Genomic DNA, 144,179 nt, shown 5'->3' with positions numbered 1-144,179 from the left:
AGACAAACCTGGATCCCCCCCCCTATTTCCGTTTGAGCACTTTAGCCTGTAAAGCTACCGAGGCATCATTCGTCCCTATTAGCGATGTGCAAGGAGTGCTTGTTGATCTCGACTCGAGTTGAAAACTACTCAGGAGTATCGAGTCGAGTCGAGTTTGGTCATCTCTGGATCTGGCAATATGATAATATATATGCGACAACATATTCTAATTTTCAAATCCCTTTGTGAATTTTCTGTCCTGAATGCTTAGCTTGATGTAAAAAGTGAAAGATTATGAGGAATGTTGATGGTAATTGCGTCTGTATTAGGAAATGAATGAAAATTAAAGAGTCTTGAAAAGTTCCATAAGCACTATGGGAATGAATTAACCTATGGTAATATGTGGTGAATTTAATTAATATTTATATGTATATGTAGCCGAACTGCCAGAAACAGCCCTGAGTAAAAGCATTTGCACCATTGTGATAATGCTTCATGATAGCGCTTCCTGTCGGCAGATTTTTGAACTTACTGGCATCGACAACACTGTAACCGAAACTACTCGACTCGACTCAACATTCGTAATGCCACTCCAATCGAGTCAGGTCAAATGCCAGTCGAATTTTCGAGTACTCACACATCCCTAATCCCTATGGATATTTGTGGACATAACTGGACAAGGTGGTAGTGTCCACACCTTGTGCGGTAGTGTCCGCAAATATCCAGTGGGAGGGATGATGCCTCGGTGGCTTAGTTGGCTAAAGCATTTGACCAGAGATTGGGGCATCCAGGTTCAAATCCCGGTCAAGGCAAATGATTTTTTTCTCTGTGAATTTTTCGTACAATTTGTGCTTTGCAAGTGACTCCTGTAAAGTTATCTCCGTGGCTACTCCCAGGATACTTCTACATCTACATAATACCCTGCAAGCCGCCTGAAAGACGTGTGGCAGGGGGTGTTAGGACACCAGCCATATACACATAAAAAATGAAGTGCTCTAACGAAGATGGAACTAGCATTTATTGAAGTCCTTTATGGTTCGGGGAAAAAACGAATTCCCATATCTATCCATTCGGCAAAACATCTCTCTTAATTTATCGCTTCTATCGGACCTAGAAATATAGTGTGGCTCTAATATTATGTTCTCTGTGTCACTCTTAAAGATATCCATTCTCAATTGTTCAAGCAAACTAAGCCTAGTGCGTGCAGCCTCCCAAGTCTCAAGCGGTTCCCAGCCTAATTCGCTTAAACCATATATGCGTAGTTTTTGAGGTAGGTTTTGCAAGAAGGTTTTGTCTGATTGTTCTGCAAGGGTTGTGGAAAGCAATTTGTTGTCAAGCAAGAAAGAAGAGTCATCATATCGTATCATTGAACTGTCGTGATTGAAAAGTTCCACAAGCTGGAGTGAATTACTGTTTTGATATGTTCTTTGTGGTGATGGGTGTGCATGTGTTGCAGGGCACTTGATAAGGATGACGCTGCGTCTGTGGCTGTCTCCCCGTATGCTGAGCAGGTGACGGAGAATTCTGTTGGTGCGCTGGCAGAGCTGTGTGCGCAACAGAACCTCAAAGAACCAGAGTACCAACTGGTGGCTGAGTCTGGTCCTGCGCATTCGAAAACATTTGTCATTCTCTGCCAGGTGCTTACGCTAAGGGAGCAGGGTGAGTAGCCATTGTTTATTGTCATCATCATGATGACAATCTATGATGCATTTTCAAGGGATTTGAAATGAACTTGACTTGAATCGAACATAAGGGATGTCAGGGAGTCTTAAGGCCGGATAACAGAAAAAATTAGCAAAAACAAGATTCATCAGTGAATGAAAAATTTGCTAAATGGTGTACGTATAAAAAAACTAGTGCGTACTGGATGCTATCTGTCATACCTCAGAAGAACTAGCAGCGAATTGCCGCACACTATGTTGAAATGGAGTCAAGTAGTTGTTAATGGCTTGTCTTTCTTTTTATTTTGGGTCCTTTGATTTTATTCATTATGTTATTTTTCTTTCCAAGATGTCTTCTTTCATGATTCAGTGATTGAGTTCATGTAGCATGGATGTAAAATGATTGAAATAAATGTCTACGACACTGACGAGAGGGAGACAATGGCACAGCATTCAGTCAACGTGGGTCTGTTAATGAAGTGAGAATAAAGCGTTAGTTTTCCCGAAATTTCCCGACTTATTTTCTGTGCAACTCTTCCTATCCTTCTGTGATGGATGATGACAATGATGAGAGAGTCACGGCAACTTACAAATGCTTGGGACAGAATGCATTCTGGATGAATGACATTAATGGTGAATAAATCTGTTACCTATTTGTAAACACTGCAACTCATGATATTACCTTATAAGCGTGTGTAAGAGGCGCACACGTGTAAGAGGCGCACCCCTATTTTGAGGATCAAAGCTATAAAGAAAAAAATTACGGCATTTTTTTATCCTATCGTGCGGTGTTGCAGACGTATGCCTGGAATTTCGACAGTTATCGAAATTTCCTCTTTCAGTACTGTTTGAAAGAGGAAATTTTGATAACTGCGGCGGTAATAGCGGCATAAGAGGGAGTAGAAAAAGTTCCGATCCTCTCTTCGCATACGCCATCGCTCTACGTTGCTTGTCCTACTCATAACCAATTTTGTTTAAAAGCTCTCACAGGAGTATTGCAATAGAATTGCAGCCGTGGAAAATTTTAAGGCAAAACGCGACAGGCAGATAGCATGAACATTCCCAAGAGATTGGACAACAATCGGGGCAATCTCAGCGCCTTAGGATAATAACCACCTCATATATTTAAGGCCCCTTGCACACAGACCGATTTTGGACGGCCGGTAAAATATCGGCCGTCCACATTCCAATAGTGAACAATGGGAGAGCATTGGAGCTTGCACACGTACCGAACACGCGCCGGCACCGGCTAAATGCCGGTTAGCTGCCGGCCATTGTCACTGTGGATCGCTGTCGCCGGCTCAAAAACATAGCAACTTATCGTTTGACCGGTTAAAATCCGGCGTGTGTGCAAGCATGGCTTCGCCGGTAAAATATCTGCCGATATTTTTTACCGGCCATCCAAAATCGGTGTGTGTGCAAGGGGACTTTTTTCCTTTCCTGAACTCCACAGGAAAATAGGAAATTATCAAGTTACAGTCAATGGAAACGCATTTCATCCCTACCCCATCTCACCAACTGACCTTTTTCGGTCTACCAGGTTCAATTCTCCGAGTTTCTGGAGGTCAAATGCTAGGTGAGTCACCAACTGAGCTCGAAAATATATCTCGATATCTTTCAGCAATTGTATGACACGCACGAGGTTCTAAAAAGAATTAGACCTAACGCGACGTATATCTGACAGCATTTAAGTTTTTTGAGCTCTAATTGATTGACACAAAGATTTATAGCTAAAACAAGGCTACTAATATTCAACTTAGTCCTAACAGCACAATTTCGGAAGAAACAAGCGTAGCATAAGCGCATTCAAATGAGACGAGACGGACTGGAAACTTCAGGCAACGCAAACTGCGTATATCACATTGCTGCGCCTTCGCCCCTTTGCTTTGAAGACAATGACGTCACATGCAAGATCGGACGTGTTCTTCCCTTGCTCCTTCGCTCGTAGCCTCGTAGCTTGAAATATGGAGGGGAGGGTGCGCGCTCCTTCCCCTCGACCTCTCCGTCAGCGCTAATCCAACAATGAACACACTCGTTCGAATTTTTTAAACCGCAGGTTTTGACACCAATATAATTTTCAGTTGCAAAAATCCTCATATTAGCGTCTGAAGATAATTTTTGAAAAATCAGGTGCTCAGCGCAATGGAAATTTCTCGGCAAGACAGATGTTGACTATTAACCAGGTATGTCCTTCAAAACTACGCGTTTCTCTACGTTTGATAAGCGATTACTATATGCAGTATAAATGCCGCGGTATGCCCACTCGTGGCAGTAAATTTAGCGTGCGCTCCGGAGCGAAGCACCCCGCGCGATCTTTTCAATGTTCACCTCTGGGATACCGACATGACGGCGCGATGCTTACTAGAAATTCAAACAGGAGCATTTTAAAAATACGTCACTATGGGAGAAACTCCCCTACCTGCTGCTTGTTTTTGACCCAGGGTTTCGGATGACTGACTCATGCTAAAAACCAAGGCCACTCAGTTCCCCTTGGACTTGGGACCGGGGAAGGGGAGGGGGGGAAGATAAGAAGTTTGTGTAAGAGGCGCACCCCCATTTTTGGCTGCAATGTCTGGGAAAAAAGGTGCGCCTCTTACACGCGTTTATACGGTATTTTGTTCGGAACGTACGTTGGCATCAGTGGAAATGATGAATCGTTGTGTGAAGGGACAAGTGATTAGAATAACCCGTTCAAATTCATAACATGTATGATTAAAAGTTATTAAAAAAGATTCAGAACATTTGAAAAAGTTCTTCCTCTGTAAATTGTGAAGGTAGAAGTTGTGAAAGTAATCTGGATGGGACTACCTGTAAATGGAAGAAAAATGGCACAATATTTTTACAATAAAACTAGAACATCAGTATTTTGCACCTCGATATTTTTCAATGAGCACCTGTCGCAAATTCCATATCATTTTCATGACCACGGACATGAACTTATTGGTAATAATCAAATCCTCCGAAAGGAGTTATCCCACAACGGCAAGTTACTGTAAATAGTAACCGATTGTGAATTTGAACTGTTTAATTTAGTGTTAGTAGTCGCAGCTAATCTTATAAGTGTGGAGAATGGGAGTAATTTGGGAAAAACTAGCACTGTCTGCACTTGAAACAACTGGCTATTTCGCTCGTGGATTTTCTAAAAAATATATGAACCCTTGATTGGAAAAGAGTGCTTTCACTTGCAGAAACGGCATCTGAAGAACAGTATTTGAAAGAAAATGCTGATTCTTACTGCTGCAAAATGAGTGTATGTCAACGTCAGGAGAATTCATCTTCATGATTGTTGGAGCTCAATGAATGAAAAGTAGGTTAATCATTTTTCAAGAAGGAAAATAAACAACTGTCATTCATGTGCCACGCATGATTCTGAGGCTGGCGAAATCCAGGATTTTTTTAGGACCCGGATCTCGGGATATTTTCGGATCCAAATGCATTTTCAATTGTCTGCTATGAAACGAAGTAGTTATTCAAGTTTCTTCTGGGTACATACAATCAAAGGAATGCTATTTAGATTTACATACACATTTAAATATTTTTACCGATAAAAAATCATTTTTATAAGCTTTCAGATCATTTTTAAAAATGATAAAATTTTTACACGCTCAGGACGTAAACCGTTATGCTTGCGTTTGGAAATGAAAATAGGTTCAATCTTCAGAAACTTTTGAAAGAAACCTTTGACTTAATTTTGATATTCCTCACATAAGTTTCCCCTGAATTTTGTCACTTTCTCATCACATACTGACTTGTGTTCCACCCTCAAATGCTTCAGTTGCGTTGAGGTGGATTTTGCACTCCCTAACGACAGTTTCACGTCACCGTGCACGCTTATGGGTCTCTTATTGTCAATAAAAATGTTTCTACACAATGAAAGACATTTTTATCGGTATATCATGAAATAGGGTAGTTTCCTTTGTCAAAGAAAACAAAAGGCATTGATTGCGATTCGTTACCCACCATTAGTGTATTCGTAATATACAAAGTATTTGGTTTTAGAAATCCCAGTTTTGACGAATGGCAATTGTCAATTTTAACCTCATTTCAAAAAGGCCAGATTGGCGCCCATATGATGCCACTCCACGTGACGTCACAGGGACCTAGGGCCATATTCCAGAACGTCACTCGAGTGTTGATTTCCCTCACTCGTCACTCCAACTGCACTCGGTCGCTACTTTGGTATTCCAAGATGTCACTCGAGTGACGTTGCTCCCTCGGACTGCCCTCGGAAACGAGTGACCTGTGTTGGACACTCCGAGTGATCACTCAAATGGAGTGAGCAAAATTCAAGATGTCTGCCGTTAGCACCTCGCATATTTAAAGCGGAATATTGGGAGTAAAACGATATCCACCAACAAAATTTCATTCCAGTGATTTAAATAAAGCATGATTAAACAAATATAATTTAGTTTAGCGGCGTCAGCCGTTTTAATTAAGTTCAACTAACGTTCCTTCCGATACCCCATGGTGTCCACGGGTCCGTGATTTGGCATAATTTATAATCAGATAATAATTACTGATTTTATGAATGGAAATCTATGTGATATAGTAAATATATAATCCGGAAATACTAATCCAAATTTTGATACCATTTTACTTATGTTATCGTCTCATATTCGAAATAAATCGGAAACATTACGGAGACCTTACTGACTGGTTTTGATTCGGCTTGGGTTAAGATTTTTAAATCAACTTACAATGACCATATAAACCTCTGTTAATAAAGTATGATGATATGAAAGTAATATAAAAGTATTTTGACCCCCTGCATGACATGTAATGCATCATTAATATTCCCCGAAGAAACATATTTTCAATTAACTTCTCGCGTCGAGGTTCAAATTTACCGCTCTTCACTGCCGCGAGTCTTCTATTAAAGTTTTGCTATTGTTTTCGTCAAGTAAACAGATCGTCGAACAGCCCAAGAGGAATCACATTTATCTTAAAATACGTTTACATAAAGTATCCTCAAAGACTTTCAGCTTTAAGGAATGTATTAAAATGTTACAGGTAATCATGAACTAAACTTTGTCAGTGTAAAATGAGCAGGTAATATGAATTCGTTCCAAATTGGCGTTTCTGTCATAGGAAGTTAGCTTGTCGACAAATTTTGAGTTCTCAATTCACTATTTCAAGTAATATAAGTGCATACAGAAGGACTGATTGCAGCTTAATCAACAGTGTTTGTGGTAATGTGATCGTGTGTTACTGAATATATTTTTGTGCAATGAAGCAATAGTTACTAAGTTTTTGTGTACTTGTGGCTAATATTTTCAAGTTTTGGACTAGTTTTAGGTTTCACGTTACTTTCTTTCGTGTCATCAAGGTTTCAAAATGTAGTGATTATGATTACTGCTATTGTAACATACTGTGTGTAGCATTTGTCAGTGGACCTTCGAATATGCATTCCTTTTCTGATAGGAATTATCGTTTTATAATACTCATGAATTGGTTTATAAATTGAGATAAATCATCGATGTGAAGAGAAGAATTTTGATGTTACAGGATAGTGTTTCTTTTCCTTGTTCTTTGCTCCTATTGGATCATAAATGTATACAATTTGTGTATCGTAGCATACAACGAGGAAACCTTATTAATTTTCAATGTCCATTGGGTATATGTGAACGAAAGTTGGATGGGTAAAAAGTTGGTTGGATCTCCACGATTTCGACGATTATTTGCAAGTTAATGGTAACGAAGCTCTTCCTCTTGAAAGTAGGCGAATAAGGGATCTTAATAACCATATGTAAATGTTCAACGACAGAAGTCCGCGCAAGATGTAGATTTCCTAAAAAAATGGTCAGAGTTTTCATCATCCCCATAGCTTCGACCCCACACCTTAGCATTCTTTAACTGCCAGTGCCAGTAGCAATTCAGACATTAGTGTTTCTACGATTTGTAGCCATTTGTTGTTTTTAACGTTGGTAAAATTATTAATTGCTGGATACCACATTATGTTTGGTGGTGCATATGGCGTTAAAAATCTAGAAGAATTTTAATTCACTTCACATGTCTTGTCCTAGGTTGTTTGTGGTGATTTATTCAGAATTATTCTACCAAAAAGATCAAAGTTTGTTAAGGTTAGTTTTTTTAAAGGGTACCTATTTAAATACACAGGATATTTTCACTTATTCAGTAGACTTGAATCTATTGTGATATAATATAACCAGGTTATAGCATGCAGCTCACCCACCCTCTCATCCACTGGGTAGGTATGCCAGTTGGTTATTGAGAGTACAATTGACATTTACACAAATTTCACATTTTCCTAAGTATGTACTAAATGTTCAGGAAAGCATTTAGAGTACCATTTTCTCTTTCACACCTTTTTTGATTATTTGAAACCTACATTGCTGTCTATGACGCTCCCTATAGTTCATATGAATTTGAAAATATATGCTCCAATTTATGTGTGTGTTACACTCACCAGTCTAAAATGATTTGTAAAACTTCCTGCTAGTAAGCATTGAGCGTAGTAATACACCTATGATTTTGCCTACCTTTACTTTCAGATGTTCTGCTGAATAGAAATGTTTAATTTTTAAGTGTTCAGGGATTTTAACAGAGAAAAACATAGGAAAGCCAGAAATGAGTCAGAATTGGAATATAAAACCACTCACTTTATCAAGTTATATTACTGAAAGAAAATATATGACCTATTTTTGCAATTTTTGAACTAACTTCTTAATATGGATATTCCACTTCAATTATTAAGCCTGCAAACTTCATGTCATGTATTTATTCCATTTGAATATCTTTAAAATAAAGTTATGTACGAGGAATTTCTCTTTTTTTAAATATGGATAGTAGGGTATTATCTCATTAATTGATCTTATTATGGTTAGATTATTGTGCCAGAAGCTGTGAAGATTTGCTTAGATTATTTTATAAGAAATGGTACCTTATGGCCCATTGATAACAATGTATATAATACAATGTTTTCACTTTTCAAAGCTGTTGAGGTAATCACTCATCTACAAAAGAAATGTGAATGGACCTGGGTTGCTAATTGAGGATTGCCATATCCATGAAATTCTTTTTGAAAATTGCGGACTGAAGTACATGTGATTGTCAGTGACCTTTGGAAAAATATTTCTTCAATCCTCGATTAAACTTAAGCTGATCGCATAATTTTAATAGATGATATAGGCCCCGAGTCATTAATCTATGCAGTTGATCAACATTTTATAGCACAATTATGTATATTTTGTTTATTGGTTTCTTTGAAGAAATATTTTATAGTGAATAATAGCCATTTTAACATCCACCCTGATGGTTCACTATCTCCAATTTAGAAAAAGAAATTATGTAAAGAATTCAGTTAACCATGTTTCTTCCATTGTACTAATGATTGCTCCATTAAATATGACTGCATCAATATATTTTGTCCTCATTATTGAGCATAGATAGCTGATACTAAGCAGAGTCGTCTGCTGCCCTGGTTAAACGTCAAAGAGATTATAAAGGATTAACGTTGAGGAAGATGGTATAGGTGTGGCTAGGATGAACAAAAATAGTACATGGTTAGCAATTTATTGGTCCATTTTGTTGGATTACATGTGTGACTGTACTAGCATGAGCAAAAGTGCACTTCAAGCATTATGGTAGCTAAAGAATGTATGATATGTACTTAGATTTGTAAGACATGGGTTTGTATATTCCTCAAATCTTAGCCATAGCTCATGGTTGTTGAATTAATATTTACTCAGCTAACTCAAATTACCCATGAGTCTTTTGACAATCAATAATGATCATGCCTATCGTCAATAATGCTAATTTTCTGCATGGCTTATTTCTTTTCTGTGCTTTTAACATTTAAACTGCTTGGTTAACTATTATTATCACTTTAAATAGAACATGAGTATTATGCTCACAAGAGTGCAGTTAGTTTGGTCTCCATAATTGGAGGGGCTGGCTGTGCATTTTTGTAAATCATAGACAAGATTTCTGATTCAATAAGTAGTTTGGAAAATCTAGTTATTTCTCTTTATTTAAACTAGATTTTGCAATCAACATACTGAGTATAATCATCGGTATTGAATTGAAATAACATACATAAACAAATCTAAAAGAGTATAAAATTATAACTGGAGGCAAAATGAACATTTCTTAAGAGAGACAATTTATTTTAAAATATCAGATATTGTTTTTATATAATACATTTTTTTGGCTGAGGTATTACCGGTCGTGGAAGGTGGTAAATCATGTTCTGACTAGTTCTGAAAGGTTCTTTGGCTAGTGGCTGAGTGCAGGGTGGCAGTGATGCTGGTAAGAGGTTGGTTGAAGGTGTATCAGTAGGTATTTTGTTAGCTGTAGATGATGTTGATGAATTGAGAATGGTAGTTGTGGTATTTTAAAGGGATGGAGCTCCTTTTTCATTAGCTTCATCATTAACTATGGCTCTCTTTGTGGGTGGGTGGATGGAGGTAATGGTTGGTGGGTAGTGTTCAGAGTTTTTAGCTTTGGTTGGTGGCTGAAGTAGAGTGCAGGGTGGCAGTGATGCTGGTAAGAGTACTGATGAAGGTGTATCAGTATTTTGTTAGCTGTAGACGATGTTGATGAATTGAGAATGGTAGTTGTGGTATTTTAAAGGGATGGAGCTCCTTTTTTGATGCCAGCCATTGTATGAAAGTCAGCTCACAAGTGAATGCAATGCAAAATATTAATCAAATAAAATAATTAACAACTTTTGAGAAAAGAACTTTAAGACTAAAAATATGATAATGCAATTTGAGTATTGCATCTCACTACTAATATCATTATGTACATCAACAGGGGCGGATCTAGGATTTCTTTCTGGGGGAGGGGGTCACAACCAAGGCTGTGTCCAGGATTTTGTTCTGGGGAGGGGGGCACAAGGATATCTCACAAAACAAAATGAACACAATGATAATGGGACCGTATTAAAATCTTCCTTATTTTTTAAGGGCCTGGGGGAGGGGGGCGTGAGCCCCCACTCGAATGAGTACATCCACCTATGTACCTATATCAACTATATTATCACTATCCCCTGTATTTGGGATGTGGTATGAAATGCATGGCACTGCTATCTCCAGCAAGGGATCAGTAGTCGGGGGATTGGAGTAAGGCCCTCCACAAGTGCCCATTCTCTCCTGCGTCTACTTTGCTAAAGTGGCCTTCCTTCGAGCTGTTATATTCTCCCATGCTTTTATTTTGGCTGGCAGACATCACGCTAAGGCAAAAACGAAAATCAATCCAATGGACATTCTTGTTATAATGTATTTAGGACCATACAATAAGAAAGGAAAACGAATGTTTCATATATCATTATTTACACCCCATCACTTGCATATTAACTTAAGTGAGTGTTCAGTATGCATTATTCATCAATATAATAATGTTAAACTGATCGTAACGTAGTTCATCCATCCGCTTTTCATAAATACATCTCCCAAGACTTAATTTATATTTTTTCTTTTCGTCTCGGCTATTGGAATCGATTATATAACATTTACAAACATACCCCATGAACGCAACTGTGCGCATTAAATTCCTCTGCTAGCTTCATCCAGCTTTTGTTTTTGCTGCTGATGTTTGCGTATCAATTTTGTTATTTTCTAACATTGATTTATATTTGAAAAGAAATGACGAAAACCTAGCCCTGTTGGACATTTTTATTTACAATCAGATTTGCCGCTGATTATTATCGTTCGTCATTTTTGTTGTGTAAACACGTCATAGTAACTAGCAATCCCCAGTTACTTGTATCGATACTGACCCTCAAATGAGTGGAGTGTGAGTGTGTTCTTGGAATACCGATCAACAATCACACTCATTCTGAGAATGAGTGGTCACTCGAATGAGTACGAGTGATCACTCGGAGCGAGTGACGTTCTGGAATATGGCCCCTAGTTTCTATATGAGTAGTCATGATTCATCATCAGCCTTCAATTTCTGATACAATTTCCAATTCAGAATTTCCAATGTTGACCAAAGGGTTCCTGGGCTTCCATAACCTGATAAAATATGTATTATTACCAGGGTTCCCACTCAACCGTGAAAACCTTAAAACCGTGAATTAGCCGTGAATTTCCTCTACCGTGAAAAAACCGGGAAATAGCCGTGAATTTCGTCTTAAAACCTTAAAAATCTCTCAATCTTGACAATAATACCTTCCCAGAAATTTTCATCTTCGTTCGTGGCTAGCACACTTCTATTCATTGTGGCGAGCTTCGTCGCATGCGGTCGCGTGGGTCAGAAAAGCGTGGGAACGAATGTTGCCTGAAGAAAAAAACATCTTTCCCCAGCGCAGGCCTTTTCTCTCCCCCTCCTGAAATATGACACCACTTCTCATCAGCTTGTTTACTTTCCTCAAATGGCTTGGTTTCCCCTCCCTCGGTCACTGCTTAGTCCCCCTTCCACCCAATTCCCCCCTTCGCCTTCCCACTGGCTGCAGCGACCACTTTCGAAACTAAATCTAGATGGCCATTGTGTCGAAAAATTTGAACGTTTATTCAACACCCTCAATCCTATGACTGGAAGACCGCTAGCCTTGACAACCTGCCATGCGCTGTGGACACTACGCTCCCTGCGTTTGAACCGGGTGACAGCGAGCTTTCGGCGTGACGTTACTAATTCTCGCGCATTGCGGCCCTGAAAACGAGAGAAGATTTCCGCTTATGGCAACACAGCATTACACGATTGCCGCATGCGTCGACCAGGAACTTGCCAGTTTTACGTCGCAACCGGAAAGTTTGTGTGGAGTTATTTACTGTCGGTGGTGATCCAGTTCCTCCGCTTTGTGCTATCTAAGGTAATGCTGTTTGTTTGTGTCGTTAAAGCCTCAATGCCGTCGCGATATAAACTGCTACATAGTCTCACGAATACAAGGATCAAGAACTTTGCTATTTCCTTGATCCTTGTATTCGTGATATTATGGATTTCCACCAAGTTACGCCCTCTACGATTAATTATGCTACATAGTCGTTCCATTTTTCCCAGAGCAACGGTAAGAAGGGAACATGATTTGCCTCTGATTAGAGAGATCGATTCAGTTTTGGTTTCAGAGTATTACAACAGCAGAGAAAAGAAGTCATTACACTGCCGCTTTCAAAAGAAAGTTATACGGTGGAACCTCGATCTATCGTTCCCGCATTGATCGTTCGCCGTTTCTGGTCCCAAATAAAGTTCCTTATAGACAATTTAATTTTTTACCGCATCTATCGTTCCCCGAAGTATCGTTTCTCGCATTGATCGTTTGAAGATCGCGGTTCCGACGCAGAATTTTCCCGCATCCATCATTTGACGAAAATGAGACGAAATAAATACAATGTGTCATTTATGGCTAATAACGACAAGCACGTAGTTGGAATCCTCTCCAAGAGATGGAACTACCATTGGGAGAAGCTCAGTGCCGTGGGAAAGTAACATTAGCGCATTTCCCAAGAACCTTTATCCCCCTCCATTCACCATTCGCCTCCCCCCTTCTGACGCTTTTCTCTTCTTCAAAATAAAAACAGGTCCCAGCTCGCGCAGGGATCTTATTACGAAGACTTTAGCTTCGAAAAAAATATCGAGTTACACGAGAACAATAGAAACGTGTTTCGCGCTCCCCCCTCTTCTCACCAACTGACCTTTTTCAGCCTAAAGTTCCCAGTTTATGGAGGTCAACTGCTGCATGAATCACCTATTAGCCCAAAAGGTATCTAACAATGATATTCAGTAATTGCTATTATGCTTTTATTAGATTGAAATGTTAGTAATTTGCACGTTAAAAAAAAACGAGACCACACATGACGTATTTTAAGCAAGGAAATAGATGGAAAAATACGATGGTGATTTTTGGCGAAACGCGATATCCTCGTAGCTGAGCTTACGGCAGTTAATTCGGCATTTTGTTCCGAAAACATGATACCAGGTTGTTATCAGTTATCAATTTACGAGCTATACTACTACAAGTAGTCTCACTTGTCAGAGTTACTGACGAAGGGATATCTTCTCAGGATTTTTGTTTCTCCCTACTAACAATCCGAATTCATCTGATCATCTTGCTCTACGCTAATTAGAAAAGAATGGGCATCTTTAGGGTAAAAAATTTCATGGCGCAGTCATATGGTCACGCTTCGCCCTCTGCAGTGTGCTCTGGCGATACGTGAGTTCCGAACTTCACCTCGTACGAGTGGTTCCCTACTTTCCGGGGTGGCTGGACTTTGAACCACCGAGTGTTTTCCATGTGAGTTTAATAGAGTCATTTTCACTAGTTTAATTTTAGTCGTCTTCCGACCATGGCCCCTCCGAAGAAACTATTGAGAACTTTAAGAGATGGACTGAAAATAATTGAACATGAAGAAAAGAATCCGGGCTAGATGCACGTGAATATTGCAGGGCGCCTTGGGTTGTCCGCTAGCACATGACGGTAGGGGTGGGGGTAGAGTGAGCTACCTGGAGAAAACAAGTAGAGATATGAAGGCGAAGATCCAGGTGGGCGTGCCGCTGACGATTAACGCAACATTGTTCACGCTTTACACACTACCTCAATTGTATTAAAAATATATTCATTAGACAGGAACAATTCAAGTAATTGACTATTTTTGGCCTTCGTGATCCATCTCACAACCAGTCACTGCACCGGCGAATGCGGTTGTTTTAGGCACAACATGCACATTGCTCTCGTGAATAGGTGTACTGGAAATGGTGTTTGATGGATAAGAATTTTTATATCTGACTGAAATCCATAATAGCAGTGTAAATGCCGTGTGTCTTGATAAAGTACTACTATTCCTGTTATTATCTAAAATATTGTTTTGAAACCTTAAATGAATTTCTTAATTACTCGCCAAAATCCTGCGTTTCCTGGGACATAGGCAATCCAGCAAAAAAAATGAAGCATTGATCGTTTTTCCGCATTCATTTTATAATCGTATCGTTATTAATAAAGAAAAATTGTCCCCTAGTGGAGTTCCAAAAAAGGAGGGTAGTCTTAGAATCGTGTTCGTCTTAGATTCGTGCTAATACGGTGTATGAAATTGTTTTTCGATTTATTATGTTCTATTAACAATTTTCATAAAATATTTTCCGCTGAATAAGAAAGAATCAATTTATTATATTCTATAAACAATTTAAATAAAATATTTTCCGTTAAATAAGAAATATTGGGGTGGGGGAAATTCGGTTACTTTGCAGTAATAACAACGTGCGCAAAAAACAATTTCTCAGCGAGGAATTAAAAAAGTACCTCGAGTGTCCGGACGGAAGAAGGTCCGAAGGGTATTCGGCGTCCGGGCAAGAGCGCGGTTGGGCTGGTCCTTTAGTCGGCCCTGAATTTTGCAAACGATAGATCACGTCATAACAGATATCACTTTTCATTGTGGCGTTAACATTCACGGCGTTTTTCGCGTACGTTAATTTTCTGTTGATATACGGCCAGTGATTTTCTTATTGTTGGCTTATTAACGGACCGTGAATTTAGCAAAATTGAGACCGTGTAAACCTTAAAAAAAAACGTGAAAATGTGAAAAATAACCGTGAAAACCTGGAAAAAGCCGTGAATTTCATTGTTCAGGTAGAGTGGGAACCCTGTATTACAGTCCTTTAGTCCAAATCGTGAACAGTTTTAATTAGGAGAAACACACAACACACCATACACTTTATATCAAATTCCAACAAAAATTAGCAAAACAAACTGTTTGAAAAAACATAAATAAGAAATATCATGGCAACCTACCACATTGCAAAATGCCATACTATTAACGGAGTATCCTGCACTGGATAAACTTAAGTTAGCTAATGGAGCAGTAGCATGGGAAAACAAAGAGCAGTGATGTGTAGCCATGTATGCAATAGAAGGCGAGTAGGTATGTAAGTTTGGCAGCTGGAGCAAAAAATAGTGTTACAGTCTCCAGAGTTATACAAGGAATCGTTGGAAAGAACTGCATTAAAATACTTGGTAGTGATGTGGTGCATTAATGAAATTAAAATTAAAATTGGTGGAAATTATGACAAGTCTGGAGTAAAAAATGCAAATTTTGGACACATCAAGGAAAGGTCACAGCACAGAGGTTAGACACAATTTTGTTAGAAGCACTGTTGCCGAAGGAAAAATAATTGCTGAATACAAGTCAACATAATATATATGGTAGCATATGTTTTACCAAAGGGGCTTTACAATTTCAAGCGTGTGAACTGCATTAATCAACAGAATCTTGTAGCTGATGGAAGCAACTAGTTGGAGGGAGGGTGTTGTACTTGTAACCTAGTTGCTAAGTTAAGAAATAAATAGCAACAACATGTTTTGTGGCAACCGCTAATGTACTGTTGTTCTCTGATGAAAAGGATGTTTTGAGTCTCATTTTTAAAAAGAGGTACGTGTTGAACTGTTTCGAGTCCATAGAAAACCTAAATCACAACAAAACTGAGTATTTTGTGAAATGCATCATTGGACATTGTGGCTGTCTTGAGACAGAATTTTGCACTTCCTTCTGATATCAGAAAGTTTTACATGGAGCAATTATATTTGAAAATTTAATATAAACATTGAAAATCAGTAATCACTACTAAGATAGTGATCACCGGTACTCTTCAATGTTTGATGATGCAGCTTCTTAAAACAAATAAAATACCCGAGTGCAGCTGAGAACCATTTTAGAAACCCATTAATTTTGATATCATTGATAGGAGTGTGCCTATAGATAGATAGCATTTGGGAGGATACTGAAAATGAGTTTGCCGTGTCATCAATACAGTATTTGGAGTATCAAAGAGTATTTGGAGCCAATTTATAATTCTGACCGCAAGTTTTTATCAAGGCTTAGCAAATCACGTGCTTTGAAAAAAAATAATTGCACTTAATACTCAATCACCTCAATGGGATTCTTTAAGCACATATCTCTGTAAATCAAGCTCACATCCATGATCACTGTATAAAATGCATACATATATAAATTACTTGATGCTGTTGTCTATTACGGCTTCACTACCCTGTATGTCCCTTTACTTTAGGTGAACTAATCTGTTTAGCAGGGTAAATAATTTTGGTACTTACTGAGCAAATTCACTTGCAATGAAGTTAATTTCGCATATTAAAGAGCTAATAAATGTGTGGCAAAATAGGAACAATTTGCGATGTGCCTTCAAATGATAGACCAGTGAGATTCTGCAAAGCATAAGCAATTTTATATTCATAAGCATTCTTTTATTTCAATAAACAAAATCTTATATAGTTATTTTGAAGTGGCTACAGTAAACTCTTGATTTTACGAAGTCAGTGGGACCTGAAAATTGGCACTTGGTGAAGTCGAGTTTCGTAATTTCAAACCTTTTTCATAAGCCACGAAAAAATGTTCGGTTTTGTTTCTTCCGCCCTTTTTTGTCTTTAGTGGTCTCCTTTAAATGTTTTCGGTGGTTATTCTCGGTATTATTCATAGAAAAGGCTTTTTGTTATCGATTTATGCTGTGAAAGATCGTTAAATGATTAAACCACCATAAAATTCCGATTTCTCGTTCATACTTCAACGTCAACGATCGCTTAAGAAATTCCCGACCAGTTTAGAAAACGTAATCAAATAATGAATTGCAAAGTTTATTATAAGAATTTCATGTTATAAATTTGTGGTTAGGAGCGAATAACAATTATTAAGTTCGCGTAAGATAGATATTTGTTTCCAGCACCCACGGAATTTTAGCGGCAGCCGGCCTAACCGCCATTTATGTCGCCCTCTATCGCTCAGTGACGAGAAAAAAAAAGAAAAACGAGGGCCTCCACCCGTTTCCAAAATAACCTTCATAAGTAAATATTTCGAGTTACTCCGTATTTTCAGTTGAATGTGCTATCTTTTCCATTAGTTATTTTCATTGAGATTCAGTTACGATTATAAATTACGTAGGATATGATTATCTTCTGGCGAATATTTGAAGTAAATTCTGTTTGAGTTCTCCGTCCGGATACTGTGCTCCGTCATCTTAGCAGACATTGCTACGAAAGACTTTATTCTTCATCAGGACCATATTCTTCATACTGGGTGTGAAGTGCTATGTTCATATAGTATTTCTCTCTTCTTTTATGCCGACAGGAGCAAGGTTCCAACCGGAAAACAACAGGAGAAGCATCTTCCATTATCGGAGAAATAAAGAGAGAAAAGTTATTATCCGCATTGATTGTTTTCCTACAAGAGATGTTTCATCATTTCTCAATGTGTGTTAAGTATTGGTTCACTTGCGTGAATTCCCAAAAATGACACGCAAAAACCTGTACATTCACCTCATTTAGTTTTCGTGTTCCTTTCTCTGCCGTATTGAAAGTTATGCAAAGAATCATTGACGTAGAGAAAAGATTTTCTTAGCTTTAGCACTAAAAAATAGTCGTGCCATAATCGTGAATAAATATAGTGAGGAAAGAGCAAAGAAAATAATTTCAATTGAAACGTCAGCAGAGAAGAAGAGAGACAATGAGGAACTTGCATGGGTCGTAGATTCCTCTGAAAACTATTTTGAATAAGTCAAATGGATACATTAGCTCGCAAAAATACCTTCAGTTTCTCCATTCAACATCAAAAGAAATAAAAAAATTGCATTTAAAATCGAGAAAAATTTCTCTGAGCCGACCACTGCGCGAAGACACCCGAGAGTTGCCGAGGCCAGGCGTGACGTCATAGGTGCCTAAACAACCGTAGGGAGTAGGGAAATACGCTGAGCGCATGGTGTAAAATTTGTTTTGAGGGAGTATTTAGCCGCTTATCGTCACTTTATTTTGTTCTGTTATTCTTGGGCAAGTTTTCCTATTGATATTGTGCCTAGATTATTACTTGGGATATTAATAATGCGGCATCGGGATGATGAAGTACAAGCGTTTCACTTCGTGTGTTTTGGTTATCAGAAAAATGGATGATAACGTTGCCACTCGTTCGAATAGTACACCTGAAATTCATCTACGTCTACATAATACCCCGCAAGCCGCCTAAAAGGCGTGTGGCATGGGGTGTTAGGACACCAGCCTTTTTTTAGGACACCAAAAATTGATGCCACGACCCTCATGGAATTTGTTAAGACAAATTATTGCTATACGTCGGCGGCAAATCGAGTTGTGAAAGAAACTTGTAATACTGGAGGATAAAGATCGTAAGCTGTGCTGTTGACATTAGAGTAAGCTGTGCTGTTGAATTTGGCAACGCCGGATTAACGGAGAAGGTAGTCCTATCCGTCCTACGGTACGAATTCACAGCAAAACAGTCTGCACACAATCCACATGTGAGATCACGAATCGGTTCCGCTGCCAACACACACACAAGCTACAACCTATTTCAATAATATAGGTAAATCCATAAACAATATACTAGCATATACCATAAAAATATAGTGGGAAATAGGCAAATACTCTTATCAAAAACTGGATGTCACTATCACATTCTTATATTCATCACGTACAACTTACAATAACAGAACTCGTTGATGATGAATGATGAATACAACTATTTATTCACTGATTTAAACCCTTAAATTAGCCGACACAGGTGACATTTCTCACTACTATTCGTTGAAATAATGGAATAACAAACTTCACACACAGTTTTTATTTCAATAGCGTGATCGTGAAATGTCATATCTACGGTGAACAACGGAGATTAGCACGCCACTGACAATTTTTACACCACTGTTACACATTTATCGATAGCGTAATAGCACTTTTTACAATTCAATCACGATGGAACACTGATAACTCTTGGCCGATATTTTTCAACCTTGTCAAACTTTGTGCATTACAACCACTGGCACTGTGATTATTAGCAGTAGCTTAACGGGAGATGTCACGTTGAAAATAACACTATTTTGGCACAAAAATATTCCTAGATGTCTCCAATCAGCGAGCAAAAGTTGCATTGACTGGAATTCACCCCATAATACATGCACAGACAGTCCTAAACGACGAATTCTCCGGTACCTACGAATAAACGGATGAAGTTATTGTATATACAAGCTAAGCGGACATTAGTAAACATCAAAATCGTTCTAATTACATACTTAAATGAATGATATGCCGTCGATAACATCAACTTACAATTAACGTATCCCCCTTTCAATGGCCGTGGCTCAGACTCCTACAACGATGTTATTTAGGTATTATAAAATTTTTGGTTTAACTGCTCCAGTTTTATATTTTATGCCTTTACTCAGATATTAATATTATAAATAATGCAAAATACGAGGGCTTCCAAGCCTCTATCGTCGGATATTTATCTTTAAATATAAAATAATCAACACGTCTAATAAACGAAGCTCTCACAACTGCTGGCAACTATTACAAACAATCACAACAATAGCTTCGCGTGATGTTTAGGCACCTTTGACGTCATCGAGGCTTCGTCGGCAGTGGCTTGGGGGGTGAGGGAGTTTTTCCCGCGCTTTAAAATTCGTTATATTTATCATTAAATATCTCGCGAAGGAAAACTCAGATTTACATGCGGTTTTCTTTGTTGTATTCAGAAAATAATTTTCTGTCCGCCTATGAAATAAAAAAAATTCATGCAAGTTCCCCATTATAAGCGCGGCACCATTTCCCCGATAGTGGAAGATACTTCTTCAGCCTCTCTCCGGTTAATAACTTACCCCCGTTGCAGGTAAAGATGAACCATGCCCTTCTCCACAATCGGGGAACGTTCCCAGTGGGTGGGGTGGATAAGAGTGGGATGGGGATTGCCTGAGGAAAGAAGTGGTCGGCATATGGTGGGGTGAAGGGGGCAGGAGAAAGAAGGGTGAGGAAAGGGCCTTCAGCTCTGCCTCAGTTTAAGTTTGGGGGGCGTTTTTTCCTACGACGCACTCAAGCTCCGTAACTTTAGGGGGGGGAGTGAATGGGAAATGCTGGGGAAGGAGGGGTTTGGAATGCCTAAGGTGGGTGTCAGCAAGATCAGCAGAAGGCCGCGGGAGGAAGTGAACAAAGACTTGGAAAGAAAGATCTCTCGGCATGGGAAAACGGGGAGACACGCGAGAAGAAAGTTCATGGTTAGAGTTAGAAGTGCGTCTTCATTACGAGTAGCCTGAAAAATAAGTTTGTGGTTAATAGAGCCCAATACTTAAGATATTTAAGTTGTTTACTCAGGAAGGCTATTATATACATGAAAAGATAGTACTAAAAAATCTGTTATATTTTCTTTTTGCCCTTCTCCATCGCCGCTTCCACCATGGTTTCTCACTTGCATAAATGGGAATCAAATTGGGGACCTAACTCGTTAGCCAGATCAAAATATCTTAATGTTTGGAGGGCAACGTGTACTTCTTCTTTATTTGGTGAAATTACTACCTCATTTTCATCTTCGTCGTCACTGCTATTCTGACTAGACCTGGCCGCTGCTTCTTCCGACATATGTACCGGCGTCCCATTGTCGCAAGCCCGGAGATCATCGTCAAGGGCAATATAATCGTTAGATGTTGCGCGCTGTGCTCTTCCTGCTTTTTCCAAGAATTTTTCAAAATCATCTTTTAGGCCTCTAATACCCTCCGCGATTTTATCCGCTGCATCTTCCTGAAGGTATAACGTAACGAATCAACCATAGCCGTGATATTATAGTGGTAGAATTACTAGTAGGCTAGTTGTATCAATTACCAACCTCGAGAACATCCTCATGATGCGTTATCAAAGAGAATCCGGCCGATTTCCAGCAATTTGCGATTGTAGTGGAGGAAATAAAGCATGTCTTTGAACCGTGTTTCTGCGATGAAAAATGACAGTTTTATTAACTTGGCCATTTTAGCAAAGTTAACAAAATCTGATTGGCAGGAGTGCGATGCAAACAATTATTTTTTGATGATGGTATTGATTTATAGATATTCAAATTGTAGTCAGAGCGGTCACTTTTGGGGAGAAAGGCTCGGAGGGTCGAAGAGAGGGGCCAGCGAGGGTGAGCTCGTCGAGGAAAGGGTCCCGGATTAGGGACCCTTTGAAGTGCTTCGGTGAAAAGTAGTCGAGTAGTCTTCGAAGTACTTTCACAGTAGCAACGTACCAGGTACGTTCACAGCAGTACAAAGGGTTAATTAGGAGTGTACGAAATACCCCGTGCGACCTTCCTGACATGTTAAACTACAAAGTATTGTCGAAGCGATGTTTACGAATAGGCACGTAAATAGGGGCATTATGTCAGTCACGATATTTTACTTAACTCCTTCTTCCCCTAAATTTCCACCGTGAGGTTTTAGGCGAACCCTTTCTCTCCAAAGTTGCACTATCATTTACGATTTCACACTTTTGATGAACCACAGTTGGAAGCGCTGATATTTTTAGCTACTTACGCCGGCGTAACTAGTTTTGTTGACAAATATTTCGCCATAGTTCGTATAAACGAATGCCTTTCGCTCCTGGGGACCGATCCGAGGTTCGTAAATTCAAAACATTTCGTATAATCGAAACTTCGTATAATCGAATAGCGCCATGTATTTCGCATAGGCTTTTCGCTGGACCGCAATATCACTTCGTATAATCGAAAACTTCGTAAAATCCTGCTTCGTATAATCGAGAGTTTACTGTATGTATTATGTTATAACCACTCCCTAATACATACAACTTGGAGCCAATTTATAATTCTGACCACACCGCTAAACACTCCCTAGTAAACTAATATTTTTGCAATACAACATTTAAGTGTTGGAAATTTCCACAATTTAGTGTATATAAGCAAAATTTTGGTTAAAACTACCACGCTTGCATTTCAATGAGTTAAATTATAGATTGTATATTGCATTCTTTGCTACCTGTGAAATTAAGAATGGGCGTAAACAAGTTACTTACATGCTCACTTCAACGCATCGATATAGAATTCCCAATTTTCAATTATAGATGGACTAATTATATCAAAAACTAATAACTATAACTCTTTCAACTCTTTCCTAAAACTTTAGGAGCACAATATAAACATCCTATGCTAACTCCAAAGACACCATCACAATTTTAGGGGCAGTGCCCGTTCTTGCCTTTGCATCAACTGCATCAAGAATTTCTGATGCTAGCCAATGTGAGTTGATGCTTCCGGAACCTCAAAATATGCTCTATGCATGCCCACATCGATGCACGTGATGTGTGATTTGGAACGCATCCCTAGAGTACAAGAAACAATGAAAAATTGTGATCAAATGCACAAAATGCCATGACAAGCTGTCAAGTCATCAACTGCAGTCTGCAGGTGTATTTTTTGCACATCTGATAGCTCTCCAGCATGCTTAAAATGCAGCAGTGTGTTGAGTTATTCAGTATGATTCTGTTACTGTATAAGTGCATGTAAGAGACGCACCCATATTTTGAGCGTCGGAGCTGAAGAAAAAAAAATTTGCGGCATTTTTTTATCCTATCGTTGTTGTGTTATCGTTTGTGTTGCAGACGTATGCCTGGACTTTCGACAGTTATCAAAATTTCCTCTTTCAGTACTAAAAATTTTCGCGGTATTTTTTCAGCCTAATTTTCATGATACCTATGGCTCTCGGTGATAAGTAGGTATTCACTTATAGTCTTAACCTTATGATGCTTACTAGGTATGGTCGGAAATTCAATATGAATCCGAAATTTTAAATCATTGCTTTCATGATTGCAATGTCCCATTAGAGGGATTAGAAAGAGTTCCTATCGTCTCTTTGCATACGTCGTTGCTCTACCATGCTTGTCCTACTCACGAACAATTTTGTTTAACAGGTTAACTGCCGAGGGTTTTTTTTAAATATGTCCCCTTAGGCCAAGTTAATATTTAAATGTGTTTATTGTGACTAATAGAGTTGAGCAATATTAAATTGCACATAACATTAATTTTTTCATTATAATGATAAATTTAATTAGCAGACACCGGTGTCCGCCACGGCGTCGGAGTCACGACCACCAACTTATGCACTCGCGGATATCTACAAATTTACGAAAATATGGCAATAACTTCATTTGTAGTGCAGTAAAACTTTGCTAATGAAAAAATAAATTGCACGTAACATTATTTTTTCTATCTAATGATAAATTTAATTAGCGGACACCGGTGTCCGCCACGGTGTCAGCGTCACGACCACCAACTTATGCGCTGGCGGATACCTATAAATTTACGAAAACACGGCAATTACTTCATTTGTAGTGCAGTAAAATATTCGTAGTGATAAATAACACCTACATTCATTTTATATTCAGTATTACACTTCTTAGTAGCAGTTTTCTCTCCAGTCCGCCCCCCCTCCGCGGACACAGCTGTCCTCCGCGGAGCTAACTTTGTCTCCTTCCCTAGCGTATACTCAAGTCCGTTCCTGCCAGTAGGCGCTGCACAGACACTAAACAACAAGTTATACCAGGAGACCCTCCTTCCTTCTACATGTAGTGCTATTATGTTTATGACGGAGAACTCTTTTATTCGACTAATGTAAATCATTGTGTGGAACTTCATATCACATCATCAACACAATGTATCCCTTTCTACTTGTTGAAGGTATACGTAGCATTATATATAGGGCGCTTTTATGTCTTGAGACGACAGAACGTTTCGAAAGATCAGTGCTGTCACAGTGACATGAAAAGAGGCTACATTTTCTTCTATAATACGATTAGTAGAAGAAATGTGAAGAGTGCTCGGTGCCACTTTGTGCGTCCTGCGCTGAATTCTACTTTGGTGCGTCATCGTCCTTTTGGTAAGATTGGTTTACATATTTAGTTGCATTTTTCTACTTTTTGGTATATTTTTGGAATATTTTCATAATCTTTTTCATTATATAAGAAATGTTGAACCAAAATCTACTTTCATCATTAGTGATTCCACATGGATAAATTCACCCCGCGGACCAGATTCATTGTTGAAGCGGCTAAGAGGAAATACTTAGAAGAGTCATCTGATTCTGAAAGTGTAACGGGAAATGATGAATATATCCCTTCCAGTGATGAGGACATCAGAGTGAACTCTTCAAGCGACGATTCCTTGCAGGATGGACAATTGCTACGAGGGGCAACCTCCGATACAACCGACGGAGAGCTAAGTGAGAGTGAAAATGTGCAGCTAAATAGACCGGTGCCCTCATCACCAAATGCGTCATCTGACTTTTGGACTGAACCAGTGAAAAATCATCCGAATTTTCAGTTTACGGCGCAGAGTGGATTGAGTGCTGTAGTTGCAGATATGAGTAATCCTTCCCCTTTTGGAATATTTTCTAACATTATAGACAATGAAATTCTCGAAATGATAGTGGAACAAACTAATATTTATGCCAATCAAGTGAAAGGTCTGACTACTTCTAGAAAATCTCGTGTGGTAGATTGGAAACCGACAACTCTTCATGAGATCAAAAAGCTCTTTGGGATTCTGATTTATATGGGTGTGGTAAAAATGCCAAAACTTTCTGACTACTGGAGTAAAAACTTCATATATCGTAATGATGTAGCTCCTTCTCACATGAGCAGAAATCGTTTTGAACTCTTGTTACGGATGTTGCACTTCTCCAATAATGAAGAAAATTCAAACAAAGACCGTTTGCATAAAATTCAACCACTCTTGGATAAAATCATTTGTAATTATCAGGAATTATATACACCTGGGGAAATTTTATGCGTTGACGAATCAATTATTCCATTTCAAGGCAGGTTAGCATTAAAACAGTACATTCCTCAAAAAAGGCATAAGTACGGTGTCAAAATTTTTAAATTGTGCTCTGGTAAGGGCTATGTATGGAATATGAAAATTTATGCAGGACGTGAGCGCGATGCCAGGCGATCTGTTCCAACAGCTGTAGTTATGCAGCTCTCCGAGAAGTTACTAGATGCTGGCAGAACGATTGTTACAGACAATTATTACACGAGCTTAGAGTTGGCCAATTCACTTCTTGATCGTAGGACACATTTACTAGGTACCCTGCGTAAAAATCGGAGGGGAATACCCAAAGATGTAACGGCCAAAAAACTTAAGAAAGGGGAAATAGTAGTCAAAGAAAATCAAAGAGGTGTGTCAATAATGAAGTGGAAAGATAAACGCGATGTTTTGCTATTGTCAACATGCCACTCAAACGAGATGGAGGAAGTGGAAAAATATAGGTCAAGGGTTTTGAAACCAGTAGCTATCCTGAAGTATAATGAGGGGAAATCATCCATAGACCTTTCTGATCAACTTTCCTCTTATTCAACGCCATTGCGTCGGTCTTTGAAATGGTACAGAAAAGTAGCGTTAGAACTATTATTAGGGACTTCTGTGGTGAATGCTTATTTCATTTTCAACCAAATTTGTGGCAGTAAGATGCAGATAGTAAAATTCAGGGAAAACCTTATCGGATCGCTTTTGGGAAATGAGTCACAGGGCGATAGATCTCCGACCAGTCTTACATTGCCACAAACATCACGGAAAAGAATGGCTACTCATTCATTCAAAAAGGAGGAAGGAGGTGCGCGAATCAATCGGAAATATTGCCGAGGATGCTACGAAAAGAAACAACTTGGGGAAATTGAAAAAAACAAAGTGAAAAAAGTCACTACCTACTGTGATGACTGCCCTAAAAAGCCACGGTTCTGTTTGGATTGCTTTCATAAACATCATCTGTAAAAATATGAATAATTGTCCATTATTGCAATAAAAAGTGATTATTTGAAAAGGATATATATTATTTATTTCATCTTTCTGATATTTCAGGAGCAAGGGAAAGTAAGAATAAATGTCGGTGAGAGGAGGGCTCTAAAGACCTACAAAATTACTGCGGTAAAGTTAATTTGAATTATAAGGTAAAGCTGGGAAAGATTTTGTTATCCTTCTCTTCAATTTCTTTTTATAGATGTGTTTACCAGTTGAAACTATCTGAAGGATGCAAAACACTGAGTAGAAAATATAATTCGTCTCCCAAAGAAGATATATATTCTTTCTCAATTAAATCTGAAAGCATACTATAGTATGCTTTCAGATTTAATGTATATATAGCAGCCCTGGATTACGAACAAAGAGTAAGTACTCCCTGCTCATACAACATCGTAGTTTATGAAACATTTAACACGGAAAAAGCGTCTCCGGAGGTCTACTTCGAGGGATAACGGCTTCCAATGTGCCAACCGGTATAAAAAAATACGTAAGTAACATTCAAGACAGCAAAAAAAATTTTATAAACAATTAGCAAAAACCAAAGGAGTGACAGTTTAGCTGAGGCCGTTGCGGAAAAGATATCTATGCAAAAGTACGTAAATGGCGGTCACCCGGCGCACGAAGACGAACTTTTTTCCGCGGACACCGGTGACCGCCACGGCGGGAGAAGAAGATACCACAGCGGACACCGGTGTCCGCCACGGCAGTCAACCTGTTAAACACCTTCTTAGGAGTATTGCAGCGGTGGAAATTTTTAAGGCAAAACACGGCAGGCACATAGCTTGAATCTTCCCAAGAGATTGAGCGACAATTGGGGGAATCTCAGTGCCGTATTTCATGGAACCACACTCGGCCCTCCATCAGCCAATGCCTCTGATTTTTTTTCCTTTCCGAGATGCCACAGACCATAAATCACTTGCCTCAAAGGTGTGCCTCTTACACGGGCTTATACAGTAGTATATCTTTAAAACAGACTTTTCGGGACTAAAAATTTCTTTTTGCATGGAAGTGTTTGCTGTATAACTTACTAATTCTAAGGCAATAAAAACTCATTGTTTGCTGTACAGAAAATATTTTGGCTCATATGTCCTGGCCAATTATTGGGAGTGAGTTAAATCAAGCTACATTGCAACAAGCAGCAGCTAAAGTGAGGAATTTTTCCAAAATTCCCATGAAAAAAATTCAAATGTTTTTTCCTGGATATGTGCATTTTTAATGGCCTTCAACACCATTCAAATCACAGGAATGAAAAAGGAATTATAGGAGACTTTCTTTGTTACAAAGTTCGTGGGACCGATAACCATAGGTGCGTAATAATGGAGTTTGTAATTATGATTCTTTCAGGAATCATCTCAAAGAAACATACTGTGCCAAAATTCCTTGTCTCTTTAATATCCCGTACTTATAGTTGCACTGCGGAATAGCTTAAGAGCCAAGTGTTTAAAATTAGACGACTGAATTTCGCACAAAGTCTGTTCCGAGACCTTGTTCATAAATGGATTAACCTATGCAAGGCATTGAAAAGTTTGGTTAACCTGCATAATGCAACACTGCAATACAATTTTGCATAGACTCATGATGGTGACAAACTGATCTAGCTGCTCGTGCGACGTGGCTGGAGCCGAAAAAAATTTGCCATCAGTGGGGAAGGAAAAATGGGTGAAATGCTGAACAGTTCTTAAATTCATGATGGATTAATTGATACTTTGTTCAGACTGTACTAATAATGAAAACTTGGTAATAAGGTTGTTCGCATTAATGTATCATATCGTTCGTTTCATATTTCTTTAGCTACTCTTCGGCATTGTGCTCTGTGATGGCATAATTGGGAATGTCAGTGACCAAATCTTGCTATGTATTTTGTTCTAAACAGGTGAAAAATCTTGTGTGTGCCACCAATTAATTTTTATGCACAGAAATGCTTTTTGGGAAGAGGTGTGGTTCATGAGAGGGTGATTGGGGCCATGATGTATATTTGCTGTGCAGAGGTGTTTTGTGGAACGGATGTTTGTTATGATGATGATGTTTGAGTGTAAAAGTCATGGAATTATGATTTTGCTTCCAGGGAAGGCTCGCACAAAAAAGCAAGCCAAACAAATTTCTGCCAAGCTGATGATTGACAAGATAAGGGAACATCTGGCCATGGCCTCACCTTTGATCAGTGAGACGAGAACGGTGAAGCAAGCTGAGAAGGTTAGTGCATCCTTTTTACTGGTCTCCATACCTATTGTGCCACTCAATTAAATAGTTTAGATGACTCAAATTTATTAAATTTTTATCTGATACTCGGTTATCTAGTAAAGTATTCTAGCTATTCCATTTTATGTAGACTACAGAAGACTCTCGTTATTACGACATTCACGGGACTGAAAAAGCAGAGGTTCGTAATAACGAAGTTCGTATGAATGTTTCTTTTAGGAATCATCGAATAAAAAAAAACATACTTTGTCAAAATTTCTTGTCTCTTCAATCTCCTAAACTTATAATCTTCAGAGTCAAGTGTGTAATGTACGCGATTAAATTATGCACAAGTCCTCGATATACGAAGAAGATGCGTTCCGAGACCTTGCTCTTTAAGTTGATAAACCTATACAAGGCATCGAGAGATCTTGCAGAATGCAACACTGCATCACAATCGTGCGTTAACTCACGATTGTGACCAACTGATCTAGCTTGCAATGTAGCCGGTGCCGAAAAAATTCGCTTTGTGCGGGAAGAAAGAACGGGCGAAGCGCTGAACAGTTCCTGACTTCAAACCAGATTAAATGATACTTTGTTCAGCCCAAAGTGCGAGTTCCTGTACATCATGTCGTGTCGCATCGGCGAACTCCATAGGCACCAAATTTTAAATTTTGGGCACTCTTGAATTTTTTTAAACGTCATATCTCTGAAAGTTCATAAATCCAATGTGCGTAGGAAGAGGACTAACTGGACGTCCAATTTGCGAGCATTAATGAGTGGGTCACCATAATTCCACAGGAATGAAGCTTAGTATCTGATGTTGCGTGCATACTGAAGTACATATCTCCTACTGAATGAAGTACCATAATTGACGCTCTTGGGCACAATGCACAAGGAGAATTTAAATGTAGTGCAATGATGATAAAGTAGCGTAGTCTATTTCCACCTAAATGCCGTTGCCTACTACTAGTGGAACTTCGTAATAAAGTTCATTTTGTAATTGCCAGGACCGGATCAGATTCGTATTTTCAAAATAATGAAGATTTCTTATTAATTTTTATTTTACATTAGATTGGGTAGGCCTTTTCGTCGGGACCAACGACTTGCTTCGTAATAACAAGAACTTTGTAATAACGATGTTCATATTAACGAGAGTCTACTGTACAACATGGATCAATATGAGAATAGCGTGGCAAGTCCCATCCCAAGTTCGACTTCCCTCTCCGCTTCTCTACGAGGCCTACTTTATTTCATTCCAGCGATTAATCCTAATCTCTTTCTTCCCCTTTCTTGCTTGTCTAACACTCTCCCCTAATCTAACGCTGTTTTCAACATCCCCTCCCTGCTCAGTACTCCCTACATCTACCCCTTCCATCTCCTCCGTATCTTAAGCTTTCTCTCCTCACCCCCATGTCCAGCACTTTGTGGTCAATCTTCGTCAGCATCATCGTCTCAGTTCTCCCCTGAACCCAAATCCCTCAGGTCTTTTCCTTTCCTCCTTCCCAAGTGTAGACCATGCTTTGGCTCTGAATTGTGCTGTGCTCCCTTCGCTAGACTTTTCTTTTTACTCATACGTAATGATGCTCTCTTTCCTGTTCATGAATGTTTCCTTCGCTATGGCAATTGCTAAAAATGAAAAATAAATGGAGAATGTATTCCATCCCTGTGGTGGGATGACTACCCGAGTAGGGGAACATTGAAATTAAGCACTGCCTTTGCAAACATACTTGGGAGCTTGAAATGGCATTCATTAATTATTTCACTCCAAATCATGTCTGTATGTGTGATTGAGTTGTGTGCAATAGCTTTTCACGGTTATTCACTTCCATTCCCCACTTCGTATTGCGGGGGTGTATTGTTGCACTAGAAGTATATTTTGCTGTACAGTCAAATTAATCGAAATACCGTATAAGTGCGTGTAAGAGGCGCACCTTTTTTCCCAGAAATTGCAGCTGAAAATGAGGGTGCGCCTCTTACACAAACTTCATATCCTCCCCCCCCCCCCCCCCTCCCCTTCACCGGTCGCAAGTCTAAGGGGAACTGAGTGGCCTTGGTTTTCAGTGTGAGTCGGTCATCTGAATCCCTAGGTCAAAAACAAGCGGCAGGCAGGGGAGTTACTCCCTTAGTAACGTATTTTTAAAATGCTCCTGTTTGAATTTCTTGTAAGCATTACGCCGTCACGTCGGTACCCCTGAGGTGAACATGGAAGATCGCGCATGGTTTTTCGCTCCGGAGGGCACGCAAAATTTACTGCCACGAGTGGGCATCCCACGGCATTTATACTGCCCATAGTAATCGCTTATCAAACGTAGAGAAACGCGTAGTGTTGAAGGACATACCTGGTTAATAGTCAGCATCTGTCTTGCCATTACGCTGAGCACATGATTTTTCAAAAATCATCTGCAGACGCTAATATGAGGATTATTGCAACTGAAAATTATATTGGTATCAAAACCTGCGCTTTAAAAAATTCGAACGAGTGTGTTCATTGTTGGACTAAATTGTGGATGGAAGAAATCAGGAATGCTTATAAGTGAGGAGCGCGGAAGGAGAGGTCCAGGGGAAGGAGCGCGATCCCTCTGTCTTCGAAGCAAGCAACGAAATACGGAGGGGAAGGAGCGCGCGTGCTCCCTCCCCTCCGTATTTCAAGCTACGAGGCTATGAGTGAAGGAGCACGGGAAGAACACGTCCGATCTTGCATGTGACGTCGTTGTCTTCAAAGCAAAGGGGCGAAGGCGCAGCAATATGATATACGCAGTTTGCGTTGCCTGAAGTTTCCAGTCCGTCTCGTCTTGTTTGAATGCGCTTATGCTACTCTTGTTTCTTCCGAAATTGTCCTGTTTGGACTACAGGCGGTCCCCGACTTTCGTACACAATGCGTTCCCGAAAACTTGTACGAAAGTCGAATTGTACGAAAGTCGAACCATTGACTTCCATACTAATTAGGGGTTACGTTCCAAAAGAGCGGAATTTACGTATTAAAACTTTTTTTTCACGGAATTCATTTCAATTGACTTAATTTTAATAATATATTAATAAAACTCCTCAAATCATATAATTTATTTCGAAAATACGCAGAAAATGCAAATATAAGTTTAAAAAACAAGAACTCCGTTGGCTATCGAGTGAAACTTCCTCTTGGCGTTTAAGTTGACATTCCACTTATTACGTCCACTATAAATAAAAGGACGTATCAAGTAGCATAAAAAAATGTATTCGTTGAACCCGCACTCTGGATACCTTTTAATTTTTACACCAAAATTCGATGTTTGGCAGGTGACATTCGTGATCGCGTATGTTCCGCATGTTATTCAAAAAAGACAAAAGACAAACGGAATTCGGGTGATATGTCGTGCAATATCGTTGCTGAGGGTTTACATGAATTAAACAGCACTCAAACGGAAAAACACAATTAGAAAGAAGGTCTTACTAGTTTTATTGAAAGCTATTCGATGATGTCTAGTCAACGTCTTTTGAAAAATATCTTCAATGAAGGCTTTCCTCTTCTCTTGATAAAGGAGCCTATAGCAGGCAGTCTCTCTCCCAAATAAATCACCTAGATCAGAGTCAATTACCAACAATTCCCTTCATTATATACGTTCATATTGTTCGCATATACTGCCGATACTGCAATTTGAAACAATTGAATGTTGGGATGCGCAATAAACATAGCGGGAATTTTAAAAAAATTACAGACCAGCATTCGAAAGTCCGAATTTAGCGTACGAAAGTCGAGTAAAAGGTGTCACTTTTGGACGTACGAAAGTGGCGATTGTACGAAAGTCGAGTGTACGAAAGTCGAGGACCACCTGTATTTTGAATATTAGTAGTCTTGTTGTAACTATAAATCTTTGTGTCAAACAATTAGAGCTTAAAAAACTTAAATTCTGTCAGATATGCGTCGCGTTAGATCTCTTTCTTTTTTTGAACCTCGTGAGTGTCATTCAATTATTGAAAGCTATCGAGGTATCTTCAGGCTCAGTAGATGACTCACCTTTGGCCTTTTGGCCTCCATAAACTGGGAGATCGATCAAGGTCAGTTGGTGAGACGGGGAAGGGATGAAACACGTTTCGATTGTTCCCCTGTAACTTGATGTTTTCCTATTTTCCTGTGGGGTCTCGGAAAGGAAAAAAAACGGCAGAGGCATTGGCTGATGGAGGGCCGAGTGTGGTTCCGTTAAATTTACGATGTGGTTATTATCATATGGCGCTGAGATTGCCCCGATTGTTGTCCAAGCTCTTGGGAAGGTTCATGCTATGTGCCTGTCGTGTATTGCCTTAAAATTTTCACGGCTGCAATTCTATTGCAGTACTCCTGCGAGAGCATTTAAACAAAATTGTTCGTGAATAGGACAAGCATCGTAGAGCAACGGCGTATGCTAAGAGAGGATCGAAACTCTTTCTACTCTCTCTTATGCCACTATTACCGCCGCAGTTATCAAAATTTCCTCTTTCAATTAATATTGAAAGAGGAAAATTCGATAACTGTCGAAATTCCAGGCGTACTGGAATTTCGACAGTTATCGAATATACGTCTGCAACACCGCGGGATAGTATTAAAAAATGTTGCAAAATTTTTTTTCTTCATAGCTTTGATGCTCAAAATAGGGGTGCGCCTCTTACACACGCTTATACGGTATAACTGTGGCAATCCATGTTAGCTCAACCTCTCATCTGGGCTCACTCAGATTCCTTCCTAGTATGGCTCGTTTGGTACCCTTATAAGCAATTAAAAATGCACCAATTGCCTGAATTTTAGCATTAGTAGTAAGATAGTTTAAGGAATATCTACAGATAAACGGCTATTGCTCAGTCTCACCTTGTATATCGATGTATAAAAAACTGCAAACACTGACTGACTCATTGTCAAAAAAGATGATCACATCGGCAATATCTTGGGAGGTTTCATATGTTCAGAGGATCGTATTATGAAGCTGACGAGTAGGAAAGAATGAAAAATATTTTGAAGGAGTGACCTTTTTGTACCTGAAAAAATTTCAGTGTGCGTAACGCGATTATATGCTCAATTGTTTCACATTTTGTTATGCGATTATATCCTTCATTATAAATTTTCCATGATTTTTTGTGCTGATAAGCCTGTCTAGTATGGCTGCTATTGCACCATCAGTTTCAATCAGGTATTTGACTGTAAGGTGTCCATACATTTTTGATGAAGGAAGATGTAGAAAACATTCCATACAGCTGTTTCCTAATACACTCCGAATGGGCTAATGATGTGATGGGGAGGGACGGCACTAATAATCGGAAAACACGGATAATCAAAACTTTCTCTTAAATGTTTTGTAGTGTTCACAATTTACGTAAAACAAACAATATATTATTATTTATGCAGTTATTCTGTTATTTAAGAGTGCTTAACGGACTCATTGAGAGCTTTCTTTGCCAGTTCGTGGTCTTTTTAGTGGCGATAACATGGTTTTACTCGTATTATTAATGCTCCATCTAAGGCCTGGTTTCGAAAACCACACATCCGTGGCTGTGTGATCACGGATACAGAAAAGTGGTTTGCACGAATGCTTCAAAACCACTGCTCGACGTCGGAAACTACACTGTCAGGCACCATGCGACGTAGTCGCGTCTCGCACAAGTTGCCCGCGTTGCAACTGCTGCGGGACATGTGTCCGTGATCATGGAGTGCGGTCATACTCTGTGAGGCTTGGAAAACAGGAACACGGTGCTCCCGTGAATGCAGCTTGGGTCTGATTGCTTCCGTTTTACGAAGGGAAATAATGACTGCAGTGTATCCTGGTACATATTATAATGGAGTGATTCTGGTGATTTTATGTTCAGTTTTATTTTTTTATAAAGATCGCAGAAGAATTGAGCGAGAGTGAAAACATGTACGGATAATCCGGAACCCGGATAAACCGTAGCCGGATAATCGGGAGTCTGCTGACGTAATTTCTAAGTTTTTCAATGTGTTTATTGTGAAGATTAATGTTAATTCTCTCCTGCCTCTTCCTCGTTTTATGTACGTTTCTTATGTACGTTATGTACCTTGCAATTGGAGAGTTTGGGTGACGTGCTTTCATATCTGTCCACATTTTTCTTGCTATTCTATTCAAGTCATGTTATTCTGTTATGCTATTTATTCAGTTGTGCTGTTGGAATGAGTGTGAACCTGATGTTTTATTCCTCAGTGACTTTCTGGACGATGGTCTTTTCCTTGGTTATCATTACTTTTATTTTTATTATGGCAGGTGAAATTTGAGGAGAAAAATTATCAGGCTGCCATTGATGGCTACTGCTCCATCAAGGATAAAGATGGTGGGAGTTCAGCTGGCAAGAATGTGAGCCAAACGCTCAGCACGTCTCACCTGATGCTGCAAGAACTCTACGGTCCTCAGCTGTCAATTTTGAGAGGTGTAAGTGTGTGTGTACATAGTTGGCTCGATGGGGTATACCGTATATCTCCGAATATAGTCCCCCCTTTTTTTCCAAAAATGGCCGCGGAAAAGTAAGGGGGGGGGACTATAATCGAGTGTAATCCAGTTTAGCATACTAAAGGTGACCATAAAGTTATAAATAACGGCATAAAGGCTAATGTTCTCGTAGTCTTTCTATTTGAGTATATTTATGAGGATTATAATCGGAGATATTAGTAAATACTGCCACGTTTTACCGGAAATTTAGACAATTTTTACCACAAATGTTGTAAAGATACGATTCTTCCGATTCAAATAGCATATCGAATATGCGTTTTCATGGAATCCATCGGGTAGCCGTTAATTTTTCTTGGAAAAGTATTGTTAGAATAATTCAATCGACACTGATCACTTAATGACGCAAAACAGTAAATAATTAAAATGAAAACTAAACACACACTATCATTACATCAATCGAACACTGGAATTGAATCAATAGTATATGTACCCGTCGCTCATTTAATAGTTACGCGATTTAAATAATTGCAAAAAATAAACAGATAAAGTGAACCTTTCGTGACGATTTAGCATTTCATTGCGTCCGTAGCTGCTATACGTCCGTGCGGTTCGTGTTTACAACCACTGCCTTTACCGCTTTCACAGAACAAGAATGCGCAATACAGTGGAACCTCGTTAAAGCGAGTACGGGCTATAGCGACACCACCGTTATTACGAGAGATAGCCAATGCACCGTCAATTGACCCTATAATAAGCGTGTTAAAAATTCGTTTTTACGAGACCCTTTCGGTGTTGGCTCTCACCATAGCGAGGGTTTCACCGCCGGAAGACTTTCATCAAGACTCCTTAACCTCTGTAACTGCTAGCGATCTCTTAGAAATGAAGTTAATGGAGTGCTCAGTCTCAAATTTATGTGGTAAACTGTCGTTCGATAAATATAATGATTGACGAAACAATGCTTTGCATGATTTTTATTCAGTGCGACGTTTATAAATTGTTTGAATAGTTAGTCGTTATTTGAGTAAGGAAATTAAGTGATTAAAAAAAAACATCGCCTTTCGTCTGGATTTATGCTTACGTTTATCTGTCACCGCACCACTCCTGTTCCTGTATATCTGTTCGCAACAGGTATATTGGCTATTACCGTATATCTCCGAATATAGTCCCCCCCGAATATAGTCCCCCCCCCAATTTTGAGACCTCAGTTTTGGGAAAAATTTTAAAATGTAAAGGAAGGCAATTTTTCTGTGGTTAGCAAGTTAAGATTCTAGATTCGATAAAAACTATTATTTTCTGTGAAGATTAAGAACAAATCTGTTCGCATATTTTCCATCACAACAAAATAACTATACCTAAAACACGTTGTGATCCATTGCATGTATCAGTAATTTATAGTTCCTTAACCAGATGTAATGAAGAAATGAGAAATTTTTTTAAGTATCCAAGGCTATTGTATTTTTTAAACCTTCACAAATTATTAATATTTTTGATTTCCAAATGACTACAGACAATGTCAATATATAAGCTTTAACTTAAAGCCCATAAACAGTATTGCATTTGGCCCTGAAACTTCCTTAGATCCAGTGTAACACACCCATCAAGTCATCACAAATCCAAGTGACCTGAAGAATTTAGGAAATCTAAATAAAATTGTGTTAAATAAATTATAAATATTATAAAAATATTGCTATCAAATGCTTGCTAAGCAAAACAATTAAACTACAGGACTTACAAATATCAAAGTAATAAAATTAAGAAATAAACTTTTTCCAACAAACATTAAAACTGAAAAAAATTATATCAATTTTCAATGCCTCGTCGCGAATCATTGCATAAGTTACACAAAGAGCTTCTGCTCTGCATTTGCGCACAAATTCGACGATATTTTCCTCTAATTCTTTGAATCTGCCGCATCGAGACCCCCGAAATGACTTCCGCGATGTATTAGCGCTTTGCTAGCGCTGTAAATACTATGATTTACGGCATATTCTGCAACGGCAATTTTTAAATTGGCATCGAAACTCCGTCTTTGAAGGCCTCTAATCTGCGGCAAGATTGATCCTCATCTTTCTACTTGATCCATCACCTCACTGTTGAACGTAAAATTATTTTTAATAAAGAAAATATCGCGGAAATAATTGCGAAACGTTATGCGACGTAATTTATCGATCCTATTTACCCTGACGAATTGAAGATATTCCTCAATAAATTGATTACACTTTCGATGCTGAGTCGCTGTATTTCGATCAAATGCAGTAATGCCGGCGCTTCTGGTTTAAAGTCGTCGATTATTGCGCCTTTTCAGAAACAAATGCATCACCTATTGCGCATTCTTGTTCTATGAAGGCGGTAAAGGCAGTGGTTGTAAACACGAACCGCACGGACGTATAGTAGCTACGGACGCAATGAAATGCTAAATCGGGTTCACTTTATCTGTTTATTTTTCGCAATTATTTAAATCGTGTAGTTATTAAATGAGTGACGGGTACATATACTACTGATTCAATTCTAGTGTTCGATTAATGTAATGATAGTGTGTGTTTAGTTTTCATTTTAATTATTTACTGTTTTGCGTCATTAAGTGATCAGTGTCGATTGAATTATTCTAACAATACTTTTCCAAGAAAAATTAGCGGCTACCCGATGGATTCCGTGAAAACGCATATTCGATATGCTATTTGAATCGGAATAATCGTATCTGTACAACATTTGTGGTAAAAATTGTCTTAATTTCCGGTAAAACGTGGCAGTATTTACTAATATCTCCGATTATAATCCTCATAAATATACTCAAATAGAAAGACTACGAGAACATTAGCCATTATGCCGTTATTTATTACTTTATGGTCACCTTTAGTATGCTAAATTGGATTACACTCGATTATAGTCCCCCCCCCCTTACTTTTCCGTGGCCATTTTTGGAAAAAAAGGGGGGACTATATTCGGAGATATACGGTATTTGCTCCACCTCCGGTAAAGCGACAATTCGCTATAGCGAGTGTTAATTAGTGCACCGTGGGGTGTCGTTATATCGAGGTTGCACTGTAGGTGATGCATTTGTTTCTGAAAAGGTGCAATAATCGACGACTTTAAACCAAAAGCACCGGCATTACTGCATTTGATCGAAATCCAGCCACTCAGCATTGAAAGTGTGATCAATTTATTGAGGAATATCTTCAATTCGCCAGGGTAAGTAGGATCGATAAATTACGTCACATAACGTTTCGCAATTATTTCCGCGATATTTTCTTTATTAAAAATAATTTTACGTTCAACAGTGAGGTGATGGATCAAGTAGAAAGATGAGGATCAATCCTGCGGCAGATTAGAGGCCATCAAAGACGGAGTTTCGATGCCAATTTAAAAATAGCCGTTGCATAATACGCCGTAAATCATAGTATTCACAGCGCTTGCAAAGTGCTAATACATCGCGGAAGTCATTTCGGGGGTCTCGATGCGGCAGATTCAAAGAATTAGAGGAAAATATCATCGAATTTGTGCGCAAATGCAGAGCAGAAGCTCTTTGTGTAACTTATGCAATGATTCGCGACGAGGCATTGAAAATTTATATAATATTTTTTTCAGTTTTAACGTTTGTTGGAAAAAGTTTATTTCTAAATTTTATTACTTTGATATTTGTAAGTCCTGTAGTTTAATTATTTTGCTTAGCAGGCATTTGATGGCAATATTTTTATAATGTTTATAATTTATTTAACACAATTTTATTTAGATTTCCTAAATTCTTCAGGTCACTTGGATTTGTGATGACTTGATGGGTGTGTTACACTGGATCTAAGGAAGTTTCAGGGCCAAATGCTATACTGTTTATGGGATTTAAGTTAAAGCTTATATATTGACATTGTTTGTAGTCATTTCGAAATCAAAAATATTAATAATTTGTGAATGTTTAAAAAATACAATAGCCTTGGATACTTAAAACATTTTCTCATTTCTTCATTACATCTGGTTAAGGAACTATAAATTACTGATACATGCAATGGATCACAACATGTTTTAGGTATAGTTATTTTGTTGTGATGGAAAATATGTGAACAGATTTGTTCTTAATCTTCACAGAAAATAATGGTTTTTATCGACTCTAGAATCTTAACTTGCTAACCACAGAAAAATTGCCTTCCTTTGCATTTTAAAATTTTTCCCAAAACAGAGGTCTCAAAATTGGGGGGGGGACTATATTCAGAGGGGGACTATATTCGGAGATATACGGTATTTTGCGGTCGAGCGTTGCTCTGCAGGTCAGGGCAGTTGGGTTAATGGTTTGGTTTTGGATAGTGATAAATAACTCTTGATGAGGACTGAACATGCTTTAAAGTGATGCATCAGAACCTGAAAAACACCTCCCTATAAATCATTCCATCTCCGTAAGCTATACTTGATGAGGACTGTGCATTAGGGTAGGCCGAAAAAAGATTTTTTTTCCTGATCAAATTTGCCCTGTGCGGGAAAGTTGCGAAATGATATAAGGATCTCGCACACAAATTTTTTTTCAAATCGGATAATATTAACCACTGCCGCCCGAGCTCTAAAGTTTAAAATTTTGTGAAAAATCAGGCTGATTTCAGAATAAAACGGCTGTGAAGACGAATTTAATGAAAATATGGGATAATGGATAATATCAAAGAGTGTATACATGTTTATAGTTTATAAAAATGAAATTTGAAGTTTATTTGACAAAATATATGGTTCAAACAATGTCTATGAATTAACAACAAAATTGTAGTATAGACCACCCGCAAAACAAAACTCATTTTTGCATACGTTTCTAAAATTCCATTTTGGGGGCTAAATCGCAGTTAAAATGATATTTATTTCGATTGAATTTAAGTTTTTAGCAAGTCTTCATATGGTAGTTAATAATCCCACAAAAAGTAAAAATAAGGTGAATTATTTTAAATTATCATCAATCATAATGACGAATTACGTGCCTGTGGAGCTATTTAAAACAAGAAATTCAACCAAGGCTGAGAAAGAACAGAACCTGAACACCAAGCATTACACTGAGTAGCTCTCTGTTAGTATCGTGAAGAAACTACCCAGAACTCACCACGAGGAAGTGGCTCGATTCACGATGAACTTTCCGTAAGTGTTGACCGCTTGGTTGAAGTTGGTACGGCTGAGGTCACTGATGTTTAACTTTGTCTTTATTCAGAATAAAGCATCGTGAGTTTAAACTTCCACGCAATATCGCTTTGACACTCTCAATTTTCAAAGAAATTGACCTCTTTCAATTTCTCTTCTTGGTTTATGGTTTTTCTTGATAACTTCTTGATTTTTCTATCTGTATTCCTATTTTTTGCCATTGTTCTCTTGGTTTTTACACTGTATGGCTCTATCGAAACAGCTGCTGGGCAACTGCTGCACTGTATACTTCAGATGCAGAGTGCCTACGACTGCTGGGAGGGAATGAAGTCATTGTGTTTGAGACTCTGAAGCGGACCCTTTTATGTGTTTATGCTATTCATACGCAACTCAGCCACCGCTCCATTTCTCCCCCATGAATACCGAAACCTTGAAGGCTTTAGTGTAGACCCTCTACCTGGAAGTCAATCGCCCGATAACCTATGACGGCAAAAATTATGTCTCAAACCGTATTTCCACTATGTACACGCTTAATTAATGATCTAAATTAACTGCAGGCATCCCCCGAGTTACGTATGTCTCGACTTACGTAAATCCGTACTTACGTAAGTGATAACCGTATTTCAAGTGATTACATCAATTTTTGAATGGAGAGCGCGATGAAGTAGATATTCGCTCTTATACCCAATGGCAGAAAAAATATCGAATAGTTATCGAGATTTTTACGTGCTAAACAAAATAAAGTACCCATTTTTTTTATCATTCCTCGAAGGAATTTTCATTTATTTCTGTAGAAAAATCGCTTATAAATCCCAGTTCACCAATCAACGTGAAAATTTGCAGTTCTAGCAATGGAAGTGGTTGCGCTCACTCCTGTAGGGTACAGCTTGTTACACTCCATACGCACCCCAACTCCGACTTTCAAACATTAGAAATTGTATCCTTAAGTTTGAACATTTCCATCTGTGGAATTAAAAGAAAATGAAGTACGAGCAGAAATCTTTATTGCGGAAAAGAATTAGTTGACACCCACGTGAAGGCATTGAAATTTTGAGTGTTAGCAATGAACGATGCGAAAAAGTGAAGAAAAAGTTGACACACGATATTAATTGCGTACTTGTTTACATGTTTCTGGCGACTGATTTACCGTGTTGTATTTTGCAAAGATTTTATTAAGCTGATTTTTCTCGTTCTCTCATATTGTGTGCCAATGTAAATGAATACTGCGTTATTGAAAGCTTTTCCCCACTAACTTTGTTGCAAGTTAATGATGGAGTTGGCTGAATAAAAGCTCACTTTTTATTAGCTTCGTGCATTTGAAATACTCTTCGATGTTTCCAGCGAAGTAATTATTCAAATGATTATATTTTCACATCATTTTATTGAGATATGAGAGAATGAAAGTATGTTTGTGTGCGTGAAAGATTGAGTGTATGTGCGTGTGAATGTGTCTAAGAATATAGTGATTTACTGGTATTTTTTTGTGTTATTTGCTCGTAATCCTTGAAACCCCTCGTGCATGTATTAACTGTGACAGTGAAACCACCAGATTCGTCAATCTACGTAGTATATAAAAGGCAGAAGATATAATGATTAAAGGCAAGTAGACAATGCAAACTATGGGCCCTTAGATCGCAGTATAACATAATGAATCAATTTAAGTATTCAGTTTAGTAATGTAGCGCTGAGATACCATACTTTCCTGAATCCATGGGATCGGTCAATTCGGGGAATAATATTACGCATTTTGATTGGCAATGCTCGAGATGCAACTCTTAGACTATATTAATGTTTATTGATTTTATATCTAATAATGTAAGAATGCGCGGAAGAGTTCATGAATATTGCAGTGAATTGAATGAAGCTTCACCGAGAATTTACTGCGCATTTTTCAGCTGAGAATTCACCCCACCGATTGAAATCTCTGAAGCACTAACTCAGAATGTTCGACTTGGCAGAGTCCGCCTCTGGTGTTTGTGTTTTGAAAGGGAAATCCGTGAGGTCTCCGTAACCGTTCTGATACAACGGCCTTTACATTCATAATAATCAAAATAGCTGTGTTAACCAATATTTTTTCTGATAATTTAAAGTACTTTGATAGATCCAGTTATCCAAAATAATTGTGGCAGTGCTCAAATGGGATTTGCCATGGGGTGATCCAGTTACCCTCAAGTAGTGGGGTAAGTGGGGTCAACTGAGATGTGAAAATAATATTAATATAAAATATTGTTTAATGGTAGTAATTAAATTCAAGTCACATGATGTGCTAGTCATATTATTGTCAAATCTACGTGTTTATTTTCACCCATTCACTGGAGTTATCTGTACAATAAATACATATTTGAAAATGAAATGGTACTATCACATTGAAAAACTATGCCCCAGTTACCCCCGAGCACCATATACTGTAAAGAATGTCAGTGTTTCATCAATGCAATCAATGTTTTTCCTCTATTTATGTCTTTATTACGACAAGCCAGTCAATGGTGTATAGTGGAGATGATATTAATTCTGAATGAAAGGATGTACGAACTACAGCTGAATATCTCAGGGAATGCACCTGCTAGATACTGGCAGGATCTTCGATGCCTCAATGACTGCTATGGTGTAAAATGTTTTCAATCATCCAAATTCCTTGCTTTTGGCACTTTGATGTCTTGTTTTAATTAAGATAGAGTGAGAAAAAATGGTGAAAGTGAAGGATTTGTTGGCATCTTCACGTAAGAAAAGGAAGAAAAATGCAAAATGACTATACAGATGTGAATATCCTTTTCATTGCTAAATTTCAATGCGAAGATTTTTCTCTGACGTAACTTGTATTTTCCTCCTTACGTGTACTGAGTTCTTTTGGGGAATTGTGATTTTGGGTCCAAGTGTTTCCATTGGTTAGATGGCTGGCAAGTCAATAAGTAGCCAGCAGAGAGAATGATGCATTTATTTTTGGAAACCACTCTTGTAACACTCTGCTTGTCTTTGCTTTCAGTTTGCGTTGAGCCACACACCCAAGGAGACTTTGGAGAAGTTTGCAGAAGGGAATGACCTTCCTCTTGATTACATGTTCATGAAATCTAATCGTAAGTGCACTCTTGTGTATGCTGTGTGGCTGACTCGAGCAGCTCTTTAACATTATTTCCAAACACTGCTTCTGAAAAGTGACTTCCCACACAGTTAGGCAAAGTGGGTTTCAATCAAGGCTGATGCTGGCTGTGAAAAACTCTGGTGGCTCAGTTTGGATTCAAACCAAAGTCTCTTAATTGCCACTCCTAATTGCAGTGCAGAATTTTTGGTTTCTGGTCAGGTATTTTTTTTCTCCCTTGGGTGGGGTGTGGCCTCTAGTTGGGTTGTATCCTATCATAAACCTCTTACTGTTGCGGAATCTTCTGCTTTTATCGATAACAATTTAATTAGAAGCTAAAACTATTTTCCTAACTTAAATTTTTTCATAAACGCGAGATTTTTCCATTTTTTTCAAATCTACATTATATTCAACCTATTTTTAGAAGATTCCATGTTGAGTGAAGAATGAAGGTGAAACTTTGAATTTTTGTTGAAAGGATAAATTTGATTTGATGCCTGAGAAACCTTTAGCTTACTCAAGAAACTGCAAAAATTAGCCGGGTAATCTCAGTTGTTGTTCAATGGTGTTTTTGAAAGAACAAGTCGTGGGTTGATGTACGCGTTGACCTAATTCTGCTCTCCCTTGTACAGTTGGGAATGCATTGTGCGCTGCTAGTCTGGGTACCACTCCGGAGTTGGTGAAATTTGGTGAAGGTCCTGACAAGAGTGCAGCTGAAGAGATGGCGTCGGTCAATCTTCTTCACGCTCTGATGATGATGATCGGGCGCTGCGAGGAGGAGTGACCATAATAATAATAATAATATCTTTATTTGCCCAACGATCTAGTACATTCGCAATGGTCAAGATATAAGGCACGTCAATAATACATGTAAATACAGAAAAATACAGATATACATAATTAATCAGGAATAATTACCTGTTAACATAAAGAGTTAAAATTCATCACCTAAGTATTCATCAACTGAATAATACATTTTAGCCAGAAGTAGTTTTTTTAACTTGGCTTTAAACAAATTAGAATTATTTACATTTTTAATCTCCTTCGGTAATTTGTTAAAAAGTTTGATGCCCATTTCTGTGGGCCCCATTTTAGTAACTCTGGTGCGTACAAAATTGTGATGAATATCACTTTGCGATCTAGTGTTATGGCTATGTACACTGTTATTGAAAGTGAAATTTTTCAGGTTATTCTTTATATACATAATAGTTGACAATATATATACACACGGAATGGGTAGTACAAGCAATTCTTTAAATATTGGTCTACTGGGAGACCTATAGCCTTTATGAGCAATTATTCTCATGGCCCGTTTTTGTAGACAGAATATTTTAATGGATTTATAAGTTGATCCCCAGAAAATTACACTGTAAGTAACATGTGAATAAAAGTCACTGTAATATAGGTTTAATAAAGTTTTCCTTTCCACTGTGGAACTGAGCTGTCTTAACAAGTAGCAAGTAGAACTAAGTTTGCCGCTGATATATACAATGTGGTCTGCCCAGGACATTTTGTAATCCAGATGTATTCCTAAGAATTTACAGTTATCCACTTGATCAATAGGTTTACTGTTCAGACTTACACTGATGTTTTCTGATCGTGGGCCACTGGTCTTAAAGTGCATTAAATTGCTTTTGTTAGGGTTAATAATTAAAAAGTTATCCTTTGACCATTTACTGATCTCATTTGAAATTAACTGAGCTTGATCAATCAATGATTGTTCAGAATTGGATGACACTATCACTGTCGTGTCATCAGCATATAAAACTGGTGTATTATTTTGATTACAAGATAAGGATGATGAAAGGTCATTTGCATATAATAAAAATAATAGTGGACCAAGAGTTGATCCTTGTGGAACACCCACTGTTGAATGACGAGCAGTTGGAGTATATTTGACTCCATCAAATTTTATGGTCACCACCTGAGATCTATTGTGTAGATATGATTTTATCCATTGATGCGGAGTACCCCTAATGCCCAATCTATAAAGTTTAATCAATAGCTGGTCATGATTTACAAGATCAAATGCTTTCGTAAAATCATAGAATAAAGCCATAGTTTCATTTCTATTATCAATGGATACCAGTATTTTATCAATTGCATGAGCAATAGCAGTAACTGTGGATTTTCCTTTTGTAAACCCATGTTGATTACTAGAAAGTAGTTTATGTTTGTCTAAAAATGATACAAATCTTGAGTAGACTATTTTTTCAAAAATTTTGGAAAATGCATTTTGCAGTGCAATTGGCCTATAGTTATTCAAATCATCAGTATTACCTTTATTCTTATAAGAGGGCACAATCTTAGACACTTTGAGTGAGTTTGGAAAAATTCCAAGTCTCAGAGATTCATTAACTAGATGCAGAAATGGAGACTTAATCATATCATAGCTGAGGTATATTACATTACCAGGGATCTCATCAACACCAGAACTATAACTGTATTGGCATGAATTTGCTATTACGGACTTTAGCTCTATTTCATTGGAGGGCATCATAAAGATAGAAGGTGCCTTAAACGCAGCAGAATTAGTGCCAGGACTTACATCTGAGGTGTCAGGTAACAAACTAAAATGCTTATTAAAAGCATCAGCTAGATCATACATACATTTTGACTTTTCACTAGAAGTGAATTGAGAGCTGGGTAAGACATAGTTTTCATCTTTGTTTTTGGCACTATTTATAATTTTCCAAGCAGCTTTAGTTTTATTAGTAGCTTTAGATAAAGTTGCATCATTATATGTTTTTTTAGCTTTCGAGAGAAGAAGTCTGTACTGTTTTTTCATGAGTTTGTAATGGTCTTTGCTTTTGGAACTACCAGACAATTTTGTTTCATATGCCAGTTTTTTAAGGAGTGATGAGTAGAATTTTATATCATTTGTGATCCAGGACTTTTTTTGTCTAAAAGAATGTATTTTTCTCGTTTCCATAGGAAATGACACATTAACATGGTGCAGATAAACTGAGTAAAAACTATGGAAACTCTCCTCAAAAGATTTAGCATTAAAGACCTCTGACCAGTCCTGGGAATTGAGAGACAGTAGGAAATGTGACATATTCTGGTCAGAAAAGTTTCTTTTGATTTGGCACTTTGCTTCAGGATTTGCATTGTATCTAAAGGTAGCAATTAAGGGAAGATGATCTGAGATATGCTCATGAGTTACCTGGGTGCTCACATCTTTGAGGTCAATGTTGGTTAGGATGTTGTCTATCACTGTTTGAGTGGAGTGAGTAACTCTAGTGGGAGCAAAGTTTGTTATTTTGATATCAAAAGCGGCAAGAATATTTAAGAAATCAGTTTTGTCTTTTGTATTGTGGAGTAAATTGCAGTGGAAATCACCGGTTATTATAATTTTAGAGTACCTGTTACATTTATGAATTTCTTCAATTAATCGTTGAAATTTATCCAGAAACACCCGGAAATAAGTGGATGGAGATCGATACAGTGAAACTACAATGAATTTACACTCGTCTTTCATAATTTCAACAATACAATACTCAAAAATTTTATCAGTCGATCTTGGAAAATTCGTACATTTAACTGGTGTGTGGCAGAGTGATTCTTCCAGTAATATAATTACACCCCCATTTTTATAGTTTATACGGCAGAAAACATCGACAGTGCGATACCCTGGGAGTTTTATTGCGCATATTTCTTCTTGGTTTAACCAGTGTTCACTTAAACAAATCACATCCGGTTTATAGTCACTCGCGAGCACTTCAAGTTCAAGCAGTTTATTGCGAATACATTGAATATTCAGATGTAGCACTTTTATCTGCGAGTCAACTATCCGGGAAGGGGATTCTTTGTTGCATTCCGAAAAAAATATCTGTCCACCACTACACCTTCTGGCCACACGTCATTGTCAATTAGGACGTTGCCGATATCGGGACTCACAGATACCCGAAATGAGGCATATTTATTATCCCTTACCTTAAGCTGTTCGATGTCTAAGTCCTTACTCGATGACCCAGGAACTACTTTTACGACAAAATCAGACACATTCTCAATTGTGGTCTCTGGAAGAAACCTCCACACATGCAGATGCGTCTTCCGTGGAACTGCCGACAGGGTACACACTGAAGGAGGTTTGGTACCAACGGCCAGCGGGGTTTTCCTGCGACGTCTCGATTTCACTACTGTGTAACTATCACCATTATCAGGAGTTTCCCTCGTTGGATCAATCTTTACTAGATTGACATCTTTACTCGCATTGGAATCAATACTAACTGTTTTGGGGACAAAGGTCACATGTTTGGTAACATTCCTCAGTTTGGTAGTTTGCTGAGGATTTTTACTATAATCTACTCTAATCATCGATGAACTTTTTTGCACAGGATTTGCTGGAGGATGGACGGCAGGCACAGGTTTGAACGTAGAGAGTTCTTGAGCGCACACTACTTTGTTAGCGTACGTCGAGCTGTTACTTGAGTCCACCTTGGATCGAAGTTCGTTCTTTAATGACACTATTTCATTCTTTTGCGATTCAATTAATTCTACACAACAAGAAACATTGAATTGTAGTTTAAGAATTAATTTGAACATGTCTTCCTGTCTTTTATGGATCTGGCTTAATGAGTCACATGGCGGCGAGTCACATGGCGGCGAAGTCACACATTTTTTGCAGCGATAAAGGAAATTTTCACTGTTAATCACTGAATTAGCTAACGATTTAGAGACACCAACGCATCCTAAATGAAAGATATCATTACAGCCATATTCGCACGATAAAAACGTTTGGTTTTCGCCAATTACTTCGGAGCATAACGCACAAGCTAGTTCACTATCCGCCATCTTGAATCCACTCCTATCATAAAGCGCAGCAGCTCTGCGCTTTTTCAAATAATGGTGGTGCAGTCGACCACCATGTGGAGAGCCTTTATTTTTTCTGGCTGTGCTTGAAATGCATTTACATATATCTTTTGTTCTCTTGCTGACGAATTAAATTTATCTATGTTTTATATAACACTAAAGAGTGATTATTAACGACTTTAGCTAGGATTGTCCCTCAACCGGGACTCGGAATCCAATCCAACCTTTATGGACTTGCAGTCCATGGTACCTTGTCCAGGGATCATCCTCCATATATAACCAATAGTTAAAACAATTGCGGCTGTAATAAAATACCGTTTTGAAAGACTTAAACATGCGGACAATGGTGGTCCAGTGCTCAGCACCCAAGTCATGCACTAGGAAACTTCCTCTTCATCTCTTTGGGATTTTTATTTCATGTAAGCCTGTGGTCGGAAACTCTTTCCTTCCGCAAAACTTTATCTGCTTTGAGGTTTAGATTCATTAATTTTGGATTTCTTGGAATGCAAAGGGAAAAAATTAATCATTAAGTATTGGAGATTACCAATGAATAGACACATGCAAAGGGTGACATTGTTGTTTCATCACCAAAAGTGGAGTTATTTTCCCCTGAAATAAATTTTATTTTAATGGCAATACAATTGATCCTAATTACGTGCCATTCTCATTTTAGGCCCACCTAATTTCATTTATCATTGCATTGACTGGGTAAATTTATGCAACAAATCTGCTGTCTAGACTGAATGCACATATGTGCAAGTTAGATATTTTCAAGGAAAAAACATGGATAAGGTGGTAACTGTTGAGTTTTGGAGAAGTAAAAAACGTGAAGTGGAATGAATCCTAATGCATCATCTAAAGAAATCACAGCATTTCCTATTCATTTGATCGCTATTCATGAAATACAAATGTGTTCTTATGCATTATGGAACAGCTGTAGTCAGTTGAACAGAACAGCTGTCAGTGTAGACAGTAGATTAGTTGGATAAATTGACCCTAGTCAATGCTATGACAAACTTAGTGCTCGTAGGAGGGCCTAAAATGAGAATGGTACATAATTAACATCAAATGGAAAGCATTAATATTTCAGTATTCAAGAAAATAACACCAGACTAGCCACTGGCAATCCTTTACGGTCACCTGCAAGTGCAAGTTAAGTATGAAAATTCCACAAGAAAAATCATTTGTCTTGTTCTGAATTCTTGCCTACATGTCCAGAATCCTCTCTGGATATTCTACGACATGAACTGCTAAGGAATCATATCTTCTTCCATAGCATAGTTTTTATTTCAAAAGCACATAAAAACAAGTAAATATTTTGCTTACTAATGGTCTAATGCAGCTTCTAAATTACATAATTTAAAAAAGAAGCTTCAACATATTAGATTAACCATTGTCTAATGTTTGCATCATCTACCTTGTAAAGTGGAATGTTTAATGAAGGCCTCTGGTGTTTCCATTGAAAATGCATGAGAGCATATTTCTTCCTGGTTGCTTATAGAGGTTTTGGTGTAGACGCTTGTGAAGTTCCACGTCCATTAGCAGATCATAATCAGCATTAGAGCTTTGTTAATCTTTGAAAATGTGTTTTGCACAGCTGTCCTTTCCTTCCCACAAAACAGTGCTACCAAAAAAGTATCCCAATAGTATATCGATTTTGCTGTTCAGCATTACACTTTCAATGTCATCAATAATCTGCTTTGCATTGTTTCGCTCATTTTTGCCTCCTCCTGTAAAATAGGTTCATTAAATCTAGTATTATGACGGAAAATCAATAAGCAGATGACTTAAGCAATAGTAGGGTACTACTTAAAGCTAGAGGCGCGCAAAAGCCGTTCCGCTCCCGCTCGAGTCTCGCTCTCGGGAGTCAAACTGGTAGTCTCACTCCCGGGAGCGAACAATCCCGGATTGCGGTCTCGGGAGCGAGCGGGATTGAGCTCTCGTCGCTCCCGGCAATTTGGCGGATAGCACATAGTATGTGCTATCCGTCAAATCTACTAGCTGGCTTTCTAGCAGACTTGCACGAACCTTCCTTGTTGAAGTAATTATGTTAAAATCAAGTTGAATTCCTAAGTTTATTGTTTAATGCAGAGATGGCGCTGTGACGCCGATTTTGTAGATATGGACGTTACCAAGAGTGCTGATAAACAAAGAGAAATTCGAAAACAAACAAACAAAGAGAATTTAGAAAAAAAAAGATAAGTATCTGCAGCTAAAACAGAGTTATTGTAATGTTTCTCTTATAAGTTAACGTGTCCAAGAACATTAAAAATACAATATTCCTAACGCGAAGTTCCCTAACAAATCGTCGCGTTTCGTGCAAGGTTTTGGGTGTTTCGGTTTTATTCCGTTTTTGGGGACACCTAGCGAGATGGCTGACGCTCTTTCTGAGGAAAATGACCATGTTGAACAGTATAAAGATGGCGATAGAGCCCATTATACAAAAGAAGAAGTAGTGAAGAAAATTGAAGAGGGAACATGCATAGTTGCTTGGAACATAGGGAGAAATAGTCCATGTTGGAAAAACTTTCAGGTAACCAGCGAAATATTTTGCATATGGAACTGTAATGCATTAACTTATGAAGTTCTAACCACTTGTTTATCGGACAGGTTGTATTAGATTCTCAGACACGCAAGCCCCTGGGTTATGTGAGATGTGCAACAGAATCGTGCCAAGCTGTTCTTGTGCATAAGGCAAGTACGTCTGGCATGAAACGGCACAAGTGCAAAATCGAAAGAAATGTTTCTCCAGCCACACCTGTTGTTTCTCGGGATGACAAGGACCGTGTGAGGGACAAGTGCGTAGACATGTGTGCAAAAGACTTGGGTCCATTTGCGACAGTGGGTGGAGAAGGGTTCAAGGACCTCGCGCAAGAGTTAATTAATATTGGGGTGAAGTACGGACCCTTAGAGGCCAAAGACGTGCTACCTCATCCAAGTACGGTAGCCCGTTCCTTGCGTGAAAGGGCTAATCAAATTCGAGCTACTCTCATCCCCAAATTAAAAGAAGCCATAGCTACCAAGGAACTTTCTATGACTATGGACCTTTGGACGGATAATTATCGCAAAGTTCACTCACTATATGACGGCTACCTCCAGTCGCATAATCGAAGAAGCTGGTGAATGGAAATTACAGGCAAATGTGCTTATCACGACCAAGTTTCCAGATATCTCGAAAACCGGGGCAAATATTAAGGAAGAGTTACTCGGTCAATTGGCTGAAATAGGCATAAGTAGTGAGGATCTTTTTAAAGTGACCTTCGTGACAGATCAGGGTTCAAACATCAAAAAGGCTCTGAAAATGTACGATCGACTTCCTTGTTTAGCTCACTGCTTAAATACTGTTTTGAGGCACACGTTTCATGAAGAGAATTTCCTCAAAACGGAGGTACCCCAGGTTTATGTTGCTATTCAGGCAGCAAGAAAAAATAGTCGGGTTAATGAAGAGATCTGGGCTTGTCTCACGGCTAGAAAGAACTCTCCATCAGGACGTCGATACAAGATGGAGCAGCATTTACACTATGCTAAATTCCATTCACAAGCAACAGGACGGAGTTTTACAGTTGCTCCGTGACAGTGAAAGAGTACACCTCGCAAACAATTACAATTCCGACCTGGTAGCTGAGATGGTAGCCTTTCTTAAGCCTTTTAAGGAAGCTACAGATGATCTTGAAGGAGAGGCTGAACCTACGCTACCGCTGGCAGTACCCTGGATTTTTCGTCTAAGAAGCCATTGTGGCGTCTCTGTTGACGAAAGTGAGGTAGGAGTTCAATTCTCCCCTTTCGTTCATTCGACTATTTATTTAAGACTCAATTCCAATGAATAATGCAAGTTTAGCCGCTATGTCGACTGAAGCACACGATCGAGTCATCTAGCCGTGTGGATGGCGAATGTTAATACTTCTTGTTTCCTAAACATGTATTTGACTTGGCTTGGAGCGAAATGGCTTCAAATACGCCGAAGGGACAAGTGACACCAAACAACGTCTTCCCGCCTACGTGAGGTAAGTTTTTCTGCACTTAATGGTTCCTTTAATACTATTACCTTAAATTTTAATAGTGTTGATCCACGTATTTCAATTATTAGGTTTGAACTGTGCATAAGTTGTTATTTTTAAAAATATGTATTCCGGTACAGATAATCCGGCGAGGTTCTTGACGAGTGTTTTTGTGCTTCTGTGTTTTCTATTCATCAATGGAATATGTGAAATTTTGTGACAAAAATATAATATTTAGTCTGGGTTGCAGAGATGATTGACTTAGTTCTTTACTACGTACCAAAGTGTAACAATAACTATTAGTGCTGCTAGTTTTGTATTAAAAAAAAATATTTGTTTTTGTCAATGCCGGTATGAAGTAATCTTACGGTCATTTACAACAATAAAGACAATTACGTTTTTGACTAGAATCTGCATATCCGGATACATATTAGTGGACGAAACTCCGCTTTTCATTGCTTTATTTGTGTGTTGTTCATGAGAAGAATGACTATTATATTTCGAAGTAGTGTGAATGCTTAATTTTAGGATGCAATTAAAATCTCGACGAGTCGCTATTGCGACTGATCTTTTCCTTGACTCATTCCGAATTTTTAATTCCAGTTTTGTTTGAAGAGGATCACATTCCTAGGGCTGGTTAAAACGGAAAAATACATCAACACCAAACTTTTGTCGTGGCCCAGTGCTTATACTGCTGTCTGCTCCTGTGTACTTGAAGTTTCAACATCTTTGGCCGAATATTTACTTGTGGTACGTATTCGAGCTTAGTAACTAATTGTAAAATATGGAAATATATAATTAATTAGGTTTTTCTGAAATGGCTTCAGTGATTATCAAAGAGGACGGTACCATTCATGCCTAATTATTGAGAGTTATTAAAAAAATATGGCTATGGATAACTAGGAGTTTTTGATTATTTCTTCGTACACCATTTCAATTTCAATGCGTTATTGTCAGTGTGTATATTATTCATGTACATTTCTCTAGAACTTATTGTTTTACTTTTATATTTACTTTTATTAAGCCTGTGCGTTTAATTGTGCTTTTATAAATCTTATATAAATAGTGATTGTTAAGAGTGGAGTGGAAGCTTATTGTTAATGTGTAGATATAACTTATTCAAGACCTGATGCGGTATTGTGTGAAAATAATACGGTTTTAATGATATCTTGGAGATATCATGATTTCTGTTGCAATAAAAACTTCTTTAAATGCATTTCTTAGTGATATGTTGCGATAAACCTAGGATATTGTACTCCTAAATCCATTTATGGTGTTTATCCTTAGCCGTAGGGGGACTTTCTGCCATTTCCTTTTGCGGTGATTCTATATTCTAGTGATTAGTAATGTTTACCATTGGAATAAATTAATAAATTTGATTTGCATTATCACTTGCATGTTGCTGCTGCTGTTCAAGCAGGTTCCAAGGGTGTCATTTGGCGAGGGAGCAACATAGGAAGAACTAGTGCAAGATGCTAAAATTACTGATTGGGTAAGTTCTACATTTTACACGAAATACCCTGACATTGAACGTTCAACTATCCTTTCTCACCAGTATGTATGAATAGGGTACCACATTGCCATTTATTTGTTTCTTAAGGGTTGAGGTTAGTGTCTGTAGCTTTGAATATATTTGTTGAAGGTAATTCATTAGGGTTCCTAGAGGAAAATGGTGCACTGCAAAGTAAAAGCCAAAAACCTCATAATGAAAGTGGCGTATAAATATTAGACACATTGGTTCTCTTTGAGTTCGAACTTAACTTTAATTGTAGCATAAGCTTTACTTTTTTTATACATCACTGATTGGCTGAATTTTTATCATTTTAAGATTGGGATTGGGATTGGATTGGGATCAGGGATGGATCCAAGATGGCGCCTAGTGGAACGTACTCAAATGTACTCGGCACCGGTAAAATATTGGTTAATAGTATAAAATGCGCTATCTGCCACAAAAAAGTAGTTAACGGCGTTAATTGCAAGTCCTGCAAGTCATCGTTCCACAATAATTGTGCCAATGTTCCGAATATTAACGTCTCAAGTTTTGAAAATACGTGGTCGTGTTTAGCTTGCTCATTGCACACCGTTCAAGACGAAAATGTCTCCCTTCTACGTAACCTCGCCTCTAAGGAAGCCCTGATCTCGCAACTCCTGCATGATATGAGTGTTCTACGGGAAAAAATCAAAAATCTAGAGATTCAGCTACATATCTTGAATAAGAATCAACATGCGAGCAGGCCCGTCGTCGCAGCCAAAAGTCCCGTGGAGATGGACGACGAGTGGATTCAACAGGGCAACTGGCGTGTGAACTCAACGAGGAAAACAGCTCCTTCTCCACCCTTGTTGCCGCTGCGTAACAAATTTGAATTGTTAAATCAACTCCCTGAAAACAGTGATGTGCAACATTGTGAAGACCATCTTGTTCCTGTACCCCCCAAAAATGTAAACAAGTGTCTTCATCGCGTAAAACGGAAGCTGAAATCTATTCTGCTGTATTCGGACAGCCATGGCCGTGGTATTTCGGCTAAAATTGCAGCAACCGAGGATAGTAAAGTGTACAATACTTGTGGTGTAGTGATGCCGAACGCCGGGATCAAAGAGATCACGAACTCCTGTGAAAAGATCTCACATAACCTCACCAAAAATGACCACATAATCATCATGGCCGGCACGAACGATGTGTACCTCAATAAGGGTAAAGTTGTTGTTCACACCATGAGTAATCTGATGTCAAAGCTTTCAAATACCAACGTAATAATTGCCAACATTCCTCATCGCCATGACCTTCCTGCTACCTCATGTATCAATGTTGAGACTAAAAAGGTAAATGAGGATCTGCTAAAACTTAGTACCAACTTCGATCATGTAACAATGATTGATACAAATAGCCTTGACCGTTCATTCTACACTCGTCATGGTCTTCATTTGAACAGTAAAGGGAAAAATCATCTGTGCTCAGAAATAATTAAGTGTGTTTTGTGACTAGGGAATCCCAACTTGGTGATCACAAGAAGTGCTCCTCTTGAACCAACAGCTGGTAAGGAACTCATTAATCTTGCTGTCCTGAATGTACAATGTCTCCGAAATAAAATAACTAAATTAGAACTATTTCTCAACTCAGTAAATTGTGATATTCTGTGTATCAGTGAGCATTGGCTTCATGTTGATGAAGGTAGCCTTTATCAGGTGGACGGTTTCAATCTTGCCTCAATTTTCTGTCGCTCTCATCATATACATGGTGGTGTGTGCATATTTTTATCAAAGAACCTTCAATTTAAAGTAATCGATACTACTAGGTACTGCATTGAACTGCACTTCGAAATCACAGCTGTTATTCTGTGTGTATACAATCTCATTGTTCTCTCCCTATATCGGTCACCTAATGGCGACCCTGAAAAGTTTCTTGAACAGCTTGAAAAGGTACTATGTCATTTAATGCAGTTTAATGCTAACATTGTAATTGGTGCTGATTTAAACATTGATATGAGATATTCCTCTAAGAGTAGCAGGCAACTGTCTAATCTCCTGAGATCTTTCAACCTCTATTGTGTAAACAGTGAACCCACGAGGAACAATTCATGTATTGATAATGTGATAACCACTCTTAATGTTCATGCATATAACCTTACTGTCATCGATCCTCTTGTTGCAGACCATATGGCCATACTCTTTCAGTTGATTGCAATTAACAATAGTCCACCTAGGGAATCCAGCACTAGGTACAAAAGTCCAATCACCATTCACGGCCTTGAAGTCTTTAAAGGCCTGCTTGGTGGTGTGGATTGGACTAGCTTACTCTCACTCAACGACAGTCATTCAAATTTCTCTTTGTTCTTTGAAACCTTAATCTCCCTTTTTAATGAATCCTTTCCCAGAAAAGCTGTCCCAGTCCGAAAATTCTTTAAATCACGTGGCCACTCAAACAATCCCGAGGTCCAAATACGCAGGGAAAGTGTACTACATGCCTATCATGAGTACAAGCGACTACCCACTGAGGATTTGAAACAAGTGTATAAAAGATTGAATAAGGAGTATCATTTCGCAGCAATAAAAGCGAAACAAAATGCGAACATGGATTTCATTAATAGTGCCTCTAATAAATTCAAAGCTGCCTGGAATGTGATCAATAGGGAAAAAGGCACTTCTATAAACAGATCTCCTATTACAATTGATCCCGATACCTTCAACAATCACTTTGTCAATTCCGTGGACACCGCATTATCAAAAATCACAAATAACAGGTGTGATGCCTTAGCACTACTCAATAAACACCTGATATCCCCTCCTAAATTTCAGTGGCAATGGATTAGTACGAGGGATATTTTCAATGTAGTAAAAAAATTTAAAAACTCCACCAGTCGTGACATCAATGGGCTTTCCAATGATCTGATTAAGTCCATAATACATATTATAGCTCATCCTCTATCTATTATTATTAATGCCTGTTTTTCCACTGGATACTTCCCAGACTCCTTAAAATATTCTAAGGTCATACCTGTCTTCAAAAAAGGAGACACTACTCTTCCCAACAGCTATAGGCCCATCACCATTATATCAGTGATCGCTAAAATAATAGAAACTATTGCCTATACACAAATTCTAGTACACTTTGAGAAACACAATCTCTTCACCCCTTCCCAGTTTGGATTTCGCCCGGGGAAATCCACTGAATTGGCAGTTGAGTCAGTGGTAAAAAATTTATCAAGGGCATTTGAAGACAAGCAATGTGTCTCACTCACACTTTGTGATTTAACCTCTGCCTTTGACTGCGTCAATCATGCTACCCTCCTGCAAAAACTCCAATACTACGGCTTTCATAACAGTGAGCTGAAATTCATGACCTCTTACCTCACTGATCGAAAGCAGATGGTACAAGTAAATTGTAACCAATCTGATTTTCTTCCAGTGAAACATGGAGTTCCTCAGGGGTCCGTCCTTGGTCCTCTCTTGTTCCTTATTCTAATCAATGACCTACCTTACAATCTTTCTATGGACTGCATGATATATGCAGATGACACCACTCTGGTGCAGAAATGCAATACTCCTAGCCAAGTCAGACTTCTTACAAAAAAGGCAATAGAAGAATCTCAACTCTGGTTTACAGCCAATAATCTCTTTCTGAACAATGGTAAGACACAACATCTTACATGCTGTCTTAAAAGTACTGAGCTAAACAATGATCCTGTCAGGCTTCTAGGCTTCAATATTGACGCTAAATTGACATGGAATTCACATGTTTTCCTAGTCAGCAAAAAACTCTCTAGGGTTTTGTACTTATTGAGGAAACTTAAAACCTGTATCAATGTAAAGTACATGAGATTAGCCTATTTTGCTTTTTTTCATAGTATTCTTGCCCATGGTGTTCGACTCTGGGGACATGCAAAAGAAACCAAAGAAATTCTAAAACTGCAAAAAAAAGCAGTGAGGATTCTGAGTGGTGCTGGGCCCCGTGACCACTGCAGGCCAATTTTTAAAAACTTTCATATCCTCACCATCTACAGCCTCTTTGTGTTTCGCAGCATTATGCACATTAAAGATAACTTATAGATACCTACCCCATTCGATCCACCATCCACTCTCATGACACTAGGGCTAAAAATAGCCTAAATACTAATTACTGTAGGCTGTTTAAGACCAACAACCAGTCTGACAATTTGGGAGTAAAATTATTTAATAAATTACCCAGCAAAGCCAGATCAGTGAGCATCACTAGACTGAAAAATGTGCTGGAAAAGTGGCTGTGCAATTATCCACTGTACTCAATTCATGAGTATTTTGAGCTGGACTTTTCTTCTCTTTTATTTTAAATGTAAATTTAAATGTAATCTTTGTAATGTATGTGTTTCTAATGTTTTAATCCAATGTACATGTTTTGTATGTTTCGTTGTATTGAATGTTTTCATAAATGTGTTGTATACAGCATCCGCGAGGGCCAATCCTCGCCGTGGATGAATAAAGATAAAGATAAAGATTGGCGTCATTCTTTTCCAAAGATATTATGGCTTCATCGATAAACATGCAGAAGATAATTCATATTTAAATGTAATTTTTGGGTTTCTTGTTTAGTTCTCGTATTTTTTGTATAGAACACCAAAGAATCATTTTGTCTTCAGTAGAATACATTATAAGGGCCTACTATACTGTATGGTTGAAGTACAACAGAGTGTTTTAAGCATGCTGTAGAGTTGTAATTCTTACTTTCAATTTTCTACTTCAGCATATGGTTAAAATAATTTTGCAATAGGTCATTGCAACATGGTTGAATCTTTTAATCAATGATATTGTAAACCACATACTATGAAGCCACTGCTTTTTATCCTTCAGTCAAGTTTTAAAGTTCCAGTTACGAAGTACCCCCTTATTTTTGCAGAGGAAATTAGTATGTATGAAATGTTATTATGTTCATGAAATTAACTAGGAATATGCTTTGGGAAGGATAGGATGGCCTGGGGTGGCACCCCCCCTCCCCCCATCAGACAACGAATCAGTCCAAGAAAATTTTTGAAGAATAACATTCCTGGAAATACATTTGAAATCATTTTGGCACTAAAGATTTAACTTTTAGTCGATGCAGTTCAATATATAAAATAATTATAAATAATTTTTTTATTTCTCTGAGGCTTTGGGGAGGGATCTTTCCCTTCCTCCCCCCGTAGTTATGCCACTGAGTAACAGTGTTGTGGAATGTTAATGTCATATTATTCCTTTTTATAATTTTGTATGCTGACAGGAAGATTGCCATCTTGGTAATAGAATTAATTTCCCGAAAGTTGTCTGCCAATTGAAATTTAATTTATTAATTTCCTATTGCTCAAACCATGAAATATGATATAGAAACTTAAGTGATTGCAAGTTTAATAAACATTAACACATTATAGAACTTTATCATGACTGTTGATTGTGAGAATTTGATGTATCACTGAGATGCTGTTCATTAAAATTACTTGTGAATTAATGCTTTTGGTGTAGTTAACGAAATTTTATTTATATTTTTAATTACAGGTTCATATACTCGAGTAGTCAATGTCATTGGTGGTAAAGGAACATAGCAACATTGAGAAGAATGCAAGATGTGTGGCAGCTGTCATCACCTATTCATCATTCTCTCCAACTAATTTGAATCCATTTTAATAGAAATGTTACATCTTGTGCACTTAACATTTATTTTTTATTTTGCATTATGTAAATAATCTTAGTTTCAATGGAATTGTTAAATCATTCTGGAAATCTTAAAATGTAACATTTGTGGTGTGTGTACATTATAGACTTTGGAAAAATGTGATTTTTTTCTTTTATATACCTCCTTTGATGATATCTTTTATGATCTGCAACTCTCGTGAAAAGTACATAAACTGCATGACAGCTTGTGACTTATTTAGTTTTTCTTGTCTAATTTTGAGGTAGGATAATATTTCCGATTTTTCGGCACTAAGAATTGACCAGACTTGTCCTTAAATTCCTCGTATAATATCCATTGCGCTGTTTTCATGGAAGTTAACTCAGATAGTACATGCGAAATCTCTTCCGATCTGAAGATAACAATTCTCTCTCAGCTGATATTGTAGTTTTCAAAATCTGAAATTATTCCTTTGACGAGAACAAAACGCTATATAGTAGCCCTGGGAGCAGTAATTGTACTTTTGGAAACAATTTACCCTGTTTCAGACATAAATATGAGAGTTTCATATCTAGAAAAACATCCTGTGAAAAGAATCAAAACTTAACTGAAGCGCGAATATTTGTTATTTTTCACGATTTAAAATTTACAAATTGATAGTAAAGTGTTCCTAGTACCTCAAGACTGAATATATTATAATTACCGAAAATGCGACAGGAATCGCGTATTTATGAAAAAACTGGCATTATATCACTTTCCCCCATAAGACTCTAGGCCGTTTTCCAATCCACGTAGTATGCACTCATTCCCTTGATCCCTTTCTCCCTTGCACCCTGTTCCCTTACTCAAGGTCGGTAAAAGGCAGGTCGTGTCACGCTCCCATAGTGCATTTCGGTTTGATCATCTTGGTTCCCACCTGTCTGTTGTTTACATGGTGTTTGCATAGGGCATATGAATTAATTTCAAAAAATTGTGTGCTGCAGTGCTCCGATTTGCTCCAATTCCACGAAAAACGGAGTATGAATATTTCGTTTTCCTTCTGATCGTAAAAGAAAGGCTCCTTGGTCGATAGATTGCAGAAGAAACAAATGGAAATCTACAATAACATCGCACATTGTGAGGTAAGGAAGTGACAATATTATAAGTATTTTTTGCCTGTATTTGTACTTTGTAAATATTTATATATTCAACGTAAGTCTTAATAATTCTAGCAATAGTCTATGTCAATGAGGGAACGTCACATAGTAGAAATATAGGCTTCTCAAAAGTTGTTGACAACGCTGTTGTCACCAGCATATTTTGATACGGATTCATCACGCTTTGCCTTGAAATTATGTTAAGTAATGCAAAAGTGCCAAACTTTTCAATGTTATTTATTACTTCGGGTCATGTTTCATACGGAATAATACGGAAATGGTGCATTTTCATTGTAAATTAGTAGAATAATCGGATCGTATGTAGGCTCGCTTGCGCCAGTATACATTTCTTCAATTCAGTTTTATACGTGCAATGGATAATGCCTTCTCTGTTCAGAAATTCCTCAATTTTTACGAATATTATTATTTAGGTTTGTTTCACTGCGGAGAAGTTAAGAGTGTCGTCAACAGGATGGTCGCAAACTACATAAACAAACTGCCGTTCCAACAGCGATTTCTGGAAAAAGGTATGTATTCTGAAGATAAGTTATACAAAGTTTGAATAAGTTTACATAGTTTTAATATTACAAATTGGCGACAGTCGAATCTAGTCTTTTCTAATAATTTCAGTTTTTTATGCACTTTTGGAAGTCGTAATAAGATGTCCTGTTAAACTCGTGCATTCGTTATACGTTATGCATAGAAATTCTTGCATCCAAACAACTCGGATATCAACCCGTGTGCTGGAGGAGAGTTGGTGGAAGAACCAGACGTTCCCGACTGTCAACAGGACGAGATGTTGGTGATTAATTAGGAAATCCGGATGCTGAAAGCAAAAGTAAGTGTATTATGATATTATGGAAAAGTATTTACAAATTATGATTGTGAAGTTCAATGCAACCATGTACGAGAAAGTTATATGCTTTACTCGAGTTTTAATTCTGCTAGTGTGTAGTAAATTTATGAGTTATGTAGTAGAATATTGAATTATCACTTGTTACGTTATTTGTTTGGCTTTCAGTTAACTTTTTTGTATCAGTGCTGTTGAAGTGATATTTTCATGATACTGGATATTATGCACACCGAATTGCAGTAACCTATAACTTCATACATGGACTCCTTCGCGTATAAATTTATATAAAGCCTATGTACCATTTATAAAGTTGTCTGGTAGTTTTTGAGAATGTCGCAAAGTATATCTTCATTTAAAGGAAGGGTCTATTGACAGGAATTTAATTAAAGTGTGGGCTATAGGGATATCAATATATGGCAGTTCAATTATTTGACAGTTATTTGAGTGCAGTCATTGTGTGTTGAATTCATGGGAATAAGGACATGTGGTATTATGTGAGGTTAAGTTATTGAGAGTGTAACAGTAGTGTGGGAAAAATAGACCTTAAATCTATGCTATCATTCATTTCCTGTGTAAATGGTGCAACAACATCAGCCCATTTTATTGTGGATTAGTGCAAAAGTTGAACATTATATGGCCAAATTCATGCAAAAAGTAATAAATATTCAACATTGTAATAGATACTAATCATTATATGTGTTAATAGATTACCCACTGTAGGATGTGAATCAATACGGTGAAGCCTAATGAAAATGACCACATACAATTTATAATCTGATATTATTGTGATGAGCATTGCTTTTCGCAGGCATTACCTGTCCTTCCTATGCAAACTATTTCCAAGGTTGTTCCTATTATTTCTGCCATTTTTTCAGGTTGAACTATGATGAGCTAGTCAGGTGAAGCAGCAACAAAATAAAAATGTACTCATGAAAGCATTTGAACTGTGGAATGACTGCTGGATAAATTAAGGAAGCAAGTGACCGTCTTATGAGGAATACTGCCTAAGTCTTGGAAGCTGTTTCATAAGTACACAGGTGTAAGTAGATGTTTTTTTCCATTGTCCTCCCTTGCAATCGCAAAATATTGTTATAAATTTATAACATATTACCAAGGTTGTTTTTATCATTATTGTCATCCTTCTAGGTTGAATGGTCTATGGTCAGTTGAAGCGTGTACATATTACTCATGAGAGCTGGTAAAATCATTGGAATTGTAGAATTTTGCTGGATAATTTAAGGACAATGTGACAGTTTCCTGGGGGAACATTATTGAAAGAAGTCATAGATGCTGTTCCACAACCATAAAGGTGTAAGTAGATGTATTTTTTCATCCAGTCCTTCCCTTGCTACATATTTCCATGGTTGTTCTTTTAATTCTAATAATTCTTCTAGGTTGATATATGATCCATGGTCAGGTGAAGTGTGAACATGTTACTTATGAGAGCTGGTAAAATCATTTGAATTGTAGAATGTAGATAGAGAAATTAAGGAAGCAAGTGAGAGTCTTATGGGGAACATTGTCGGAAAAGTTTATGAAGCTGTCTCATAACCACACATATGTAAGTAGGTGCATTTTTTCATCTTGTGTTCCGTTGCAACATATTCCCAATGGTGTTCATATCATTATTATCATTCTTCTAGGTTGAATTATGATCTATGGTCAGTTGAGGCATTAACACGGTATTCATGAGTGATGGTGAAATCAGTTGAATTATGGAATGATGGCTGGAGAATTTAAGGAAGAAGTTGGTTGCCTCATGAGGATTATTTATAAAAAAAATGGTAAGTCATGTAAGAGAATTAGAACTTGTTTCAATAATGTTAATGTGCACATTTTTCCCACCCTTTTATAGGCTACAAAATATTTTTGTAGGATTAGTTTGGGAACTGGGTAGTATTTAGTAATGGCATGAGCTAGCTTGTGTTATTTGAGAATATGATACCTTATATATTGCTATGAACAGCCTTTCATATAGCTGGCAAATGCTGAATGACATGTTAACTTTATTCTCATGTTTGGTTAATATGTGAGATTTTACAACCTGTGAAAGTTATGTAGCATGTATTGTTTCAAATAGTGTTTGTAATTCTATTTCAGGTGTACAAGGATTTTATTTGGATCTTACATCAGGGAGAATATCAGTTTATTTTAAGAAGTTGATGACTTTAAGTATGGAATTGCTGGCATTTGGTATACTTTTTATAATGGTTTTTATATGTTGTGTTTTCTAGCAGCCTGGTGCAATGGTTATTGATGAACTACTTGAAGAACAGTTATTCTTATTCCAGGATGATAATATGCATATTATAACTATCCCTCTTAATGATCAGTGCACACTCATATGACTTATGTGAATATAGATACAGTTTTGTGATTAACTTAACCGTGGAGATTGTAGTGAATTATAATATAAGAATGTGATTATGATGAGCCTGGATGATTTATTTCTCTCTCCATCAATGCAACATTATTAGTATAGTTTGACTGCATATTGAGATGCACCATATCTTTCCTTTCGGGGTTATCTCCTGCATTTATCTCGGTATTAATCATTTCGTTTCATTTAATACCCATTATGTCTGTACCCCACCCTGTATCTATAGTGCATTTCAACCCATAATATATCCATTAAAATTAACACATGAGCGAGGTATTCTACTGGATTTGTAAAACTACTTCCTACAATTTAACAGGCTTTATGCTTCAGTTATTTACATCCATGATTGTCTTGTCATTGTTAATTGTCTGAGTCTAATTGCTCAATTTGGAATGCATTTGCTCCGTGCAGCATTTGCTGACTTAAAATCAGTGATTGAGTTTGGAATCCATCCTATTCTAATTAATGTTCTGATGTATATTCATTTATTGCAGTTATTTGTAAAATCTTTAATGTACCTAAAGGCTCACCTGAGTGCACACTGACATCACTGTGTCAGATTATTTGCCGTGATTCTTGGAATATTTGCATGCGGATTATTCTAGTATTACATTCATTATTGGGATTGGCAATATTTACAATTTCTAACTAATTAACATAGGCCTCAACTTTAGACAATTAATAAGCATTCAATGAGAGTTTATTATTATCATATGGACATGTTATCACTTTCCTAGGTTCCTTTGTCATCTATGGTTTGGTGAATTGTGAACATGTTAGCCATGAGAGTTGTTAAATGATTTGAAGAATGGAATAACATCTGTGTTAACTATGGGAGCAAGTGAGTCTCATTCGGAACATTGTGGAAACAGTCTATGAAGATGAATGATTGGCAAGCATGAGTAAGTAGGTGCATTTTTCATTTGTCTTGCCTTTTCGAAATGTATCCAAGGATGTCCTTATAATTATTTTCTTTCTTCTAGGTTGATCTGTCTTCAATGGTGGAGCAAATGAGATACCCATCAGGGACATTGCTTTAGGAAAATCTTAGTATTTTTGACCTGTGGGGATGGTGAAGTCTGATTATCTTTGGTAACGTTGGTGAAGTAAGTTTGATAAGCTGTCTCTAATCTGTCTCTTAAGTTAGATAAAATCAGGGCAAAGCTGTTATAATGCAAGTATATAATGCAATGCAAATTATAATGCAATGCTGGTATATGCTATTGGAGTATATGAGTCTATACACTGACCTATAATGATAACTTGGATGAACATAACTTTTTCCTTTTGAATGTTGATTTCCCATGAACATACTTGTGCATCTCAAATTGAATGGTTTGTTCAATTAATTACATTGTTAACTCTTCGGTTTACTTTGTCTCATGGTATTTATATGTTATGTTTTCTAGCAGCCTGGTGCAGTGGATAATCATGAACTATTTGAAAAACTGTTCTTCTTAATCCGGGACAGGATACTATGCATTAAGTGGCAGGCTGGATTTGTAATCCTGAGGGTGATACCTGTTGTGTGGACCTTACTGCTACATTTGCCAGCATTAGCAAAATCATCATTCCTTAAAGTCTAGACATTATGGCAGTGCACCTTTAAATGGATGTTTTAAAAGCCTTAAATTATGTGCATCTGTTTTGAAATTAGTTTGATCAAATTGTACTACTATTTCAACAAAATTATATTTTATTTATTCTGGAAAAATATTCTATTGCCCATGACTTTCTGTTTTAATGATCAAACATTACTTTATATGACTGTAATTGTAAATAGTTATGTGATTTACTGAACTGTGGAGATTGTAGTGAATTTTATTATAATATAAGGATGTGATTACGATGTGCCAGCTTTTTTTATTTCTATCCAGCAATTCATCTCAATAAGTATTTTAATTGTTAATGGTCTGGGTGTAATTTGGAATGCATTTGCTCTGTGCTGAATTAAATGCAGTTGCAGTCAGATTATTTGTCATGATTCTTAGAAAATTGGTAAGCAGATGGTTCTAGTATTACATACATGATTTGGAGTAGCAATGTTAATAAATTCACAACCCTCTTAGATCAGTCATCGTATCGCTTGGTTTGGGCATTTTTCGAGAGTCGAACCAAGGTCCTCAGACTAAAATACCGCCATATAATATAATTTTAATAATTTAATTTTTATTTAATAAAATAATAAAAGTATTATCAGGTATGCTATAATTTCCTATAACCTTGGGAGATTTCATGAATCTAACTTCATAAATGAAGGAATGAAACATGGTTCCTTGTACCTATTCACCCGGATCGCTGAAGACAATTTTTGTTGTGTGGGTTGGGGATTTTTTCAGAGTTGAACCGAGATCTTCAGGGTCGAAAACCGCCCTTATTATCTAGTATAATGTAATTAACTATGATCGTGGAAAATTCCATGCACCGGACTTCCTAATTAAGGAAGTGAGACATGGTTCCTTGTACCTATACACACGGAGCGCTGTAGAACGAATGTTTTTTTCGCTTGGCTTGTAAATTTTTCCAGAGTCGAACCGAGGTCGTCAGACTAAAAACCGCCCATGTTATCAAGTATACTATAATTTCCTATGACCTTGGGAGATTTCATGAATCTAATTTCATAAATAAAGGAATAAAACATGGTTCCTTGTACCTATGCACCCGGAGCGCTGAAGTAAGAAAATTTTTGTCGCGTGGGTTGACAATTTTTCTAGAGTCGAACCGAGGTCTTCAGTGTCAAAAATTACCCGTGTTCGCAAGTATATTATAATTATCTATGACCATGGAAAATTTCATGTACCAGACTTCCTAAATAAGGAAGCAAGACATGGTGCCTTACAACCCATGCATCCAGAGCGCTGCAGTGCGAAATTTATTTTTCCCGTGAGTTGACAATTTTTCTGGAGTCGAACCGAGGTCTTCAGTGTCAAAAACTGCCCGTGTTCGCAAGTATATTATAATCATCTATGACCATGGAAAATTTCATGTACCAGACTTCCTAAATAAGGAAGCAAGACATGGTGCCTTACAACCCATGCATCCAGAGCGCTGCAGTGCGAAATTTATTTTTCCCGTGAGTTGACAATTTTTCTAGAGTCGAACCGAGGTCTTCAGTGTCAAAAACTGCCCGTGTTCGCAAGTATATTATAATCATCTATGACCATGGAAAATTTCATGTACCAGACTTCCTAAATAAGGAAGCAAGACATGGTGCCTTACAACCCATGCATCCAGAGCGCTGCAGTGCGAAATTTATTTTTCCCGTGAGTTGACAATTTTTCTAGAGTCGAACCGAGGTCTTCAGTGTCAAAAACTGCCCGTGTTCGCAAGTATATTATAATTATCTATGACCATGGAAAATTTCATGTAGCAGACTTCCTAAATTAGGAAGAAAGACATGGTGCCTTACAACCCATGCATCCAGAGCGCTGCAGTGCGAAATTTATTTTTCCCGTGAGTTGACAATTTTTCTAGAGTCGAACCGAGGTCTTCAGTGTCAAAAACTGCCCGTGTTCGCAAGTATATTATAATCATCTATGGCCATGGAAAATTTCATGTACCAGACTTCCTAAATAAGGAAGCAAGACATGGTGCCTTACAACCCATGCATCCAGAGCGCTGCAGTGCGAAATTTATTTTTCCCGTGAGTTGACAATTTTTCTAGAGTCGAACCGAGGTCTTCAGTGTCAAAAACTGCCCGTGTTCGCAAGTATATTATAATCATCTATGACCATGGAAAATTTCATGTACCAGACTTCCTAAATAAGGAAGCAAGACATGGTGCCTTTCAACCCATGCATCCAGAGCGCTGCAGTGCGAAATTTATTTTTCCCGTGAGTTGACAATTTTTCTAGAGTCGAACCGAGGTCTTCAGTGTCAAAAACTGCCCGTGTTCGCAAGTATATTATAATCATCTATGGCCATGGAAAATTTCATGTACCAGACTTCCTAAATAAGGAAGAAAGACATGGTGCCTTACAACCCATGCATCCAGAGCGCTGCAGTGCGAAATTTATTTTTCCCGTGAGTTGACAATTTTTCTAGAGTCGAACCGAGGTCTTCAGTGTCAAAAACTGCCCGTGTTCGCAAGTATATTATAATCATCTATGACCATGGAAAATTTCATGTACCAGACTTCCTAAATAAGGAAGCAAGACATGGTGCCTTACAACCCATGCATCCAGAGCGCTGCAGTGCGAAATTTATTTTTCCCGTGAGTTGACAATTTTTCTAGAGTCGAACCGAGGTCTTCAGTGTCAAAAACTGCCCGTATTCGCAAGTATATTATAATCATCTATGACCATGGAAAATTTCATGCAGCAGACTTCCTAAATAAGGAAGAAAGACATGGTGCCTTACAACCCATGCATCCAGAGCGCTGCAGTGCGAAATTTATTTTTCCCATGATTTGACAATTTTTCTAGAGTCGAACCGTGGACCATAGACTCAAAATACAGACGTATCATAAATTTCCATTTTATGAACTATTTATAAAAAAAATTTCATGTCCCTGCATCGATTACGTTGTGAGATAACCGTGTTCCCTTTTACCTATGTCTCCCATTTAAATGCACGTAAAATTTGAATTCCCGCCGCGCTTGAGAATCAAGATGGCGGATTACATTGGTCAAGTGCGTGACACGACCTGCCCTTACTAATGCTCTACTGGCGCCATAAAGTGTGAACGGAAATAATGCGAACTATTGGCAGTAACGAAATGTGACGCACGGGGTAGTGTTAGAATATCTGGTGGTTGATTTAAGAATCAATTTCGCCTTTATACTTATATTTTTGCATGCGAAGAGCAAGAATTCACAATGCCGATATAATATAACGTAGAAGAGCTCACATAATAAACACAAAATTACTTAAAACTCCAGTTCAAGATTTCTGAGTTTTCCATTGCCGCCATTTTGACGTCCACTTCCTACGAGGGGAAGGGAGCGAGGGAGCATCCGCGTTCCCTAGTTCACTTACCCTTCGTTCCCTTGCGCCCTCAACCGATTGGATCCACCCTTGCTGTCGTCACATCCGTAAGTTGACGATCGAAAAGTGCACGAAGGGTGAATAATTGCGAATTGGAAAACGGCCTCTATAGAGACGGAAGAACTAAAATGGCGGACGTCTCAATTCCCATAGTGGAAGTGTATGGAACGACTCGACCCTATGAGGGAGTAGTGTAGAGAACTGCCATCCAGAGGACTCTGCGCAACGCCGAACTGTGAAGGCCCCCGTACCAAGGGGATACCCATAAGGATAATGCGTATAGGTTTTGATACACCAGTGCCATCTATGCCAGTGGTCCAATGCTGCCGCGAAGTTTGAATGCACATCTCGGCGCGTGTTTCAATTTTTTTTACGCGTCACGATAGAGCGTGCTATTCAGGCCTAATAATGATACTGCAATTGCGAGAAACTTAAAAGCAGTGAATGTAGGAAAATCTTCCTGAAGAACTTCCCCAGGTTACTAAAGCAGTAACCATAATACAAGATTAATGTACAAAGTCAACTGGCGATCTGGTGGTTGGTAAGAATAATGATCTCGGAAACTTACTTCAGTGGACATTAGTATTTATTGATACAATAACTGGCAAAAGAAATACAACAATAACAATTTCAATATGACATACTAGAGATGAAATCTGAGAAAGTTAACCATTCTACAAGCACATGAGATGCACAAGCAACAAATATCAATGACAACATGAGATGAGCAGCCTTTGCGTAATAGGAGAAAGATTCCATTACTTAATTAAACACTCCACAGTTATAGACAAAGAGGGTGACCCAATTTTCCTTGAGGTAGATGTATCTTGCAATAGCTCTGGTACAGGGAAAACAATGCTAATCCTGAAACCATAGACCATAACAATACTTCACTAGAAATAAGCATGCAAGTTTGGATATCATTTCATGGAAGATAATTATTTAATTATGAAAGGAGGACATTATTTCGTAGGAAGTTGTTCATGATGAGTACCCATTAAGATATGCAACATATCTTGGCAGAGGAGTCTTAAAATGAAAGGTTCTTATAAGTTAATATCAATCACTTATACGAAAGAAAGTATTCCAAAAGTAGAAAACGAGAAAAGTGAAGAATATTTTATACCAATGTAGTAGAAATTAAGTTCTTACTTCAAAATGAAAGAGATTAAAGTTTTAAGAAATGTAAACATCGTAGAACACTTAATGAATGATGCTCAATTAATGACAATTAAACAGTTGAAAGGACAGAGTTGAAATAGCAAATTACATACATAACCAACAAAATGATTAGCATTAAACAAACGAAAGCATAGCACTAGCGATAAATGAGTAGTTTGAACACTAGAAAAACTGCAAGTACAATGAAAAACATATTGAAATATAAGGAATACAAGACACCATAAAATTTTGAAAACATGAGAAAAGGTTAGCTAATCACAGGTTGAAATCAAAATGGAATAATGAAGGAAACAGAATTACTCACACTTTCATCACCAAATACATTTCATACCCACGCAATTTAGCAATAACCAAGATCATTGAGACTCGTATCCTTCATCGAGCACATTCCAAAATCGTAAGGGACACTGTAAGCAATAAAAAAAAGTCTGCAGTTAACACTAATGACTATCAATAAGCCTCAATATCACGTTTGTTTACATCGAGATTCAATATGGCAGCCCCCAGTTCATTACTGCTCAGAAAAACAGGCTACACCAGCGCCTCTATGTTGGGTAGGCCGTTGGACCTGGGGCTCCGGAAAAATCGAATCGAAAGAGGTTTTCTATACGATATATCAACAATGTAGTGTTTATGATTTTGGAGTATAGGTCATGTACCTATACTCCAAAATCATAAACACTACATTGTTGTAATAATAAGGAAGGTCAGGAGAAGAAACTGTATACGATATATCGCAGTTCTGTCGGCCCCTTGCCCCAGTGGTCCAACCAAGGGGGCGACAAAACTGCGATATATCGTATGGAAAACCTCTTTTGTTGGACCACTGGGGCAAGGGGCCGACAGAACTGCGATATATCGTATAGAAAACCTCTTTCGATTCGATTTTTCCGGAGCCCCAGTGGTCCAACGGCCTACCCAACATAGAGGCGCTGGTGTAGCCTGTTTTTCTGAGCAGTAATGAACTGGGGGCTGCCATATTGAATCTCGATGTAAACAAACGTGATATTGAGGCTTATTGATAGTCATTAGTGTTAACTGCAGACTTTTTTTTATTGCTTACAGTGTCCCTTACGATTTTGGAATGTGCTCGATGAAGGATACGAGTCTCAATGATCTTGGTTATTGCTAAATTGCGTGGGTATGAAATGTATTTGGTGATGAAAATGTGAGTAATTCTGTTTCCTTCATTATTCCATTTTGATTTCAGCCTGTGATTAGCTAACCTTTTCTCATGTTTTCAAAATTTTATGGTGTCTTGTATTCCTTATATTTCAATATGTTTTTCATTGTACTAGCAGTTTTTCTAGTGTTCAAACTACTCGTTAATCGCTAGTGCTATGCTTTCGTTTGTTTAATGATAATCATTTTGTTGGTTATGTATGTAATTTGCTATTTCAACTCTGTCCTTTCAAGTGTTTAATTGTCATTAATTGAGCATTATTCATTAAGTGTTCTGCGATGTTTACATTTCTTAAAACTTTAATCTCTTTCATTTTGAAGTAAGAACTTAATTTCTGCTACATTGGTATAAAATATTCTTCACTTTTCTCGTTTTCTACTTTTGGAATACTTTCTTTCGTATAAGTGATGGATATTAACTTATAAGAACCTTTCATTTTAAGACTCCTCTGCCAAGATATGTTGTATATCTTAATGGGTACTCATCATGAACAACTTCCTACGAAATAATGTCCTCCTTTCATAATTAAATAAATATCTTCCATGAAATGATATCCAAACTTGCATGCTTATTTCTAGTGAAGTATTGTTATGGTCTATGGTTTCAGGATTAGCATTATTTTCCCTGTACCAGAGCTATTGCAAGATACATCTACCTCAAGGAAAATTGGGTCACCCTCTCTTTGTCTGTGGAGTGTGGAGTGTTTACTTAAGTAATGGAATCTTTCTCCTATTACGCAAAGGCTGCTCGTCTCATGTTGTCATTGATATTTGTTGCTTGTGCATCTCATGTGCTTGTAGAATGGTTAATTTCCTCAGATTTCATCTCTAGTATGTCATATTGAAATTGTTATTGTTGTCTTTCTTTTGCCAGTTATTGTATCAATAAATACTAATGTCCACTGAAGTAAGTTTCCGAGATCATTATTCTTACCAACCACCAGATCGCCAGTTGACTTTGTACATTAATCTTGTATTATGGTTACTGCTTCAGTAACCTGGGGAAGTTCTTCAGGAAGATTTTCCTACATTCGCTGCTTTTAAGTTTCTCGCAATTGCAGTATCATTATTAGGCCTGAATAGCACGCTCTATCGTGACGCGTAAAAAAATTGAAACACGCGCCGAGATGTGCATTCAAACTTCGCGGCAGCATTGGACCACTGGCATAGGGTGCTTTCCAATCACCTTGCGCAGATTAGCTCACATCGCAACAGATTGAAACACATTAGCGCACACTGAAACAGACGATTGGAACGCATCTGCGCTCGTGTGTTTAGAAACGGTGGACTGATCGGCGGCAAAAGTTGAATGTTTAAATGACCTGTAGCTTTTGAACTGACCTTCGCCATATTATTAATGAAGAATGATGATAAATGTTCGTTTATATTATTTTTTATTTATATAAGCACTAGTAAGTATTAATTGAAATAAAATAATGGAACTATCGCTACATAATAATTACCTCTCCCGAACCGCTGCAGTGCCGGCAGTTATACCAGTTGTACTTCATTTCGCATTTCTGGATTGAGATACACGTACAACTTACATCCACATCACGCAGGTAAAGCCGTAAAAAATGTTAACACTGCATTATAAATCTGCCGATTCGATAGTTATTTTGCGGTACTGAATTACAATTAATGGAATGCAATTAACGCCACATGAACGTTAAAGGAAATTTGGTATATAATACGCCCGCTATCCATGTAAGCTAATGAAATAAACCTGCTTAGAATCTAAGCAATATAACATTCCAGTTTAATAGCTTACATTCTCCATTTCTAGAAAATCTACTAGGCACCTCTTGCTATCGTCCTATATGCTCATATGTTATATCAATCATTACGTTTGACGAAGATAATATTATATTTCCCAAATTACGAGCTTCATTAAACTTATGTAAAACATATACAGATCAAATTATTGCTTATTATTCTCAAATGATCATCATACATATCTTCGAGATGGTGGAATTCATTTTCCGTCAGCAATATATTTTCCCGCCATCACAAGTTTTGTCTGCTAGCGCAGACGAACAACGGTGCAGGATGTGTTCCCATCTGTTTAGCGCAGATGACGTCACAGCTGCGATTGGAACACGCTCTGAGCTAAACAGTTTAAAACAGATCAGCGCAGATACGCGATTGGAAAGCACCCATAGATGGTACTGATGTATCAAAACCTATACGCATTATCCTTATGGGTATGTCGCCCCCTTGACTGGGGCTCCGGAAAAATCGAATCGAAAGAGGTTTTCTATACGATATATCGCAGTTCTGTCGCCCCCTTGCCCGTACTGCCATTTGATTTCGGAACGGTTTGGCAGCACCGGCAGTACTGCCAGTGAATCTCGGGACGCGCTCGTTATCGGGGCTGGTGGTTAACTGTGTGTCGTGACAAGTGTATTGTGCTGAATAATTTAAGAGGTATGTAATAAGTCATCTCACGTGTTTATGGTTGTAGTGAATTGGTTAACTCTCATGCCCTTTATTTTGTGTGTATTAGGTAGAAACACTCCCTTAGAATTGGGGCGTAAACCGGTACATCATGGCCACGGCCAAAACGCCGATGTCAACTTTGAATGAGTATATGCTGAGAAAGGGATTTACTCCTCAGTATGAGCTCATTACGGATAGTGCTGGACACGATACTTTCTTTCAGTACGTCGTGACAGCAGGAAATGTCCGAGGTATGGGCGATAATCCATTGCTTATGAAGTACTCAAACTTTTCGTTGCTATTAAAACTTGTTCTGTTTTAGAGACGGGAAGTGGACGTTCCAAGAAAGAGGCGAAGCATAATGCTGCCTTAAAGGCTTTGGAAACATTGGCCAATTCTGATAAATTAGTTCGTGCGCAGCTTCTGGTTACAAGTGGCGTTACCACAAAAGTGTAAGTGCGTTTTTTCCAACTTTTGGTTTCATTATTGTGATCATTTTTCCTTTGGTATCCGGTCCTTTTAGTGGGGATTCCGCTTGCAAGAGAAAGCCATTTTTAATTTTTTTTGTCATTACGACCTCTCTCATGCAAGCGTGATTAACCAAAGAATTCAAGTGCCATGTGGGTGAATATCACTGGGAGGTAATATTTTATCGGATGATTTCTCTGTTAGTTACCATTTCTGCTGGTTTTTATGTCGTGGAAAGTGCTCAAAAATTACTTAATGTGTTGTCAATGTACCGAGGTGCTGAAGGAACTGGATGATGTAATATTGGACTAAATGTAGTTATGTGATTGACCCCTTACCTACTGTACCTCTATTTTCTATTTGTACAAAGTTTCTATAGTTTTTAGGTTATTCCGTTATGAGTATCATAACATGCCATCGAATGGAACTCAATATCTTAGGCCTTGAGTAAGCATTTTTCATATTTTCATGAAAATGTGAAACAGTGTAGAATTTCTGTCAGCATTCTGTTCATATTTTAGTTTTTGATGCCATAAATCCATAAATTGCTGATCTTACCTTTAATTCAATTCCTTCGGCAATTTTTAGATTTATGACAGAAAGCTAGAAGACTCCCAAGCATTAATGGAGAGGTATGCTTCGAGTTGAAAATTCTCTAAACACTTCGTAATATGGCACTGTTTCTCCTGCTTAGCTTTGGATGTGGTTGATGACGAGTGGCTCAAATCACTAGAATCTGATAACCAAGGTGCAAATAAGGGTGCCAGTGCAGGAAAGGTGAGTTGAGGATCCATCCGCCTGCACTCTGATTGGAGGTGAAGGGAATGAAAGGTTTGTCCTTTTTGTGATTCCCTCGGTGACTTACACTCTTCAAGTGTCCCGAGTCCTGTATCTCTAAGGAAGGGAGAGGGGGTAGAAAAAGGAAGGTAAATGGAAAGGAAACACCTCAAGCTGTTGACTCACTAGCTGTCTCGACTTCTGCAACCTTTGTGGTTCTCTCCGCGGTGCCTAAAGTCCCGTTCTGTAACCAAAACGCAAATCCCCATCACTCAGATAATATACCCCAGCCAATGCCACTGGAGGAGCAGTGTGGTGCAGAGGAATGCCAAACAACTCTTTTCAATACCTTGCCTACATACTGTGCACCATTATCAGATATCATTACTTCCGGACATCCACACTCATTAATAACGTGAGTGCAACAATATTAAGCCACATGCTGACTATTGACGGAATGCTGGTATTGCTATCGACCACCAAATGCAATAGGATGGTTTCCTATTTTTTTTATTGCCTAAATTAAAAGATGTACTATAGCGTGAAATAAGTACTCCTGGAGTACTTATTTCACGCTTTATGATTTTTTAATCTATTTTTCGCGTTTAAATGAAAAGTGAAAATTTTCAAGCATGCGAAAACGCAACATCTAATTTTGAATGCTGGGAAAAATCCATGTGACATCATTCTGATTCTGGCTGCCACCTTGGTGCAAGGCTATGAGCACTGCTACGATGCAGGCTGCTAGCAGGTAGCAGAGTAACCTGCTAGCAGATAGCGCTTGGATTAATAAGGATTATTAATACCTTATCAAACAAAGGAAACTTTCCCACCATAGGCAGTTTTAATAGTTGATTGTTAAGACATGTTTCCATGAGCTCTGTGGCTCATGCACGCATAGGTAATCTCAGACAATGTAAAACTCCTATCTACTCGTGTAGATACAGTAAACTCTTGATTTTACGAAGTCAGTGGGACCGGAAAATTGGCACTTCGTAAAATCGAGTTTCGTAAATTCAAAACTTTTTCATAAGTCACGAAAAAAATGTTCGCTTATGTTTCTTCCGCCGTTTTTTGTCTTTAGCGGTCTTATTTAAATGTTTTCGGTGGTTATTCTTGGTATAATTCATAGAAAAGGCTTTTTGCTATCGATTTATGATGTGAAAAATCGTTAAATAATTATTCCACCATAAAATTCCCATTTCTTGTTCATACTTCAACATCAACGATCGCTAAAGAAATTCCCGACCAGTCTAGAAAACGTAATCAAATAATGAATTGCAATGTTTATTATAAGAAAGTTATGTTATAAATTTTTGGTTAGAAGCGAATAGCAACTATTAAGTATGCTGAAGATAGATATTTGTTTCTGACACCCACGGAATTTTAGCTGCCGCCGGCCTAACCGCCATTTACGTCGCCCTCTATCGCTCAGTGACGAGAAAAAAAAGAAAAACGACGGTCTTAGCCCGTTTCCAAAATAACCTTCGTAAGTTAATATTTCGAGTTACTTCGTATTTTCAGCAGAATGTGCTCTATTTTCACTGAGATTCAATTACGATGATAAATAAAGTAGGATGTGATTATCTTCTGGCGAATATTTGAAGTAAATTCTGTTCTCCGTCCGACTACTGTGTTCCATCATCTTTGCAGACGTTGCCATAAAAGACTCAATTCTTCATCAGGACCATATTCTTCATACCGGGTGTGAGGTGACCTGTTCATATAGTATGTTTCTCTCCTTTTATGCCGACAGGAGCAAGGTTCCAACCGGAAAACGACAGGAGAAACATCTTACAGTATCGGAGAAATAGAGAGAGAAACATTATTATCCACATTGATTGTTTTCCGACAAGAGACGTTTTATCATTTCTCAACGTGGTAACGTATTGGTTCACTTGCGTGAATTCCCAAAAATGATACGCAAAAACCTGTACCTTCACCTCATTTAGTTTTCGTGTTTCTTTTTCCGCCGTATTGAAAGTTATGCAAAGGATCATTGACATAGAGCGAAGATTTTCTTAGTTTTAGCACTAAAAAATAGGCGTGCCATAATCGTAAATAAATATAGAGTGGGCAGCGAAGAGAAAATAATTAAATTTCAATTTTAAAGTCAGCAGGGAAGAAGAGAGAATTTTATAAGCACGGCACCATTTCCCCGATAGTGGAAGATACTTCTCCAGCCTCTCTCCGGTTAAAAACTTACCCCCGTTGCCGGTAAAGATGAACCATGCCCTTCTCCACAGTCGGAGAACATTCCCAGTGGGTGGGGTGAATAAAGAGTGGGATAGGGATTGCCTGAGGAAAGAAGTGTGGTCAGCATAAGGAGTGGTGAAGGGGGCAGGAGAAAGAAGGGTGGGGAAAGGTCCTTCAGCTCTGCCTCAGACCACGTTTGGGGGCCGTATTTTGTTACGACGCACGCAAGCTCAGTGACCTTAGGAAGGGAATGAATGGGAAATGCTGGGGAAGGAGGGGTTTGGGATGCTTAAGGTGGGTGTCAGCAAGATCAGCCAAAGGCGGCAGGAGGGAGTAAACAATTGGCTTTGGAAAGAAAAAACTCTCAGCATGGGAGAACTGGGAAGCGCGTGAGAAGAAAGTTCATGGCTAGAATTGGAAGTGCGTCTTCATTACGAGAAGCCTGAAATATAAATTGGCGGTAAATAGAGCCCAATACTTAAGATATATTAAGTTGTTTATTCACAAAGGTCAATATATACACGAAATTATATTACCAAAAAAAAAACTTTTTTTTTGCCTTTTTCCCTTCTCCATCGCCGCTTCCACCATGGTTTCTAACTTGCATAAGTGGTAATTAAATTGGGGGTCCAAATCGTTAGCCAGATCAAAATGTCTTAATGTTTGGAAGGCAGCGTATACTTCTTTTTTATTAGGTGGAATTACTTCCTCACTTTCATCATCGTCGTCACTGCTATTCTGACTAGGCCCGGCCGCTGCTTCTTCCGACACAGGCACCGGCGTCGAATCGTCGCAAGCCTGGAGATTATCATCTAGCGCAATATAATCGCTTGATGTTGCGCGCTGTGCTCCTCCTGCTTTTTCCAAATATTTTTTAAAATCTTCTTTTAAGCCACTAATCTCCTCCGCGATTTCATCTGCCGCAGCTTCCTGAAGGTACAACGTAACGATTCAACCAGAGCCGTGATATTAAATCAGTAAAATTACTATGAGGTTAGTTGTATCAAATATCAACCTCGGGAACATCCTTATGATGCGCTATCGGAGGGAATCCGACCGATTTCCAGCAATTTGCGATGGTAGTGGAGGAAATCTCCCTCCAGGACTCGGCTATGGCGCGGATTGCATGTATCAACGTCCATTTCGGGATGTTATTAATTTCTGTTCCCATTTCTAAAAGTGGCAAATAGATTTGTAAGAATGATAATCATGAATAAAAATATCTAAATCGATATCCAAACGCACATGAGCAAAATAGATGAATATATACATACCGATCCATCGCAAGTAATACCGCTCAAGCTTCTTCCGGTACAGGACTTTAAAATTCTGGATAATGCCTTGGTCCAAGGGCTGGGACTTGCTAGTCGAGTTCGGGGGTAGAAAAAGGACTCGAACATAAGCCAATTTTAGATCTTCCACGTATTTATGGACGGTGGCATTATCCATTATTAAAACAATTTTGCGGTTCTCTCCAGCAATTTTTCTCTGTAGACGTATAACCGTTTGCTGGAAATTTCTCGGGTCATCCAGCTGTTTTTATTTGCATGGTAAAAAACTGGGAGGGCTTCCAATTTTACATGTTTTAAGCACCGTGGCCTTTCAAATTTCCCAATGACAACGGGCTTGATTTTTTCCGTGCCCGTTTGGTTGACGCACAGCCCCACAGTAACACGCACTTTACTCTTTTTCCCCCCATGGCACCTTTACCCTTTGAAACCCAGGGTTGCGTCAGGTAATGCTTTAAAAAATAGCCCTGTTTCAGGGACCAGCGAGGGTGAGCTCGTCGAGGAAAGGGTCCCGGATTAGGGACCCTTCGAAGTGCTTCGGCGAAAAGTAGCCAAGTAGTCTTCGAAGTACGTTCACAGCAGTGCAAAGGGTTAATTAGGGGGGTACGAAATACTCCGCGCGACCTTCCTGACATGCTAAACTACGAATTATTGTCGATGCTATGTTTACGAACAGGCACGTAAATAGGGGCATAATGTCAGCCGCGATATTTTTACCGAACTCCTACTTCCCCTAAATTCCCACAGTGAGGTTTTTGGCGACCCATTTCTCTCCAAAGTTGCATTATCATTTACGATTTCGCACTTTTGATGGACCACAGTTGGAAGCGCTGATTTTTTAGCTACTTACGCCGGCGTAACTAGTTTTGTTGACAAATTTTTCGCCGTAGTTCGTATAAACGAATGCCATTTGCTCTTAGGGACCGAGCCGAGGTTCGTAAATTCAAAAAATTTCGTATAATCGAAGCTTCGTATAATCGAATAGCGCCATGTATTTAGCATAGGCTTTTCACCGGGACCGCAATATCACTTCGTATAATCGAAAACTTCGTAAAATCCTGCTTCGTAAAATCAAGAGTTTACTGTACTAGGCCACTGTGACGTCACGTGGAGTGGATTGGCATGGGCGCCAATCTGGCCTTTATCAAATGAGGTTAAAAATGACCATTGACATTCGTCTAAACTGGGATTTCTAAAACCAAATAATTAGTATATTATGAAGACACTAATCGTGGGTAACGAATCACAATCACTACTAGAGGTGGGTTAAACTGTTCATTTTTATGAACCGTTCACTTTGATCCTGTTCAGTAAAAAGAACAGTTCAAAATATCGGTTCATAGTGAACAGGTAGGGTCATCTGGTAGAAAATATTGTTAATCATGCGTTTAGAGTACATGAAAGCTTAGTGTGGTGTGCGATTAATAGGTTATTACAAGCTTGCCAAAGTTTGCAGATACAAACAAGTAATTTGATGTAATTTGGAGCCAAATATGTGTTTCCCACTATCATCAGTTGAGAACTCTTAAGCGACGCAGGGTAAAATATAGATTAAACCCGTTAAAAGTAAATATCTGTACGACCAACCTAAGAAAAACATAAATAGTGGATACAATGTACACATTTTATATTGTCATCATATACTCTTTTTTAGTTATAGACTTAGTTTTTGGCGCCTACGATGAAATTTTTTAACCTTTTCCCTACCGTACACGTATATATACGTGTGGACGTTTCCTGACCCGGGAGACCACGGGCGTATATATACGTGTGAGATTTTCCCGGTCAAGAAAACGAAACCCGTATATATACGTTTTCGAGCTCTCCCCCTTTCAGGACTGTCGTGGGTTTAGGTCGCATTTGTCTCGGGACCCAACGCTTCGGGGTTTAGGATTAACCCTCCGAATCCGGGAGCAGGTACCCGGACCCTTCGTCTTTTATAACCTCTCTCAGCGGTAAGGGACAGCGGTCATACAATTGTTTATAGAGTCAATTTTCGAAATAAATATTTGTTCATTTCTCAAGAAATATAAACTAAGAATTGAATTGTTTGTCTTTTGAGCAGCGTTTACAATTTTTAAACGTAATTCTACGACAAATATTAACTTATCTCGAGTTATGTATAAACATCAACATGGAAATTGTTGCTGCGTTAAATGCTTTGATAATGGCCTTAGAACTTCGTTTAAAATTTGACAATGCTCAGATAAAAATGAGGAATTATATTCAATGCCTGTAATTTACGTGCAAGCAACAATTATCCATTTGCTAAATACATATAAGCAATACATAAGTTGACCGCGAACCAATGCCGCAGGTATGGTCGTAAACCCGGAAAGGAGGGAGCACAACTACTCTTGGAGTCCGAGATAATACGGAGTCCCACCGTGGAGGGGTCGAAAAAGGTTCAGCGAGACCCTTCTTAACGAATGCCCTCCAAAAATGCTCCGTACCACGAGAAAGAAGAGTCTCTTGGGGAGCGGTACAGCAGTCAAGCTAAGACGAAAACTCCGCGGTCTCGAAAGGGTTAAGTGCGATGTGATGTGAAATGTGGATGCATCTCCAAAAATATTGTTTAAAACGCGATTCATGAACTTAAGAAACGATTAAACTCCTAGTTAGATGATGCACCTGAAAAAACAAAGTCCAAAGACTTTAATTGTTTCTTAAGTTCATGAATCGCGTTGTAAACAACATTTTTGGAGATGCATCCACATTGCACAATACAGCGCACTTAAAAAATTAAAATTTCATCGTAGGCGCCAAAAACTAAGTCCAAATATCAACTTGGTAAAGGGACCGAAAAAAATGTTTCACAATCATGTGTTCAATCGTTTCCTAAGTTCATGAATCGCGTTTTAAACAATATTTTTGGAGATGCATCCACAGATCCACAAATGTTCAAAATACGAAAGCAAAATGAACGCGATATCCCAACTGAACGCCCCGAGGAAACTAATATTTGATCTAATATTTCGAACGGTTCTAAAGAACTGATATTTTAAATATCAGTTCAAACATTAGTTATTTCGAACGGTTCGAAAGAACTAATATTTTAAATATCAGTTCAAATATTAGTTATTTCGAACGGTTCGAAAGAACTAATATTTTAAATATCAGTTCAAATATTAGTTAGAACGAACGGTTCAGTGGCTATCGGAGGGGAATAGTAGAGAAAGAAGGGGAGGGGCTCGGTCGTCTACGACGCACTTCGGCGGCCTTGGATGGCCTCCCTCGTAACCGCCATCTGTTGTACCCACAACGTACTTGCTCGAGTAAGCTGCAGTTCAAAATGCCTCTTGATGATCATACCTACTGTACCGAGTACGCCGCAATTGTGCAGTGCCAACATGAACAGTGAACAGGGTGTTTTAGAGAACGGTTCATTTTCGAACTGGTTCATTTCAGTGAACAGTTCGTTTTGGCAGTTCGGTTCTTTTTGACCCATCTCTAATCACTACCTTTCGATTTCTTTGATGAAGGAAACTACCCTATTTTCAACAAACATCAGAATGTAATGGGATCCCTGCCTAGACCTGGGCATGGGGCTGATGATATCCATGGACTCTACTGTCCAATGTTTAATCATCTTCTGTGATTCCATCAAACCGGCCAGATCACTATGTTCTGACAGCTTTTACATTCCCACACGTAACGACTCATGTCATGCCTAAACCCGGGCCAGAAATAAAATTTTTGAATATTTTTCAATGTTTTGAAAATTCCATAAGTCTTCTGCTGAAATGATTAATCTGTAGTAGCTGCTTTCTATTTTCTAAAGGCATTTTTCAATTTTCTAAAAGCCTCATCTTGTTCTCTCCCTCTTCCCCCCCCCCCTCTAGATGGGTGCCAGGCTTTTCTTTCTCAGCAAATCAGTCAAGAGGCCATGGCAGCAAAACGGGGAACAAATTGCCGTTGTAGCTTCCCACCCCCAACCGTTTATATAAAAAATTTCCAGTGAAATTTCTCAAAACTGGATTCATCTATATGAATGTACAACCCTGCCCTTAGTTAGAACTGAATGAGCTTGTGAATTCTTCTCTTCAAAGTAAGATGTAAATGGTTTGCTTAAATATTTCATTCCATGCACATGAGTGATGCTCACGCACATGCCTATAGAAAGAAGTGCACTGGTGTTTTATGATCCTATGGTTTTTCTTTCCAATGAGATGTGGGGCACAGGAAAGCATATTTATGGAAACTAACAATCTGCCCTATGGAAAACGTTTGATGATTAACCATCATTTTCTATTCACTTTTTGATTGTTTACTACTAATATATGTGCACCTTTAAGCACCGATTTACTTGTGTTTATTCATCACAATAATTTTCAATGGTTATTTTCTGTTTTAAAACTTCTATTTTGTTGCATGATACTTAACACACTACACCATGGGAACGATTGTGCTCTATAGCAGTTTCAATGTCCAAAATGTCATCTGTGTTCACTGATGTTCCAACGAGAGTATATTCCATTCAAGGTGGGATGTGGGCTGGGATACTTCGGAAAAATTCTTTCTTGGGTCTATTACACTTTGTCTTACTGAACGGCACATGATTGAATTTCCCTGGCTGAAGAGTTGTGTTGTTGGAAAATGCCCGGTTGTATGAGAATATTATGAGGACAAAATTTTGGAAGATGAATGAGTTTCAAATAGTTCCTGAGCTGGCCGCAATCAGACGCTAATGAGCTAAGCCGAAAGTCATTGTTAGACACCTTTTGGGGTAATAGGTGATTCATGCAGCAGTTGACCTCCAGAAACTGGGAACTTTGAAGCAGGTAGGCTGAAAAAGGTCAGTGGGTGAGAAAAGGGAGGGCGCGAAACACGTTTCTATTGTTCTCGTGTAACTTCATATTTTTTGGAGGGAGAAAGAGGGAAGGGTGAAACACGATTCTATTATTCTCTTATAACTGGATATTTTCTTTTGAAGCTTTTCATTTATGGTCTTCGTGATGCGAACCCTGCGCGAGCTGGGACCTTTTCACCTTTTGTTTGATATTGGAGAGGAGGAAAGCATCGGAGGAGTGGCCGAGGGCTATTGAATGGAGGGGTAGCGGATTTTGGGAATTGTGCTACGTAGTTACTATCCCATGGCACTGAGGTTCTCCTGGTGGGGAAAGCGGGGATTTTTGGATTTTTTCACCCAATCATTTTTGGCTCCCCACGTCGAACTCTTTTCACCGCTGTAATCTACGAATTTGATGTAGTTCGTCAACTAGTCTATAACGGCACTGCATGCACTAAACGTTGAGTTCTTTACAATTTTCTAAGTCAACTACCAACGACAGTGTAGGCCGCAAAATTCAGAGTATTCGAAGTATTCGAGGTTTTCGAGTATTCGCGGATACTATTCGCACATCTCTACTTTTACTGCCACCGTTGGTAGAGCGGAAACTGCCAGGGGCCGATTAATCGGCCTAAATAATTTCACTTTTTTTTTCGTGATTGTGGCCTTTTCAACGGCTGTAATTTATGCAAACCCCCATAATATATCTATGGTTATAAGATATAAACATATCTTAAGAATTGGGAAAAAAATCGAGACCTTAAATATAATTAAGTAGCTGAAAAATTTTTAAATGTGAAATGTTGCTAACTCCGGAAAATAGCCTTGGCAGTCTTCATACATCCCACATCCTGAAATGGGCTGGCAGTGAAAGGGTTAGGGTGCCTTCACAGTTCGGCGTTGCGTTGACGCCGCAGCTAGCGAGCCCATCAGAGCCTGTCTTTGAGAATTGATGACGTCACGTCTCCAGCTCGCTGCATCGTCGCAGAAAAACTGAACCTGTCGGATTTTCTCTGCGTGAAGGCGGCAGTACGCCGGCGATTTCGAATTGGTGTTTGTCTATGGGAAGCTTAGGTATACAAATATGCAAGATTAGCTCCAATGGGAGTGACAAATGCTGTTTATTTCATTATTTACTATTATTTTGAAGTGTTAAGCATAGATATTTCGTATCTTTCCTAAACATAGGATAAATGTTAACCCTAAATTATATTACAATCACTGAGGAGCGTAGATTAGCATAAATCATACCCGTCAATTGTATCACAAGCTAAATACGGCTTGAGAGCTCCTTGTTGGTGACTACGGTCGTTTAAATTCCAATTGATATCTAATAATTGTGCCCCCATGATCTACTCAGTTAGAGCTATTTAGATAACATGACTAGGGGAATCTATTTGAACAACAGTTATCATTAATAAATATTCCTGATAACATTCCAAGTTACTCATGTTCACTGAGTGTATGTAAATAGCTATTTTTCGAATATTCCAAGTTGGGAAATAAAATTTAAAGATCATAATAATGCATAGGCAAGGGCCATCATTACATGCATGATTATTGAAATTATGGTCGCCATATTAACTTCAAATGCTATTTATAGTTGCGAAGAATATTTTAAGAAATGAAATTGCATAAAAATACACAAAACAACATATGTATAGTGTGTTTTGCTCGAAATCATAAGATGATATGCTCCCATGCCGATTTTTAGGAGCCAATGCATTTTGCCTTTCATTTGTTTTCGCAACGCAGAACTGTGATGGGCTCCAACTTGCTGCGATGAGTTAGCTCTGCCCCCAAGTATGCAACGCCGAGCTATGAAGGCACCCTTAAGGGTGGGAAATATGTGTAGTGGGAGAAATCCACAGACAAACCTGGATCCCCCCCTATTTCCGTTTGAGCACTTTAGCCTGTAAAGCTACCGAGGCATCATTCGTCCCTATTAGCGATGTGCAAGGAGTGCTTGTTGATCTCGACTCGAGTTGAAAACTACTCAGGAGTATCGAGTCGAGTCGAGTTTGGTCATCTCTGGATCTGGCAATATGATAATATATATGCGACAACATATTCTAATTTTCAAATCCCTTTGTGAATTTTCTGTCCTGAATGCTTAGCTTGATGTAAAAAGTGAAAGATTATGAGGAATGTTGATGGTAATTGCGTCTGTATTAGGAAATGAATGAAAATTAAAGAGTCTTGAAAAGTTCCATAAGCACTATGGGAATGAATTAACCTATGGTAATATGTGGTGAATTTAATTAATATTTATATGTATATGTAGCCGAACTGCCAGAAACAGCCCTGAGTAAAAGCATTTGCACCATTGTGATAATGCTTCATGATAGCGCTTCCTGTCGGCAGATTTTTGAACTTACTGGCATCGACAACACTGTAACCGAAACTACTCGACTCGACTCAACATTCGTAATGCCACTCCAATCGAGTCAGGTCAAATGCCAGTCGAATTTTCGAGTACTCACACATCCCTAATCCCTATGGATATTTGTGGACATAACTGGACAAGGTGGTAGTGTCCACACCTTGTGCGGTAGTGTCCGCAAATATCCAGTGGGAGGGATGATGCCTCGGTGGCTTAGTTGGCTAAAGCATTTGACCAGAGATTGGGGCATCCAGGTTCAAATCCCGGTCAAGGCAAATGATTTTTTTCTCTGTGAATTTTTCGTACAATTTGTGCTTTGCAAGTGACTCCTGTAAAGTTATCTCCGTGGCTACTCCCAGGATACTTCTACATCTACATAATACCCTGCAAGCCGCCTGAAAGACGTGTGGCAGGGGGTGTTAGGACACCAGCCATATACACATAAAAAATGAAGTGCTCTAACGAAGATGGAACTAGCATTTATTGAAGTCCTTTATGGTTCGGGGAAAAAACGAATTCCCATATCTATCCATTCGGCAAAACATCTCTCTTAATTTATCGCTTCTATCGGACCTAGAAATTTAGTGTGGCTCTAATATTATGTTCTCTGTGTCACTCTTAAAGATATCCATTCTCAATTGTTCAAGCAAACTAAGCCTAGTGCGTGCAGCCTCCCAAGTCTCAAGCGGTTCCCAGCCTAATGCGCTTAAACCATATATGCGTAGTTTTTGAGGTAGGTTTTGCAGGAAGGTTTTGTCTGATTGTTCTGCAAGGGTTGTGGAAAGCAATTTGTTGTCAAGCAAGAAAGAAGAGTCATCATATCGTATCATTGAACTGTCGTGATTGAAAAGTTCCACAAGCTGGAGTGAATTACTGTTTTGATATGTTCTTTGTGGTGATGGGTGTGCATGTGTTGCAGGGCACTTGATAAGGATGACGCTGCGTCTGTGGCTGTCTCCCCGTATGCTGAGCAGGTGACGGAGAATTCTGTTGGTGCGCTGGCAGAGCTGTGTGCGCAACAGAACCTCAAAGAACCAGAGTACCAACTGGTGGCTGAGTCTGGTCCTGCGCATTCGAAAACATTTGTCATTCTCTGCCAGGTGCTTACGCTAAGGGAGCAGGGTGAGTAGCCATTGTTTATTGTCATCATCATGATGACAATCTATGATGCATTTTCAAGGGATTTGAAATGAACTTGACTTGAATCGAACATAAGGGATGTCAGGGAGTCTTAAGGCCGGATAACAGAAAAAATTAGCAAAAACAAGATTCATGAAATTTTGAAAGATCAATGAAAATTTTACTAAATGGTGTACGTATAAAAAAACTAGTGCGTACTGGATGCTATCTATCATACCTCAGAAGAACTAGCAGCGAATTGCCGCACACTATGTTGAAATGGAGTCAAGTAGTTGTTAATGGCTTGTCTTTCTTTTAATTTTGGGTCCTTTGATTTTATTCATTATGTTATTTTTCTTTCCAAGATGTCTTCTTTCATGATTCAGTGATTGAGTTCATGTAGCATGGATGTAAAATGATTGAAATAAATGTCTACGACACTGACGAGAGGGAGACAATGGCACAGCATTCAGTCGACGTGGGTCTGTTAATGAAGTGAGAATAAAGCGTTAGTTTTCCCGAAATTTCCCGACTTATTTTCTGTGCAACTCTTCCTATCCTTCTCTGATGGATGATGACAATGATGAGAGAGTCACGGCAACTTACAAATGCTTGGGACAGAATGCATTCTGGATGAATGACATTAATGGTGAATAAATCTGTTACCTATTTGTAAACCCTGCAACTCATGATATTACCTTATAAGCGTGTGTAAGAGGCGCACACGTGTAAGAGGCGCACCCCTATTTTGAGGATCAAAGCTATAAAGAAAAAAATTGCGGCATTTTTTTATCCTATCGTGCGGTGTTGCAGACGTATGCCTGGAATTTCGACAGTTATCGAAATTTCCTCTTTCAGTACTGTTTGAAAGAGGAAATTTTGATAACTGCGGCGGTAATAGTGGCATAAGAGGGAGTAGAAAAAGTTCCGATCCTCTCTTCGCATACGCCATCGCTCTACGTTGCTTGTCCTACTCATAAACAATTTTGTTTAAAAGCTCTCACAGGAGTATTGCAATAGAATTGCAGCCGTGGAAAATTTTAAGGCAAAACGCGACAGGCAGATAGCATGAACATTCCTTTAATAACCAGCCTTAGGATAATAACCACCTCATATATTTAAGGCCCCTTGCACACTGACCGATTTTGGACGGCCGGTAAAATATCGGCCGTCCACATTCCAATAGTGAACAATGGGAGAGCATTGGAGCTTGCACACGTACCGAACACGCGCCGGCACCGGCTAAATGCCGGTTAGCTGCCGGCCATTGTCACTGTGGATCGCCGTCGCCGGCTCAAAAACATAGCAACTTATCGTTTGACCGGTTAAAATCCGGCGTGTGTGCAAGCATCGCTTCGCCGGTAAAATATCGGCCGATATTTTTTACCGGCCATCCAAAATCGGTGTGTGTGCAAGGGGACTTTTTTCCTTTCCTGAACTCCACAGGAAAATAGGAAATTATCAAGTTACAGTCAATGGAAACGCATTTCATCCCTACCCCATCTCACCAACTGACCTTTTTCGGTCTACCAGGTTCAATTCTCCGAGTTTCTGGAGGTCAAATGCTAGGTGAGTCACCAACTGAGCTCGAAAATATATCTCGATATCTTTCAGCAATTGTATGACACGCACGAGGTTCTAAAAAGAATTAGACCTAACGCGACGTATATCTGACAGCATTTAAGTTTTTTGAGCTCTAATTGATTGACACAAAGATTTATAGCTAAAACAAGGCTACTAATATTCAACTTAGTCCTAACAGCACAATTTCGGAAGAAACAAGCGTAGCATAAGCGCATTCAAACGAGACGAGACGGACTGGAAACTTCAGGCAACGCAAACTGCGTATATCATATTGCTGCGCCTTCGCCCCTTTGCTTTGAAGACAACGACGTCACATGCAAGATCGGACGTGTTCTTCCCTTGCTCCTTCGCTCGTAGCCTCGTAGCTTGAAATATGGAGGGGAGGGTGCGCGCTCCTTCCCCTCGACCTCTCCTTCAGCGCTAATCCAACAATGAACACACTCGTTCGAATTTTTTAAACCGCAGGTTTTGACACCAATATAATTTTCAGTTGCAAAAATCCTCATATTAGCGTCTGAAGATAATTTTTGAAAAATCAGGTGCTCAGCGCAATGGAAATTTCTCGGCAAGACAGATGTTGACTATTAACCAGGTATGTCCTTCAAAACTACGTGTTTCTCTACGTTTGATAAGCGATTACTATATGCAGTATAAATGCCGCGGTATGCCCACTCGTGGCAGTAAATTTAGCGTGCGCTCCGGAGCGAATCACCCCGCGCGATCTTTTCAATGTTCACCTCTGGGATACCGACATGACGGCGCGATGCTTACTAGAAATTCAAACAGGAGCATTTTAAAAATACGTCACTATGGGAGAAACTCCCCTACCTGCTGCTTGTTTTTGACCCAGGGTTTCGGATGACTGACTCATGCTAAAAACCAAGGCCACTCAGTTCCCCTTGGACTTGGGACCGGGGAAGGGGAGGGGGGGAAGATAAGAAGTTTGTGTAAGAGGCGCACCCCCATTTTTGGCTGCAATGTCTGGGAAAAAAGGTGCGCCTCTTACACGCGTTTATACGGTATTTTGTTCGGAACGTACGTTGGCATCAGTGGAAATGATGAATCGTTGTGTGAAGGGACAAGTGATTAGAATAACCCGTTCAAATTCATAACATGTATGATTAAAAGTTATTAAAAAAGATTCAGAACATTTGAAAAAGTTCTTCCTCTGTAAATTGTGAAGGTAGAAGTTGTGAAAGTAATCTGGATGAGACTACCTGTAAATGGAAGAAAAATGGCACAATATTTTTACAATAAAACTAGAACATCAGTATTTTGCACCTCGATATTTTTCAATGAGCACCTGTCGCAAATTCCATATCATTTTCATGACCACGGACATGAACTTATTGGTAATAATCAAATCCTCCGAAAGGAGTTATCCCACAACGGCAAGTTACTGTAAATAGTAACCGATTGTGAATTTGAACTGTTTAATTTAGTGTTAGTAGTCGCAGCTAATCTTATAAGTGTGGAGAATGGGAGTAATTTGGGAAAAACTAGCACTGTCTGCACTTGAAAAAACTGGCTATTTCGCTCGTGGATTTTCTAAAAAATATATGAACCCTTGATTGGAAAAGAGTGCTTTCACTTGCAGAAACGGCATCTGAAGAACAGTATTTTAAAGAAAATGCTGATTCTTACTGCTGCAAAATGAGTGTATGTCAACGTCAGGAGAATTCATCTTCATGATTGTTGGAGCTCAATGAATGAAAAAGTAGGTTAATCATTTTTCAAGAAGGAAAATAAACAACTGTCATTCATGTGCCACGCATGATTCTGAGGCTGGAGAAATCCAGGATTTTTTTAGGACCCGGATCTCGGGATATTTTCGGATCCAAATGCATTTTCAATTGTCTGCTATGAAACGAAGTAGTTATTCAAGTTTCTTCTGGGTACATACAATCAAAGGAATGCTATTTAGATTTACATACACATTTAAATATTTTTACCGATAAAAAATCATTTTTATAAGCTTTCAGATCATTTTTAAAAATGATAAAATTTTTACACGCTCAGGACGTAAACCGTTATGCTTGCGTTTGGAAATGAAAATAGGTTCAATCTTCAGAAACTTTTGAAAGAAACCTTTGACTTAATTTTGATATTCCTCACATAAGTTTCCCCTGAATTTTGTCACTTTCTCATCACATACTGACTTGTGTTCCACCCTCAAATGCTTCAGTTGCGTTGAGGTGGATTTTGCACTCCCTAACGACAGTTTCACGTCACCGTGCACGCTTATGGGTCTCTTATTGTCAATAAAAATGTTTCTACACAATGAAAGACATTTTTATCGGTATATCATGAAATAGGGTAGTTTCCTTTGTCAAAGAAAACAAAAGGCATTGATTGCGATTCGTTACCCACCATTAGTGTATTCGTAATATACAAAGTATTTGGTTTTAGAAATCCCAGTTTTGACGAATGGCAATTGTCAATTTTAACCTCATTTGAAAAAGGCCAGATTGGCGCCCATATGATGCCACTCCACGTGACGTCACAGGGACCTAGTTTCTATATGAGTAGTCATGATTCATCATCAGCCTTCAATTTCTGATACAATTTCCAATTCAGAATTTCCAATGTTGACCAAAGGGTTCCTGGGCTTCCATAACCTGATAAATATGTATTATTACAGTCCTTTAGTCCAAATTGTGAACAGTTTTAATTAGGAGAAACACACAACACACCATACACTTTATATCAAATTCCAACAAAAATTAGCAAAACAAACTGTTTGAAAAAACATAAATAAAAAATATCATGGCAACCTACCACATTGCAAAATGCCATACTATTAACGGAATGCCATACTATGAATGGAGTATCCTGCACTGGATAAACTTAAGTTAGCTAATGGAGCAGTAGCCTGGGAAAACAAAGAGCAGTGATGTGTAGCCATGTATGCAATAGAAGGCGAGTAGGTATGTAAGTTTGGCAGCTGGAGCAAAAAATAGTGTTACAGTCTCCAGAGTTATACAAGGAATCGTTGGAAAGAACTGCATTAAAATACTTGGTAGTGATGTGGTGCATTAATGAAATTATGACAAGTCTGGAGTAAAAAATGCAAATTTTGGATACATCAAGGAAAGGTCAAAGCACAGAGGTTAGACACGATTTTGTTAGAAGCACTGTTGCCGTAGGAAAAATAATTGCTGAATACAAGTCAACATAATATATATGGTAGCATATGTTTTACCAAAGGGGCTTTACAATTTCAAGCGTGGGAACTGCATTAATCAACAGAATCTTGTAGCTGATGGAAGCAACTACAGTAAAACCCCTTATTTACACTTTTCTAGGGACCCAAGAAAAAAAGTGTAAATTGCGGGAAAATGCAAATAGTGGGAAATAGAGAATTTTCACTTTTATTCATATGTTGGCTTTGGAAATGTTAATTTTTTAATTGTTCACTAGGCATTATGCCATAACATTGTTTCCCTCTGAAGCACAGTGTTTTTGCTGGCAGCAAAAATTAAAAAATAATCCTGTTTTGTCTGCACTGAAAACATCTTTTGGGCTGTAACCTTTCAGAACTCTAATATATTCAGATTCTTTCCACTGAGTTGCTGTCTCTATGTTAACATCCTTTCTTTCACCACTCACCATCTTATATACAAGACTGTACCTATTTTTGAATCTATCCAACCAACCATTATAGATGCCGTGGAATCTTCGATTCCCAATCTTGTTGGGAAATACCTTTTCTCAAGGGCCTTTGGGCCTGTTTACACAATACATTAGCACGTACGTGTTAATTTCTGCTTGCATGAATGATTTTTGTGGACCGGAACGGGACATGTACGAATGTAGGCAGGGGCAGATGCAGGATTTTTTTCTGGGAGGGGCACAGAGGGCCTGACAGGCAAAAGATCTTGTCTTAATTGAGATTAAAAACAAGATATAACAATGACTTTACAAAATTCTCTTTATTTTTATATCAAAGTTATTCTTATTGAATTAAATGATCGAGCCTCCTTGAGTAATATACAAAACAAAGCGAACGTAATGATGACCATCAGGGGCGGATCCAAGATTTCTTTCTGGGGGGCACAAGCAATGCCGTGATTTTGTTCTGGAGGCGCAATGATACCACGTTATACAAAACGAACGCAATGATAACCGGACCGTATTAAAAATCTTGCATATTTTTTAAGTGTCTGGGGGGGCACGTGCCCCCCCTCCCATAGATCCTCCTATGATAACCGTATTCAAATTTTGTCTATTTTTTTAAGCATCTGGGGGGGCACGTCCCCTGCCCCTAAATCCGACTATGAATGCATGAACCAAATTTGAACAGGTTCTATTTTCTGTTCATGCATACGCACAAGTTGGGTGAATGCACGGTGCATTTTCGTGTTCATAATTTAGACATTAACTTGTACGGGTTAATGTACTATGTAAACAGGCCTTTAGATGACACCATTTGCAGGGACATTTGATGATCTTGCACCTAAAAACTACTCTTTTAGAATTCGTTCCATTTATTCTTACCTGGAATTCTTCACATATATTCTCTTTTTTGATAAATGTCCGCACTGGTTTGCATATTTTACAATGGCATCACGATTTTTCACCACGGTATTGAATGTTGAGACTGGAAATCCGATCGGATTGCCAGTCTCAACATTCGAGTTGCTTCGCCAGCGTTTGAATCGATGCGGGTTCCGGTGTGGGAATCAACTATCTCTAAAATTTTCATTTTCTCGTCAATTAAAAATGTCCGTTTTTCACCTCGAATTTCCATTTTCAAGCCGGATCAATTCTATTTCCCATTCGAATTGAGGGTAACTCGGCAACACACGAGTATCTGAACTACCCCTCGGCGATCAAATGCGTATAGTACAAACAGTCATGGGACTTCATAATTTTTGAAAGTTACAATAGTTTGCGATACACTGCTATTTGAATGGGATAATTCAAGTTTAAATAAGTTTTTTTTTAAGTATTTAATTAACCTATAATTGCTACGCAACTGTTGAATGAAGTCAGCGCAAATGATCCCAGTTGTCGGCCAAGTTTTATAGTTTATCACGTCTGGTTTCCTTTCAAACTCTCGTATCATATTATCGACTACATGATTATTGTCAACATTCCTTCAGGAGTTCTTGCATTATAATTAATACATAGCTTGATTGCTCAAAACACCTACTTTCATATCGTGAATCTTTTCGCCGCTGACAGAAAACGAGATGACGTAGTTCAACTTTCCGACGTTGGTGGCGTTCTGTCCCGCCACATTCAAATTCTTCCCGAAAATAGTTCTCATTACGTCTCTCTCTCTTGGATTTCTAAATAAAAATGCGCGAAAGGAAGCCAAAAGACAGTTTTTAAGGGCTGATATGCGCGATTAATTGTTTAAGTGCGCAAAAAATTTTTTTTTAGTCGGCACGTCGTGATGCACATGGCGGGAAAACGAAAAAAACACGGCGTAAATACAGGGTTCTATTTACATTGGAGAGATAGGAAATATGACGGGACCCAGAAAAAAACTTGCAATTTGCGGGAAAACGTAAATTCCGATAACGCAAATACGGAGTTTTACTGTAGTTGGAGGGAGGGTGTTGTACTTTTAACCTAGTTGCTAAGTTAAGAAATAAATAGCAACAACATGTTTTGTGGCAACCGCTAATGTACTGTTGTTCTCAGATGAAAAGGATGTTTTGAGTCTCATTTTTAAAAAGAGGTACGTGTTGAACTGTTTCGAGTCCATAGAAAACCTAAATCACAACAAAACTGAGCATTTTGTGAAATGCATCATTGGAGATTGTTCATACACTTAGAGTGGCTGTCTTGAGACAGAATTTTGCACTTCCTTCTGATATCAGAAAGTTTTACATGGAGCAATTATATTTGAAAATTCAATATAAACATTGAAAATCAGTAATCACTACTAAGATAGTGATCACCGGTACTCTTCAATGTTTGATGATGCAGCTTCTTAAAACAAATTAAATACCCGAGTGCAGCTGAGAACCATTTTAGAAACCCATTAATTTTGATACCATTGATAGGAGTGTGCCTATAGTTAGATAGCATTTGGGAGGATACTGAAAATGAGTTTGCCGTGTCATCAATGCAGTATTTATAGTATCAAATAGTATTTGGAGCCAATTTATAATTCTGACCGCAAGTTTTTATCAAGGCTTACCAAATCACGTGCTTTGAAAAAAAAATAATTGCACTTAATACTCAATCACCTCAATGGGATTCTTTAAGCACATATCTCTGTAAATCAAGCTCACATCCATGATCACTGTGTAAAATGCATACATTTATAAATAACTTGATGCTGTAAATATAATCGTTTGATGTTGCGCGCTGTGCTCTTCCTGCTTTTTCCAAGAATTTTTCAAAATCATCTTTTAAGCCTCTGATCTCCTCCGCAATTTTATCCGCTGCATCTTCCTGAAGGTATAACGTAACGAATCAACCATAGCCGTGATATTATAGCGGTAGAATTACTAGTAGGCTAGTTATATCAATTACCAACCTCGAGAACATCCTCATGATGCGCTATCAAAGAGAATCTGGCCGATTTCCAGCAATTTGCGATTGTAGTGGAGGGAATAAAGTACGACTTTGAACCATGTTTCTGTGATGAAAAATGACAGTTTTATTAACTTGGCCATTTTAGCAAAGTTAACAAAATCGTTATTTCTCATCGCAGAAACACGGTTCAGAGACGTACTTGAATGCCTGATTGGCAGGAGTGCGATGCAAACAATTATTTTTTGATGATGGCATTGATTGATAGATTTTCAAAATGTAGTCAGAGCGGTCACTTTTGGGGAGAAAGGCTCGGAGGGTAGAAGAGAGGGGCCAGCGAGGGTGAGCTCGTCGAGGAAAGGGTCCCGGATTAGGGACCCTTCGAAGTGCTTCGGCGAAAAGTTGGTAGTCAAGTAGTCTTCGAAGTACTTTAACAGTAGCAACGTACCAGATATGTTCACAGCAGTGCAAAGGGTTAATTAGGAGTGTACGAAATACCCCGTGCGACCTTCCTGACATGTTAAACTATGAAGTATTGTCGATGCGATGTTTACGAATAGGCACGTCAATAGGGGCATTATGTCAGTCGCGATATTTTACTTAACTCCTACTTCCCCTAAATTTCCACCATGAGGTTTTAGGCGAACCCTTTCTCTCCTAAGTTGCACTATCATTTACGATTTCACACTTTTGATGAACCACAGTTGGAAGCACTGATTTTTTTAGCTTCATACGCCGGCGTAACTAGTTTTGTTGACAAATATTTTGCCATAGCTCGTATAAATGAATGCCTTTCGCTCCTGGGGACCAATCCGGGGTTCGTAAATTCAAAACATTTTGTATAATCGAAACTTCGTATAATCGAATAGCACCGTGTATTTAGCATAGGCTTTTCGCCGGGACCGCAATATCACTTCGTATAATCGAAAACTTCGTAAAATCCTGCTTCGTATAATCGAGAGTTTACTGTATGTATTATGTTATAACCACTCCCTAATACGTACAACTTGGAGCCAATTTATAATTCTGACCACACCTCTAAACATTCCCTAGTAAACTAATATTTTTGCAATACAACATTTAAGTGTTGGAAATTTCCACAATTTAGTGTATATAAGCAAAATTTTGGTTAAAACTACCACGCTTGCATCTCAATGAGTCAAATTATAGATTGTATATTGCATTCTTTGCTACCTGTGAAATTAAGAATGGGCGTAAACAAGTTACTTACATGCTCACTTCAACGCATAGGTATAGAATTCCAAATTTTCAATTATAGATGGACTAATTATATCAAAAACTAATAACTATAACTCTTTCCTATAACTTTAGGAGCACAATATAAACATCCTATGCTAACTCCAAAGACACCATCACAATTTTAGGGGCAGTGCCCGTTCTTGCCTTTGCATCAACTGCATCAAGAATTTCTGATGCTAGCCAATGTGAGTTGATGCTTCCGGAACCTCAAAATATGCTCTATGCATGCCCACATCGATGCACGTGATGTGTGATTTGGAACGCATCCCTAGAGTACAAGAAACAATGAAAAATTGTGATCAAATGCACAAAATGCCATGACAAGCTGTCAAGTCATCAACTGCAGTCTGCAGGTGTATTTTTTGCACATCTGATAGCTCTCCAGCATGCTTAAAATGCAGCAGTGTGTTGAGTTATTCAGTATGATTCTGTTACTGTATAAGTGCATGTAAGAGACGCACCCATATTTTGAGCGTCGGAGCTGAAGAAAAAAAAATTTGCGGCATTTTTTTATCCTATCGTTGTTGTGTTATCGTTTGTGTTGCAGACGTATGCCTGGACTTTCGACAGTTATCAAAATTTCCTCTTTCAGTACTAAAAATTTACGCGGCATTTTTTCAGCCTAATTTTCATGATACGTATGGCTCTCGGTGATATGTAGGTATTCACTTATAGTCTTAACCTTATGATGCTTACTAGGTATGGTCGGATCGGATACCTCGGATCCAAATTTCCACGAATAATGCCCTTCACCTTATACTTAGGATCCAAATTTGTTGAGGAAATTCAATATGAATCCGAAATTTTAAATCATTGCTTTCATGAATGCAATGTCCCATTAGAGGGATTAGAAAGAGTTCCTATCTTCTCTTTGCATACATCGTTGCTCTACGATGCTTGTCCTACTCACGAACAATTTTGTTTAAACACCTTCTTAGGAGTATTGCAGCGGTGGAAATTTTTAAGGCAAAACACGGCAGGCACATAGCTTGAATCTTCCCAAGAGATTGAGCGACAATTGGGGGAATCTCAGTGCCGTATTTCATGGAACCACACTCGGCCCTCCATCAGCCAATGCCTCTGATTTTTTTTCCTTTCCGAGATGCCACAGACCATAAATCACTTGCCTCAAAGGTGTGCCTCTTACACGGGCTTATACAGTAGTATATCTTTAAAACAGACTTTTCGGGACTAAAAATTTCTTTTTGCATGGAAGTGTTTGCTGTATAGCTTACTAATTCTAAGGCAATAAAAACTCATTGTTTGCTGTACAGAAAATATTTTGGCTCATATGTCCTGGCCAATTATTGGGAGTGAGTTAAATCAAGCTACATTGCAACAAGCAGCAGCTAAAGTGAGGAATTTTTCCAAAATTCCCATGAAAAAAATTCAAATGTTTTTTCCTGGATATGTGCATTTTTAATGGCCTTCAACACCATTCAAATCACAGGAATGAAAAAGGAATTATAGGAGACTTTCTTTGTTACAAAGTTCGTGGGACCGATAACCATAGGTGCGTAATAATGGAGTTTGTAATTATGATTCTTTCAGGAATCATCTCAAAGAAACATACTGTGCCAAAATTCCTTGTCTCTTTAATATCCCGTACTTATAGTTGCACTGCGGAATAGCTTAAGAGCCAAGTGTTTAAAATTAGACGACTGAATTTCGCACAAAGTCTGTTCCGAGACCTTGTTCATAAATGGATTAACCTATGCAAGGCATTGAAAAGTTTGGTTAACCTGCATAATGCAACACTGCAATACAATTTTGCATAGACTCATGATGGTGACAAACTGATCTAGCTGCTCGTGCGACGTGGCTGGAGCCGAAAAAAATTTGCCATCAGTGGGGAAGGAAAAATGGGTGAAATGCTGAACAGTTCTTAAATTCATGATGGATTAATTGATACTTTGTTCAGACTGTACTAATAATGAAAACTTGGTAATAAGGTTGTTCGCATTAATGTATCATATCGTTCGTTTCATATTTCTTTAGCTACTCTTCGGCATTGTGCTCTGTGATGGCATAATTGGGAATGTCAGTGACCAAATCTTGCTATGTATTTTGTTCTAAACAGGTGAAAAATCTTGTGTGTGCCACCAATTAATTTTTATGCACAGAAATGCTTTTTGGGAAGAGGTGTGGTTCATGAGAGGGTGATTGGGGCCATGATGTATATTTGCTGTGCAGAGGTGTTTTGTGGAACGGATGTTTGTTATGATGATGATGTTTGAGTGTAAAAGTCATGGAATTATGATTTTGCTTCCAGGGAAGGCTCGCACAAAAAAGCAAGCCAAACAAATTTCTGCCAAGCTGATGATTGACAAGATAAGGGAACATCTGGCCATGGCCTCACCTTTGATCAGTGAGACGAGAACGGTGAAGCAAGCTGAGAAGGTTAGTGCATCCTTTTTACTGGTCTCCATACCTATTGTGCCACTCAATTAAATAGTTTAGATGACTCAAATTTATTAAATTTTTATCTGATACTCGGTTATCTAGTAAAGTATTCTAGCTATTCCATTTTATGTAGACTACAGAAGACTCTCGTTATTACGACATTCACGGGACTGAAAAAGCAGAGGTTCGTAATAACGAAGTTCGTATGAATGTTTCTTTTAGGAATCATCGAATAAAAAAAAACATACTTTGTCAAAATTTCTTGTCTCTTCAATCTCCTAAACTTATAATCTTCAGAGTCAAGTGTGTAATGTACGCGATTAAATTATGCACAAGTCCTCGATATACGAAGAAGATGCGTTCCGAGACCTTGCTCTTTAAGTTGATAAACCTATACAAGGCATCGAGAGATCTTGCAGAATGCAACACTGCATCACAATCGTGCGTTAACTCACGATTGTGACTAACTGATCTAGCTTGCAATGTAGCCGGTGCCGAAAAAATTCGCTTTGTGCGGGAAGAAAGAACGGGCGAAGCGCTGAACAGTTCCTGACTTCAAACCAGATTAAATGATACTTTGTGCAGCCCAAAGTGCGAGTTCCTGTACATCATGTCGTGTCGCATCGGCAAACTCAATAGGCACCAAATTTTAAATTTTGGGCACTCTTGAATTTTTTTAAACGTCATATCTCTGAAAGTTCGTAAATCCAATGTGCGTAGGAAGAGGACTAACTGGACGTCCAATTTGCGAGCATTAATGAGTGGGTCACCATAATTCCACAGGAATGAAGCTTAGTATCTGATGTTGCGTGCATACTGAAGTACATATCCCCTACTGAATGAAGTACCATAATTGACGCTCTTGGGCACAATGCACAAGGAGAATTTAAATGGAGTGCAATGATGATAAAGTAGCGTAGTCTATTTCCACCTAAATGCCGTTGCCTACTACTAGTGGAACTTCGTAATAAAGTTCATTTTGTAATTGCCAGGACCGGATCAGATTCGTATTTTCAAAATAATGAAGATTTCTTATTAATTTTTATTTTACATTAGATTGGGTAGGCCTTTTCGTCGGGACCAACGACTTGCTTCGTAATAACAAGAACTTTGTAATAACGATGTTCATATTAACGAGAGTCTACTGTACAACATGGATCAATATGAGAATAGCGTGGCAAGTCCCATCCCAAGTTCGACTTCCCTCTCCGCTTCTCTACGAGGCCTACTTTATTTCATTCCAGCGATTAATCCTAATCTCTTTCTTCCCCTTTCTTGCTTGTCTAACACTCTCCCCTAATCTAACGCTGTTTTCAACATCCCCTCCCCACTCAGTACTCCCTACATCCACCCCTTCCATCTCCTCCGTATCTTAAGCTTTCTCTCCTCACCCCCATGTCCAGCACTTTGTGGTCAATCTTCGTCAGCATCATCGTCTCAGTTACCCCCTGAACCCAAATCCCTCAGGTCTTTTCCTTTCCTCCTTCCCAAGTGTAGACCATGCTTTGGCTCTGAATTGTGCTGTGCTCCCTTCGCTAGACTTTTCTTTTTACTCATACGTAATGATGCTCTCTTTCCTGTTCATGAATGTTTCCTTCGCTATGGCACTTGCTAAAAATGAAAAATAAATGGAGAATGTATTCTATCCCTGTGGCGGGATGACTACCCGAGTAGGGGAACATTGAAATTAAGCATTGCCTTTGCAAACATACTTGGGAGCTTGAAATGGCATTCTTTAATTCTTTCACTCCAAATCATGTCTGTATGTGTGATTGAGTTGTGTGCAATAGCTATTCACGGTTATTCACTTCCATTCCCCACTTCGTATTGCGGGGGTGTATTGTTGCACTAGAAGTATATTTTGCTGTACAGTGAAATTAAAAGAAATACCGTATAAGTGCGTGTAAGAGGCGCACCTTTTTTCCCAGAAATTGCAGCCGAAAATGAGGGTGCGCCTCTTACACAAACTTCTTATCTTCCCCCCCTCCCCTTCACCGGTCGCAAGTCCAAGGGGAACTGAGTGGCCTTGGTTTTCAGTGTGAGTCGGTCATCTGAAACCCTAGGTCAAAAACAAGCGGCAGGCAGGGGAGTTACTCCCTTAGTGACGTATTTTTAAAATGCTCCTGTTTGAATTTCTTGTAAGCATTGCGCCGTCACGTCGGTACCCCAGAGGTGAACATGGAAGATCGCGCAGGGTTTTTCGCTCCGGAGGGCTCGCAAAATTTACTGCCACGAGTGGGCATCCCACGGCATTTATACTGCACATAGTAATCGCTTATCAAACGTAGAGAAATGCATAGTGTTGAAGGACATACCATTACGCTGAGCACATGATTTTTCAAAAATCATCTGCAGACGCTAATATGAGGATTATTGCAACTGAAAATTATATTGGTATCAAAACCTGCGCTTTAAAAAATTCAAACGAGTGTGTTCATTGTTGGACTAAATTGTGGATGGAAGAAATCAGGAATGCTTATAAGTGAGGAGCGCGGAAGGAGAGGTCCAGGGGAAGGAGCGCGATCCCTCCGTCTTCGAAGCAAGCAACGAAATACGGAGGGGAAGGAGCGCGCGTGCTCCCTCCCCTCCGTATTTCAAGCTACGAGGCTATGAGCGAAGGAGCACGGGAAGAACACGTCCGATCTTGCATGTGACGTCGTTGTATTCAAAGCAAAGGGGCGAAGGCGCAGCAATGTGATATTCGCAGTTTGCGTTGCCTTAAGTTTCCAGTCCATCTCGTCTTGTTTGAATGCGCTTATGCTACGCTTGTTTCTTCCGAAATTGTCCTGTTGGGACTATTTTGAATATTAGTAGCCTTGTTGTAACTATAAATCTTTGTGTCAAACAATTAGAGCTTAAAAAACTTAAATTCTGTCAGATATGCATCGCGTTAGATCTCTTTCTTTTTTTCAACCTCGTGAGTGTCATTCAATTATTGAAAGCTATCGAGATATCTTCGGGCTCAGTAGATGACTCACCTAGCATTTGGCCTCCATAAACTGGGAGATTGATCAAGGTCAGTTAGTGAGATGGGGTAGGGATGAAACACGTTTCCATTGTTCCCCTGTAACTTGATGTTTACCTATTTTCCTGTGGGGTCTCGGAAAGGAAGAAAAACGGCAGAGGCATTGGCTGATGGGGGGCCGAATGTGACTCCACTAAATCTACGACGTGGTTATTATCCTACGGCGCTGAGATTGCCCCGATTGTTGTATAAGCTCTTGGGAAGGTTCATGCTATGTGCCTGTCGTGTATTGCCTTAAAATTTTCACGGCTGCAATTCTATTGCAGTACTCCTGCGAGAGCATTTAAACTAAATTGTTCGTGAATAGGACAAGCATCGTAGAGCAACGGCGTATGCGAAGAGAGGATCGGAACTCTTTCTACTCTCTCTTATGCCGCTATTACCGCCTCAGTTATCAAAATTTCGTCTTTCAATTAATATTGAAAGAGGAAAATTCGATAACTGTCGAAATTCCAGGTGTACTGTACTGGAATTTCGACAGTTATCGAATATACGTCTGCAACACCGCGGGATAGTATAAAAAAAATGCCGCAAAATTTTTTTCTTCATAGCTTTGATGCTCAAAATAGGGGTGCGCCTCTTACACACGCTTATACGGTATAACTGTGGCAATCCATGTTAGCTCAACCTCTCATCTGGGCTCACTCAGATTCCTTCCTAGTATGGCTCGTTTGGTACCTTTATAAGCAATTAAAAATGCACCAATTGCCTGAATTTTAGCATTAGTAGTAAGATAGTTTAAGGAATATCTACAGATAAACGGCTATTGCTCAGTCTCACCTTGTATATCGATGTATAAAAAACTGCAAACACTGACTGACTCATTGTCAAAAAAGATGATCACATCGGCAATATCTTGGGAGGTTTCATATGTTCAGAGGATCGTATTATGAAGCTGACGAGTAGGAAAGAATGAAAAATATTTTGAAGGAGTGACCTTTTTGTACCTGAAAAAATTTCAGTGTGCATAACGCGTTTCACATTTTGTTTCACATTTTGTTATGCGATTATATCCTTCATTATAAATTTTCTATGATTTTTTGCGCTGATAAGCCTGTCTTGTATAGCTGCTATTGCACCATCAGTTTCAATCAGGTATTTGACTGTAAGGTGTCCATACATTTTTGATGAAGGAAGATGTAGAAAACATTCCATACAGCTGTTTCCTCCATCATCCACTCTCCTCCTCTCCTGCTATTTTTACACTCGCTGTTTACCATGCAGTGGTGAGCATTTGTCATTATATTTCTTTATGGACTTATGGAGAGTGCTTGTTTCATATTATAGAAGAAGTACAATACACTCCCGATTATCCGGACTAATGATGGGGAGATACGACACGAATCATCGAAAAACGCGGATTATCCAAACTTTCTCTCAAATGTCTTGCAATGTTCATAATTTACGTAAAACAAACAATATATTATTATTTATGCAGTTATTCTGTTATTTAAGAGTGCTTCCCGGACTCATTGAAAGCTTTCTTCGCCAGTTCGCGGTCTTTTTATCGGCGACAATATGCTTTTACTCGTATAATTAATGCTCCATGTAAGGCCTGGTTTCGAAAACCACACATCCGTGGCTGTGTGATAACGGATACTGAAAAGTGGTTTGCACAAATGCTTCAAAACCATTGCGTGACGTCGGAAACTACACTGTCAGGCTCCATGCCACGTAGTCGCATTTCGCCCAAGTTGCCCGCGTTGCAACTGCTGCGGGACATGTGTCCGTGATCATGGAGCGCGGTCATACTCTGTGAGGCTTGGAAAACAGGAACACGGTGCTCCCGTGAATGCAGCTTGGGTCTGATTGCTTCCGTTTTACGAAGGGAAATAATGACTGCAGTGTATCCTGGTACATATTATAATGGAGTGATTCTGGTGATTTTATGTTCAGTTTTATTTTTTTATAAAGATCGCAGAAGAATTGAGCGAGAGTGAAAACATGTACGGATAATCCGGAACCCGGATAAACCGTAGCCGGATAATCGGGAGTCTGCTGACGTAATTTCTAAGTTTTTCAATGTGTTTATTTTGAAGATTAATGTTAATTCTCTCCTGCCTCTTCCTCGTTTTATGTACGTTTCTTATGTACGTTATGTACCTTGCAATTGGAGAGTTTGGGTGACGTGCTTTCATATCTGTCCACATTTTTCTTGCTATTCTATTCAAGTCATGTTATTCTGTTATGCTATTTATTCAGTTGTGCTGTTGGAATGAGTGTGAACCTGATGTTTTATTCCTCAGTGACTTTCTGGACGATGGTCTTTTCCTTGGTTATCATTACTTTTATTTTTATTATGGCAGGTGAAATTTGAGGAGAAAAATTATCAGGCTGCCATTGATGGCTACTGCTCCATCAAGGATAAAGATGGTGGGAGTTCAGCTGGCAAGAATGTGAGCCAAACGCTCAGCACGTCTCACCTGATGCTGCAAGAACTCTACGGTCCTCAGCTGTCAATTTTGAGAGGTGTAAGTGTGTGTGTACATAGTTGGCTCGATGGGGTATATTTTGCGGTCGAGCGTTGCTCTGCAGGTCAGGGCAGTTGGGTTAATGGTTTGGTTTTGGATAGTGATAAATAAAAACTCTTGATGAGGACTGTACATGCTTTGAAGTGATGCATTAGAACCTGAAAAACACCTCCCAATAAATCATTCCATCTCCGTAAGCTATACTTGATGAGGACTGTGCATTAGGGTAGGCCGAAAAAAGGTTTTTTTTCCTGATCAAATTTGCCCTATGCGGGAAAGTTGCGAAAAGATATAAGGATCTCGCAAACAAATTTTTTTTCAAATCGGATAATATTAACCACTGCCGCCCGAGCTCTAAAGTTTAAAATTTTGTGAAAAATCAGGCTGATTTCAGAATAAAACGGCTATGAAGACGAATTTAATGAAAATATGGGATAATGGATAATATCAAAGAGTGTATACATGTTTATAGTTTATAAAAATGAAATTTGAAGTTTATTTGACAAAATATACGGTTCAAACAATGTCTATGAGTTAACAACAAAATTGTAGTATAGACCACCCGCACAACAAAACTCATTTTTGCATACGTTTCTAAAATTCCATTTTGGGGGCTAAATCGCAGTTAAAATGATATTTATTTCGATTGAATTTAAGTTTTTAGCAAGTCTTCATATGGTAGTTAATAATCCCACAAAAAGTAAAAATAAGGTGAATTATTTTAAATTATCATCAATCATAATGACGAATTACGTACCTGTGGAGCTATTTAAAACAAGAAATTCAACCTTTCAACAAAGGAAAAAAAACCTTTTTTCGGCCCACCCTACTGTGTATGCGTGAATTTTTGCAAACCACGAGAACAAGATGGAGTGAAGTTTACTTGGTCTTGCGAACTTTACTTGCTTTTTCCGAAATACATGTTTTGGCTCTTTTTCATGCTAAATGTCGACCTATCCCAGAGAAAAATCCTATTAGCATGAATTTTTTGAGATGGTTTTGTAGGAAATACAATTACATGCAATTAAAAAGGTAACGTGCTCCGGGGTAACTGGGGCATGGGTCGATAAATTGCATATTTATGGGAATGTTAAGTTTATCTGGTTGGCAATCGTACTTCTCCTTCTTTTGTTCTTTGAGCAACATCTTACCTCATTTCGAGCCATTTAGTGAATTTGGGTTACTGTGGAATTTTAATGTGGAGATTTTTCAAAGCAACGACCTGTCTCAGTGAGAATAGCTGGTTTTCATTGTTATGCAGTAATATAATATAGCTGTCGGGGTTATGGCAATCATTGAAAAAGTCGTCATAATTACAATTAATATCGGTAGTTCTCATAGGATCGCCTTCCTGAACTCTTTTCACATTTAAAATCAAGAAAATGAGCGCTACATTGAAAAACTATACCATGTGAATAAAAATCGCAATTTTTCATAGATTTCCCGAAGACGATTCCATGATTACGGCGTCTATCTCCTGTGATTTATCCTATATACAGTAAAACCCCTCTTTTACACTTTTGAGGGGGACAAGGGAAAAAAGTGTAAATCGCGGGAAAGTGTAAAATCGAGGTTAGGCACAATTTAATGAAAAATAACCCCTTATATATAGTTAAATGTTCTATTTTTCATATGAATCATGTTCTAAATGAATAGTAAGTACAAAACCTTAAATTATGATAACAAAAAATTCTTTATTAGTACTGAATTCTCAGTGAGGTAGATCATACAAAACATCAGTCTTCTGAAAGAGATCCTTTAACACAGGACGATAAATAAGTAAATACTGATAAATACGGATAAACATTTTCCATTAGCTCCATAAACATAAAAGAATCTTCTAAAGTAAAAATATTTTAACCTTTGGACAAACTAAACAAAAATATTTGACTTAAAATCCATTTAACATTTAATTAAAAACAATATGTATCAACTTAAACTCTCCTAAGTCTTCTCAAAATTTAAAGCAATTAAATATATATCACAGAATTTATTAAACATTCTGGGGTGAATTAAGTGATGAAAAAAGAAGCACCATTACAATATGTTCTTTTAACTAGCCTTCTTCTGGAAATATTCCATTATCTTTGTTTGCTTAGTCATTTTATTAGTGCAAATTATTTCTACTCTTTTTTTCTATTACGTCCAACAGCTCTAATTCTTTCTCATTTCCTGCAACAGTTGATAAATGTTGCCTCAGTGCACTGACAGCAGACATAGCATTGATTGTGCTTTCTTTTGGCATTTCTGTATCATCATCATCCTCCTCACTTGCTGTCTCATCACTGTCATGCACGTCAATAGCTTCATCAATAGTAAGTGACTTACATGTTGATAACATCTCATCCACTCCCACAAAGTCTGAAAAACTTATTTCATCTCCAAATAATGACAACTGATCATCGGCTCCCAATGCTATATTACCACCTCTCCCTTCTTCTAATGATTCTTCATAGTCCTGTTCAAAGTTGCAGTCTTCTGAAAAACTAAATCCTGCTTTTTTAAAACAATTTGCAATTGTGCCCTCATCAACTTCTTTCCATGCTCGTGCTACGTAGTGTAGTGCATCTAAAACAGATACTTTGAAGTTCTTAGTGTCCCTCCCACTATCTATAAGATTAATTGCTTTTCTCACTAGAATCCTGCGGTAGTTGGATTTGAATACATGGATTATCCCTAAATCTAATGGCTGTAATTGGCTGGTACAATTTGGTGGGAAGAACACCAGTTTTATATTCCTCAAATTCATATTTTTTGGGTGGGCTGGGCATTGGTCTAAAAATACTACAATTTTTCGGTTTTGTCCACCCATCTTGGCATCTAGAGCCTGCATTTGTTCCTGAAATAAATGTGACGTCATCCAAGCTTTGGTATTAGCGGCATAAGTTGTGGGATATGTCTTGATATTTTTAAAACATCTGGGATTTTTGGATTTTCCAATGACAAATGGCCTCAACTTTTCACTACCATTAGCATTAGCGCCAAACAATACTGTTAAACGAGCTTTGCTATGCTTTCCACCATGGCAAGATTCACCTCTAAACTCTAAAGTCTTATGGGGAAGTGTATTGAAAAAAAGGCCTGTCTCATCTAAATTGAAAATGTCTTTTGGAGCATACCCTTCTGTATGCTCACTTAAACAATGTTCCTTCCACTGTGCCACTGTTTGGGGATCAACACTATTGGACTCACCACAAATTGTTTTGTATACAACATTATGCCTAGTCTTAAACCTGCTTAACCATCCGTTTGAAGCCTTGAAGTCTTCAATTCCCAGCCTCATTGCCACATGTTGCGCTTTTTCCTTCAGAATAACTCCGCTGATGGGTATGTTAGAGGACCTGGTGCACTGAAACCATTCTTTTAAAATTTCTTCTAGTCTATCATATTTCGAGTACTTCACATATTTTCGCCTCTTTGCACTGGGTCCGCATTCCACTGCACTGGTTTCTATGTTTTTGCGAGTTTTAACAGCAGTGTTTAATGTGGACACTGGAATCCCAAGTTCTTTGGCAAGGGAAACGCGTGAACCTACATGCGAGTCAACTCCTCCCAAAATTCTTATTTTATCTTCTATTGAAAAAGTTTTCCTCTCTCGTTTCTGGGCCATTCCGTATTTGATTCGCGTTTATAGATGCTGTCACAAAAAGAAGCAGGGAAAAAGAGATTACGATTAAAACAACTTTTAAATTAATCGTCAATATTATCGTCAAAAAGCGTCAAACCAATCTTAGGATTGTTGACTAATGATGATGAAAATTAATCGAAGAACTTGGTAATAATGTACGCGAAGGAGAACACCCAGTGCGTGGATCATCACGAGAACGACCACGAATATAAACATAGCGTCTATATTCGTAACTACGATGCTTACAAGTGAAGTGGAAAACCTACAATACTTACCACCAACAAATGGAATGAAATTAAAACTTCGCAAACAACCTGTCTTAGGAAATCCCGCGAGTGGTCAGAAACAAATGATGAAGGAATTATTCTAGAAGTTCAAAGAGGCCGTATTAATGATAATGGCGCTAGTGACAGGTATGCCAAAAAAGGCGAGGAGGTTGTAAATACAACTTCTTTTCCTATATTTACAACCTTCTTGCAAAAAGTTTATCCCTACCTCCAATCGCTAACTCTCTTTCTTCTTGATTACGGTGCGCTATCCGCCATGTTCCCTTTGGCGTAAATAGCGGGTCATTTGAAATTTCGTTAGCGTAAATGCGGGGAAGACTTAACATTGTAGAGATACTTAAATCATCGGGACTTGACGAAAATGTCGTAAATTGCGGGAAAACGTATATTGCGGGGGCGTAAAAGCGAGGTTCTACTGTATATTAACAGAACGAGGACGAGTGAAGCTCAGACAAGCGAAGACAAGTCATTTCCTTTCTCACAGCATACTCGTAGAATATAACAACAACCCGGAGTAAGTCAACTGGTTTTTTAAGCATCATAAAAATTGGGAAAACTTATATTGACTTTAAAATTACGGCAACAGCCGTAGACATTCGCTTCTGGAATGATACCATATCGATAGTAAAATCGATCGATATATCGATTGATGACACGCAAGATTATTAGATTGCGACGTAATTGCAAGAAAATTTTATATTAAACAGTTGAAATTTACTTTCAAAATTTGTCTAATGTCGTCTGCTTTCTTTCCGAAATCAAGTGTTTTTAAGCTGAGCTTCGCGTGGAGATCCAGAGGATCGTCTGCTCCCGCAACAGTAGTCAAGTAAATACGCACGACGTCGAGTGTATGGAGCAGTACTGCTTTAGATAATGTGGAAATCGTCTAAGACCGTTAAGACTCATTTCTTCATCATGATAACTCGTGCAATAGCAACAATGGCCCACTCACGAACTTTGTGCGCAGAAGTGGGCACTCCCAAGCGCTCAAAAGGCAACAGAAGGCGAGGAGCTTGGGGTGGGGAAAGTTGGGGCTTCGTATTGGCTGTAGTTTTTCATAGTCAGGCATTCCCGAAAAATGGCCGCATTTTATTATTCAGCACATCACAAGAATTCAGAAATGCATTTGGATAAATTACGGTCGAAGAAAGAGATGTGGAACGAATGGAAGAATGTTAATGGCTAATAATAATAAATTAAATCATGAATTTAGACTTTTGCGACCCTTAAGAAGATACTAGAGAACGAATTGCGGGTTGCGTCACGGCAAGCAATTGAGCGTACTAACCAGGAAAGCGCAATTTTTTCAAACATACTAACCAAATGCCTTTACCTGTATTTTGTTCGGATGGTACCGGGACCGAGGGAAATCCCTGTACTAAGGAGGAAAACGTACTAAGGAGGAACGTACTAACCAAGTTCCACTGTATTTGGTTTTAGAAATCCCAGTTTAGACCACTGTTAATGGTCACTTTTAACCTCATTTGAAAAAGGCCAGATTGGCAGCCATGCGATGCCACTCCACATGACATCACTAGATGCTATACGAGTAGGTAGGAGTTTTACGTCATCTGAGATTACCAATGCATGCATGAAGCACAGAGCTCAGGGAAACATCTTAATAATAACCTATTAAAACTGCGTAAGGTCGGAAAGTTTCCTTCGTTTGATAGGGAATTTATAATCCTTATTTAAACCAAGCGCTACTTGCTAGCAGGGTACTCTACGCTACCGCCATGCTTGGCAGCAAGCAGCCTGCATCGTAGCAGCGGTCATAGCCTCGTACCCAGGTGGCCTCACACAGAAACAGCTAGATGTTGCACAGGCTTTTCCCATCAGCCATAATTAACCATCGCATTTTCGTGCGCTTGAAATTTTTCACTTTTCATTTAATCTCAAAAAATAGATATCGTCATTTAAACATCTAAAAGTGTGAAATATGTACACCCATGCCTCGTATAACGCAAGGGATGCGTTCCTTGGGGTCTTTGCGCTATACAAATTTGCGTTATATGAGAGCGTTTTAACATAGGGAAGATAGGATGCGTTCCTGGTAGCAGTGGTGTTGGGTATTGAATTTCCTCTAAACCAGATATATTCATGTTAATAGCCTTAAAAAACGTTATTCATATAAACTGTTTAAAGTTTAAAATGTCTTTAAAGTAGAGATGGGTCGAATAGCAGATTTCTCGAATTCGAATATCGAATTCGAATATTAAATCATTGCTCGAATATTCGAATACCTCGAATTTCGAATACCTCGAATACTAAATGATGAATGCTGGAATGTTTGACTCGGTTGCCTATGCAGCAGGCAACACAAGATTTTGGGGAGTAATTTTGATTTCCTTTAAATGATTCGAACAGGAATTTAGCTGATTAATGAATATTTTAATTTTATGGAAACAATTGGGCATATCATTAATTCAACTAACATCGCTTTACCCCCACTTCTGCTGCCAAGTGCTAGCTGACAATCTGAGGCATTTTGCAAAATACAAGCTCTATTCTACCGGATTTTCTTCAATTATTTTCAGTCCATCTTTGGGAGTTCTCACGAGATAAGAAGATGAATTGGAATTGCTATCAGGGAGAAACCAAATATTCTGAGAAAATATAAAAAAATTTGTCTGGGACTGTAACAATTAAGATTTATAGCACCACTCATTAATTGTAACTTGATATATGCTTTCGGAAAAAAATACCGCATCAACTTCCGAGAAGCTCTGCTGCTCTTATCGAGTTTCGCCAGAATGCTAAGTCTCCGTCGTATTTTGACATTTATTTCTTTGCGTAAAATGCTTAAATAAACTCAGAAATACGTCGTGTTTGGTCTTATTCTTTTTGAAATTACGCGCACAATACTAATATTTCAATTCAATAAAGGTGTAACATCAATTGACGAAAGTCATTCTTAGACACCTTTTGTGCTAATAGATGACTCATGCAGCGGTTGACCTCCACAGAAATGGGGAACTTCGAAGCTGGTAGGAAAAAAAAGGTCAGTGGGGGAGAAAAGGGAGAGCCGGAAACACGTTTCTATTGTTCTCGTGTAACTTGGTATTTTTTCGAAGCTAAGGTCTTCGTAATATGATCCCTGCGCGAGCTGTGACTTTTTTTTTTATTTCGAAGAAGAGGAAAGCCTCAGAGGGGGGGGGGGAGCTAGTGCTGAATGGAGAGGGATACCGGATCTTGGGAAATGCGCTAATGTAAGTATCCCACGGTACTCGCACAGCAGTTGACCTCCAGAAATGGGGAACTTCGAAGCAGGTAGCCAGAAAAAGGTCAGTAGGTGAGAAAAGGAGGGAGGGCGTGAAACACGTTTTTATTGTTCTCGTAACTCGATATTTTTTTCGAAGCAGGGGTCTTCATAATGCGATCCCTGCGCGAGCTGGGACCTTTTGTTTGATTTCGGAGAAGAGTAAAGCGTCAGAGTGGGTGAGGCGAGTGCTGAATGGAGGGGGATAGCGGATCGTGGGAAATGCTCTAAGGTTGCTATCCCACGGCACTGAGGTTCTCCTGGTGGGGGGAATCGGGGATTTTCGGATTTTTTCACCCGACCATTTTCGGTTCCCCTCTTCGAACTCTTTTCACCGCTAAAATCCACGAATTTGATGTAATTCGTCAACTTGCGTAAAACGGCGCTGCGAGCACTAAATGACTAGTTCTCTACATTTTTCCGAGTCAACTACCAACGACGTGCGTGCGACAGTGTATGACGCGAAATTCAAAGTATTCGAGGTATTCGAGGCGGTACTTTTCGCATAACTATTCGAAACCTCGATTATCGAATACTTTCTAATATTCGAGGTATTCGAGTATTCGCGGATACTATTCGCACATCTCTACTTTAAAGATAGTGGGCACGCATTCAAAGACTTTTATACTCGTAAAAAAAAATTTGCACGTGCTTTTGAAATTCCCTCCTGTTGTGCGTGTGGTCTACCATTTGCTATCTCAGGGGTTCGTAATGCATTGTAGGCAGTTGACGAATTTTCAATTCAGCCTAAAAACCATTATTGTGTCACCCAGGCCCCTTTGTCGCTCATCCAAATAACAGGCTAGTGCTAATTTGAATACCATTTCATTGCTCGCAGAGTTTGTGAATGATAAATCATTTTAATTTGAAGTCCTCCACGGCATTAGCAGATATGTGAAACAGTCTTAATGCCTTGAAACCTGACCCAGTTTTCCTTCCCTGATAATGAATGAACGAGATTGCATTCTTTCCCAAAACAATATTGTCTCGTCAACACTAGTTGAGGGGGAAAGGAACCAATTTCAATCACTGCTTGGAGTTCATCAGAAAATGTTGCGGTGACTGCACTATCAACACTTTCAGATTCACCTGATATTGCCGCACTGAAAATACCTGCCATTTAAAACTCTGGAACCAACCGGAGCTTTCACTAAATGTCTCGGAGCGATTACCACCCCTGTCTTTTTGTACAGATTCACGATGAACTTTCCGTAAGTGTTGACCGCTTGGTTGAAGTTGGTACGGCTGAGGTCACTGATGTTTAACTTTGTCTTTATTCAGAATAAAGCATCGTGAGTTTAAACTTCCACGCAATATCGCTTTGACACTCTCAATTTTCAAAGAAATTGACCTCTTTCAATTTCTCTTCTTGGTTTATGGTTTTTCTTGATAACTTCTTGGTTTTTCTATCCGCATTCCTATTTTTTGCCATTGTTCTCTTGGTTTTTACACTGTATGGCTCTATCGAAACAACTGCTGGGCAACTGCTGCACTGTATACTTGAGATGCAGAGTGCCTACAACTGCTGGGAGGGAATGAAGTCATTGTGTTTGAGACTCTGTAGCGGACCCTTTTATGTGTTTATGCTATTCATACGCAACTCAGCCACCGCTCCATTTCTCCCCCATGAATACCGAAACCTTGAAGGCTTTAGTGTAGACCCTCTGCCTGGAAGTCAATCGCCCGATAACCTATGACGGCAAAAATTACGTCTCAAACCGTATTTCCACTAGGTACACGCTTAATTAATGATCTAAATTAACTGCAGGCATCCCCCGAGTTACGTATGTCTCGACTTACGTAAATCCGTACTTACGTAAGTGGTAACCGTATTTCAAGTGATTACATCAATTTTTGAATGAAGAGCGCGATGAAGTAGATATTCGCTCTTATACCCAATGGCAGAAAAAATATCGAATAGTTATCGAGTTTTTTACGTGCTAAACAAAATAAAGTGACCCATTTTTTTAATTATTCCTCGAAGGAATTTTCATTTATTTCTGTAGAAAAATCGCTTATAAATCCCAGTTCACCAATCAACGTGAAAATTTGCAGTTCGAGCAATGGAAGTGGTTGCGCTCACTCCTGTAGGATACAGCTTGTTACACAGCATACGCACCCCAACTCCGACTTTCAAACATTAGAAATTGTATCCTTAAGTTTGGACATTTCCATCTGTGGAATTAAAAGATAATGAAGTACGAGCAGAAATCTTTATTGCGGAAAAGAATTAGTTGACACCCACGTGAAGGCATTGAAATTTTGAGTGTTAGCAATGAACGCTGCGAAAAAGTGAAGAAAAAGTTGACACACGATATTAATTGCGTACTTGTTTACATGTTTCTGACGACTGATTTACCGTGTTGTATTTTGCAAAGATTTTATTCAGCTGATTTTTCTCTTTCTCTCATATTGTGTGCCAATGTAAATGAATACTGCGTTATTGAAAGCTTTTCCCCACTAACTTTGTTGCAAGTTAATGACGGAGTTGGCTGAATTAAAGCTCACTTTTTATTAGCTTCGTGCATTTGAAATACTCTTCGATGTTTCCAGCGAAGTAATTATTCAAATGATTATATTTTCACATAATTTTATTGAGATATGAGAGAATGAAAGTATGTTTGTGTGCGTGAAAGATTGAGTGTATGTGCGTGTGAATGTGTCTAAGAATATAGTGATTTACTGGTATTTTTTTGTGTTATTTGCTCGTAATCCTTGAAACCCCTCGTGCATGTATTAACTGTGACAGTGAAACCACCGGATTCGTCAATGTACGTAATATATAAAAGGCAGAAGATATAATGATTAAAGGCAAGTAGACAATGCAAACTATGGGCCCTTAGATCGCCAGGGTTCCCACTCAACCGTGAAAACCTTAAAACCGTGAATTAGCCGTGAATTTCCTCTACCGTGAAAAAACCGGGAAATAGCCGTGAATTTCGTCTTAAAACCTGAAAAATATCTCAATCTTGATAATAATACCTTCCCAGAAATTTTCATCTTCGTTCGTAGCTAGCGCACTTCTATTCATTGTGGCGAGCATCGTCGCATGCGGTCGTATGGGTCAGAAAAGCGTGGGAACGAATGTTGCCTGAAGAAAAAAACATCTTTCCCCAGCGCAGGCCTTTTCTCTCCCCCTCCTGAAATATGACACCACTTCTCATCAGCTTGCTTACTTTCCTCAAATGGCTTGGTTTCCCCTCCCTCGGTCACTGCTTAGTCCCCCTTCCACCCAATTAGCCTTCCCACTGGCTGCAGCGACCACTTTCGAAACTAAATCTAGATGGTCATTGTGTCGAAAAATTTGAGCGTTTATTCAACACCCTCAATCCTACGACTGGAAGACCGCTAGCCTTGACAACCTGCCATGCGCTGTGGACACTACGCTCCCTGCGTTTGAACCGGGTGACAGCGAGCTTTCGGCGTGACGTTACTAATTCTCGCGCATTGCGGCCCTGAAAACGAGAGAAGATTTCCGCTTATGGCAACACAGCATTACACGATTGTCGCATGCGTCGACCTGGAACTTGCCAGTTTTACGTCGCAACCGGAAAGTTTGTGTGGAGTTATTTACTGTCGGTGGGGATCCAGTTCCTCCGCTTTGTGCTATCTAAGGTAATGCTGTTTGTTTGTGTCGTTAAAGCCTCAATGCCGTCGCGATATAAACTGCTACATAGTCTCACGAATACAAGGATCAAGAACTTTGCTATTTCCTTGATCCTTGTATTCGTGATATTATGGATTTCCACCAAGTTACGCCCTCTACGATTAATTATGCTACATAGTCGTTCCATTTTTCCCAGAGCAATGGTAAGAAGGGAACATGATTTGCCTCTGATTAGAGAGATCGATTCAGTTTTGGTTTCAGAGTATTACAATAGCAGAGAAAAGAAGTCATTACACTGCCGCTTTCAAAAGAAAGTTATACGGTGGAACCTCGATTTATCGTTCCCGCATTGATCGTTCGCCGTTTCTAGTCCCAAATAAAGTTCCTTATAGACAATTTAATTTTTTACCGCATCTATCGTTCCCTGAAGTATCGTTTCTCGCATTGATCGTTTGAAGATCGCGGTTCCGACGCAGAATTTTCCCGCATCCATCGTTTGACGAAAATGAGACGAAATAAATACAATGTGTCATTTATGGCTAATAACGACAAGCACGTAGTTGGAATCCTCTCCAAGAGATGGAACTACCATTGGGAGAAGCTCAGTGCCGTGGGAAAGTAACATTAGCGCATTTCCCAAGAACCCTTATCCCCCTCCATTCACCATTCGCCTCCCCCCTTCTGACGCTTTCCTCTTCTTCAAAATAAAAACAGGTCCCATCTCGCGCAGGGATCTTATTACGAAGACCTTAGCTTCGAAAAAAATATCGAGTTACACGAGAACAATAGAAACGTGTTTCACGCTCCCCCCTCTTCTCACCAACTGACCTTTTTCAGCCTAAAGTTCCCAGTTTATGGAGGTCAACTGCTGCATGAATCACCTATTAGCCCAAAAGGTATCTAACAATGATATTCAGTAATTGCTATTATGCTTTTATTAGATTGAAATGTTAGTAATTTGCACGTTAAAAAAAAACGAGACCACACATGACGTATTTTAAGCAAGGAAATAGATGGAAAAATACGATGGTGATTTTTGGCGAAACGCGATATCCTCGTAGCTGAGCTTACGGCAGTTAATTCGGCATTTTGTTCCGAAAACATGATACCAGGTTGTTATCAGTTATCAATTTACGAGCTATACTACTACTAGTAGTCTCACTTGTCAGAGTTACTGACGAAGGGATATCTTCTCAGGATTTTTGTTTCTCCCTACTAACAATCCGAATTCATCTGATCATCTTGCTCTACGCTAATTAGAAAAGAATGGGCATCTTTAGGGTAAAAAATTTCATGGCGCAGTCATATGGTCACGCTTCGCCCTCTGCAGTGTGCTCTGCGTACCCCCGTACGCGATAGCATCAGTTCCGAACTTCACCTCGTACGAGTGGTTCCCTACTTTCCGGGGTGGCTGGACTTCGAACCACCGAGTGTTTTCCATGTGAGTTTAATAGAGTCATTTTCACTAGTTTAATTTTAGTCGTCTTCCGACCATGGCCCCTCCGAAGAAACTATTGAGAACTTTAAGAGATGGACTGAAAATAATTGAACATGAAGAAAAGAATCCGGGCTAGATGCGCGTGAATATTGCAGAGCGCCTTGGGTTGTCCGCTAGCACATGACGGTAGGGGTGGGGGTAGAGTGAGCTACCTGGAGAAAACAAGTAGAGATATGAAGACGAAGATCCAGGTGGGCGTGCCGCTGACGATTAACGCAACATTGTTCACGCTTTACACACTACCTCAATTGTATTAAAAATATATTCATTAGACAGGAACAATTCAAGTAATTGACTATTTTTGGCCTTCGTGATCCATCTCACAACCAGTCACTGCACCGGCGAATGCGGTTGTTTTAGGCACAACATGCACATTGCTCTCGTGAATACGTGTACTGGAAATGGTGTTTGATGGATAAGAATTTTTACATCTGACTGAAATCCATAATAGCAGTGTAAATGCCGAGTGGAGAGCAAACATATTCAGAATTTTGAAAGAGACATGGGTCGAATCAACAATATGACGTATGTATCTTGATAAAGTACTACTATTCCTGTTATTATCTAAAATATTGTTTTGAAACCTTTAATGAATTTCTTAATTACTCGCCAAAATCCTGCGTTTCCTGGGACATAGGCAATCTAGCAAAAAAATTAAGCATTGATCGTTTTTCCGCATTCATTTTATAATCGTATCGTTATTAATAAAGAAAAATTGTCCCCTAGTGGAGTTCCAAAAAAGGAGGGTAGTCTTAGAATCGTGTTTGTCTTAGATTCGTGCTAATACGGTGTATGAAATTGTTTTTCGATTTATTATGTTCTATTAACAATTTTCATAAAATATTTTCCGCTGAATAAGAAAGAATCAATTTATTATAATCTATAAACAATTTAAATAAAATATTTTCCGTTAAATAAGAAATATTGGTGTGGGGGAAATTCGGTTACTGTGCAGTAATAACAACGTGCGCAAAAAACAATCTCTCAGCGAGGAATTAAATAAGGACCTCGAGTGTCCGGACGGAAGAAGGTCCGAAGGGTATTCGGCGTCCGGGCAAGAGCGCGGTTGGGCTGGTCCTTTGGTTGGCCTTGAATTTTGCAAACGATAGATCACGTCATAACAGATATCACTTTTCATTGCGGCGTTAACATTCACGGCGTTTTTCGCGTACGTTAATTTTCTGTTGATATACGGCCAGTGATTTTCTTATTGTTGGCTTATTAACGGACCGTGAATTTAGCAAAATTGAGACCGTGAAAACCTTAAAAAAACCGTGAAAACGTGAAAAATAACCGTGAAAACCTGGAAAAAGCCGTGAATTTCATTGTTCAGGTAGAGTGGGAACCCTGATCGCAGTATAACATAATGAATCAATTTAAGTATTCAGTTTAGTAATGTAGCGCTGAGATACCATACTTTCCTGAATCCATGCGATCGGTCAATTCGGGGAATAATATTACGCAATTTGATTGGCAATGCTCGAGATGCAACTCTTAGACTATATTAATGTTTATTGATTTTATATCTAATAATGTAAGAATGCGCGGAAGAGTGCATGAATATTGCAGTGAATTGAATGAAGCTTCACCGAGAATTTACTGCGCATTTTTCAGCTGAGAATTCACCCCACCGATTGAAATCTCTGAAGCACTAACTCAGAATGTTCGACTTGGCAGAGTCCGCCTCTGGTGTTTGTGTTTTGAAAGGGAAATCCGTGAGGTCTCCGTAACCGTTCTGATACAACGGCCTTTACATTCATAATAATCAAAATAGCTGTGTTAACCAATATTTTTTCTGATAATTTAAAGTACTTTGATAGATCCAGTTATCCAAAATAATTGTGGCAGTGCTCAAATGGGATTTGCCATGGGGTGATCCAGTTACCCTCAAGTAGTGGGGTAAGTGGGGTCAACTGAGATGTGAAAATAATATTAATATAAAATATTGTTTAATGGTAGTAATTAAATTCAAGTCACATGATGTGCTAGTCATATTATTGTCAAATCGACGTGTTTATTTTCACCCATTCACTGGAGTTATCTGTACAATAAATACATATTTGAAAATGAAATGGTACTATCACATTGAAAAACTATGCCCCAGTTACCCCCGAGCACCATATACTGTAAAGAATGTCAGTGTTTCATCAATGCAATCAATGTTTTTCCTCTATTTATGTCTTTATTACGACAAGCCAGTGAATGGTGTATAGTGGAGATGATATTAATTCTGAATGAAAGGATGTACGAACTAATGCTGAATACCTCAGGGAATGCACCTGCTAGATACTGGCAGGATCTTCGATGCCTCAATGACTGCTATGGTGTAAAATGTTTTCAATCATCCAAATTCCTTGCTTTTGGCATTTTGATGTCTTGTTTTAATTAAGATAGAGTGAGAAAAAATGGTGAAAGTGAAGGATTTGTTGGCATCTTCACGTAAGAAAAGGAAGAAAAATGCAAAATGTCTATACAGATGTGAATATCCTTTTCATTGCTAAATTTCAATGCGAAGATTTTTCTCTGACGTAACTTGTATTTTCCTCCTTACGTGTACTGAGTTCTTTTGGGGAATTGTGATTTTGGGTCCAAGTGTTTCCATTGGTTAGATGGCTGGCAAGTCAATAAGTAGCCAGCAGAGAGAATGATGCATTTATTTTTGGAAACCACTCTTGTAACACTCTGCTTGTCTTTGCTTTCAGTTTGCGTTGAGCCACACACCCAAGGAGACTTTGGAGAAGTTTGCAGAAGGGAATGACCTTCCTCTTGATTACATGTTCATGAAATCTAATCGTAAGTGCACTCTTGTGTATGCTGTGTGGCTGACTCGAGCAGCTCTTTAACATTATTTCCAAACACTGCTTCTGAAAAGTGACTTCCCACACAGTTAGGCAAAGTGGGTTTCAATCAAGGCTGATGCTGGCTGTGAAAAACTCTGGTGGCTCAGTTTGGATTCAAACCAAAGTCTCTTAATTGCCACTCCTAATTGCAGTGCAGAATTTTTGGTTTCTGGTAAGGTATTTTATTTCTCCCTTGGGTGGGGTGTGGCCTCTAGTTGGGTTGTATCCTATCATAAACCTCTTACTGTTGCGGAATCTTCTGCTTTTATCGATAACAATTTAATTAGAAGCTAAAACTATTTTCCTAACTTAAATTTTTTCATAAACGCGAGATTTTTCCATTTTTTTCAAATCTACATTATATTCAACCTATTTTTAGAAGATTCCATGTTGAGTGAAGAATGAAGGTGAAACTTTGAATTTTTGTTGAAAGGATAAATTTGATTTGATGCCTGAGAAACCTTTAGCTTACTCAAGAAACTGCAAAAATTAGCCGGGTAATCTCAGTTGTTGTTCAATGGTGTTTTTGAAAGAACAAGTCGTGGGTTGATGTACGCGTTGACCTAATTCTGCTCTCCCTTGTACAGTTGGGAATGCATTGTGCGCTGCTAGTCTGGGTACCACTCCGGAGTTGGTGAAATTTGGTGAAGGTCCTGACAAGAGTGCAGCTGAAGAGATGGCGTCGGTCAATCTTCTTCACGCTCTGATGATGATGATCGGGCGCTGCGAGGAGAGGTGACCATAAAGCGCAGCAGCTCTGCGCTTTTTCAAATAATGGTGGTGCAGTCGACCACCATGTGGAGAGCCTTTATTTTTTCTGGCTGTGCTTGAAATGCATTTACATATATCTTTTGTTCTCTTGCTGACGAATTAAATTTATCTATGTTTTATATAACACTAAAGAGTGATTATTAACGACTTTAGCTAGGATTGTCCCTCAACCGGGACTCGGAATCCAATCCAACCTTTATGGACTTGCAGTCCATGGTACCTTGTCCAGGGATCATCCTCCATATATAACCAATAGTTAAAACAATTGCGGCTGTAATAAAATACCGTTTTGAAAGACTTAAACATGCGGACAATGGTGGTCCAGTGCTCAGCACCCAAGTCATGCACTAGGAAACTTCCTCTTCATCTCTTTGGGATTTTTATTTCATGTAAGCCTGTGGTCGGAAACTCTTTCCTTCCGCAAAACTTTATCTGCTTTGAGGTTTAGATTCATTAATTTTGGATTTCTTGGAATGCAAAGGGAAAAAATTAATCATTAAGTATTGGAGATTACCAATGAATAGACACATGCAAAGGGTGACATTGTTGTTTCATCACCAAAAGTGGAGTTATTTTCCCCTGAAATAAATTTTATTTTAATGGCAATACAATTGATCCTAATTACGTGCCATTCTCATTTTAGGCCCACCTAATTTCATTTATCATTGCATTGACTGGGTAAATTTATGCAACAAATCTGCTGTCTAGACTGAATGCACATATGTGCAAGTTAGATATTTTCAAGGAAAAAACATGGATAAGGTGGTAACTGTTGAGTTTTGGAGAAGTAAAAAACGTGAAGTGGAATGAATCCTAATGCATCATCTAAAGAAATCACAGCATTTCCTATTCATTTGATCGCTATTCATGAAATACAAATGTGTTCTTATGCATTATGGAACAGCTGTAGTCAGTTGAACAGAACAGCTGTCAGTGTAGACAGTAGATTAGTTGGATAAATTGACCCTAGTCAATGCTATGACAAACTTAGTGCTCGTAGGAGGGCCTAAAATGAGAATGGTACATAATTAACATCAAATGGAAAGCATTAATATTTCAGTATTCAAGAAAATAACACCAGACTAGCCACTGGCAATCCTTTACGGTCACCTGCAAGTGCAAGTTAAGTATGAAAATTCCACAAGAAAAATCATTTGTCTTGTTCTGAATTCTTACCTACATGTCCAGAATCCTCTCTGGATATTCTACGACATGAACTGCTAAGGAATCATATCTTCTTCCATAGCATAGTTTTTATTTCAAAAGCACATAAAAACAAGTAAATATTTTGCTTACTAATGGTCTAATGCAGCTTCTAAATTACATAATTTAAAAAAGAAGCTTCAACATATTAGATTAACCATTGTCTAATGTTTGCATCATCTACCTTGTAAAGTGGAATGTTTAATGAAGGCCTCTGGTGTTTCCATTGAAAATGCATGAGAGCATATTTCTTCCTGGTTGCTTATAGAGGTTTTGGTGTAGACGCTTGTGAAGTTCCACGTCCATTAGCAGATCATAATCAGCATTAGAGCTTTGTTAATCTTTGAAAATGTGTTTTGCACAGCTGTCCTTTCCTTCCCACAAAACAGTGCTACCAAAAAAGTATCCCAATAGTATATCGATTTTGCTGTTCAGCATTACACTTTCAATGTCATCAATAATCTGCTTTGCATTGTTTCGCTCACTTTTGCCTCCTCCTGTAAAATAGGTTCATTAAATCTAGTATTATGACGGAAAATCAGTAAGCAGATGACTTAAGCAATAGTAGGGTACTACTTAAAGCTAGAGGCGTGCAAAAGCCGTTCCGCTCCCGCTCGAGTCTCGCTCTCGGGAGTCAAACTGGTAGTCTCACTCCCGGGAGCGAACAATCCCGGATTGCGGACTCGGGAGCGAGCGGGATTGAGCTCTCGTCGCTCCCGGCAATTTGGCGGATAGCACATAGTATGTGCTATCCGTCAAATCTACTAGCTGGCTTACTTGCAGACTTACACGAACCTTCCTTGTTGAAGTAATTATGTTAAAATCAAGTTGAATTCCTAAGTTTATTGTTTAATGCAGAGATGGCGCTGTGACGCCGATTTTGTAGATATGTACTGTAATGGTTCAAGCCCCATTACAGTGCATTTCCACTCGGCGCATTTTCTTCCCTACCAGTTTACCCGCTCGTTCCACGACCTTTCCCAAAACCCCCACCCCCAAACCAGGGCCCGTGGAGGAAGGCGTGGATGAGTAAGAGGGGATGAATGTGTTTTCGCCGATTTTTGTATGGTTGTGTGTGTGTGTGTGTGTGTGTGGGAGGAGGGGAGCTCGGGTTTTCCCTGAATGAGTGGCGTATTACTCCTCCCTCCCTTCATTGTGCATTACCCCACCCCTAGTTGAGGTATGATAAAAAGGTGGTGCACGAAAGAGAACGAGAGAATTCCTAAGTGACTGTCGGGCGGAGCCTATGCCCAAAATCAGTGCGACGCACGGCAGGAGGAGACAAGGGGCCCAAGTATTTTCAGAAAGACTGATCTGGAAGAAGAATCCCCCCCCCCCCCCCGTCCGAAGGAGCAAAGGACCAGCTGAAGAGGACGCATTATCTCCGTTCCGGATGCAGCTTCCTCCAACAAGGGAGAAAGGAGTGCAGTAAATGGAAAGAGAGAGTGTTGGATCCAACCTGGTCGAGACTCGGACTACGATAAAGTAAGATTGCAGCTATTCCCCCCCCAAAGCCCCCTTGTGTCTCCTGCCAAGCCAAGTTAAGACAAACAGTCACGGAACGCACCCGTTACATAAGTGAATGTGAAATCAGTCACCAAGTACAATTAACGTTCGCACCCCAAATTTACATTCGACGGGATGGACTATCATTTACCTCCCCAGTCAAGAAACCATTGAATTTGTATCATATTTACGTGTTCACCACCGAACTTTACTTTGTTATCATCATTTTCTATATTGATTTTCATCCAGAAACCAAGTTATATTGTTTTTTTATTTTTTATCATCGATGTTTCATAAGTGGCTTTCACCAATTCATATTTCATTAGCGTATAAGAGGGTTCCTTTTGCTTTTTTTGTCATATGCAACCTTATTTGTGTGAATTATATTTTGTTTAATTGAAAGTGTTTTGAGAGAGTGTTTTTTGTTCTGATTCCTCCACGGGTCACCCCATTGAAAATATCCTTCATCCTTCCTTTCGCCCCGTCTGATTTCCTTCCCGTAAATGCGTGTTGGACGAGTGCATCAGCGCCCGAACGTCACCCATAAGTTTGAATCGGGAACTCCCCCACCCGCAATCATCTTCACAGAAGGGGAATATTTTCTTTATTTATTTGAATTACGAGAAGTGAGTGGCATAGTTTTGTCCCGTAGGTCCCATGCGGGAGGGATCTTCGCGGATTTGTATTTTTTCTTATTTTTTGTGTGACGTCTCCCCCCGGTTCTATCGTGGTATCCGGGCGAGTCGGGGGTGGGACGCCACAAGTGGCGCCCGAACAGTAGGACCCGATTATTCTTTGTGTGGTGTAAATGTTCGAGTAAGTGGCGCTTTAGCTTTTGGAAACGAATGACTGAGGGTAATCATAGGGGCAAAATTTTGGCACATTTTTGGAAATTTAGATATTTAATACAATGGTTACTCGTAAGAAGGATCTGAAATATATGGAAGGACGTGATATCGATGAAGTAGAGGTTATGGAGAACAGCGAGGAGGACGAGGCGGTAGAGGAAAGCGCAGTTGGAGTTGAATCGACCGTTTGGTCAACTCCCACCTTTCATTCCATACCGGCCTCACCGGATTCAAACGATCCGATTTTAGTATTTAAAAAATATTTGTTTTCAGAAAGGGAGGAGAGACGGAGGGAGGAAGAGGAAAAGGAGGAAAAGAGGCGGAGGGAGAAAGAGGAGAAGGAGGAAAAGAAACGGAGGGAGTACCGAGAGCTGTTACAAATGTTGAATGGTAAAATAGAATGTGTAAAAGTAGAAATTAAACGGGAGGTTGACGTTGTCCGCGAAGTTATAGAAATTAAGGAACAGGAAGCCATAACGAGGGAGAACGGTTTGAAGGCTCAAATCAAAGAGATAGCCCAGCATGATGAGACAAATGAACAAAGGTTGAATCAGCTAAGTGATAGAATGAGGCATATGGAGCAAGTTGGCTCCGGACCGGTGTTGGCCGCCTCAATAGCTCCACCAAATATTGGCCTTCATAAACCTGTATTCAAAGGTAAAATTGATCAGAACCCTCGAGTGTTTTTGAATGAGGCAGAGGAGTATTTAAAGTTGCTTGCTGTCCCACTGGCTAAATGGCCATATGTATTTTTAAATATGATGGAAGGAAACGCTCGTTTGTGGAGAAATACCTTATTTCCTGTACCAGAAACGTACGAGGAAATTAAACAGAATTTTTTGCGAAAATATTGGAGTGAAAACGCGCGGTATGAATATCGAGCTAGAGTAATGACAGGATATTATTCACGTGCGAAAGATGGGAAAATAGTGAACATGCGATGAGGAAAATTGCATCAGCCAGGTCTCGTGAACCTCCAATATGTGATGAGGAACTTAAATTTTTTCTCATACGCCAATTCCCTCCCTGGGTAAGGAATCTCTTAAAAAGTGCGGAGCCTTTGGATTTAGAGAAGTTGGTCATTCTATTGGAATATTATGACGAGAGTGTAGAGGAGGGGCAAAACGTTAGGCCGCCGCCAAGGGAAAGGCCACCGTGTGTAAATACCACACAAAGGTCAGCAGGGGCGAACGCAAATCGTAGAGAGTGGCAGGGAAACAGTCAGTGGAGAGGAGTGACTAGACCCGCACATGATAGCATGACGGAGATAAGAAGGGAGCAGGTGGATAATTCACTATCCCCTGGCGTGAATCAGGAAACGGGTATTGTGCCTCAACAGCGGAGCCAAACACTTAGTCCAGGGACGGAAAACTAAAAGGGTCCGAGTCGAATTGCCTCGCCGACGCGGATCCCGAGGAGAGACAGGCAGTAAAGAGGATAGCCACAGTAGTGTTGGAGGGAAATCCTTTTGATGACCTCATGGCGGAGGAAGACGTGAATCTCCAACGGAGAGAATGTCCTCAAATAAATGTAAAATGTTTGGGAGAATCTATATTGGCTTTGGTAGATACCGGAAGCGAAGTTTCCGCGATTGAGGAAGGGTCATTTGAGGTAATAAGAGACGGAGGACAGTGCAAGCCAAACATGGGTGAAAACGATGAATTCAATGACGTTAGGGAGTCTGTTTCCCAGAACAGTCAATTTACAGCCAACGAAAAAAACGAACTTCAGATGTTATTAAACGAAGACAGTGCAACTTTCTCACTCTCACCAGGTTTGACAAAGAATTTCGTTCACAGAATTGAATTATGTGACGAAACACCATTTGCACAAAAGTCATATCCTATTCCTCACGCATTAACGAATAAAGTAAAGGATCAACAGAGGGCAAAATGACATCAGTTCAGGGTGGGAGAGAAAGTCCTCTTGAAGACGCCTCGGTCATCTGATTCTAAACAAAATTTAGTTCGCAAATTCTTTCATTTGTATACCGGTCCCTTCAGCATTACCAGACATGCGGGGCCAAGCTCGTGTCACTTATCTGATCAAGAGGGAAAAGAAATTGGGATATATAATTTTGGAAATTTAAAGGTATACCATGAGCCTATTTAAGAAATAGAGGTGATTTTTTTTTGTTTCACATGGGCAAAATTTAATTTCAATCCAATCCAAGGCAGGTGGAGTTGTTTTTTTTGTTTGTCATTAAACTGCGGATCCGTCTCCTCAAGAACGGTATCCACAGTTTAGGGAGGGGGCTATGTAATGGTTCAAGCCCCATTACAGTGCATTTCCACTCGGCGCATTTTCTTCCCTACCAGTTTACCCGCTCGTTCCACGACCTTTCCCAAAACCCCCACCCCCAAACCAGGGCCCGTGGAGGAAGGCGTGGATGAGTAAGAGGGGATGAATGTGTTTTCGCCGATTTTTGTATGGTTGTGTGTGAGTGTGTGTGTGTGGGAGGAGGGGGGCTCGGGTTTTCCCTGAATGAGTGGCGTATTACTCCTCCCTCCCTTCATTGTGCATTACCCCACCCCTAGTTGAGGTATGATAAAAAGGTGGTGCACGAAAGAGAACGAGAGAATTCCTAAGTGACTGTCGGGCGGAGCCTATGCCCAAAATCAGTGCGACGCACGGCAGGAGGAGACAAGGGGCCCAAGTATTTTCAGAAAGACTGATCTGGAAGAAGAACCCCCCCCCCCCCGTCCGAAGGAGCAAAGGACCAGCTGAAGAGGACGCATTATCTCCGTTCCGGATGCAGCTTCCTCCAACAAGGGAGAAAGGAGTGCAGTAAATGGAAAGAGAGAGTGTTGGATCCAACCTGGTCGAGACTCGGACTACGATAAAGTAAGATTGCAGCTATTCCCCCCCCAAAGCCCCCTTGTGTCTCCTGCCAAGCCAAGTTAAGACAAACAGTCACGGAACGCACCCGTTACATAAGTGAATGTGAAATCAGTCACCAAGTACAATTAACGTTCGCACCCCAAATTTACATTCGACGGGATGGACTATCATTTACCTCCCCAGTCAAGAAATCATTGAATTTGTATCATATTTACGTGTTCACCACCGAACTTTACTTTGTTATCATCATTTTCTATATTGATTTTCATCCAGAAACCAAGTTATATTGTTTTTTTATTTTTTATCATCGATGTTTCATACGTGGCTTTCACCAATTCATATTTCATTAGCGTATAAGAGGGTTCCTTTTGCTTTTTTTGTCATATGCAACCTTATTTGTGTGAATTATATTTTGTTTAATTGAAAGTGTTTTGAGAGAGTGTTTTTTGTTCTGATTCTTCCACGGGTCACCCCATTGAAAATATCCTTCATCCTTCCTTTCGCCCCGTCTGATTTCCTTCCCGTAAATGCGTGTTGGACGAGTGCATCAGCGCCCGAACGTCACCCATAAGTTTGAATCGGGAACTCCCCCACCCGCAATCATCTTCACAGAAGGGGAATATTTTCTTTATTTATTTGAATTACGAGAAGTGAGTGGCATAGTTTTGTCCCGTAGGTCCCATGCGGGAGGGATCTTCGCGGATTTGTATTTTTTCTTATTTTTTGTGTGACGTCTCCCCCCGGTTCTATTGTGGTATCCGGGCGAGTCGGGGGTGGGACGCCACAGTACGTTACCAAGAGTGCTAACAAACAAAGAGAAATTCGAAAACAAACAAACAAAGAGAATTTAGAAAAAAAAAGAAAAGTATCTGCAGCGAAAACAGAGTTATTGTAATGTTTCTCTTATAAGTTAACGTGTCCAAGAACATTAAAAATACAATATTCCTAACGCGAAGTTCCCTAACAAATCGTCGCGTTTCGTGCAAGGTTTTGGGTGTTTCGGTTTTATTCCGTCTTTGGGCACCCCTAGCGAGATGGCTGACGCTCTTTCTGAGGAAAATGACCGTGTTGGACAGTATAAAGATGGCGATAGAGCCCATTATACAAAAGAAGAAGTAGTGAAGAAAATTGAAGAGGGAACATGCATAGTTGCTTGGAACACAGGGAGAAATAGTCCATGTTGGAAAAACTTTCAGGTAACCAGCGAAATATTTTGCATATGGAACTGTAATGCATTAACTTATGAAGTTCTAACCACTTGTTTATCGGACAGGTTGTATTAGATTCTCAGACACGCATGCCCCTGGGTTAAGTGAGATGTGCAATAGAATCGTGCCAAGCTGTTCTTGTGCATAAGGCAAGTACGTCTGGCATGAAACGGCACAAGTGCAAAATCGAAAGAAATGTTTCTCCAGCCACACCTGTTGTTTCTCGGGATGACAAGGACCGTGTGAGGGACAAGTGTGTAGACATGTGTGCAAAAGACTTGGGTCCATTTGCGACAGTGGGTGGAGAAGGGTTCAAGGACCTCGCGCAAGAGTTAATTAATATTGGGGTGAAGTACGGACCCTTAGAGGCCAAAGACGTGCTACCTCATCCAAGTACGATAGCCCGTTCCTTGCGTGAAAGGGCTAATCAAATTCGAGCTACTCTCATCCCCAAATTAAAAGAAGCCATAGCTACCAAGGAACTTTCTATGACTATGGACCTTTGGACGGATAATGGGGAACTTGAATGAATTTTTTTTATTTCACAGGCGGACAGAAAATTATTTTCTGAACACAACAAAGAAAACCGCATGTATATCCGAGTTTTCCTTCGCGAGATATTCAATGATAAACATTACGAATTTTAAAGCGCGGGAAAAACACCCTCACCCCCCAAGCCACTGCCGACGAAGCCTCGATGACGTCAAAGGTGCCTAAACATCACGCGAAGCTATTGTTGTGATTGTTTGTAATAGTTGCCAGCAGTTGTGAGAGCTTCGTTTGTTAGACGTGTTGATTATTTTATATTTAAAGATAAATATCCGACGATAGAGGCTTGGAAGCCCTCATATTTTGCATTATTTATAATATTAATATCTGAGTAAGGGCATAAAATATAAAACCGGAGCAGTTAAACCAAAAATTTTATAATACCTAAATAACATCGTTGTAGGAGTCTGAGCCACGGCCATTGGAAGGGGGATACGTTACTTGTAAGTTGATGTTATCGACGGCATATCATTCATTTAAGTATGTAATTAGAACGATTTTGATGTTTACTAATGTCCGCTTAGCTTTTATATACAATAACTTCATCCGTTTATTCGTAGGTACCGGAGAATTCGTCATTTAGGACTGTCTTCACTTGTATTATGGGGTGAATTCCAGTCAATGCAACTTTTGCTCGCTGATTGGAGGCATCTAGGAACATTTTTGTGCCAAAGTAGTGTTATTTTCAACGTGACATCTCCCGTTAAGCTACTGCTAATAATCACAGTGCCAGTGGTTGTAATGCACAAAGTTTGACAAGGTTGAAAAATATCTGCCAAGAGTTATCAGTGTTCCATCGTGATTGAATTGTAATAATTGCTATTACGCTATCGATAAATGTCTCACAGTAGTGTAAAAATTGTCAGTGGCGTGCTAATCTCCGTTGTTCACCGTAGATATGACATTTCACGATCACGCTATTGAAATAAAAACTGTGTGTGAAGTTTGTTATTCCATTATTTCAACGAATAGTAGTGAGAAAAGTCACCTGTGTCGGCTAATTTAAGGGTTTAAATCAGTGAATAAATAGTTGTTTTCATCATAACGAGTTCTGTTATTGTAAGTTGTACGTGATGAATATAAGAATGTGACAGTGACTTCCAGTTTTTGATAAGACTATTTGCCTATTTCCCAGTATATTTTTATGGTATATGCTAGTATATTTTTTATGGATTTACCTATATAATTGAAATAGGTTGTAGCTTGTGTGTGTGTTGGCAGCGGAACCGATTCGCGATCTCCCATGTGGATTATGTGCAGACTGTTTTGCTGTGTATTCGTACCGTAGGACGGATAGGACTACCTTCTCCGCTAATTCGGCGTTGCCAAATTCAACAGCACAGCTTACTCTAATGTCAACAGCACAGCTTAGGATCGTTATCCTCCAGTATTACAAGTTTCTTTTACATCTCGATTTGCCGCCGACGTATAGCAATAATTTGTCTTAACAAATTCCATGAGGGTCGTGGCATCAATTTTTGGTGTCCTAAAAAAAGGCTGGTGTTCTAACACCCCATGCCATACGCCTTTTAGGCGTCTTGCGGGGTATTATGTAGATGTAGATGAATTTCAGGTGTACTATTCGAACGAGTGGCAACGTTATCATCCATTTTTCTGATAACTAAAACATACGGAGTGAAACGCTTGTACTTCATCATCCCGATGCCGCATTATTTATATCCCAAGTAATAATCTAGGTGCAATAGCAATAGGAAAACTTGCCCAAGAATAACAGAACAAAATAAAGTGACGATGAGCGGCTAAATAATCCCTCAAAACAAATTTTACACCATGCGCTCAGCGTATTTCCCAACTCCCTACGGTTGTTTAGGCACCTATGACGTCACGCCAGGCTTCGGCAACGCTCGGGTGTCTTCGCGCAGTGGTCGGCTCAGAGAAATTTTTCTCGATTTTAAATGTAATTTTTTTATTTCTTTTGATGTTGAATGGAGAAACTGAAGGTATTTTTGCGAGCTAATGTATCCATTTGACTTATTTAAAATAGTTTTTAGAGCAATCTACGACCCATGCAAGTTCCTCATTATCGCAAAGTTCACTATATGACGGCTACCTCCAGTCGCATAATCGAAGAAGCTGGTGAATGGAAATTACAGGCAAATGTGCTTATCACGACCAAGTTTCCAGATATCTCGAAAACCGGGGCAAATATTAAGGAAGAGTTACTCGGTCAATTGGCTGAAATAGGCATAAGTAGTGAGGATCTTTTTAAAGTGACCTTCGTGACAGATCAGGGTTCAAACATCAAAAAGGCTCTGAAAATGTACGATCGACTTCCTTGTTTAGCTCACTGCTTAAATACTGTTTTGAGGCACACATTTCATGAAGAGAATTTCCTCAAAACGGAGGTACCCCAGGTTTATGTTGCTATTCAGGCAGCAAGAAAAAATAGTCGGGTTAATGAAGAGATCTGGGCTTGTCTCACGGCTAGAAAGAACTCTCCATCAGGACGTCGATACAAGATGGAGCAGCATTTACACTATGCTAAATTCCATTCACAAGCAACAGGACGGAGTTTTCCCAGACGGCACAGAACCCTCCGTATCTAATTCGTATGTACATAGTACCCATTGACCACGGGGATACTGTGCCGCTCCGTCGCTTTTCGTCAATGGATAATTTCCATTCGCGGCCTGTCGACGAAGCGCGTACGCAGCATGTGAATGTCCGCTACGAAGCACGTGCGATTGGATACGAATCGCGCAGGAACACGGCACTCAGGCTAATCTCAATCGATTAGGTTGAAATTAGATATATCGTAACTCGCACGATCGAAAAATGTATCGAACGCAACACAATCGATAGCTACCGACCGTAGCGAGAATGTTATGAATCATTATGAATTGTAAGTTCTCAATAGGTAAATAATACTATACCATGAATTCTAATTACCATGATACAGTACTATTTACCTATTGAAAACTTACAAAACTTACTCGGCCACTTAAATAACTCGGCGAAAAATGAGATTCTCAAGGCTAATTCACGCATCCCCAGCATCCAGCATTCTTAAGTGGCTCGTACTTACTTGGAAACCTTGAGATGTTAATAAGAGTACATTCTTATTAATTTTGACACTAAGTAAGACATCACATAGCCCACGAGCATTAAAAAGCTTACCCTAAAGCCTGACGAAATAAAATTTTTAAATAAAAATTGCCGATGAAACAGGATTGCTGACACATCTGCTATTAGTATGATCGAATTCATCAAAATGCAAGCAAAAATTAACGTATAGTTCAGTCTCAGCTACTAAAACTTACCCATATCAGGCGCTAAAGTATTTGAGAAATTATTTGGGATGAGTAAAAGTCTCTAGGTCACTGCAGTAAATGTATCAACCTATTAAAAATATGAAAGTCCTGCCAAATCACCAGCATAAACACTTGTAAAATAAAACATGGTATCTCTTAGATCACACCTCCGATTTTATACTTACTTTGCATGAAGTTACCACCACAAGAAATTTTAAAGAGGCAGGAAAGAAAAAACCCACAGAAATACAATACATATATTATGTATTTTCTATTGTCAACCACAATAATATTTCCAATTTTCTCTTCTATCCCACATCTAATTTAGCGAAACAATTACTCTTATTCTATTTCGAATAAAAAATTATTTAAAAGAGGACTGGTCGATACATAAAAACTATCTTCAATACTTTCTCCGATGAACGTCCACTATCACAGCATCAACTTGCACAAATCAAATCCACATCCACAAATACGTCACTTCTGCCACAATGTCTGTCTTCTTGGCGACAGGTAACAGTGAAGCAATGGTATCTTCCTCCAATCGGCACCTTCAATTCAGCAAGAATTTTCTCCTCGTCTTCTCGTCCTAGGCCACAGATTATTTTCTGATATCACAAGGTGCGATGTGAAGCTCACACACCTAAAATTAATAAATAATAAAATACCATGTAACTTATTAGGTCAAATCATTTCCAATTTTTGGTATTTCTGCATGAGAAATCAAATAACTAGGCTCGTAAATATAGTAAATATTTGTATGCCTGATATTTTTATTGTTTTTAACTATAGCATAAGATAATTTGAAATGATGAAAGCCGACGTGTAATACACCATAGGCCATAAGCTAAGAAGCAATATTCGATCCAATAAACTTGGCAGCTTATTCCTAGTTTTTCCTTTAACCACACGTTTACCGAATGAATTAATACAAAAAAGACAACTAAAATGCAAGAATTTTCAAAAGAATTGCTGCTACAATATTTTGAATCACCATTTTTAGTACTGAATAGTACTACAGTACTTCAGTACTGAATAGTTCGGGATGTTGATGCATCAACATCCCGAAGCCACTTCTAACTTAAAATTACATCCAAATAATTACAGCGAGAAAGAGTACATACCTCAGTTTTTCGTAGGGGTGAAATGTTTTCTTCTTATCGCCCAAATGCACTTCTTCTTCAACTCAGGATCTTTTGGAAAGCTAAAAACTTGAACCATGTCCCGGAGTTTCCATTACATCCCGACAATACACACACGAAAGGCATTTTTAACAAAAATATCTCACTAACACGTTTCTGAAGCCCAGTGAATGAAATTAAAGAATAAGGGAAACTTCACCATTACCAGACACTCTATTTTTCACAAACTTAACCACAAAAATCCCTGAAATGTGGTGAGACGTGACTTAAACGATGCGATCTCCAACAGCTTGTGCTGGCTTGTGCCAGCTTGTGAAGGCATGTGATCTTTCTAGGATGATATGGCACGATGGCACCACCCGCGAAAGAAAATAGTCCCAGACCGAATACAGTTTTATCGATGAGATACAATTTTATCGATGCATATGAATTTGCCAGTCCTCTTGCATCTTTTTTCGTCATTAAAGGAAATAAAGAAACAAAACCTTTTTAGTAACTTCCTAAGCGCGATTTTTGTATCTTGATGGTCCACCCTCGTATTCAGGTACGAAAACTTCCTGTGCCGTCTGGGTTACAGTTGCTCCGTGACAGTGAAAGAGTACACCTCGCAAACAATTACAATTCCGACCTGGTAGCTGAGATGGTAGCCTTTCTTAAGCCTTTTAAGGAAGCTACAGATGATCTTGAAGGAGAGGCTGAACCTACGCTACCGCTGGCAGTACCCTGGATTTTTCGTCTAAGAAGCCATTGTGGCGTCTCTGTTGACGAAAGTGAGGTAGGAGTTCAATTCTCCCCTTTCGTTCATTCGACTATTTATTTAAGACTCAATTCCAATGAATAATGCAAGTTTAGCCGCTATGTCGACTGAAGCACACGATCGAGTCATCTAGCCGTGTGGATGGCGAATGTTAATACTTCTTGTTTCCTAAACATGTATTTGACTTTTTGTTTTTCTTTCAATAGACACTTAAGAAAATCAAGATAAGGGCAGCCTCATTTCTCGATGAGAAAGTTATGTCTCAGCTGGAAAGGCGACATTATATGGCACTATTTTTAAATCCAAATTATAAAGACCTCCTCCGTTTAAAATCTGAAGAGTGACAATGCGTGTATGACAACGCTCGAATAATGTGCCAGGAAGTAAATGGTAATGTATCACTACAAAAAATAAAGATTTTTTCTTAATTACTGGCTGCAATTTATAGTAGTAGCACGATGATTTAATTTAACATTTATCCTTATAGTGACAGAAATCACAGAAGAAAGTGATTTATCTCAAACTTGTCATAGTCCACCTATGAAAAAGAGGTTTTCAGAATGGTTGCAAAGGCCTGAAATACCACAAACCACTGACGAAGTGACGCGTTACATTGAGCGAAGCGTTCCGGAATATGTGCAGAAGGTTTTGCATTGGTGGAGTATCCATCGGCATTCTTTTCCGCGGCTATCGAAGGTCGCTCGGCGGATAATGAATATTCCTGCCAGTAGTGCAACCAGCGAAAGATGCTTCTCTCGTGCAGGCCTTGTAATAACTGACCGTCGATCACGTATTGACCCAGACCATGTGAATGACATTTTGTTTATTAATTATAATGCAAAAAGAAATTGAAATACAACGTAATGATGGTAAATGAAAACCACATCAAGTTATTGTTCTTTTATTTCGCGTACTATTCTTATAAATTCCACTAATACGAACTTATGTTATACATCAATTGCAGTTGAAAATTTCCGTCTTACAATTCTCTGAGCGAAAAGAATATTAGCACTCCATGTTATGGATGAAATTCTGGAATAAATCTCTCTTCTTATACCCTAGATCAGCGGTTCCCAAACTTTTCTTTCTGCGACCCATTTTAGCCCATACGTTTTAGCCGCGACCCCCTAAAAATGGTTGTCTATGTTTAAGTACATAGTTCACTTTATTATTCGTATACATCTCGCGACCCCTTTCCGAACGGCCCGCGACCCCCCTGGGGGTCGCGACCTCCACTTTGGGAACCGCTGCCCTAGATTATACAATTATAATTAATTATACTTGCTATGCATTTATTTTACTGTTCACCAGTGGTGGATTCGCACCCCAGAATGAGACCAAGAACCCACTGTGAGAGAGATAAATATGCATTCCCTGCATGAAAGCAAGTAGCCCACTGCGTATGTGCTATCCGCCAAATTGCCGGGAGCGACGAGAGCTCAATATATCCCGCTCGCTCCCGAGACCGCAATCCGGGATTGTTCGCTCCCGGGAGTGAGACTACCAGTTTGACTCCCGAGAGCGAGACTCGAGCGGAACGGCTTTTGCGCGCCTCTACTTAAAGCACACTGTATTTTTTGTCTTTCACAGAAAGAATACAGGAGCTCTGCCGGTGGTGATCATGTGAACTAGCAGGAAGGTTGATGGCCTTTTTGGGTCGTTCTGAGGTCAAGGACCCTGTTCATAGCTTCACTCTCAAATTCGTAAGGTTCAATGATCTTTTTTGTAGTGGACTCTGTTTCGGAAACAACTTCATAATTCTAGTGTCAACGAAATTTTTAAGTTGGTGTAAGTCAATGACATTGTCTGTAGTTTAAGTCTAACTCATAAGGTTCAATGACTGTTTTGTGAGTGAAGAGGTCAATGACCCTGTCCGCCGTTTTTCACTACCCTGTAAGGTTTGATGACGTTTTTGGGAATGATGAGGTGAATGACCTTCTTGGTAGAAGAGAGGTCACTGGGCCTCCTTTAGGGGTAGAGAGGTCAATGACCTTGTCGAAAGTTTCACCCAAACCCATACAAGGCATACACAGGATCAAAACTGGGTAGGTGGGGGACAAGCTAACCAACCATTTAAGGAAACTCGAACAGCTCTTTATTAGTTTTTAAAATTGTTTGCTTGAAAAAATATTATTCTCCTTAAAGACATTTGTGATTTTTGCTTCTAGGGAGGCAGCTTCCCCCTCCTGGCCCTCGCTGGGTACGCCCATGAACCTTTATACGTTATATAACGTTAATACATCTTTTTGGGAGAGATAAGGTCAATGAACACTTCTGTAGTTTCAAACGAAACCGTAGATATAATTCAATGCCTTTTGTATCACTTCTGAATCACCATTTAGCAACCTTCTTCCTGAGCAACGAAATCGAGTTTATAATTAGAATTTTGGCTTCTGACTTTTCACTTAGCATTTTTCTTCATTTTCACTAAAATTGAGTTTATAGCAAGAATTTTCCTTTCTTTATTCTAATTCCCCATTTTTATTCCTCCTTCTTAAATTCAAGATATTAAAACTTCGGTATTGTCTACACGATCCTTTCTTCTATTTTTGCACAGAAATAGAGTTCATTAAATAAAAAATATTTCCATATTGCATTTTCCTTCATGTGCACGTAAATCGAGTTTATGACAAGAATCTTCACTTCTGGAATGTCTCTTTGCATTAAGAAAGAAGAACTTTGTACTTTCACATTAATATTTAATCACGACCATGGTTTCAACGTTAGACGTCATCATCAGGTGACCTCTACAGAGGTCCATCACATCCTTTTATACCAGGCTAGGAGGGGGAGGGAGGAAGGTAATTAGGTTGAAAGGATTGGTTAACAGAGAAGAGGGAGGGGGGAAAAAAACCTTGGTCATGTGGTATGGAAGAAGTTAGGGGGAGGAGGCTCCCTTATGGGGGGCACGGCAAGTGGAGGGGGGGGGGGGGTTCAGGTGAGAGAGAGAGAGAGGCCGAAGAGTTCGTCATGTCATTAGCCCAGGAATTTAGGAGTGGGAGGCTTAAAAGAGGGGAATGGTAGTCATACAAAAATTCGTTTACAATGTTGTCATTGGAACGTACGTGCTGCAAAATTTCCATTTGTTCCAAAGCGTCTAATCTAGGTCCTTTAGGTTCATAATGAAGCACTTCAAACACAAAATCACTTTGATGATTGTTATCTAACAAATGTATAGCAAATTGTGAAGTAGTCTTTTTATTTCTCTGGCAGGCTTGATGTTCTTTTACCCGCTCTTGAAATTGTCGCCCCGTTTGCCCAACATACACCGCGTTGCATTCACATTTTAGTCTATACACCCCACTCCTTTCTTCTCTTGGGATGGGATCTTTGGTGAGGGAAAGAATGTTCCTGAGGTTGGATTTATTGTAAAACGCAACTTTAATTTTATCCTTGGGCACCTTTTTGTATATCTTCGGCCCAATGTCCTTTAAAAAAAGGATTCTACGCCACTTGGCCGTGGATTCTTGTCGCGTTCGGGATCCATAAATTTCTCCCACTGCTTGTTTTGTCATTAGCCCAGGAATTTAGGAGTGGGAGGCTTAAAAGAGGGGAATGGTAGTCATACAAAAATTCGTTTACAATGTTGTCATTGGAACGTACGTGCTGCAAAATTTCCATTTGTTCCAAAGCGTCTAATCTAGGTCCTTTAGGTTCATAATGAAGCACTTCAAACACAAAATCACTTTGATGATTGTTATCTAACAAATGTATAGCAAATTGTGAAGTAGTCTTTTTATTTCTCTGGCAGGCTTGATGTTCTTTTACCCGCTCTTGAAATTGTCGCCCCGTTTGCCCAACATACACCGCGTTGCATTCACATTTTAGTCTATACACCCCACTCCTTTCTTCTCTTGGGATGGGATCTTTGGTGAGGGAAAGAATGTTCCTGAGGTTGGATTTATTGTAAAACGCAACTTTAATTTTATCCTTGGGCACCTTTTTGTATATCTTCGGCCCAATGTCCTTTAAAAAAAGGATTCTACGCCACTTGGCCGTGGATCCCGGCCGTGACGCCGGGCCGTGGCTTGGCCTCTCTCTCTCTCTCACCTGAACCCCCCCCCCCCCTCCACTTGCCGTGCCCCCCATAAGGGAGCCTCCTCCCCCTAACTTCTTCCATACCACATGACCAAGGTTTTTTTCCCCCCTCCCTCTTCTCTGTTAACCAATCCTTTCAACCTAATTACCTTCCTCCCTCCCCCTCCTAGCCTGGTATAAAAGGATGTGATGGACCTCTGTAGAGGTCACCTGATGATGACGTCTAACGTTGAAACCATGGTCGTGATTAAATATTAATGTGAAAGTACAAAGTTCTTCTTTCTTAATTTAATTATGAATCGCTTTCACCAAGTTACGCCTCAAACAATTAATTTTGTCTCTTTGCATTTTTCTGCCCATGACTAAAATCGAATTTATAAAAATAACTTTTACTTCTTTTTTGCCATTTCCCATTTTACGTCCTACCCCTAAAAATCGAGCCAAATTAAATTTACTTCTGTGATGCTTCTTCGCTTTTTTCTACCCAAGGACTAAAATGGAGTTTACAACAAAAATTGAAGGAAATGTAAAAAAAATGATAACTTTTTATTTAACATTTTTCTGCCTGCTGCGCACTTTTAAAATTGAGTAGAAACCAGCATTTTTCTAAATTTAAAGAGAGGAAAATTAAGTTCTTAAAATGGATAATGATTTTTGTGATAATAATTCGCATTTTTTTGGATTCCGACTAAAATCCAGTTTACAAAAAAATCATTTCTATATTATTATTTCACATTTATGTACCTTCGCATTGAAATTTAGCAATGAAAAGGATATTCACTTCTGTAAAGTCATTTTGCATTTTTCTTCTTTTGCAATGAAATAAAATTTGTAGCAGGAATATTAACTTCTAATATTATATTATTTAGTTAGCTAATATTACATTATAGTATTATAATTTCATTTTGTATTTTATACCGAGGCAGTTAATCGAGTTCAAAAAAAGAATTATCACTTCTGTAATGTCGTGTCCCATATTTCTTTCGGCACACTAAATTCGCGTTTAGAAAGGCAATTTTAACCTTTGGTCATTATTTCACACTAATCTTCCTTCACATTAAAATCATATTTAAAAAATGAATCATCGTTATTGTACGTGGTGTGCACAGTAGTAATTCATACTTTATTGTCATCATCATTCAGTCTTCACATTGGAATCCGAGGTGATAGTTATTATTATTATTATTAAAATATTTAGTTACAAGTCGACCATGAAGTCGGGTGGTAACATAGATTTAGGAAGTGCATTAAGACACAATAATATACATAACCCAAAATACAAAGTAGAAAACAAATTTTAAAAAGCCCTCAAAATACCATTTTTCACACTCACAATACATGTCCTCAAAGCACCAAATTTTTCACCAAATATTTCACACAATGAATGTCCACATAGCACCAAATCTTCATCTTATGATCTCGTGATTTCAGTGCGATGGGGTGAAAACACTGATAGAGAAGTGAAAATTCATGTCTTTCAAAAAAAATTCCAGTGCACGAGAGGACAATGCGAAATGATGATACGAAAGTGGAAATTCTTACAATCATCTCGAGGACTGGAAAGTGCAAAACGATTAAAAGGAATTAATGAAAAATCTTGTTAGAAACAAGATTCTTGTGCGCAGTAGGGAAGTATACTAAATTTTGATACTGAAGTGAAAATTCTTGTTATAAACGTGATTTCAGGACGCACGAAGGAAATGCAAAATGATGATACAGAAGCGATCTATTTTTTGTTAAATCTTGATTTTAGTGCACAGAAAGAAGTATGCGTAATGCGTACGTACGTATACGTAATGTATGCGTACGTAAGTATGCGTAATGCGTACGTACTTCCTATACGTACGCTGTACGTACGTATAGGAAGAATAAAGCTGAAACATATAAGACAAAAATGAATATTCTTGTTAAAAATTCGATTTTTGTGCAAAGGAAGATAGATGCAAAATGAAAATACAGAATGAATTTTCTTTTGTTATGGGATCGATGTATTTGCGGAAGTAGAAAAATGCAGAATGCAAATAAAGAAGGTAAAATTTCTGATATAAACTCATTTGAATGCGAAAGCAAATAAAATGCTAAATGTCAATACTTATTATTTCGAATTTTTCTCTCTGTGCATTGAAATTGAGAATATAACAATTTTCACTTAAATGTCCTGGCAAAAATTTCCACTTCTATACTCTCATTATGCATTTTTTTCATTCACTCTAATATCCAGTTTGAGAAATAATTTGCTTTTATTATTTATAATTGTTATATCAAATTTGTCTTCCGTCATATTGGAATATTTCAAATTTATAACAGGAATATTAACTTCTGCATAACAATTTTGCATTTTTTTACTTGAGCACTGAAGTTGAGTTTATGAATGGTATTTTCACTTTTGTATCATCATTTCTCATTTTCCTACCTGCGTACCAAAATGTAGTTTATTACAAGATTTTTCACTTCTGCAGCGCAACAAAATCTATTTTTAAACAAGAATTATCACTAATGTAAGTTATATCGCATATTTATGACTACACATTAAAATCGAGTTTATTACAAGAATGTTTGCTTTTGTATTATAACTCCGCATTTAACTATACCCACAAAAAATCTATTTTACAACAAGAACAAATTCTTAAGATAATCCGGCCAGGTTCTTGACGAGTGTTTTTGTGCTTGTGTGTTTTCTATTCATCAATGGAATATGTGAAATTTTGTGACAAAAATATAATATTTAGTCTGGGTTGCAGAGATGATTGACTTAGTTCTTTACTACGTACCAAAGTGTAACAATAACTATTAGTGCTGCTAGTTTTGTATTAAAAAAAAATATTTGTTTTTGTCAATGCCGGTATGAAGTAATCTTACGGTCATTTACAACAATAAAGACAATTACGTTTTTGACTAGAATCTGCATATCCGGATACATATTAGTGGACGAAACTCCGCTTTTCATTGCTTTATTTGTGTGTTGTTCATGAGAAGAATGACTATTATATTTCGAAGTAGTGTGAATGCTTAATTTTAGGATGCAATTAAAATCTCGACGAGTCGCTATTGCGACTGATCTTTTCCTTGACTCATTCCGAATTTTTAATTCCAGTTTTGTTTGAAGAGGATTACATTCCTAGGGCTGGTTAAAACGGAAAAATACATCAACACCGAACTTTTGTCGTGGCCCAGTGCTTATACTGCTGTCTGCTCCTGTGTACTTGAAGTTTCAACATCTTTGGCCGAATATTTACTTGTGGTACGTATTCGAGCTTAGTAACTAATTGTAAAATATGGAAATATATAATTAATTAGGTTTTTCTGAAATGGCTTCAGTGATTATCAAAGAGGACGGTACCATTCATGCCTAATTATTGAGAGTTATTAAAAAAATATGGCTATGGATAACTAGGAGTTTTTGATTATTTCTTCGTACACCATTTCAATTTCAATGCGTTATTGTCAGTGTCTATATTATTCATGTACATTTCTCTAGAACTTATTGTTTTACTTTTATATTTACTTTTATTAAGCCTGTGCGTTTAATTGTGCTTTTATAAATCTTATAAAAATAGTGATTGTTAAGAGTGGAGTGGAAGCTTATTGTTAATGTGTAGATATAACTTATTCAAGACCTGATGCGGTATTGTGTGAAAATAATACGGTTTTAATGATATCTTGGAGATATCATGATTTCTGTTGCAATAAAAACTTCTTTAAATGCATTTCTTAGTGATATGTTGCGATAAACCGAGGATATTGTACTCCTAAATCCATTTATGGTGTTTATCCTAAGCCGTAGGGGGACTTTCTGCCATTTCCTTTTGCGTTGATTCTATATTCTAGTGATTAGTAATGTTTACCATTGGAATAAATTAATAAATTTGATTTGCATTATCACTTGCATGTTGCTGCTGCTGTTCAAGCAGGTTCCAAGGGTGTCATGTGGCGAGGGAGCAACATAGGAAGAACTAGTGCACGATGCTAAAATTACTGATTGGGCAAGTTCTACATTTTACACGAAATACCCTGACATTGAACGTTCAACTACCCTTTCTCACCAGTATGTATGAATAGGGTACCACATTGCCATTTATTTGTTTCTTAAGGGTTGAGGTTAGTGTCTGTAGCTTTGAATATATTTGTTGAAGGTAATTCATTAGAGTTCCTACAGGAAAATGGTGCACTGCAAAGTAAAAGCCAAACACCTCATAATGAAAGTGGCATATAAATATTAGACGCATTGGTTCTCTTTGAGTTCGAACTTAACTTTAATTGTAGCATAAGCTTTACTTTTTTTATACATCACTGATTGGCTGAATTTTTATCATTTTAAGATTGGCGTCATTCTTTTCCAAAGATATTATGGCTTCATCGATAAACATGCAGAAGATAATTCATATTTAAATGTAATTTTTGGGTTTCTTGTTTAGTTTTCGTATTTGTTGTATAGAACACCAAAGAATCATTTTGTCTTCAGTAGAATACATTATAAGGGCCTACTATACTGTATGGTTGAAGTACAACAGAGTGTTTTAAGCATGCTGTAGAGTTGTAATTCTTACTTTCAATTTTCTACTTCAGCATATGGTTAAAATAATTTTGCAATAGGTCATTGCAACATGGTTGAATCTTTTAATCAATGATATTGTAAACCACATACTATGAAGCCACTGCTTTTTATCCTTCAGTCAAGTTTTAAAGTTCCAGTTACGAAGTACCCCCTTATTTTTGCAGAGGAAATTAGTATGTATGAAATGTTATTATGTTCATGAAATTAACTAGGAATATGCTTTGGGAAGGATAGGATGGCCTGGGGTGGCACCCCCCCTCCCCCCATCAGACAACGAATCAGTCCAAGAAAATTTTTGAAGAATAACATTCCTGGAAATACATTTGAAATCATTTTGGCACTAAAGATTTAACTTTTAGTCGATGCAGTTCAATATATAAAATAATTATAAATAATTTTTTTATTTCTCTGAGGCTTTGGGGAGGGATCTTTCCCTTCCTCCCCCCGTAGTTATGCCACTGAGTAACAGTGTTGTGGAATGTTAATGTCATATTATTCCTTTTTATAATTTTGTATGCTGACAGGAAGATTGCCATCTTGGTAATAGAATTAATTTCCCGAAAGTTGTCTGCCAATTGAAATTTAATTTATTAATTTCCTATTGCTCAAACCATGAAATATGATATAGAAACTTAAGTGATTGCAAGTTTAATAAACATTAACACATTATAGAACTTTATCATGACTGTTGATTGTGAGAATTTGATGTATCACTGAGATGCTGTTCATTAAAATTACTTGTGAATTAATGCTTTTGGTGTAGTTAACGAAATTTTATTTATATTTTTAATTACAGGTTCATATACTCGAGTAATCAATGTCATTGGTGGTAAAGGAACATAGCAACATTGAGAAGAATGCAAGATGTGTGGCAGCTGTCATCACCTATTCATCATTCTCTCCAACTAATTTGAATCCATTTTAATAGAAATGTTACATCTTGTGCACTTAACATTTATTTTTTATTTTGCATTATGTAAATAATCTTAGTTTCAATGGAATTGTTAAATCATTCTGGAAATCTTAAAATGTAACATTTGTGGTGTGTGTACATTATAGACTTTGGAAAAATGTGATTTTTTTCTTTTATATACCTCCTTTGATGATATCTTTTATGATCTGCAACTCTCGTGAAAAGTACATAAACTGCATGACAGCTTGTGACTTATTTAGTTTTTCTTGTCTAATTTTGAGGTAGGATAATATTTCCGATTTTTCGGCACTAAGAATTGACCAGACTTGTCCTTAAATTCCTCGTATAATATCCATTGCGCTGTTTTCATGGAAGTTAACTCAGATAGTACATGCGAAATCTCTTCCGATCTGAAGATAACAATTCTCTCTCAGCTGATATTGTAGTTTTCAAAATCTGAAATTATTCCTTTGACGAGAACAAAACGCTATATAGTAGCCCTGGGAGCAGTAATTGTACTTTTGGAAACAATTTACCCTGTTTCAGACATAAATATGAGAGTTTCATATCTAGAAAAACATCCTGTGAAAAGAATCAAAACTTAACTGAAGCGCGAATATTTGTTATTTTTCACGATTTAAAATTTACAAATTGATAGTAAAGTGTTCCTAGTACCTCAAGACTGAATATATTATAATTACCGAAAATGCGACAGGAATCGCGTATTTATGAAAAAACTGGCATTATATCACTTTCCCCCATAAGACTCTATAGAGACGGAAGAACTAAAATGGCGGACGTCTCAATTCCCATAGTGGAAGTGTATGGAACGACTCGACCCTATGAGGGAGTAGTGTAGAGAACTGCCATCCAGAGGACTCTGCGCAACGCCGAACCGCCGAACTGTGAAGGCCCCCGTACCAAGGGGATACCCATAAGGATAATGCGTATAGGTTTTGATACACCAGTGCCATCTATGCCAGTGGTCCAATGCTGCCGCGAAGTTTGAATGCACATCTCGGCGCGTGTTTCAATTTTTTTTACGCGTCACGATAGAGCGTGCTATTCAGGCCTAATAATGATACTGCAATTGCGAGAAACTTAAAAGCAGTGAATGTAGGAAAATCTTCCTGAAGAACTTCCCCAGGTTACTAAAGCAGTAACCATAATACAAGATTAATGTACAAAGTCAACTGGCGATCTGGTGGTTGGTAAGAATAATGATCTCGGAAACTTACTTCAGTGGACATTAGTATTTATTGATACAATAACTGGCAAAAGAAATACAACAATAACAATTTCAATATGACATACTAGAGATGAAATCTGAGAAAGTTAACCATTCTACAAGCACATGAGATGCACAAGCAACAAATATCAATGACAACATGAGATGAGCAGCCTTTGCGTAATAGGAGAAAGATTCCATTACTTAAGTAAACACTCCACAGTTATAGACAAAGAGGGTGACCCAATTTTCCTTGAGGTAGATGTATCTTGCAATAGCTCTGGTACAGGGAAAACAATGCTAATCCTGAAACCATAGACCATAACAATACTTCACTAGAAATAAGCATGCAAGTTTGGATATCATTTCATGGAAGATAATTATTTAATTATGAAAGGAGGACATTATTTCGTAGGAAGTTGTTCATGATGAGTACCCATTAAGATATGCAACATATCTTGGCAGAGGAGTCTTAAAATGAAAGGTTCTTATAAGTTAATATCAATCACTTATACGAAAGAAAGTATTCCAAAAGTAGAAAACGAGAAAAGTGAAGAATATTTTATACCAATGTAGTAGAAAATAAGTTCTTACTTCAAAATGAAAGAGATTAAAGTTTTAAGAAATGTAAACATCGTAGAACACTTAATGAATAATGCTCAATTAATGACAATTAAACAGTTGAAAGGACAGAGTTGAAATAGCAAATTACATACATAACCAACAAAATGATTAGCATTAAACAAACGAAAGCATAGCACTAGCGATAAATGAGTAGTTTGAACACTAGAAAAACTGCTAGTACAATGAAAAACATATTGAAATATAAGGAATACAAGACACCATAAAATTTTGAAAACATGAGAAAAGGTTAGCTAATCACAGGTTGAAATCAAAATGGAATAATGAAGGAAACAGAATTACTCACATTTTCATCACCAAATACATTTCATACCCATGCAATTTTGCAATAACCAA

At 38.6% G+C, this 144,179-nt stretch overlaps 2 protein-coding genes and 4 long non-coding RNA genes across 10 annotated transcripts in view; all 6 read left to right on the top strand.

The window, feature by feature from the left end:
* The window catches only part of LOC124165236 (RISC-loading complex subunit tarbp2-like), a 55,753-nt gene extending 7,876 nt beyond the window's left edge, over window positions 1-47,877 (top strand). Inside the window, exons 4-8 of the mRNA XM_046542544.1 lie at window positions 1,436-1,638; window positions 28,215-28,342; window positions 34,552-34,716; window positions 42,818-42,908; window positions 43,543-47,877. Of these exons, the coding sequence (XP_046398500.1) occupies window positions 1,436-1,638; window positions 28,215-28,342; window positions 34,552-34,716; window positions 42,818-42,908; window positions 43,543-43,694 (739 nt within the window). The 3' untranslated portion in view covers window positions 43,695-47,877. The remainder of the gene's footprint in view (window positions 1-1,435; window positions 1,639-28,214; window positions 28,343-34,551; window positions 34,717-42,817; window positions 42,909-43,542) is intronic.
* Window positions 15,886-22,595, top strand: LOC124165237. The gene is made up of 2 exons (XR_006866173.1): window positions 15,886-15,961; window positions 22,482-22,595. It is a non-coding gene; the product is annotated as an uncharacterized LOC124165237 (long non-coding RNA).
* Window positions 47,878-52,432: 4,555 nt separating the features above from the next.
* On the top strand, window positions 52,433-58,764 carry LOC124165328. The gene is made up of 3 exons (XR_006866207.1): window positions 52,433-52,473; window positions 53,144-53,215; window positions 58,723-58,764. It is a non-coding gene; the product is annotated as an uncharacterized LOC124165328 (long non-coding RNA).
* Window positions 58,765-62,958: 4,194 nt separating this feature from the next.
* LOC124165306 lies at window positions 62,959-64,718 on the top strand. Of its 5 annotated transcripts, none has more exons than XR_006866191.1 (3): window positions 62,959-62,998; window positions 63,944-64,108; window positions 64,190-64,437. It is a non-coding gene; the product is annotated as an uncharacterized LOC124165306 (long non-coding RNA). The 5 variants fall into 5 exon arrangements; XR_006866193.1 differs by having other exon boundaries at window positions 62,980-63,019; XR_006866192.1 differs by lacking the exon at window positions 62,959-62,998 and adding an exon at window positions 64,678-64,718 and having other exon boundaries at window positions 63,849-64,108; window positions 64,190-64,312.
* Window positions 64,719-72,885: 8,167 nt separating this feature from the next.
* On the top strand, window positions 72,886-119,263 carry LOC124165646 (RISC-loading complex subunit tarbp2-like). The gene is made up of 8 exons (XM_046543119.1): window positions 72,886-72,983; window positions 73,063-73,246; window positions 73,318-73,447; window positions 85,817-86,019; window positions 97,625-97,752; window positions 103,087-103,251; window positions 118,233-118,323; window positions 118,958-119,263. Exons 2-8 carry the CDS (start codon window positions 73,105-73,107, stop codon window positions 119,107-119,109), a joined length of 1,011 nt encoding a protein of 336 aa, XP_046399075.1. The 5' UTR covers window positions 72,886-72,983; window positions 73,063-73,104; the 3' UTR covers window positions 119,110-119,263.
* LOC124165647 lies at window positions 93,223-95,538 on the top strand. The gene is made up of 2 exons (XR_006866277.1): window positions 93,223-93,289; window positions 95,425-95,538. It is a non-coding gene; the product is annotated as an uncharacterized LOC124165647 (long non-coding RNA).
* Window positions 119,264-144,179: the final 24,916 nt, after the last annotated feature.

Source organism: Ischnura elegans, chromosome 9 (genome assembly GCF_921293095.1).
Source record: "Ischnura elegans chromosome 9, ioIscEleg1.1, whole genome shotgun sequence".
NCBI classification, from domain to species: Eukaryota; Metazoa; Arthropoda; class Insecta; order Odonata; family Coenagrionidae; genus Ischnura; species Ischnura elegans.
The sequence above is the reverse complement of the archived record's forward strand: the minus strand, read 5'-3'. Positions and strand labels throughout refer to the sequence as shown.

What these genes read in the sequence shown, in the direction of transcription:
- LOC124165646 (XM_046543119.1), top strand. Translation starts at nt 73,105, where the DNA reads ATGGCCACGGCCAAAACGCCGATGTCAACTTTGAATGAGTATATGCTG. An exon ending in GACAGCAGGAAATGTCCGAG is followed by an intron (nt 73,247 to 73,317) that starts GTATGGGCGATA and finishes GTTCTGTTTTAG; the next exon opens with AGACGGGAAGTGGACGTTCC. An exon ending in AGCTGTCAATTTTGAGAGGT is followed by an intron (nt 103,252 to 118,232) that starts GTAAGTGTGTGT and finishes CTTTGCTTTCAG; the next exon opens with TTTGCGTTGAGCCACACACC.